Here is a 144,179-nt window from a genome sequence, read left to right on the forward strand (position 1 = left end):
GAGATTATCAAACTAAGTGAAGTAAGTCAGACAGAGAAAGACAAATTATCATATGATATCACTCATATGTGGAATCTAATTTTTTAAAATGATACAAATGAACTTATTTACAAAACAGAAACAGACTTTACAGATAACGAAAACAAACTTATGGTTACCAAAGGGGAAATGTTGGGGAGGAAGGATAAATCAGGAGCTTGGGATTAACATACACACACTACTGTATATAAGATAGAAAACCAACAAGAACCTACTGTATAGCACAGGGAACTCTACTCAATATTCTGTAATAACCTATATGAGAAAAGACTCTGAAAAAGAATGAATATATGTATATGTATAACTGAATCACTTTGCTGTATACTTTAAACTAACACAACATTGTATATGAATATACTGCAATAAAATTTTTAAAAGTAAAAAATAAAAGGAAAATAAAATAAAATACTGAGTCCTGGGGCTTGGCCACAGATCTTCTGAGTAAGTAGGGCTGGGACAGCTGTCTTTTTTTAAACTCCCCAGCTATCAATAACTCCACTACACTTTCTGGTTTGAGAAACACTGAACCACTACATGAGCAAGAACTGATGTGTACAGAACAGGCCTAAGAGAGAAGATATAAAAATCTAAGTCAGATTTTGATGGCAGAGAAGGGTAAGGAAGCCTACTGCAGTTTGGGACTTTGTCTGGGGCCAAGAAGGGGCCACACAGGGTAACAACTGGATTTGGGAGATGGCACCCAGGTGAAAGGAACGTCCTTATGGGACGGGTGGAGGGCTCTGAAGAAAGATGACTCATGCAGCTTGTCTGCCCCAAGCTGGTCCAGGCCCCAAGGCACACACCCCTCACAGTTTGCTGTTCCGTCTTCTCCACAGCTTGGCATCACCCAGTCCTGTTAGTTCTTCCTCATCGATCTCTCTGAAATGTGACTCTTCTGTGTCTACAGTTGCCACTTTAATTCTGGTATCAAGGCAGGAGCTAAGGTCAAAAGAGGAGCTTATTCTAAAGCTTTTTCCTTACAAAGCCATTTACTTAAAGATATTCTGCTGGTTCTGAGTATTTCAAAAGATACTTTCCACAGACTTACACTGGACTCCTCTTTCAATAAACCTTCACAAAGTGATGACATAAAGACACCTGGTTTACTATGGCCAACCGAGCATCCATATTACCTCCTCAACCCTTCTGCAACTTTGCTAAAGTAATAGGAAAGGCATATGAGAGGTATAAACCAGCAGGGACAGAGTTACAGGGGAGAACATGACAGCAGATGTCCTCCTGGAGGGAAGAAAGTAAAGAAACACAAGAAAATTTCCAAGAACTGAAAAGATCACCTCACTGACCAGCAGAATTAAGTGAAAGAGATCCACACAAAGTAATATCTCAGAAAATTCCATGGGCCTAAAGATAAATAAAGCTTCTGGAAAGAATTAAAGCAGGTCACATACTGAGGATCATAAGTCAGAATGCCATCAAACTGCTCAGTTACAACGAGAGAGACTGGAAGGCAATGGAGAAATTCTGCAGGAAAAAGATTACCAACCTGGAAATACATATACCACCAAAGTATATATCAAGAATTAAAACATGTTCAGACTTGTAAGGAACTCAAAATAGTAACCACGCACGCTCTCTTGAGAAGTTCCTGGAAGATGTGCTAAAGCAAATGAGGGAATAAACCAAGAAAAGGAAAACGTGTGGTAGAAGAGAAACTGAGGCCTATTAATAATTTTAAGTGTTGATTTGAGCAAAAACCTATTCACATTGGGCAGCACCAAACCAGAAGTGGTTAGGAGCACACTGCCAACAGGAGCCAGGAGAAGACTTACACAGAGAAGGTGCAGAAGCAAAGCAAGATTATTGATTGGCTATAGCTGAAAGCCTGGTCAGCTGTTTGTGATGAGTTGTCCTTAGGTTTCAATTTCTTAACCTTGAGGCATTTACAGGCTTAGGTTTTGGTTTGTTCACGTAGGCTCCAAGGCATTAGAGCCCCTCCGTCTGGTGGACTCCTTGATACTTAAGTTAACACATGGGACCGACACGAGGAGATTGCACCGAGTAGATGGAGAAGGCAAGTTGGAGGGTGAGAGCTCTGTACAGGCTCAGAGCACAGGCAGTTCCGCTTAGAGCAAGAAAACAGAGAGTGGAAAAAGACATGCAGTACATTTGGTACATTGGCATTTGACAAATCTGATGATATGCATGGAAAAATCAGTGACAAGGGCATTAAAAAAAAGCTAAGCCAATGAAAACGTGAAGCAATGAACTCCAGGAAAACCAAGTATTTTATAAAAAAGGAAAAAAATTACTCCAGTATTTAGCTCAGCAATAAGAATACTGTCTATCAAAACAATGTGATTATTATGTTTATATCAGGAGGTAGGGGAAGGCAGTAGGATGGGGAGTACAAGAGCAAACTTTCATCTGCCATGTTATCAAGCCAGTAGCTAAATTCTCAGGCTGATAAATGGAGACACAGGACTTAGTATGTGGACTCTGAGAGACAGATAGGAAGGACACTTTTCTTTGAATTCCTATTGGAAGCTTTTGAATTTTGAACTATGTGAATGTATTGCCTTTCTGGAATTGTTACATTTGTTAAAAGACTCATCACATGGAATCTCTCTGGCAGGATATTCAATGAACTAATTACAGTGGTTGCCACTAGTGAAGGGATTTGTACTTTTTTTTTTGGAGGGGATCTGTACTTTTTAAATCTGTACTTTGTTACTGTATTATTAAAAAGATACATATTTTTCCCCAAGGCAAAAGAAGTAAGAGTTGAAAATGATGGCCTCTGGGGAGTAGGACTGGAGAGAATGAAGGGGTGGAAAGGGTAGGGATATTTTATATCATTTTGTGTTTTTATATACAAAAAGGTTTTTATGTTAATTTTTGGTATTATATTTTAAACAGTGTACATGTTGTTCTACATGTAAATTAAAATTAATTTTTTAAAATGAAAACTATGGCATTGTTTCTTGAACACCAAGTTTAAACACTGTATATTCTGAACCTTTAGGCAGGCAAAGGTGATTCTGAGCCTCTCTTCCTGTAGCCAGGGTGTTTCTAAATCATGGAAAGCTCTTTGGGCCCCTCTGCTGGTAAGAGATACACTTGTAAAAGAGTATTAAAGTCTTAGCTAAGAACCTCAGGTAAGCTAACAAATTCATTAACTGAGTGGTTTAATTTCCATTAAAAATCCCATTAAGCTTTCTGAGTATGTTCCACATTCACTGGTGATGTCATAAAAGGAAAAGTTTCATACTTTTCTGTGAATTTCAAAAATCTTATTTCCCCTCAGCCAATATTTTCACATACTCGAATAAAATCTTGTTTTCCGATACTCAGAGATGCTTTCCTCTTGTGCTAGAACAGTAAAGAGAACAGCAAATTGTAAACTTATGAATTTTTCAACCTTGTCAGGTAAGTTCCAGATGCCAAGTGGACAGAAACAAGCTGTCTGAAGACTTGTTACTCTTTGCTTTTTGAGGCAACTTTCTCCATCTCCTGCCTCAGGTGGTATGGCTCCCTGGAGAGAGCTCAGACAGGTGAAAATCTACCTAGTCTCACCCACATATCTGTAGGACATAGAGAGTTAAAGAATACCTTTACAGAATACCTTTACCTCTTTATTTCTGAGTACCTAAGTAATACATGCTTGCTTTAAAAGTTAGACAGTATTTTTTTCAATTGGCAAGATTCTTTTAAAGGAAATTCCAGATCTATTTTAAAACATTATTTTTAGTTTTATACGCTATGGATCCATCAATTTCACTATTTGGTGACTCTCCTATGGAAACAGGAACACATGTGCAAGGCCACAAGAGTGGCCACTGTGACACTGTAATAGCTAAAAAATGGGAACAATGTAACTGCCCATCAACAGGGAAATAGCTAAACAGATGGTTGATTACTTATGCTATGGTGTCTTATTCAGCAATTTAGAAGAATAAGATAGTTTACATGAACTAACATGGATATATTTTTTTAAACACTGTGGAATTAAAAACTGTATGGTAGAAAGATCCACACAGCATGGTATCATGTATTTTTTTTTTTTTTTTTTTTTTTTTTTTGCAGTACGCGAGCTTCTCACCACTGTGGCCTCTCCCACCGCGGAGCACAGGCTCCGGACGCGCAGGCTCAGCGGCCATGGCTCACGGGCCCAGCCGCTCCGCAGCATGTGGGATCTTCCCGGACCGGGGCACAAACCCGCGTCCCCTGCATTGGCAGGCGGACCCTCAACCACTGCGCCACCAGGGAAGACCGGTATCATGTATTTTTAATACTATAAATTCTCTCTATGTACATATGTAAATACACAGAAAATATCAGGAAGGCCACATACGAAACACATAACAAGGGAATGGGAAGGGAGGAGGGCCAGGATTCAAAAGGGGCAACTTACAAAATATTGATTCATTAATTACTTGAGTAATTAAAAAGTAATGTAAAGAGAATCATCTCTCCATCCTCATCCAATCCCACCTCCCCAGAAGTAATCAACCTTAAGAGTACTTCCATAACTTTCTCTATTTTCATGCAAAGATATACAAATATACATGCATATACAATGTTTTCTTTTTTTAATTACCTAAAATAGGATCAAACTATACATAATATTCTACAATTTTCCTTTTTCACTTAGTAATATTTCAAAGACACCTTTTCAGGTAATATATAGATATATTTCATTCTTTCTTAATAGTTTCACTATAATCCATAGTATGAATGCATCATAATTTATTCAAAATTCCCTTATTTATGAACATTTCAGTTTTTTCTAGTGATTTCTTGCTACCGTATCGCCTGAGTATATGACATATACACATGTATCATTTAAATATAATATGGCAGGGCTTCCGGGAAGATGACAGAAGAGTACGACGCAGAGATCACCTTCCTCCCCACAGATACACCAGAAATACATCTACACGTGGAACAACTCCTACAGAACACCTACTGAACGCTGGCAGAAGACCTCAGACCTCCCAAAAGGCAAGAAACTCCCCACATACCTGGGTAGGGCAAAAGGAAAAAGAATAAACAGAGACAAAAGGATAGGGACGGGACCTGCACCAGTGGGAGGGAGCCGTGAAGGAGAAAAGGTTTTCACACACTAGGAAGCCCCTTCGCGGGCGGAGACTGTGGGAGGCGGAGGGGGGAAAGCCTCGGAGCCGCGGAGGAGAGCACAGCAACAGGGGTGCGGAGGGCAAAGCGGAGAGATTCCCGCACAGAGGATCGACGCCAACCGGCACTCACCAGTCCGAGAGGCTTGTCTGCTCACCCGCCGGGGCGGGCAGGGCTGCGAGCTGAGGCTCGGGCTTCGGTCGGAGCGCAGGGAGAGGACTGGCGTTGGCGGCGTGAACACAGCCTACAGCGGGTTAGTGCGCCACGGCTGGCCGGGAGGGAGTCCGGGGAAAAGTCTGGACCTGCCGAAGAGGCAAGAGACTTTTTCTTCCCTCTTTGTTTCCTGGTGCGCGAGGAGAGGGGATTAAGAACGCTGCTTAAAAGAGCTCCAGAGACGGGCGCGAGCCGCAGCTAAAAGCGCGGACCCCAGAGACAGACATGAGATGCTAAGGCGGCTGCTGCCACCACCAAAAAGCCTGTGTGCGAGCACAGGTCACTATCCACACCGCCCTTCCGGGGAGCCTGTGCAGCCCGCCACCGCCAGGGTCCCGGGATCCAGGACCAACTTACCCGGGAGAACGCACGGCGCGCCTCAAGCTGGTGCAACGTCACGCCGGCCTCTGCTGCCGCAGGCCCACCCCGCACTCCTTGCCCCTCCCTTCCCCCCGGCCTCAGTGAGCCAGAGCCCCCCAGTCAGTGGCTCCTTTAACCCCATCCTGTCTGAGGGAAGAACAGACGCCCTCCGGCGACCTACACGCAGAGGCGGGCCAAATCCAAAGCTGAGCCCCTGGGAACTGTGAGAACAAAGAAGAGAAAGGAAAATCTCTCCCAACAGCCTCAGGAACAGTGGATTAAAGCTCCACAATCAACTTGATGTACCCTGCATCTGTGGAATACATGAATAGACAACGAATCATCCCAAATTAAGAAGGTGGACTTTGAGAGCAAGATTTATGATTTTTTCCCCTTTTCCTCTTCTTGTGAGTGTGTATGTGTATGCTTCTGTGTGAGATTTTGTCTGTATAGCTTTGCTTCCACCATTTGTCCGAGGGTTCTATCTGTCCGTGTTTTGTGGTTTTTTTTCTTAATAATTACTTTTTATTTGAATAACTTTATTTTATTTTACTTTATCTTCATTCTTTCTTTCCTTCCTTCCCTCCTTTAGACAACAAATCATCCCAGATTGAGGAGCAGGACTTTGAGAGCAAGATTTATGATTTTTTCCCCTTTTCCTCTTTTTGTGAGTGTGTATGTGTATGATTTTGTGTGAGATTCTGTCTGTATAGCTTTGCTTCCACCATTTGTCCTAGGGTTCTATCCATCTGTTTTCTTCTTTTTTTCCTCTTAATAATTATTTTTTTATTTTAATAACTTTATTATATTTTATCTTACTTTATTTTACTTTATCGTCTTTCTTTCTGTTTTCCTCCCTTCCCTCCTTTCTTCCTTCTTTACTCCCTACCTCCCTCTCTCCCTCCTTTCTTTGTTTCTTTCTTTGTTTCTTTCTTTCTTTCTACCTCTACTAATTCTTTCTTTCTACTTTGCCTCCCTTTTATTCTGAGTCATGTGGATGAAAGGCTCTTGGTGCTGCAGCCAGTAGTCAGTGCTGTGCCCCTGAGGTGGGAGAGCCAACTTCAGGACACTGGTCCACAAGAGACCTTCCAGCTCCACATAATATCAAATGGCGGAAATCTCCCAGAGATCTCCATCTCAACACCAGCACCCAGCTTCACTCAATGACCAGCAAGCTACAGTGCTGGACACCCTATGCCAAAAACTAGCAAAACAGGAACACAACCCCACCCATTAGCAGAAAGGCTGCCTAAAATCATAATAAGTCCACAGACACCCCAAAACACACCACCAGACGTGGACCTGCCCACCAGAAACACAAGATCCACCCTCATCCACCAGAACACAGGCACTAGTCCTCTCCACCAGGAAGCCTACACAACCCACTGAACCAACCTTAGACACTGGGGACAGACACCAAAAACAACGGGAACTACGAACCTGCAGCCTGCAAAAAGGAGACCCCAAACACAGTAAGATAAGCAAAATGAGAAGACAGAAAAAACACACAGCAGATGAAGGAGCAAGATAAAAACCCACCAGACCTAACAAATGAAGAGGAAATACGCAGTCTACCTGAAGAAGAATTCAGAATAATGATAATAAAGGTGATCCAAAATCTTGGAAATAGAATAGACACAATGCAAGAAACACTTAACAAGGACCTAGAAGAACTAAAGATGAAACAAACAATGATGAACAACACAATAAATGAAATTAAAAATACTCTAGATGGGATCAATAGCAGAATAACTAAGGCAGAAAAACGGATAAGTGACCTGGAAGATAAAATAGTGGAAATAACTACTGAAGAGCAGAATAAAGAAAAAAGAATGAAAAGAACTGAGGACAATCTCAGAGACCTCTGGGACAACATTAAACACACCAACATTCGAATTACAGGGGTTCCAGAAGAAGAGAAAAAGAAAGGGACTGAGAAAATATTTGAAGAGATTATAGTTGGAAACTTCCCTAATATGGGAAAGGAAATAGTTAATAAAGTCCAGGAAGCACAGAGAGTCCCATACAAGATAAATACAAGGAGAAATACGCCAAGACACATATTAATCAAACTGTCAAAAATTAAATACAAAGAAAACATATTAAAAGCAGCAAGGGAAAAACAACAAATAACACACAAGGGAATCCTCATAAGGTTAACAGCTGATCTTTCAGCAGAAACTCTGTAAGCCAGAAGGGACTCGCAGGACATATTTAAAGTGATGAAGGAGAAAAACCTGCAACCAAGATTACTCTACCCAGCAAGGATCTTATTCAGATTTGATGGAGAAATTAAAACCTTTACAGACAAGCAAAAGCTGAGAGAGTTCAGCACCACCAAACCAGCTTTACAACAACTGCTAAAGGAACTTCTCTAGGCAAGAAACACAAGAGAAGGAAAAGACCTACAATAACGAACCCAAAACAATTAAGATAATGGGAATAGGAACATACATATCAATAATTACCTTAAATGTAAATGGACTAAATGCTCCCACCAAAAGACACAGATTGGCTGAATGGATACAAAAACAAGACCCATATATTTGCTGTCTACAAGACACCCACTTCAGACCTAGAGACACATACAGACTGAAAGTAAGGGGATGGAAAAAGATATTTCACACAAATGGAAACCAAAACAAAGCTGGAGTAGCAATTCTCATATCAGACAAAATAGACTTTAAAATAAAGACTATTGGAAGAGACAAAGAAGGACACTACATAATGATCAAGGGATCGATCCAAGAAGAAGATATAACAATTGTAAATATTTATGCACCCAACATAGGAGCACCTCAATACATAAGGCAAATACTAAGAGCCATATAAGGGGAAATCGACAGTAACACATTCATAGTAGGGGACTTTAACACCCCACTTTCACCAATGGACAGATAATTCAAAATGAAAATAAATAAGGAAACACAAGCTTTAAATGATACATTAAACAAGATGGACTTAATTGATATTTATAGGACATTCCATCCAAAAACAACAGAATACACATTTTTCTTAAGTGCTCATGGAACATTCTCCAGGATAGATCATATCTTGGGTCACAAATCAAGCCTCGGGAAATTTAAGAAAATTGAAATTGTATCAAGTATGTTTTCAGACCACAACGCCATGAGACTAGATATCAATTACAGGAAAAGATCTGTAAAAAATACAAACACATGGAGGCTAAACAATATACTACTTAATAACGAAGTGATCACTGAAGAAATCAAAGAGGAAATTTAAAAATACCTAGAAACAAATGACAATGGAGACACGACAACTCAAAATGTATGGGATGCAGCAAAAGCAGTTCTGAGAGGGAAGTTTATAGCAATACAATCCTACCTTAAGAAACAGGAAACATCTCGAATAAACAACCTAACCTTGCACCTAAAGCAATTAGAGAAAGAAGAACAAAACAACCCCAAAGTTAACAGAAGGAAAGAAATCATAAAAATCAGATCAGAAATAAATGAAAAAGAAATGAAGGAAACGATAGCAAAGATCAATAAAACTAAAAGCTGGTTCTTTGAAAGGATAAACAAAATTGATAAACCATTAGCCAGACTCATCAAGAAAAAAAGGGAGAAGACTCAAATCAATAGAATTATAAATGAAAAAGGAGAAGTAACAACTGACACTGCAGAAATACAAAAGATCATGAGAGATTACTACAAGCAACTCTATGCCAATAAAATGGACAACCTGGAAGAAACGGACAAAATCTTACAAACGCACAACCTGCCAAGACTGAATCAGGAAGAAATAGAAGATATGAACAGACCAATCACAAGCACTGAAGTTGAAACTGTGATTAAAAATCTTCCAACAAACAAAAGCCCAGGACCAGATGGCTTCACAGGTGAATTCTATCAAACATTTAGAGAAGAGCTAACACCTATTCTTCTCAAACTCTTCCAAAATATAGCAAAGGGAGGAACACTCCCAAACTCATTCTATGAGGCCACCATCACCCTGATACCAAAACCAAACAAGGATGTCACAAAGAAAGAAAACTACAGGCCAATATCACTGATGAACATAGATGCAAAAATACGAGCAAACAGAATCCAACAGCACATTAAACGGATCATACACCATGATCAAGTGGGGTTTATTCCAGGAATGCAAGGATTCTTCAATATATGCAAATCAATCACCGTGATACACCATATTAACAAATTGAGGGAGAAAAACCATATGATCATCTCAATAGATGCAGAAAAAGCTTTTGACAAAATTCAACACCTATTTATGATAAAAACCCTTCAGAAAGTAGGCATAGAGGGAACTTTCCTCAACATAATAAAGGCCATATATGACAAACCCACAGCCAACATCGTCCTCAATGGTGAAAAACTGAAAGCATTTCCACTAAGATCAGGAACAAGATAAGGTTGCCCACTCTCACCACTCTTATTCAACATAGTTTTGGAAGTTTTAACCACAGCAATCAGAGAAGAAAAGGAAATAAAAGGAATCCAAATCGGAAAAGAAGAAGTAAAGCTGTCACTGTTTGCAGATGACATCATACTATACATAGAGAATCCTAATGTTGCTACCAGAAAACTACTAGAGCTAATCAATGAATCTGGTAAAGTAGCAGGATACAAAATTAATGCACAGAAATCTCTGGCATTCCTATACACTAATGATGAAAAATATGAAAGTGAAATCAAGAATACACTCCCATCTACCATTGCAACAAAAAGAATAAAATATCTAGGAATAAACCTACCTAAGGAGACAAAAGACCTGCATGCAGAAAATTATAAGACACTGATGAAAGAAATTAAAGATGATACAAATAGATGGAGAGATATACCATGTTCTTGGATTGGGAGAATCAACATTGTGAAAATGACTCTACTACCCAAAGCAATCAACAGATTCAATGCAATCCCTATCAAACTACCACTGGCATTTTTCACAGAATTAGAACAAAAAATTTCACAATTTGTATGGAAACACAAAAGACCCCGAATAGCCAAAGCTATCTTGAGAACGAAAAACTGAGCTGGAGGAATCAGGCTTCCTGACTTCAGACTATACTACAAAGCTACAGTAATCAAGACAGTATGGTACTGGCACAAAAACAGAAAGATAGATCAATGGAAGAGGATAGAAGGCCCAGAGATAAACCCACGCACATATGGTCACCTTATCTTTGATAAAGGAGGCAGAATGTACAGTGGAGAAAGGACAGCCTCTTCAATAAGTGGTGCTGGGAAAACTGGACAGGTACATGTAAAAGTATGAGATTAGATCACTCCCTAACACCATACACAAAAATAAGCTCAAAATGGATTAAAGACCTAAATGTAAGGCCAGAAACTATCAAACTCTTAGAGGAAAAGAACAGAGGCAGAACACTCTATGACGTAAATCTCAGCAAGATCCTTTTTGACCCACCTCCTAGAGAAATGGAAATAAAAACAAAAATAAACAAATGGGACCTAATGAAACTTAAAAGCTTTTGCACAGCAAAGGAAACCATAAACAAGACCAAAAGACAACCCTCAGGATGGGAGAAAATATTTGCAAATGAAGCAACTGACAAAGGATTAATCTCCAAAATTTATAAGTAGCTCATGCAGCTTAATAACAGAAAAACAACCCAATCCAAAAATGCGCAGAAGACCTAAACAGACATTTCTCCAAAGAAGATATAGACTGCCAACAAACACATGAAAGAATGCCCAACATCACTAATAATTAGAGAAATGCAAATCAAAACTACAATGAGATACCATCTCACACCAGTCAGAATGGCCATCATCAAAAAATCTAGAAACAATAAATGCTGGGGAGGGTGTGCAGAAAAGGGAACAGTCTTGCACTGCTGGTGGGAATGTAAATTGATACAGCCACTGTGGAGAACAGTATGGAGGTTTCTTAAAAAACTACAAATAGAACTACCATATGACCCAGCAATCCCACTACTGGGCATATACCCTGAGAAAACCATAATTCAAAGAGAGTCATGTTCCAAAATGTTCATTGCAGCTCTATTTACAATAGCTCTGAGATGGAAACAACCTAAGTGTCCATCATCGGATGAATGGATAAAGAAGATGTGGCACATATATACAATGGGATATTACTCAGCCATAAAAAGAAACGAAATTGAGCTATTTGTCATACAGAGTGAAGTAAGTCAGAAAGATAGAGACAAATACCGTATGCTAACACATATATATGGAATTTAAGAAAAAAAAATGTCATGAAGAACCTAGGAGTAAGACAGGAATAAAGACACAGACCTACTAGAGAATGGACTTGAGGATATGGGGAGGGGGAAGGGTAAGCTGTGACAAAGCGAGAGAGAGGCATGGACATATATACACTACCAAACGTAAGGTAGATAGCTAGTGGGAAGCAGCCGCATAGTACAGGGAGATCAGCTGGGTGCTTTGTGACCGCCTAGAGGGGTGGGATAGGGAGGGTGGGAGGGAGGGAGACACAAGAGGGAAGAGATATGGGAACATATGTATATATATATATATATATATATATATATATATATATTACTGATTCATTTTGTTTTAAAGCAGAAATAACACACCATTGTAAAGCAATTATACTCCATTAAAGATGTTAAAAAATAATAAGAAATAAATAAATATAATATGGCAGCAAAAATACAGATGTATATATAGAAATATAAACTCATATGAAATAGAAAAAGAAAGAACCAGAACTATTTATCTCTGCACCCTGGCACTCACACACCCACCAGGAATACACGAGGGTTCCCATTTCCCCCACATATGCTCACCAGTTTAGATGTTGTCAATCTACTACCAAATACAAGATTTGGAAGAGCATCTAAGCAAGATCATCTACTACAACCTCCTTGCTTTACAAGTGCAGAAGCTACGATCTAAAGCCATTAAATTATTTACCCAAATCACACAGCACCTAAATAAATGAACTGGAAACTAGATCCCAAGTCACTTGCCTGGCATCCACTCCCCCTTCACCTAGTAACAGCTCCCTGATCTGGCAGAGGGTGGTGGGCAGAATATTACCCACCCCGCTGCCACCAAAGATATTCATGTTCTAATACCCAAAACCATGAATGTGTTACCTCACATGGCAAAGGGACTTTTCTGGTGTGATTAAGTTAAGGATTTTGAGATGGGGAGATGATCCTGGATTTATCTGGGCTGGAGTGATATGAATGCTGCCTTTAAAGATAGAAAAGGGCCATGAGCCAAGGAATGCATGTGGCCTCTAGAAGCTGGAAAAGGCAAGAAATGGATTCTCCCCTAGAACCTCTGGAAGGAATGCAGCCCTGCTGATACCCTGATTTTAGCTCAGTGAAACCCATTTCATAATTCAGACCTCCAGAACTGTAAGATAATAAATTGGTGTTGTTTTAAGCCACTTCATTTACGCTCATTTGTTACAGCAGCAAAAGAAACTAGTATGGGGAAAGCACCGGCTTCCTACTCTGTAGTTTGGATGGAGAATACAGAAAAATCAGCCAAGGGCATATGACCCAGGCTTGGGTAGTCAGCATATGCCATGCCCCAGGCCTATGTGACCCATGGATCGGCAGGTCAACAATACTGGCCTATGAAAGTCAGACCCAAAATTTGTATTGGAACTGTTTGCTAAACAGAATTTCTATTTTTCACTGGACTTTACCTGAAAGCATAGAAGTTTGGCATTTCCCAGGGCTACCATGAGGGGAAAGCTAGCCTGAGAAGAGAGTAACACAGAGATGGACAGAGCTAAGAGATGGATATAAACAGCTCCCTCCTCAATGCTGTTTACACACTTGATCAATCTGAGTCTGAAGGCAATTTCAGTCTGTTTTTCATCATTGGTAGCCTAAAACAAATTCTGCCGAATTCACCAAATTCCCAGTCATATGCTTTTGTCATTATGGTTCTTTCTGAAGATAATTTTAAGTTATTTTTTAACGCAACTGATATACTAGAAAACTATACAAAACCATAGAGCTAACTAAAAGCACAAGATTAATAATTACCTGATAAATCATTAGCCAAGATCCCAGGTTAGTGGGTTCCTTTCCTTAAGTACAATAAGGAGCAACACGTTTCAGTTAAAAGCAGAATGAATTTAAGTTTGACATGGAAATAAAAGACCTTATGGCCTTCATAGGTTGTAAGATATAAACATATTCTAAGGGACTTTCCTGGTGGTGCAGTGGTTGAGAGTCCCGCCTGCCAATGCAGGGGACACAGGTTTGATCCCTGGTCCGGGAAGATCCCACATGCCACGGAGCAACTAAGCCCATGCGCCACAACTACTGAGCCTGTGCTCTACAGCCCACGAGCCACAACTACTGAGCCTGTGCTCTACAGCCCGCAAGCCACAACTACTCAAGACCACATGCCTAGAGCCCATGCTCCACAACAAGAGAAGCCACTGCAATGAGAAGCCCACGCACCACAATGAAGAGCAGCCCCCACTCGCCGCTACTAGAGAAAGCCCGTGCACAGCAATGAAGACCTAATGCAGCCAAAAATAAATAAAATAAATTTTTTTAAAAAGAGTATATTACTAATATTAAAATATATATATTCTAAAATTACAGTGTTTTCCAGAAATCTTTGGGAATATGCAAGCCACTTGGGGACAAATACCAGGAGGAATAGTAAGTACCTCTGGCCCTTTGCTCTGACCCTTGGAAAGAAAGTGCATGTTCTGTTGGTTGCAGATGTAAGTCTAGTTGTCTAGAGCAGGGGAAGCCACTTGGTTTTGTAAATAAAGTTTTACTGGAAAATATCCACACTCACTTATTTACATATTGTCTATGGCTGCTTTCCCACTACAAAAGTAGAGTTGAGTAGCTGCCCACAAAGCCAAAAACATTTACATTTCTCTGGACCTGCAGAGAAAACATTTGCCAACCTTTGAACCAGAGAGTTGCCTTATTCTGGGTCAGGCTGGGGAATAATGGCTCCACGAGAAGCATGGTTAAAGGTATGAAAGCAACCTAAGTGTCCATCAAAAGATGAATGAATAAAGAAGCTGTGGTATATATATACAATGGAATACTACTCAGCCAGAAAAAAGAACGGAATTTTGCTCTTTGCAACAGCACGGATGGACATGGAGGGTATTATGCTAAGTAAAATAAGTCAGAGAAAGACAAATACTGTATGTTATCACTTATATATGGAACCTAAATTATAAAACAAATTAATGAATATAACAAAATTAAAAAAAGAAGAAGGATTAAACCAGTCTACCAGGAGGGTTAGATTTCACATCAAACCAAACACTCCCTAATGCAGTAGTGCCTGTTATGTGCAGGCACTGGGCTAGGTGCTGGGAGTATAAAGATGAGGCGCATCCAGGCCCTGACTTCTAGGAGCTTTCTGTCTCTGGGGAAACAGATACATAAACAGAGCACAGCACATATGGGATTTGTGCATTTAAACAAAGGTGCATTTAAACAAAACAATAAGCAGAGAATGCTTGGCACAGTGCCTAATACATAGTAAGCAATTAATAGATGTAGCTCTTAACTGTTAACAATTTTTATTATAATTCCCCAAGTGCTTTGAGAGCTACCTAACCCTAGCGGAGGTCAGAGGTATTTCACCAGATTAGGCACTGAAGCAATGGAGCAAGAAAGAACAGCATGACTCCAGGCATGCGGGATTAGGCTGTGAGTGTGAAAAATATTTATTTTGTCAGAGTGCAGTGAGTAATTTCGAAGTCTTGGGCTTCGCAATTGCAGAAGGGAAGAATCTCTTAAAGCATCTGAGACTCAATCATGAAAGATTCCTCATGTTACTAACATATAAAGAGCAAAAAGAAGAAGAGAAAGACAGGTTCAAGGAAGAGTTTGTTTTAGGATAAAGAAGCACTAAAAGGCTTGTAGGCACAGCGGAGGGAAAAGAAGGGAGGGAAAAGGAGACCAAAATCCCAGGCCTTGGGAAGTAGGTGTGTTCCTTGGAGAAAGCAAAGAAGAAGGGTGTTGCTTGGAAAACTAGCCCGGTACACTGAGGGTAAGGAGAGACGGAAGGAAGAGGCGGGCTCCTCATTCCAGATGGGCAGGTGGCAGGTTTAATAAGCAGGGAACTTACATACGAGGCTTGTCTTGGGTGCCACAAGATGGAGCAGACCTCCACACAGGCCACCAGAACCTTAAAATGTATATAAAGACTTTAATGGGGTTCAGTCACATATACGGACCATCCAGATGGTCTCAGCCACGCGTCGTACTCTCAAGGCTGTGCCCTTGGGGCAGCTCCTAGTGTGGGGAAGGCAAGCGGATGCATATTCCAAGGACAGGGAGAACGGAGGGGCCTCCAGCTGCCCTGGTCCAGCGCAAGGGTCAACCTGCAGTCACATCCTCTCCATGACCTCCTCCAAAACTCCACCCCTCAGACAGGCTCTTACAACCTTACACCCGCCCTCTTCCATAACAATCGATCCTTCAGCAGGGGGTCCATCAGCATGGAGGCAGCTCTCAGGCTACACTGGAGGCAGATCCCACAGCAGCAGTAGAGGCACATGCAAGAGAAAACACAGATCAAGATAACGATTTTCAAATAAGTAATTTTTTCCACCAAGAGCTCCATGATCTGAACTACTGATCACTTAGTCCACAGGGCTGGGGGTCAGATCAACCAGGGCACTCATTTGTGTCCTCATGTGATTGAATAAAGATGATACATTAGCAGACTCATCAGGTATGAACACATAACACTTCATGTGGATAATGGCACAGGTGTCTCCTTGTGAGACTGTCATAGTGTCCGAGGCCATTCTATTTTGAAGGACAGCTTTTCTCATTAGAGATATTTCAGCGTTCAGTAAAAACAGGCTTTGATAGCTATAATTTAAGACTTGCTGCGAGAGTTTAGTAAGAGCTTCCGTGTGTGCTTTCACGTCCTCCAGGCCAATGGAGCAGCCAAATGATGGAAGCAGTGGAAAACAGACCACCTGGCCTTAAGGAGAGGGAGGCTGGAGGCGTTAGGGATCTGATCTGGTTGTGTGGATCATACGTGCTCTGCAGTGTCTGACGTGAGATATGCTGGGGGCGGGCTGGGTTCGGGTTCAAAGCAAAGCTTTCCCAACTCTAGTGTTAATTACCTTACCATTTCCCATAATGTTCTTCAAGTGGTTAGCAATCATCTCCGGCCTTTGACACTTTAACCCAAAACATGGTCTTCTCTCTTCGGCCACTTGCCAGCATTTGACGTCATCGTCCACCTCCCTCCCCAGCTCCAGTATACCCTTCTAGTCTTCTTGCCTTCCTGCCCTGCCTGTTCACTCGCTTCATGTCCCCTGCACCTGGCCTTCCTCTGCTGGGCTGCACCTCTGCACATGCTCCTCTCCCAGCTCAGTCCTGTCGACACAGATCCTTGTTAATTTCTTGCTGATTTTAAACAAAATACTGACTTAAAGAAAATATATAATTTACATGTCATTATGACAAGAAAAATGACAACAATCTGGTTTATAAGTGTCACCATTTTAAAGATTAAGATTAGCCACTGGGACTTCCCTGGCGGTCCAGTGGTTAAGACTCCACACTTCCACTGCAGAGGGCACAGGTTCGATCCCTGGTCAGGGAACTAAGATTCTGCATGCCAAGCAGTGCACCAAAAAAAAAAAAAGATTAGCCACTGAACAAGAAAAATCGAAATGCCTAAAACCTAACAGTTCTCTGTGTGAAATGTGTGAAACACATTTGATAGAGGTTTTCTCCAATTAACAATTCTAAAAATGTGTAAGTTATGAAACTAAAAGAAACTTTTCTAAACTATCAATAATAAAAGATAAATTTCAGTTAATGACATTAGGGGGAAGAGTGGATTCTCTTTCTATTCCACTTTAAAAAATAAGAAAATTGGGGCTTCCCTGGTGGCGCAGCGGTTGGGGGTCCGCCTACCGATGCAGGGGACACAGGTTCGTGCCCCAGTCCAGGAGGATCCCACATGCCGCGGAGCGGCTGGGCCCGTGAGCCATGGCCGCTGGGCCTGTGCGTCCGGAGCCTGTGCTCCCCAGCAGGAGAGACCACAGCAGTGAGAGGCCTGTGTACCACAAAAAAAAAAAAATAAGAAGAAAATCGTGTCATATGAAAAAGAGATCAGCGAAAATGCATCCAAAAACTGTACTGGAAAAAAGTATTATAGAAGTACGTCTGTGAACTAATTTTATTTTATTTTATTTTTTAACGTTTTTATTGGAGTATAATTGCTTTACAATGGTGTGTTGGTTTCTGCTTTATAACGAAATGAATCAGTTATACATATACATATATCCCCATAACTCTTTCCTCTTGCGTCTCCCTCCCTCCCACCCTCCCTATCCCACCCTTCTAGCTGGTCACAAAGCACCGAGCTGATGTCCCTGTGCTATGCAACTGCTTCCCACTAGCTATCTATTTTACATTTGGTAGTGTATATATGTCCATATATATTCACGACCACTCTCTCACTTTGTTCCAGCTTACCCTTCCCCCTCCCCATGTCCTCAAGTCCATTTTCTACTAGGTCTGCGTCTTTATTCTCGTCTTGCCCCTAGGTTCTTCATGACCATTTTTTTCTTTTTTTTCTTTTTTTTTTAGATTCCATACATATGTGTTAGCATACAGTATTTGTTTTTCTCTTTCTAACTTACTTCACTCTGTATGACAGACTCTAGGTCCATCCACCTCACTACAAATAACTCAATTTCGTTCCTTTCTATGGCTGAGTAATATTCCATTGTATATATGTGCACATCTTTTTTATCCATTCATCTGTCGATGGACATTAAGATTGCTTCCATGTCCTGGCTATTGTAACTAGAGCTGCAATGAACATTGTGGTACATGACTCTTTTTGAATTATGGTTTTCTCAGGGTATATGCCCAGTAGTGGGATTGCTGGGCTGTATGGTAGTTCTCTTTCTACTTTTTTAAGGAACCTCCATACTGTTCTCCATAGTGGCTGTATCAATTTACATTCCCACCAACAGTGCAAGAGGGTTCCCTTTTTCCCACACGCTCTCTAGCATTTATTGTTTGTAGATTTTTTGATGATGGCCATTCTGACTGGTATCAGGTGATACCTCATTGTAATTTTGGTTTGCATTTCTCTAATGATTAGTGATGTTGAGCATCCTTTTGTTTGTTGGTAATCTTTATATCTTCTTTGGAGAAATGTCTATTTAGGTCTTCTGCCCATTTTGGGATTGGGTTATTTGTTTTTTTGATATTGAGCTGCATGAACTGCTTGTAAATTTTGGAGATTAATCCTTTGTCAGTTGCTTCATCTGCAAATATTTTCTCCCATTCTGAGGGTTGTCTTTTCGTCTTGTTTATAGTTTCCTTTGCTGTGCTAAAGCTTTTAAGTTTCATTAGGTCCCATTTGTTTATTTTTGTTTTTATTTCCATTTCTCAAGGAGGTGGGTCAAAAAGGATCTTGCTGTGATCTATGTCATAGAGTGTTCTGCCTATGTTTTCCTCTAAGAGTTTTATAGTGTCTGGCCTTACATTTAGGTCTTTAATCCATTTTGAGTTTATTTTTGTGTATGGTGTTAGGGAGTGTTCTAATTTCATTCTTTTACATGTACCTGTCCAGTTTTCCCAGCACTGCTTATTGAAGAGGTTGTCTCTTCTCCATTGTATATTCTTGCCTCCTTTGTCAAAAATGAGGTGACCATATGTGCGTGAGTTTATCTCTGGGCTTTCTATCCTGTTCCATTGATCTATATTTCTTCTTTTGTGCCAGTACCATACTGCCTTGATTACTGTAGCTTTGTAGTATAGTCTTAAGTCTGGGAGCCTGATTCCTCCAGCTCCGTTTTTCTTTCTCAAGATTGCTTTGGCTACTCGGGGTCTTTTGTGTTTCCATACAAATTGTGAAATTTTTTGTTCTAGTTCTATGAAAAATGCCAGTGGTAGTTTGATAGGGATTGCATTGAATCTGTAGATTGCTTTGGGTAGTATAGTCGTTTTGTGAGTTTGTAGCACTTGTCATCTTTTTAAAATTTATAATTTGTTGTGATTTGTTCTCATTCTAAATAGTCTCTTCTGTAGTTTTTAATTTTTCTTAAAGGAAGTCCCCCAAACTGCATAAGTTTTAGATTCCACAAAACCTGAATCACCCCAACTAAGCTGCGATGGTATATTAGTTTTATACAGGCAAATTACCACACACTTAGAGGCTTAAACAACACAAATTTATTACCTTACAATTGTGTAGATCAGAAGTCCGACATGGGTCTCACTGGGCTAAAATCAGTAGCAGGGCTGTATTCCTTCTGGAGGCTCTAGGGGAGAATCTGTTTCCTTGCCTTTTCCAGCTTCTGAAGGCTGTCTGCCGTGCTTGGCTTGTGAGCCCTTCCTCCATCTTCAAAGCCAGTAATGACGGTCAAGTCCTTCTCACATCCCATCACTCTGACCTTCAGTATTCACAGCGCCCTGACTTACTCTCCTGCCTCCCTCTTCCACTTTTAAGGACCTCTGTGACTCTACTGGGCCAACCTGGATAATCCAAGACAGTCTCACTATTTTAAGGTCAGCTGATTAACAATTGTAACTTCATCCACAGTCTTAATTCCCTGTTGGTATGTAAGGTAACAAATTCACAGGTTCCTGGTCTCAGGACATGGGCATCTTTGGGAGTTATTCTTCTGCCTTCCACAGAGGGTGTAAGCCTGGACCACTGTGAACCAGGCTTCTCCACACCCATACCCACACCCAAAGGCTGAAGCTATCAACAGAAGGGAGAATAAGGGTAAACCTCAGGAGATAGGCAAGGTGTGTACTGAAGAGAGGAAGGAGAGGAGATAGGGAGAGAAAGAGAGAGAGGGAACACTCACAAGCCCTGGTAACACCGAGTTCCTGACTCGACCCCCTGTTCTTCCTTGCCCTTCTGCTTGAGCAAGCTAGAGTTCAGTTTCTGTCACTTGCCACCAGCAGAATCCTGATTCTGTCGGTCATTTATTGAGAGTATACTATATGGCAAGCACTGCAAAACACTTCACATGTACTTGGGCTTTTTTAATCCTCACAACCACCCTGCAAAATATTAGTTTTTTTGCATTTTAAATATGAATAAGCTAAGGCTCTATGAGCTGAAGTTCCTTGCCCCAGGTCACACACCAAGGCTCAAACCTCAGTCTGTCCAAAGATTTAAACAGACTTTATAGATAGAATTTGGAGCTCCTCTTCTGTGGGTCTTTTCCTTCTGGAATTCCCCCCTAACTTTCTGTCCTGTGGTTATTCAGCCAGAAAAACTACAGGTTTTCTATTGGGGTTTTAGCTGTTCCTAACTAGGGCCTGACTCAAGACAGAAGCCATGAAAACAGGAAACTCAGACAGTGCCATTCATTTCTCCAGAGTCAAACTCCCTCCAGATTTTGCTGGCTGGTCTCTCTCCAGTGCCCCTCTTCTGCCTTCCAAATCTGTATGACTAGACATTGCCATTTGAACATCTCAAATCCAGCATCCAAGGCTGAACTCTTATTCCCGAGGTACAATGTTCCTTCTGTATTTCTTATCTTTTTTTTTTTTTTTGCGGTATGCGGGCCTCTCGCTGTTGTGGCCTCTCCCGCTGCGGAGCACAGGCTCCGGACATGCAGGCTCAGCGGCCATGGCTCACGGGCCCAGCCGCTCCGCGGCACGTGGGACCTTCCCGGACCGGGGCACGAACCCGTGACCCCTGCATTGGCAGGCGGACTCCAAACCTCTGCGCCACCAGGGAAGCCCTGTATTTCTTATCTTAATGGCTGACACAACCTTCTAAGCCAAACACAAGGCAGGTATCTTTGACTTCTTCACTCCCTTACCTACCAAATCCTATTGACTCTCACTCCTTAACACTTCAATTTCATTCCCATTGAACTGAATTGCCTGGGCTCACTTCTTTTCCATTCTTTGCCAGTATTATTGTAACATCCCAAACTCACTCCCTATTCTTCAGTTTACCCCCTTCCTGTTCTTTCTTTACACTGTGGCCAAAGTGATCTTTCTGAAATATATGTATCTGCTCGTATGACTCCTCTGCTTAAAACCCTTTAGCAGTTCATTGCCTCCAGGAAAACATGCCAGACATTTAGGTGGATTGTCAAGATCTCTGCTTGCCACTTTAGCCTCCTTCACACACAGTCCTCCGATACTGTCCACACACTAACCCCTCTGTTGAAACACCCTTTCCTCCACCATCCAGCTAACACCTAATTATTCCTCAAAAAAGGATCAGAATTTTACCTCTGCAGAGAATTTTCTGACACACCTTTATGAAGAGCTTCATGAAGGATGAGACTCCCTTTTCAATATCTGTGTTCCCAGAGCCTAGGACAATGGCTGATATGTATTCGATTCTCCATAAATATTTGTTGAACAAAAAATGAAACAAAATGTTTAAATAATAGAAGGTAGTCATATTGTAAATATACTTTGTGGATGCTTCTACCCTAGACTTTTCCCTATCTAGATAAAGAATTTTAGTTCTTCCAACCTTTCAACACTTTGGTGAACCTCCACCAAAAAAAAAAAAAAATCTCCAGCTTCATCATACTGCATTCAACCTGAAGTGAACATTCCTAAAGCAAGTGTATTACTCTTGGTTCTTTCCACTACACTGACCATCAGTGTGACTGAGTGACCTATAAGTTTTTTTAATAATTTGGGTAGCAAAAGGAACTCAATACACCTAAGGCATGTCATCAGAATTGCCAATTTCTTAATAATAACTGGGAAGAGCACCCACATTTTCCATTTACATAAGAGCTCCCTGTGAATGTAGTCACCCTCGCTCTTTTGGTTAGAAGTATGCTAGTGAGAAACTATTCAGTAATGAATATTATCATTTCAACCTGTATCGACATGAAATGGCACGTAGGAATGGAATACATGCAAAGAATTTGACATTAGCAAGATAATTTGGAGTGGAAGAAAAGTCTTATTAATACAGAGAAGCAGCAACCCAAACACAAATTGGGCTCAAGATTAAAGAATAATGCATGCAGTATTTTTCCTAAGCTGCTTTGTAGTATTATGCCACTGGAGGGCACCAAAGATTTTTAAATATTTTCACGTTTTCTGATGAAATAAAAAGTTCTCAAATGTTTTCAATGAACATTTATTGAATTTACTGTTAATATATTTTATGGACAAGGAGCCGTAATAACGATACAAAGATAAACAAAACATGATCACTGGCCTTGGTGAGCGAGCTCAAGGTCTGGTGGGAGTGGCCTTAGCACTACAATGGAGAATGTAATTTTTTGAATTAATTATTGGTATAAGTATATCTAATCTATCCTTGACAGTGGTTCTCTAAGTAGGGTCCAGACTCCTGAGACTCATCTGAGTCTCTTTCGGGGTTTAGGAAGGTCAGAAATACTTTCATTATAATACTAAGATGTTTTTTCTTTTGTAATTTTCATTTTCTGGTGCATGTACGATGGAGTTTTCCAGAAGCTAAGTGACATGTGATAATCTGCTAACTAATGGAATGTGTGTTCGTATATTGTAATTTTTTTTTTTTTTTTTAGAAATCTCTAAGGTGTAGTTGGTTTAGGGTATGAATTCATGCATTTTCTGAGATTAACTAAGTTTGTTCTCTATTCTCCTACTGGGCTCTTGCTAACTATCTTCAGTTATACTTGCTATGATCTCTGCAAACTCATCCAATAAATCATGGTTTTGAAGCCCACAAGTTTTTCTTGTACCTCTATGGAAACAACACTGCTAAGTATACCTTGATATTTTTATATTCTTTAATATTGAATATAAAATTCAATATTTTTAAGTTCTTGAAACTTTTAGATTTTTTTACCTAAAATATTATTTCATAACAATATTTTTATATGAAAATTAACTAACTATGTTATGTTTCTTATGTTTAAGAATAGTTGGCTTAAAATAGGGAGATTGAAAGACTGGTTTTTTTCAGTGCACAGTTAGTTGTGCCAGGGAGGCTCAAGAGGGAGGGGATATGTGGATATATGCATGCATAAGGCTGATTCACTTTGTTGCACAACAGAAACTAACACAGTATTGTGAAGCAATTATACTCCAATAAAGATCTATTCAAAAAAAAAAAAAAGAAAAGATGTTGAAAGAGCTGAAACCGACACCCAAGTGTTTTCTATCTCATTGAAGGGAGGAATCTACTCCAAAGAAACTGGGCAGGGATTGCCCTGGTGGCACAGTGGTTAAGAATCTGCCTCCCAATGCAGGGGACACGGGTTCAAGCCCTAGGCAGGGAAGATCCCACATGCTGCAGAGCAACTAAGCCCATGTGCCAGAACTACTGAGCCTGCGCTCTAGAGCCCGCGAGCCACAACTACTGAGCCTGTGTGCCACAACTACTGAAGCCCGTGCACCCTAGAGCCTGTGCTCTGCAACGAGAAGCCACCGCAATGAGAAGCGCACGCACCACAACGAAAAGTAGCCCCCGTTCGCTGCAACTAGAGAAAACCCATGTGCAGCAACGAAGACCCAACACAGCCAAAAATAAATAAATAAGAAAGTATGAGGCAAATAAATTATACAGAACATCTAAGGGAGAAGCAGTTTAAGTTATTTATGACCTTGTAATAAGTCACAATGAAAGATAACACTTTAAAAAGCATGTTAACAAATTTCATCTATGTAAGAGCATACAATCTAAGTCAAAAGAGCCATTTCAGGGCTTCCCTGGTGGCGCAGTGGTTGAGAGTCCGCCTGCCGATGCAGGGGACACGGGTTCGTGCCCCGGTCTGGGAAGATCCCACATGCCGCGGAGCGGCTGGGCCCGTGAGCCATGGCCGCTGAGCCTGCGCGTCCGGAGCCTGTCCTCCGCAACGGGAGAGGCCACAACAGTGAGAGGCCCGCGTAACGCATAAAAAAAAAAAAAAAAAAAAAAAAAAGAGCCATTTCAGTTATCTAGGTCAAGATTTTCCCAAATACAAAAAGTCCTTCGTGATATCTATCAAAATTGGTCACCCAGCTCCTGCTTGACTACTGCCACTGCTCACACCCTCTCAAGCAAACCACTTTGTAAGAACTCTAATCGCACAATTTTTCATTCAGTGAGCTGAAATCTCCATCGTTCCTCCAACATTCTTTGCTTGGCCCTTAAGGTAGCCTGACATAGTGGAAAGCACACTAAATTAGGAAATTAAAAGACCCCATTCATAATTTCCACTGTACCCACATGCTAGCAGGGTGACTTTGGGCAAATTACTAACCTCCTAGGATTTCAGCTTGTAAAAATAAAAAGTACTAATCCTTTCAACTACACTCCAGTCACACTGGTGCAAGGATCAGTGAAGAATATATTTAAAACTACTTGGTAAACATAAAAATGTTTATTCATGTGACACATTTATTTAGAAAAATTCCTTGTTAGATTTCTCTCCACTATGCTGCACAGAAGAAAAATAATAACAAAAGCTAATATTTCTGATTGTTGACTACATGCCAAGCTCTCAAAATGGGCTTTACATGTTTTGGGGTTTTTATTGGTCTTCCCCAAAATTTTATGAGACAGCTCCAAATAGTATCCCATTTTATACCTAAGGAAATTGAGGCACACAAGTTAGGTAACTTAGCCAACATCACACAAAAACCACCTAATTAATCCCTCTTTTTCTAATAGTCCTGCAAATACTTAAAGCCAGCTTCAGCTTTCCTACCTGCTCTCTAGTTGCCTTATCTTTGGGGGACCCTCACACATACATTTATCTTTTGCTCAGAATAGCCTGGAGTCAAAGCAATTGATAGATGGACCTTCTGAGACCCAAGAATGCCTGTGCTAATTAGATTCAACAAGATGAATACCCATGAAGAGCCACCCAGCCTGCATTGAGAGATAATGCTAGGAAAATCTAACCTCTCTTCATAATTATCTCCAAGTCAAAAAGAACAGCTTGAAACTTTGCCAAAGTGAGCAACTGCAATTTCAGCGAAATTCCTGTCTACCAAATCAATAGCTAAAACTCAAGGCAAACAACCAGTATTACTCTAGAAATTTTTCATTACATCTTATAAAACAAAGAAATGTGATTTTTATTTTTTAACACACTGGAACTGGAGCATCCAAATGACTATTGTCCTAGAGTAGTCACATTCGTAGGCTCTGTACTTCATAAGACTCATCAGAGTGCTGGGCACATAGAAACTGTTAAGTGTGTGAGTAATTTTGGTGATGCTGCCATTACTTAGGGGGCATTTTTGGAATTCTTTTGGTTATGTCCTCCAAAGTCAACACATGTATTTATTTTGGGGCTTCCCTGGTGGTGCAGTGGTTAAGAATCTGCCTGCCAATGCAGGGGACACAGGTTCGAGCCCTGGTCCGGGGAGATCCCACATGCCGCGGAGCAACTAAACCCGTGCACCACAACTACTGAGCCTGTGCTCTAGAGCCCATGTGCCACACCTACTGAAGCCCGCTAGCCTAGAGCCCGTGCTCCGCAACAAGAGAAGCCACCACAATGAGAAGCCCGCACGCTGCAATGAGAAGCCCGCACGCTGCAATGAGAAGCCCGCGCACTGCAATGAACAGTAGCCCCCCGCTCGCTGCAACTAGAGAAAACCCACAGGCAGCAACAAAGACCCAACGCAGCCAAAAATAAATAAATTAAAATTTTAAAAGACGTGTTTATTTTAAATAATCTTTGATAGTAGCACTTCTTGGCCTTAGAGGACACTGCATAGCAAGTTGTGAAATGCTTCCTTCCTCTCAAATGTGAAACAAACCACGGAAAAGTACATACAACACATGAACAATTTGAACATGCTTTAAATGTAAATTCAATGTATTTTTGGAAATACCTAAAGCACCTATTCAAAGAGATTTTTTTTTAAACAAATTTTCAGGTACTAAGAATGGACCTAGGTATCTATACAAAGAATCTAAGACTTACGTACCCTGGACTTAGTTATATATACAGATATTTGGGTAAAAAGGTCATGTCTCTTGAGGAAGGGTCACGTCTTTATATGCTGAGCCTCCTCATTCATTAACACTACATTTTGTTTATGGTAATTGCCAAATAATTATTCAATTACTTGCTTTTTAGTACGAATTACTTTGGACAAGAGAAAAAAGGTTTATTTATTAAAAGAGAAAAATTACTTATTAGAACCTCATTTTTGTGGGGTCATTACCTAACAAGGTATTATTGATGGACTGCCTTGGGGAACTTCTCTTGTGCAGGCCAGATCCTTGTTCAACCTAACCCCCAACATGCCAGTTATAGTTTCCTCTTCTATTGCTAACATGTACCCCTCAACCTAGATGACTCTTTACCTACTCACACCTGCATGAGGCATTTGCAAGTCTTCCCTCCCACCTGTAAGAAATCATACATACGAACCTTGATGTTAAAGGATTTTTAAAGCTCCAGCTTATACTAAAACCCATAAGGTTTCCTGAACTCTTAGCCTACACAGGCTTAAATTTGCCTATAATTCCCTTCTGCCTTCTGTGTGCCTTATTATTCGTTAAAACTGAGCTACGACATCCTCTGGAAAACCTCCCCTGAACCCTCTTACCCTGCCCTTAAGTAACCCTACACACTGCACATACTTGAAAACTCATTTGCAATGTTTACCCTACAGAGCTGTGATCAATTTCAGCACAGGGGTTTTCTTTATTCTTTGTACTTTCAGCACAGGGCCTGGCCTAGCAGGCCCTCATTTTACTGACTTTACTATTTGTTTTAACTTGGGAGGTTGCAGATGTAATAAATATTTACTACTAAAGAAGTCACTGATCAAATATACATGCAAACTAACAAGAGTTTGTACCTCCACACTTTTCACTCTCCATTCTGGATCAGATCCCTTCTTATCTAGGTTGGATGACAGATCAGATTAACTGAACCTGGAGCCAGTAGACTGTTTAGCCCTGCCTCTAGTGAGGTATGGTAAGGTTCTCAGTCCTTGCTGCAGCAACTTATTCCTTATTCTTTTCTATGGATTTAGAGCCCATGTGGTACCTGTGGAATGGCTTAACTACATCGTTTTGCAGCTTCACTAGCTGAGGAAGTTTCCTATCTCTAGTTTCTGGGTTCAGATTCAACACACTAATTTTACTTTTTTCCCCCATGATGAGACCTTTCCCTCACTCCAACCTCAGGAATAATTTTGGTACTGTCCTCTGTGCCAAATTGTTGGCCTGAATATGCACTACTGAGAGATTATCTGAGCTATTATCTGGGCAGTCTTACAAGCATCCATCCACCAGACTTCAAATGCAGGCACCAAAAATATGATGGGAACCTGATGTCTTGTAATAGTAACTTCCAATACCAAACATTGGACCCTGACTTGTTTCAAAGCTCTTGTCCCAATTTATTTCCTGTTGCTGGTACAGAGTTGCTTCTGATTCTTGACTCATGTTTAACAAAAAGGATAACATACTCTTCACCACAAACTCCCCCATCGCTTCAGAGAAAAGTTCTAATTTCTACCAAAGGCTTTGCCTAAAGGCTCTTCCTTTAAAATAACTGAATCATATTACTGTTGACAAAATCAAGAATGGAAAAGGCATTTTTTTATGTTTATAAACACACGAAGTACAGAATGCTGGCAGAGTAATGAAGTCAAGAAAGAAACTACTGCACTTTTAGGGGATAAAAAAGTTTGTCCTTCTAAAACTCTCCATGTTTTACTAAAGTTTTCCCATTTTCTCAGTAGAAGTCTCTATTTGTATTGCATTGATAAATCTGCATTTCTTTCAGTGTGATTCAGGATTCAATGTATTTTATCCTGGATAAATACTACAATCATCTTTACAAAAACAGGAAAAATATTTTCTTAAAAGTATTTTGCAAGACTGAAAAATCATCCAGGTAATGGTGCAAAGATCAAATACCACAACCCAACTTTTACTTGTTTCCAAAGGTCTGGTCCTTAAGACTTGGAAGAGGGATCAGCAAACTACTGTCCCTAGATAGCTAGTTTTATTGAAACAGAACACATCCAATCATTTACATATTGTCTATGGTTGCTTTCATGCTATAATGGCAGATTTGACTAGCTGCAACAGATTATATAGCCTAAATATTTACCATATGCCCTTTATAGAAAGTCTGCCAACACCCAATTTAAAAAAAATCTCCCAGAAGGAAATTACAGACATCTTAATAGGTGGCATTAAGCCTCTATGCTTCTCTTTGGGCATAAAGATTGGTCCCTATATGCCTTACTTCTCAGTACCCAAGTTTTATCCATTCTGCCAAATGACTCACTCTACAACTCACTTCACCAAAATAATAAATGCTAAACATTGTCAGGACATTAAGTTCAAATTTGAGGGGAAATACTAACTCCAAATAAAATACTTTTTCACCTCACCAAATTAACTTCTTATAAAGCAACTACTACTATTACAGTATCCAGACTAACCGAAGAAAAGTATCAGTTAATTGCTAGTTTGCCCGTTTCTCCAGTCTTTAAAGAAAACCACATTAAAGATGCATTAAGGCTGAATTTGACAACAAATTCCTTACTGAAAAGGCACTCTCATATCTAAAATGTCATTACAAGGGAACTGTCCTACACTGCTGGTGGGAATGTCAATCGGTACAACCACTATGGAGTACAGTATGGAGGTTCCTTAAAAAACTAGTTACCACATGATCCAGGAATCCCACTACTGGGCATATATCCAAAGAAAACCATAATTCAAAAAGATACATGTACCCCAATGTTCATTGCAGCACTATTTACAATAGCCAGGACACAGAAGCAACCTAAATGTCTATCGGCAAAGGAATGGATAAAGATGTGGTAGGGACTTCCCTGGTGGTGCAGCGGGTAAAAATCCGCCTGCCAATGCAGGGAACATGGGTTCGATACCTGGTGCGGGAAGATCCCACATGCCGCAGAGCAACTAAGCCCGAGCGCCACAACTACTGAAGCCCACAAGCCTAGAGCCTGTACTCCACAACGAGAAGCCACTGCATGGAGAAGTCCGCACACCACAATGAAAAGTAGCCCCTGCTTGCAGCAACTAGAGAAAGCCCGCGTGCAGCAACTAAGACCCAACACAGCCAAAAATAAATAAAAAATTAAATCTTAAAGAAAAAAAAGATGTTGTATATATATACAATGGAATTATTACTCAGCCATAAAAAAGGATGAAATAATGCCATCTGCAGCAACATGGATGGACCTAGAGATTGTCATACTGAGTTAAGTAAAAAATATGATACTGCTTATATGTGGAATCTAAAAAAATGGTGCAAATGAACCTATTTGCAAAACAGAAATAGTCACAGATGTAGAAAACAAACTTATGGTTACCAAGGGGGGGAGCTGTTGGGAGGGATAAACTGGGAGATTGGGATTGACATATACACACTATATATAAAATAGATAATAAAAACCTACTGTATATGTATAGCACAGGGAACTCTACTCAATACTCTGTAATAACCTATATTGGAATAGAATCTAAAGAACAGTAGATATACGTATAATTGATTCCCTTTGCTATACAGCAGAAACACATTGTTAACAATACTCCAATAAAAATTTAAAAAACAAAATGTCATTACAGAATCACAAACCTCTTAACACAAAAGTTGATACCTAAATCTAATTTTCTCAAGTCATCAATGTCACCCAGACCTAATGAGCTTATTCCATGATCTAGTGTCCATTTAAGAAGGGTAAACAGCTTTTAAAAAGTCATATTCCTCTCATCACGATCTCCAGCCCATTATCTGTTCATCTTTAGCATCCCAGAAAAAAGGAAGAAACCTTAAGAGAAATGGAGTTAGCAAGTCAAACCCCAGCTTTGAATTATTTCCACAAATCACATGAAATGATGTCATTGTTGGAGGCAAATCTATTTTTAAAAGTTTGAAAGCACTGAAGCCCATCTTTGTAATTAGTTCACAAGAATATGATTTACCACTAAAGTTTGATGATTACATTTCAGAAAACTGATTTTACTTTATCTTTAAGGTGAGGTTTACCAAATTATCAAGCTTAGTTCATAACTGAGCATAATGTCAAATAAATGAAGCAGAGATGAAACAGTTCAGTTATAGTTCACTGTGAGAACTCAACCAGATGTTTCACACCATACAAAATCATTTAGAACAGCTTCTGCCTGTTTAATCTAACATATTTTTAAAAAGATGTACTACATGCTACTGGAAGTTCCTGTTGAATAACATGGTGTTAACAGTAGTGATTAAACAGCTAAAATTTATGGAACACCTACTATGTACTCAGGATATACACCAAGTGTTAGTGATTCTCTTCATCCTTACAGTAACTGTACGGAATAAACATCCCAAGAAGCTGACTCTCTGGATTAAGATCACAGCTCACATAAAAGGCAAAACCAGAATTCAAATCCAGGTGTAACTACTTCCACCACACTGCATGTCAATACATTAGAATGGGGCTTCCCTGCTGGCACAGTGGCTGAGAATCCGCCTGCCAATGCAGGGGACACAGGTTCGAGCCCTGGTCTGGGAAGATCCCACATGCCGCAGAGCAACTAAGCCCGTGCGCCACAACTACTGAGCCTGTGCTCTAGAGCCCATGAGCCACAACTACTGAGCCTGCGTGCTGCAACTACTGAAGCCCACGCGCCAAGAGCCCGTGCTCCGCAACAATAAGTCACAGCAATGAGAAGCCCACGCACCACAACGAAGAGTAGCCGTCTCTCTCCACAACTAGCGAAAGCCCACGCGCAGCAACGAAGACCCAACACGGCCAAAAATAAATAAATTTATAAAAAAAATACATTAGAATCACCATTTTTTTAAGCTAATGACATCAATGTGCAAATTTGGAAACTACTACAACATAGAGTCTTATGTATACCAAGAGTTAGGACATTGCTGCATTAAACATGCTACAGTAATGTCCTAACACACCTAATGATTTGACACAAATTTCAATCACTATTTCAGATTAGGTTTCTACAAAACAAATATTACAAATGGATAAGGTAGAGTGAAACGTACAGGATAAGTTAAATGTCAGCAAATGATTAACTGCACAAGTTATGCCTCACAAGTATACAAGAGAACTTCAATTACAAAACCTTTTAAAGTAGGTGATGACTCAATTACACATATTCTCAAGCCCTTAACTACTAACTTTTCAGGTCCATGTGTTAGATAGCACCCAGAATTATATATTAAAATAATCAAAGCTCTCTTGGGAGCGCCATCATTTTTCTAAATTCTAGCATTCAGCCCTAAGGCAGGAAATTAACATTAAATAACAAAGTAGGATCAAAACTTCTCTGCAGCACTTGGAGGTTTTAGGGATTTTACTATTGTTTGAAATGCCCTGCTCACTCATTCATCAACAGCGAAGTAAGGATTATAACCTCCAGAAACACGACTGTGAAAAAGAAAAGTCACAATATCCACCTCTCACAATTGGTGATACTCTATTATATAAAAGCCTAGCAATATATCCCTAAGTTTATAAGCCAAAATAAAAATCTCACTTCGAAGAAAAATTTCACAAGTGCCTTTTCTAATCCAAGTATCTGAATTCTAATAAAAGCACATTTTAATAAAACATCTTTCACAAACTTTTGGAGTAAAAGATTATGGATCATCCCAGTAGAATCTGATGTCAGGTTAAGGTCAATTATATTTTGGGGACGGTCAATAAGTTATTTAAGACATTATTATTATTTAAACTTATTCCTAAATAAGTTTAAAATGTTTATATAATCATGTTCTAACATCATTACATATAAACACTAGCAAAAGGAACTAAAAATGTTTAGATACCAAGCCCTTCAACATACTGAACTGTAATTAAGGTAAATCTAATATTATCAAGTCGATCTGATTATTTTTAGATTAATACTTCTACATTTTAACTTTAATAAAAATATATTTATGGAAATAAAAGTTATTCTAACGCTTAATATAAAACAAGATACAATTTTGGAAATGCTATTTTAAACCCATTACCACAAGAATTTTGCTCATTAAAAAAAAAAAAAAAGGCTGGGAAGACAGGAGAGTAGTAAAAAGGAAGGATCACAAAGGAGGAAACACTAAAAAGCTTTTCAGCCTGACATATATTCACTACCCTTAATTGCAGCAATGGTTTCACAAGTCAAAGGTTATCAAATTATATGCTTTAAATATGTAGTTTATGCCAATTTATACCACAATAAAGTGGTTGTAAAAAAGAATTTGCTGCAGAGAAACTGAGTTTGAAGCAATTAAAAGTAGTAAATTTTTTTTTCAGGCCTCTATGTCCTGGGTTTGGCAATTTCACACTAGATGTACAATGTAACTAGTTTCTATACTACTTGTGGGCTCCCTTTCAAACAATACGGTTCAAACTCTACCAGCTGCCCGTATTTCAACAGCAACTTAAAATTATGCTAAGCTTTAACCATTCTATCAAAATACATTTGTATGCCTCCACCCACTCAGTAGCCAAACTAGTTAAGGCTATAATGTAACACATAATCACACTGTTGTGTCTTGCCACACTAAACACATTCAATGACAATGTGTGAATGCACAGTAAACAAGTAATAACTGCTGATAAAGAGTTAAGGCAAAAAAGAAAAAAAATTATCTGAATAGAAAGCAGAAAATGCCAAAAAATTAAAAATTCCAGAATCTTTTCTGAAAGCTATTTAGAAAACACATTAAATTAGATTTCAAATGTAAACCACTTTTCTCAGATCCCTTCTAGCTTGTGTTAGCAAATACAATTTGCATCTGATAGATTTTATTAACCCATAAACGAAATAGTGAAATCTAGGAGTCCCCAAAACATTCAATATATGATACTGACAGCGCTTTGTGAAAGCATACTTTCAGGTTCTCTTGTGGCTAATGCTACATTTTACTTTAAGTGACTGGACTGACTTGTGGCATATTATATAATAAAAGCTGATTTTAAATGACAACTTTAAGATATATTTAATACTTTGTTACCACTCTAAGCCACCCTCCATAAGTTTTGTGGGGTTGAAATTGTGTTTTATTTAAATTTCCCCAACACCACCAGTCTCAGTGTAAACCAAAAAAATTTGGCTTCTGGTGGAAGCTGGGAAACTTGGGCAGGATTACTGAAAGGGAAACAGCAAAAACACTGAAGCCTTCTGAGAAAACACAATTTAAAAATCTTGAGGATTACCTCAATCAGACATAAAACTGAAAACATTTTTGCTCTAAGATTATGCTCTTTACAATCAGAATATATTTAAACATGGGAGTGGGATGGAGGAAGCTAAAGTAAATGTGGATAAACAAAATCAGAAAAATCAAAAATACAAAAAAAAAGCAAAATTACTCTTCCAGTGAGCAGTAAACAGAAATGATTCTAAAATTAATGTGCAAATGAAAAATAAAGTGGTTAACATTCATTTAATAAACTTTTTAAGCAGTTGATAATAAAAAAGCTATTTTCCATAGCTTGCTTTCTCTAAACTCAAAAGGTAATCACCATCTTTAATAAAGTTTAACTTTGTTTTAATAAGTGAATAAACCACATTATGTTTACAGACCAATACCTTTAACACTACAGAGAACGACAATATTCTGAAAATCCAGTTTATTTTTCATGTTGTGGACAGATCCAGTCAGTGTGATCAGTTTTTCTGCATGTGTAATAATTTATCAAAATAAGTTTTCCCACGAGACTCTTTTCCATCAACTCTGAAAATCCTGGTCTGACAACATACCCAAATAAAGCTCTTGAAAATCACCTCTTAAAATTTGGAAGAAAATGTGGCAAGTCTTTGCTGTAACATTTACTGAACTACAAATGGCTAAAGAGCAATTTATGTTTTAAAAGGTGACTAGTACAATAGTTGAGTTCAGGAAATTAATGTTTTAGTGCACTTTGCTCCAGTTTTAGCCAACATGCTACATTGTCCTTTTTTTGCAGGGGAGAGGGGTGAGGGTCGGGGGAGCCGCACAAAGTGGACTTGAGGATTTCCACTGTACGAAAAAGATATGACTCTGCAAGCAAAACAGTGTAAGCTGCCTTTTTTCTTAAGACCTGGACATTTTAAGACAGAAGCTTTGCAAAACATTACACAATTTTTTTATTATTAAATGAGAAAATCTCATTTGTTACATCGTCACATTGCTAGTCAGAGAAATGCTGCAGTGATGAAGAAAGTCAATGTTGGATCAACCAAAGTCCTCATTTCTACAACATTCATTTAACAAAGAAATAATGTTCAACACAGCCCAACACAACATTCTTGGTTTTCTTCATATTGAAGTTCCCCAAAAAAATCATCTTCTAATGGGGTATTTTACTACATAAATTATAGTTCTTCATTTTTACAATTCACCCCAAACTGTATGAGAGATGTATCACACTAAAATTTCTAAAGCTGTTAGGAAATCCTTCACACATCGTCGTCATCTGATGTGTCACTGCTACTTGTCTCTGTGTCATCATTCTCAATAGTGGGTTTGAAAGTGCTGTTTTTCCAGGGTCCAAACTTGAAGTCACAGATCAGGCCATTTTTCAAAATACCATTTTTCCTCAGACCGTTCTTCTGTAACTAAAATGTCAACAAAAATAAATGGAATAAATAAACTATCCTCCAAGAGTTACTACAAATTAAGAATGCTCTAATAATCAAATGTACCCATGAATGCAATAAAGGTAATAAAACTCCATAGATTATGATATCATTTTTGAAAAACTAGTTAGATACAGGTAATTGATCCAACCAATATAACAAAGTATTTCCTATGAATAAATCACTACCTTTGGGAGAACTGCATTTATAACTTACCAAACCACTATTAAAAAATATATATATATATATGTATATGTATATATGTATATGGTATATAGTACTAGTCTAGTGAAAAGATTTTGGATCCAGACAGGGTAGGTGTGAATTCTAAGTCTGTCACTTGTTAAGGAATTAACCTTCCCAAATTTTCATTTCCTTAATGAGAACTGTAATAAATATCTTCAGGTGCTGCCTACAATATAATCAGCAACCATTAAGCTACAGCTGTTATTTTTATTATTCTGACCTAACTAGGCTATTAACATACTACACAATCCGCTTTACTCATACTTTGCAGAATAACCAGAATACAAAGTACTCCAGTAAGTAAGGAGTATTCAAATAAGGTAAGTACAAGGTAACAAAATCAAACAGAGGCCTTTGCTTAACCACAGAGATTAAGATATTGAAAAAAATAAGTTATTTCTGAAAATCAGAACTGAAGGGTTAGTATGGTAAGTATGGTATAAGTAAGAAAAATGTCTGAGACTCTGGTAAGTTTTATCAAAATGAGAAATACAAATTTCTGTAAGACCAAATCCAGTTATATAATAAGTTAATATTTGGAACTATCTATAGGTATCATAGTCTAGAGGGCTTTTTTAAGTCATAAGGATTAGGGTAAGATCCAAACCCAAAGGGCAACTTACATCACAGCTAATTTTGCTACAGACCTTGATAACTAGAAATAACAAGTCTAGAGTCTTATTAGCTCTCAATTTTCCTTTTTCCCTCCCTATTTAGCTACCTCCCTTTACTTTGAACAAATGACCTCACCACCAACTTTACTAAGAAAAACAAAAGCCATGTTCTCAGTGTTCTCAGTCTCTGGCGTTCTCAGCCACTGTGATGGTTACAAATACGCCTCATCTCTCTTTTAAAGGTACACCTTTCTAATCCCTCAAAGTTCTATCCTTGCTTCACATGATTTATCACCCAGTGCCACCTAATCTTTCCACAGCTTAAAATCAACTGTGGACAATTATGATAAAAACCAAATCTGATCTTTATCTCTGATTTCTCTAAATGCCTGCACCCTCCCCCCACCCCGGGGGGGGGGGGGTGCGTGGGGGGGAAATACACACACACACACACACACACACGTCTATTTTACATATACATATATTTATGTAAAATGCATAGAATTACACATATACATACATATGTGTGTATATATATACAGTCTCCTAAAACCAGCTCCTCCTCCTCCATTCCTGTCTATAATAATGATATAATTATCAGTTCATAGGTTGAAATTTCAAAATCCTGCTGATTCTATTTCAGATCTCAGTCTCATCAAGACCACGTTTTACTGTCATTTCTCTACTTCAGGCCCTCATTTACCCCTTCCCTAATTATTACAATATATTCCCAACTAGCCATCCTGATCCTAGTCTTCACAATTACACTTCCAATATACATCTTACACTATACCTGTACTTCCACATGTACAAATGGTTTCACATACCTAAAAATACCTCAAAAGGTTTCCTATAATAAAACACAATCTATACTCCTGACATGGCATACAAAAACCTTAATATGACCACAATGTGTTTTTTCAACCTTATATCACAGTTATAGGCACAGGCTATGAAGTCAGCCAGACTTGGGCTCAACTTCCAACTCCACTTCCAACTCCACTAATGATATACACTGTACAGACCTAGAGAAAGTTACCCAACCACTATGAGCCAATTAAGTTTTGTCATCTACACAGCAGCACTAATGATATTACCGACTTCATACAAATACTACAAAGATGCACTTAGCACAATTACCTAGAGGGCATTAAGAGCTCACATGAGGTTACTCACAATTAGGGAGGCCACATTAATTTATCATTCAAACTAGGGCACTTTTGAGAATGAGTAAACATGTGCCATTAATAAATACAGTGGGATTAACATGCATAAACTGGGACTCTCCAAGGCAAACTAGGACTTAGACTCACCCTACTTATTACTGTTATCAAGATCTTTCATTAAAATCTTTCTACCCCATGCTCCAGCCACTCTGAACCCCAGCATACCCTGAACTCTTACTTTTGCCTTTGTTCACTCCCTACACCAGGCATGTCATTCCCTCATCTTACCTGACAAAGGCCAATTCAAACCCAACTCAATTATGCTTTTCCAGATCACTGCAACTGGCGTTGACCTCTATATTAATTAATTAATGTAAATTCTACGTGGGCAAAAATTTTTGTTTTCCCAGCACTCTAGAATAGGACCTCAAGAAACATTTGATGAATTTGCATGACACACTCTCTCTCTCCTGTCTCACCTTAAATATTTTGAAAACTGCTACCACATTCTGCTTTATATGGGAATCTACCTATCTTCATTAAACTGCAGCACTATGAAGGAGCTCATCTCTATAAACTCTAAAATCTTGGGCATAGTGAACACTTAAATGTTTGCAGAATTTGAAGAGGAGTTTAAACTCAGATTCTCAACTGTTACCAGATACAATACGAATACTTTTATAAACAGCATCAGGCCCTAATGGTTTTTTAGGCATCTAAATGTCAAATGACATGTCATCATTAACATAAATATACCCATGTCTTTATCTTTAGTTTTTTAAAAAATGGACATTATACTTACAGGCCATTGCTCTCCAACCCACAGTATGCACAAATTTTTTATATCAGTTAATTATTTTATTATCAATAGGGTTTTATCTACCTGCCCCAGTCATAACAGGGTTTTAAAGCCAATTATCTTGGTCAGGCAATATTATGTTTTCCTTGACTACTACCTTATGGTAATGATATTAAGTGGTTTTTCTTGATGCCTTTCTTCAGATTCAAAACAAATCCTTCAAAGAGATACACAAAATGGCAAACCCACACAATGGACTACTACTCACCAAACATGGGTGAGTTTCAAAAGCATGAAAGCAACCAGATCCAGGACTATAACAATATATGGTTCAATTAGTAAAACACTGTGTAACTTGGGAGATTGGGATTGACATATACACACTACTATATATAAAATAGATAACTAATAATGACCTACTGTATAGCACAGGGAACTCTTCTCAATATTCTGTAATGACCTATATGGGAAGAGAATCTAAAAAAGAGTGGATATATGTGTATGTATAGCTGATTCACTTTGCTGTACAGCAGAAACTAACACAACATTGTAAATCAACTATACTCAAATAAAAATTAATGTAAAAAAAAAAAGGTATCCAGGAAAAAAAAATTGTGGAAAGGCAAAACTATAGGGACAGAAAGCAAATAATCAGTGTCTGCCAGGGGCTGGAGCTGGGAGTGAAAGAACTAAATGCAAACAGGGACAATGTGGAACTTTTGGGGATCACAGTCATACAGCTATATACATTTGTCAAAACTCACCCAACTGTACACCTAACGTGAATTTCTTGTTTGTAAACTGGACAATATAATAAACATAACAAAAAAATCCTTCAGAAGTATTACCCATCATCAGCTTGTGAAAAATAACATGGTTCACTAACTTCTGAATAAAAAATTTACATTAACTGGGAAGGAAGAAATATGAAAGTGGAAAAGAAGTAAAATTATCTGTTTACAGACAACATGATCTTATATGTAAAAAATCTAAAAATTCTATTTAAAAACCTGTGAGAACTAACACACGTAGCAAAGTTGCAGGACATAAAACCAACACATAAAAATCAGCTGCATTTCTGTAACAATGAACAATCCAAAAAGTAAATTAAGAAGACAATTCTTAAAAAAAGAAAACAATTTTATTTATAATAGCATTAAAAAGAAAAAATACTTATCCTTAATTATAAGGAATGAACTTAACCAAGGAGGTAAAAGACTTCTACACTGACAACTACAAAACACTGCTGAAAGAAATTTAAAATACATTAACAAACATCCCATACTCACGGATTAGAAGACTTAGCATTGTTAAGATGCAAATATTACCACAATCTACAGATTCAATGTAATCCCTATCAAATCTCACGGGTATTTTTTTGCGGAAACAGAAAAACCCATCCTAAAACTCTTCTAAAAGCTCAAGGGATTCCAGAATAGCCAAAACACTCTTTTGAAAAGAAGAGCAAAGTTGGAAGTTTCATACTTGCTGATTTCAAAACATATTACAGAACTTCCCTGGTGGCACAGTGGTTAAGAATCCGCCTGCCAATGCAGGGGACACAGGTTCGAGCCCTGGTCTGGGAAGATCCCACATGCCGCAAAGCAACTAAGCCCGTGCACCACAGCTACTGAGCCTGCGCTCTAGAGCCTGCAAGCCACAACTGCTGAACCCACGCACCACAACTACTGAAGCCAGCACACCTGGAGCCCGTGCTCCACAACAAAAGAAGCCACTGCAGTGAGAAGCCAGCGCACCCCACCAAAGAGTAGCTCCCTCTAGCCACAACTAGAGAAAGCCCACACGCAGTAACAAGACCCAATGCAGGCAAAAATAAATAAATTTATTTAAAAAAAAAGAAAGAAAAAGGTCCTGGCTTTCCCAAGGTCCTGAATTTAGCTGAACTCAACACTAAACATAGCCTCCTCCATCCTTTAAAACAAAAAACAAACCCAAAAAAACCATATTACAGAGCTGCAGCAATCCAAACAATGTGGCACTGGCATAAAAACAGAACTAAAGGGACTTCCCTGGTGGCACAGTGGTTGAGAATCTGCCTGCCAATGCAGGGGACACGGGTTCGAGCCCTGGTCAGGAAAGATCCCACATGCCATGGAGCAACTAAACTTGTGCACCGCAACTACTGAGCCTGCGCTCTAGAGCCAGTGAGCCACAACTACTGAGCCCATGTGCTGCAACTACTGAAGTCCGCACGCCTAGAACCCATGCTCCACAAGAGAAGCCACCACAATGAGAAGCCCGTGCACCGCAACAAAGAGTAACCCCGCTCACTGAAACTAGAGAAAGCCCATGTGGAGCAACGAAGACCCAACACAGCCAAAATTAAAAATAAATAAATAAATTTATAGGAAAAAAACCCCCCCCACAAAAACAGAACTGAAGACCAATGAATAGCAAGCCCAGAAACAAACCCCTCCATATACAAATAATTTTTAACAAGGGTGCCAAGACCATTCAATACAGAAAGCACAGTCTTTTTCAACAAATGGTGTTGGGAGAAAAATATGAGAAATGAGAGGGAAGAGAGCACCACTGGTGGGGATGTCAAATGGTGTGGCTACTACAGAAAAACAGTAGGACAGCTTTTCAAAAAGTTAATAATAGATAACCATATGATGCAGCAATTCTACTTCTGGGTAAATACCTGAAAGAATTAAAAACAGGGACTCTACAGATATTGATAGAGTCTACAGCTATCTATAGACTATCTATCTATCTATAGATATAAATGCTGCTGTGAACATGGGTGTATAGGTATCTATCTATAGATCGATAGATACAGATAGATACAGATACCTACACACCCATGTTCACAGCAGCATTTATATGGTGGATACAATCCAACTGTCCATCAATGAATGAATAGATAAACAAAATGTGGTACATACACATATAATGGATTATAATGGTACATACACATATAATGGATTATAATGGATTATTGTGTCTTAAAAAAAGGATATTCTGATTGACCCATGCTACAACATGGATGAATCTCAAAGACATTCTGCTAAGTGAAATAAGCCAGTCACAAAAGGACAAATACGGCATGATTCCACTTATATGAGGAACCCAGACAAATTCAGAGACAGAAGTGGTGATTCCCAGGGTTGGGGGAGCAGAGAATGAAGTTATGGTTTAATGGGTACAGAGTTTCAGTTTTACAAAATGAAAAGAGCTCTGGAGGTGAGTGGTGGTAATGGCTGCATAAAAATGTCAATGTACCTAATGCCACAAAACTGTACATTTAAAAATGGTTGAAATCGTAAATTTTACATTATGCGTATTTTGCCACAAATTTTTAATTAGGACGATGAAGTCTATTTTATTATGAAGTAAATGTAACTAATTTCCTCAAAGATTTCATTCAAAACATTTAAGAAGTGTTTTGAAGATTATAATATAAATTATAATACCTCCGTATAGAAAATCACTTCTGCATGACCAGAACTATTTTAAAAAACCATAATGGATTTGAAAAAGAAAAATCTCAACTCCCTGACACTCTACTGTACATTTTCTAAGGAATACTCTTTCAAAACGGCAACTATTAAGACATTAAAAAAAAGATGTTCTAGAATATAAAATATTCCTGTGCGAAGAAAAGGATAAAAAAATGAAGCTACATTTGGCAAAGCTACTGCTGTTTTCTACTTCTTATCCCCAAGTCATTTTTTAAATACCTGAAAAGTGACAAATCAGACATATTCTTTACACTAATTCCTAAGCACTGCAGATCCATGGATTTAAAGAAGTCAGCATTGCAGACCTATTTAAAAGAAAGGCAAATCTGACCTACAGTGTGATGTTTAACAAATTCCTAAATAAAACTATAAAACCTTCTTTCTCCCCACCCCCCAAAAATGCTTAGTTATATGTTGTTCTGGTTAAGGAAGGGCAATTTTTAAAGTGAACTTATATGATTCAGCTCTTCTTACCTGTTCACTAATAACCTGGAATTCTCTCATTTCATCCTCAGTTAAGGGAGCACATGTTTCATCATTTTCACTGTCTTCTTGCCAGCCCATCTCCTTTAACAATCTGGAAAGGGGGGAAAGAATAAATTTAATTTAGAACTTAACCCAAGTAAGATAATTCCTTTTACACTGTGAGCAAGAAAACATGATCCATTTTATTGGGTTAGCCAAAAGGTTTGTTCGGTTTTTTTTCTGTAAGATGGCTCTAGTAGCGCTAGTAGCGCTTAGTCGTCTTTAACTTCTTTTGAAACAATTTTGTTAGACTGTATTGTAACAGCTGTCATATTCAACATGCATTTTAAAAAAAGCTTACCAAAATTGGTGAATTTTTGTGTAGCCATTTTAACAGTGAAGATGGAACAAAGAACATGTTTGGCATATTATGCTGTATTATTTCACGAAAGATAAAAACGCAACTGAAAAGCACAAAAAGATTTGTGCAATGTATGGAGAAGGTGCTGTGACTGATCAAACGTGTCAAAAGAGGTTTGCGAAGTGTCGTGCTGGAGATTTCTCGCTGGACGATGCTCCATGGTGAGGTAGACCAGTTGAAGTCAATAGCGATCAAATCGACACACTGAGAACAATCAACGTTATACCATGCGGGAGACAGCCAACATACTCAAAATATCTAAATCAAGCGCTGGAAATCATTTGCACCAGCGTGGTTATGTTACTCGCTTTGATGTTTGGGTTCCACGTAAGTTAAGCAAAAGAAAAAAAACCCTCTTGACCATATTTCCGCATGCAATTCTCTACTTAATAATTAACAACGAAAACATTCCGTTTTTAAAACAAATTGTGACGGGCGATGAAAAGTAGATACCGTACAGCAATGTGTAATGGAAGAGATCGGACAAGCAAAATGAACCACCACCAACCACACCAAACGCCAGTCTTCATCCAAAGAAGGTGATGTGTATTTGGTGGGATCGGAAGGGCGTCCTCTATTATGAGCTCCTTCCGAAAAACCAAACGATTAATTCCAACAAGTACTGCTCCCAATTAGACCAACTGAAAACGGCACTCGACAAAAAGCATCCAGAATTAGTCAACAGAAAATGCATAATCTTCCATCAGGATAACGTAAGACCACGTGTTTCTTTGCTGACCAGGCAAAAACTGTTACAGCTTGGCTGGGAGTTCTGATTCATCAGCCATATTCACCAGACATTGCAGCTTCAGATTTCCATTTATTTTGGTCTTTACAAAATTCTTTAATGGAAAAAACTTCAACTCCCTGGAAGACTATAAAAAGCACCTGGAACAGTTCTTCGCTCAAAAGATTAAAAGTTTTGCGAAGATGGACTTCCCTGGTGGCGCAGTGGTTAAGAATCCGCCTGCTAATGCAGGGGACACGGGTTCGAGCCCTGGTCCGGGGAGATCCCACATGCCGCGGAGCAACTAAGCCGGTGCACCACAACTACTGAGCCCACGCGCCACAACTACTGAAGCCCGTGCACCTAGAGCCCGTGCTCCGCAACAAGAAAAGCCACCGCACCGCAATGAAGAGTAGCCCCAACTCGCCGCAACTAGAGAAAAGCCCGCATGCAGCAACAAAGACCCAATGCAGGCAAAAATTAATTAATTTTAAAAAAGAACAGATAAACAACAAGGTCCTACTGTATAGCACAGGGAGCTATATTCAGTATCCTGTAACAAACTGTAATGAAAAAGAATCTGCATCAGTTTGCTGTACACCAAAAACTAACACATTGTAAATCAACTATACTTCAGTTAAAAAAAAAAAAGATTAACAGGGAATCAACCACTTTCTCTAGTTGGGCAAACAAGAATACTGTAGCCATGACTGCTGCGTTTGACTTAGAGCCTTTAAAGCTTCTGTTTCTTATATGGCCACATATCTTGTACTAGTCTGATTATACTGTTTTTTTTTTTTAAACATCTTTATTGGAGTATAATTGCTTTACATTGTTGTGTTAGCTTCTGCTGTATAACAAAGTGAAACAGCTGTACGTATACATATATCTCCAAACCCCTCCCTCTTGCATCTCCCTCCCACCCTCCCTATCCCACCCCTCTAGGTGGTCACAAAGCACGGAGCTGGTCTCCCTGTGCTATGCGGTTGCTTCCCACTAGCTATCTATTTCACATTTGGTAGTGTATATATGTCAGTGCCACTCTCTCACTTCGTCCCAGCTTATCCTTCTCCCTCCCTGTGTCCTCAAATCAATCCTCTACGTCTTCGTCTTTATTCCTGTCCTGCCCCTATGTTCTTCAGAACCATATTTTTTTAAGATTCCATAATTACGTCCCTTAAACATACTCCTTTTTACACCTAACTCATCTTTCAAATTGAACCTGTCACATATTGGCTACTTTGTAGCCTTCACACATTTTCAAACAATCTCATGAAAGTGCTCACAGACTGGAAATAAAATGTAACACTATACCCATATTTTACAGACGAAGAACCAGGATCTCTTAAGTAAAAACAATTTGCCTACTTGACAGCAAACAAAGGAGCAGAATTCTGTTTTTTTGCCTCCTAAGTTAGTATACATTGCACCAAACTCTGCTGCCTCTGGACTAAAATGTAGTCACCATCACTGTTAATTACTATTTCTCACATTTCTTTTAATCATTTAATGCTTTGTCTTCACTGTAACCTAGATGGACTCCCTGTGGAATGGCACTTCCATTCTCAATGCCACCCAGTCCAGAGTCTACAGATCTAGACTGGTAAAAACAATCTCACACCTTTCACTAGATCCTTACTTTTACTTGTTTCACTTTTAAAAACTGAATCATAACTAAATAATAATGCAGATGGAACAAATTATTTCAAATTTTATGAAAAACAAGTATTCCTAACTGTCCATTCTCTCCTCTTTCCACTTCCCTCCAAGGGCTGTAACTGTTAACTGTTTCTAGAATAGCTTTCAAAACGAAAACTGTATTTCCCTATTCCCCACAATTAGGAATACACCACAAAAGTGATCTGCACTTTGCCTTTTCATTAGCATTTCTTCCCATTCTCTTTCAAATTATTATCAAATCACCCTGATACCATTTTCACAATTACCACCCTCCACTAAATATTTTCAATGGCTTCCCACTTCCTAAAGAACAAACTCCTTAACCTTAACACCATGACTTCAAATTCCTTACATTAGAAAAAGCACAGGACTAGAAGTAGAAGACCTGGGTCACAAATCCTACTCTCCACAAACCAGGTATAAGACACAGGCTAATTTGTTCACTTCCCTGAGCTATTTCTTCATCTGAAGCATTGAAAGAGCTTGAATAGATCTCTAAGGCCCTGCCTTTTCAATTTATCTCTAATTCCATTAAGGACTCCACACTCCTGTCAAGATATTCTATTCACTAACCCTAAAACAAACTAGGTATGTGTTCAACTCTAAATATCCTTTCATGCCCCTTTTTATTCCAAAATGACTACCCAGTACCCTTGCCCGTACTGTCTCACCCTTTAAGATTTAATTTAGGTCCCAATTAAAACTCTGACTGGTACTCAAGCCATAATGCTATCTACCCCAAAACTCCCTTGAATTTCTCTGGCACTCATTTCTATTAATTCATTTGGTGCTTAGACAAGGTAACAACTACCGCTCTGATGTTGAAGCTATCCTCAATACCTTGACGACATACTGAAACTTGATAATAGTAGTAATATATGTGCCTATTTCATATTTTTTAACAAAAAAACTGTCATCCTTGAGAACTGTATCACTGATGCCTAAGTTGTTAAATCAAGCAATATGAGTATGTAACTTAAGAATCAAAGTTTACAGGGAGTTCACTGGTGGCCTAATGGTTAGGATTCAGGCTTTCACTACTGTGGCCCAGGTTCGATCCCTGGTTTGGGAACTGAGATCCCGCAATCAAAAAAAAAAAAAAAAATTACAGAAAATTTGAAGCCATGGAAAAGAAATATCACTCAATTTTCAGAGAAACACATGCTATACCATGGATGAACCCTGATAAAGTATTACTGAAAGCAGACTGGTGGTTACCTAAGGACAGAGAGTAACAATGAGGAGTAACTGTAAATGAGCACAGGGTTTCTTTTTGGAGTGAAAGAAATGTTCTAAAATTAGACTGTGGTGACAGTTACACAAATACACCAAAAATTAGTGAATTGAGTAAAAAATTTATAGTATATAAATTATATCTCAATGAAGCTGTTAAAAAATAAATCAACTTTCTATAATAAAATCAAAACTCTGGGTAGAGACAAACGCAAAAATACTAACCTGTGTTCTGCTTCAAGTGAACTAGAAAGAACATCAGTTTGTGGGAAGGTTGAAGACCGAATGATCTGTTGGGAAATTACCGAGGCATTGCCATTCTCTTGTGGAATTTCATTTTCATCAAAGTTTCGGTTTATATCCCTTTCTTGGTGAGTACTATTGCTGTTATGCAAATTAAATGAGTCGTCATCCTGATTTTTGAAGGGTTAAAAAAAATGAGTTAGTGAATAGAACTGTTTAAAAGAAAAAACTTAAATAGATCCTGGTTAGATTTTCATTGATAAAACAACTGTAATGATTATATACTCATTTAGGAGACAGTTTCATAAGATGTAAAACTAAGTTGTGAAGGGTACCAACAGCTTTCTGACTCTATGTATTCACATCTATTCAATAAAGACAAAAATAACAGGATAAATAAAGGTAGGTAAGATGGGGAAAACACAAACACGAACAGGAATTTTAAATTTCATTTTTGCACAGGAACTACAGAGTAAGAAAAATCTATTTTAGAAATGAATTCATTATTTATGCAAATAGCTAGCTAGCCTTGCTTTCAGAAATATGAAAATATTCAAAGGTCCTAAATAAATAATATTGGCCCACCTATTCCAATGACATGCTAATGTCAAACCAAGAATTACACTGCAAGTTCAATTACCTTTTCTGAGCCCGCATGGCTTTCATCTTCATGTTCCTCTTCTACTCTGTCCCTTTTCAATGCTTTCAAAAATTCACTCTTCTTATCAGTGCGCATACGTGTCAGTTTGGTTAGACGAGGCTGCTGATTAAGTTTGTCAACAGGTGAAGAGGAATTTGAGCGATTACACTACGAAAAAAAATCAAAAATGTTGATAAATGTAGACAGAGAACTAATATCAATATAAAGTTTACAACTACCATGACTTTCTATTTCACCTTCTTCCCAATACAAAATTGATTTTAAATTCTATTTTAAACTCTGTTTTCCACTCTGCCATTTTTATCTATCCCACTGAATGAGTAAACATAAAAATTTTATCCCCCAAACAATTAAGGTCTGATAATACCAAGAACTATGATTCTAAATTAGGACTTTAAATACTATTTTATAAAATGAATCCTGAAATTGCTTAAACATTTCTATAATTTAAAAAAAAAAAGCAGTTTTTAAAATTGCGTTCCACAGAGTTCTAAGGTTCGTAACAGCTTCCCATACGACTATTATAATTCTTTACACACAGGTACACATTGAGTTTATCAGATAGGGTTTTACGAGGGAAAATTTTTGTGGAAGAGCAGGAGGGGACAGTAACAGAACATGTACTGGAGTCCATTTTGACAGTGGAGTACAAAAGAAAAGAGAATGTTAGAATTCTGTGTCACAGGTATTTTTTAAGCCATGGGAATAAACCAAAATGCTTAACTGTTGGCAATAACGTCTACAGAATTTAAGCCACAACCGACCAGCTGAGAATGCTCGTCCTTCCATCAGGGCTCTAAAATTCTATGATTGAGAACTAGAATGTGAGCGGTTATAATGTTCCACTATAGTACCCAAACCAATCTCAGTTATAACAATACAGTCACAAGTGTCTTTTGACCCTAAACTGGGCAGGGAAGTCCCTGATCTAGAAGTTTCAGAAAGCTGGCCAAATGAGAAAGAAACACGTAAGCTACTTCAAGGTCAGTAAAATAATAATATGCACCTTTCCCTCTTCTTCCTCCTCTCTGCCCTCTCTTAGTGTCCATTGTCCCCAAAAGAAGATTATATAATAAAAATCCTTATTTTTAGTCAAGGTTCAATCAGACAGCATAGCGTAACTCTGCGGCAAAAGTCAAAATACCCGTTTTCATAATAATTCTCTTAAAAATTACTCTTTCTGGTTGATAAGTATATGGGTGTTTCACTGTATGATTTTCTCTACATTTTAGGATATTTGGAAATTTTGTTAGAAATTTTAAAAATTATCCCTACTTAAACTGCAAAAAAAGTTAGCAAATGGAGGGAAGTATCTGAATCAAGTTTTCTGAAAGAACTAAAATATCTCATTTTAATGCATTCATTTAATGCATCTATGCCTTTTGTTCACTGTTAATTAAATTACCATGATTAAGATACATTTCCCTCCTTGGGAGTAATTTTTTTTTTTTGCGGTATGCGGGCCTCTCACTGTTGTGGCCTCTCCCGTTGCGGAGCACAGGCTCCGGACGTGCAGGCCCAGAGGCCATGGCTCACGGGCCCAGGCGCTCCGCGGCATGTGGGATCTTCCCGGACCGGGGCACGAACCCGTGTCCCCTGCATCGGCAGGCGGACTCTCAATCACTGCGCCACCAGGGAAGCCCGACTCAGGAGTAATTTTAAATGCCATACCTCTTTCACTGAAGTTGTTGATGGACTAAAATTCTTGGCAGTTGATTTAAAAGTATTAAAGTTTCCGACACCATATGTAGACTCATGAGGGAAAGAAGTCCCAACTTTATTTTCTTTAGTTTGGCTTTTCCACTGTGTAGGCTAAAGAAAAACACACAAACGTTAATGTGTATCTAAAACAGAGTATATAGAAGAGAGAGAAAACAAACTGAACACATAAAAATGACTAAATGTGGCTCATAAAAACAATTATTTTTGTATTATACCTTAATCATTTCTACATGGTTCTCTTCCATCTTTTTTTACAAATAAAATCAAAACCTGGTATTCAGATAAAACATCTAACTACATTGCTGTTTTTTCAAAGTTTTATAAACCATAAGTTAGGTTTCTTTTGCCTAATACCAAGAAAACACAAGTGACCAAGTTTCAAAAACCTAAAACTGAACACAAAGGACAGAGCATTTTATACATTATTATTAAGCAAATATATCACAGATACATCTTGCAAAACAAGTATTTATAGATTTCATTTACTACTGACTACTAAAATAATAAAACATACATGGACAAACACACAAGCCACTTATAAGACAATTAAAATCAATGACACACAGTGGGCCAACAACGCTTTCCACTTAGAAATCAGCAGCCCGCCAATACCCCCACACTTCAACGTGAAATTTTTTTTGTCAAAGTAATTCAATTGATAATCAACTTAAAACTTGCATGTTTAACAACTTAGAACTTACTTTTGTAGGTGGAGCAGCAGGTTTAGGGACTAAGCCTTTATAAACACTTGGACCAGTCCCATTCTTAACTGGCTGTGACTGAAGATTTCCTACTACTGGGAATCCAGATAGCTGTAAGTCTTTTGTATTACCTTTCTTAATGACCAGCATCCTTTGAGTTCTAGATTTAGGATTCGGGGGATATTCTGCATAAATAAAGCACGAGCAATAGTTACACAGTTTAAATTTTAGCATAAAATTAAACCACCAAAAGAATCGTATATTCCAAACTTGATTATATTTAAAAATAACAGCTGCTTCCTGACTAAAATAATTATGAATTATATTCCTGCTTGAGAAATAAAGCTAAAACAATCAAACAAATCATAGCAAGAATTGAGCAATGTCAAGTAACAAAGATGAATTCAGCTAGTTTCCTAGAATGGTTAACTATGACCCAGCCAAAATTAACTACATTCTAGCATACTTTTCATTAATTTTTTTAAATTACAAATTTCATCCTAATGGCTCTTAAGACTTGAAATATAAAATATATTTTCCTCTTCTCCATTTTGAAAAGAGAATTTTCCTAATTCCTTCATTCTTTTTATCTCACTCATAAAGTTATTACTAATTAGAAAGAAACTACAGTCCCTCTATTTCTAAATTCCTACTTAAGTTATGACTAATGAAAAGGGGAATTGTCTTCATAATACCAATTCATTCAAGTATTTACTGGCCATCCAAACTACACAGAGGGCATTGTGCAAGTCGCAGGGGATCCAACTCAGTCCTGGCTTCTGAAGATAGTACTAGAAATAATATTTGCTAACTGAAAGTTTTTCTCAGTACACCCACAGTTGCTAAAATATGAAAACTTACTCCTAGAGTTTAATCAGTCAATGTGTAATCAAACAGATGTTACAGTGAGCATATTCACAATTATGGCAGAGACATATGTCTTTCTTCCCTTAGAAAAACTCTGAAAGCATCAGTTTCACAGTTGGAGAGTTTAGAAGAAAAGAATTAACTCAAAGAAAGAAATTGCAAAAAAACTAAATTAAAATTAGCTTAAGATACGACTCTGTGAGATGGTGAGTAGCACAGATATATATGATGATGCCCTGTGTCAAACAAACCAAACTTCCTACTGCATTATCTCAAAAACTAAACTAAACAAGGACTCCTAGGGACATGGAGGGACTCTCAAAGTCCAGCTGGAACTTTGAACTCTTCAAACTATCAACCTTATATGGTATGTCATTTACTGTAATGCTAAAGGATTAAAGAACAAGGACCTGGCAATTCCTTGGCAGTCCGGTGGTTAGGACTCAGCACTTACACTGCCAGGGCCCAAGTTCAATCCCTGGTCAGGGAACTAAGATACCGCAAGCCGTGTGGTACGGCCAAAAAAAACAAACCAACACAACAAGAACCTAAAGCAAACTGAGAAAAGATTCATCTTTCTGAAAGTTAAACACTGAATGTTTATCTACTAGGGCAAACATTCCAACTGCTCAGCTGCCTACAAAGGCCCAAGATATTAAGGCTAAGAAAGATATTCTCAGGCACATAAGGACACAAATTACATCACCAATATATAGTTTTTCTGAAAAACAAAATGAAGTCAAAATGAAAATGAAGAATAATGATCTCAAACAGAGGCCAATGAAGAACGCTAGAAATAGTGCTAAACAGTTTAAGTTACAATTACTTCTGCTAAACAGATGGTTACAGCATAACTAAAATTCTTGAAATTAGCAATTCTTTAAATTAAAATATAAGATAAAATCTTAACAGTCTGGTACTCAAAATCTAAATTAAATGAAGCTCAGGAATCTGAAGAATGATTGACTGATGCTGGGAAATGCAAAAGGTAGTAAGAGCCTGCAAGGTCTGATCTCAGAGGAATTCAAGTATTAAAGCAGGGGGTGTTTCTTTCAGTACAGCACAATTAAGTAAGTTCAAACATGACTGATGAAGACTTCTATTCCAATATTACGAACTAAGCACACAAGTTTATCTTCTTTCTCTTCTAGATCCTTATGTTAGAATTACTATAAGGGAGGAAAACAAATACAACAGTAAAGAAGAGGAGAAGGGGACTTCCCTGGTGGTGCAGTGCTTAAGAAGCCACCTGCCAATGCAGGGGACACAGGTTCGATCCCTGTTCCGGGAAGATCCCACATGCCTCGGAGCAACTAAGCTCATGTGCTGCAACTACTGAAGCCCACACGCCTAGAGCCCATGCTCTGCAACAAGAGAAGCCACCACAATGAGAAGCCCGTGCACCGCAACGAAGACTAGCCCCCGCTCGCCGCAACTAGAGAAAGCCCGTGCACAGCAATGAAGACCCAACGCAACCAAAAATAAATAAATAAATTTACTTAAAAAAGAAGAAAGAACAGGAGAAGGTTCATCAGCAATGGATGACCTCAACACATATTTCCAGAGAGTGAAGTAAAGGAAAAAACTTCAGCTTAGAGTGTGTGCACAAAGGAACCCAACAGCTGAGGAGGGGATTCATCTGCCCTGTAGAATCCTAGATTGTAGAACTGGGACTTGAAGTGCCATATAAGGCAAAAGAGAGAAATGAAATCTTTTCAGACAAAAATCAATCTCAATCACCAAGAAAAGATCTTTACTAAAGTAAATCCTAAACAACGTATTGATACTTTAGGCAGAAGTAAAATGATCCCACACTGAAGGCAGAAGGTACAAGAAGAAAAAAAATATTTTTATACGTAAATCATCATTGATCAAAACTAGAAGACAGAAGAAAATAGATAAGCAAGCAGGCATTGTTTAAGCCTCAATATAAATTCCTGACTACAAAGTTCACCTTTCCTAAAACAGGTTTTCTAGACACCTAAGAGCAAGAAATATTCTGACAGTTTCCTCAAAGAGGTCTTCAGTGCAAAGAATGAGAGAATATCCTATAAAGAAGAAGGGTGAAGCTGAAGAAATCAGTCATAGAAGAGAGGTAGTAAAGTAAAAGATGATAAAGGTACCTAAAAGATGGTGACAGGGATTGGGAGGAAAGAGAAGCAGACATAGTGCTGATGTACTTACGAAGTATTCACAGTCAAATAGTACAGAGGTTAAGACCATGTGTTTTTGTGCCAGATTTACAGAATTTTAATATTTGCTCTAACCTCACTAGTTAATCTCTCATGTGTAAAATGAAAAACAGTTCCTGTCTCAGAGTTGCAGTAAAATGTTTTCTTTAAACCAAATACTAGAAAAAATGTCAAGAAGTCATATACAATCTCCACTATAATAGGTTTCCAATTGTATTTCAAATTAAAGGTGTCCTTTTTCAAGAATTTTAAACCTAAAATTGAAACCTAAAATCCACGAGTATGGAAGATGAGAAAAATTATAAAAGAAATAAACACCTTTAATAAAGACTAACCTATATCCTATATAACTATGCTGAACATACTACGTAAACCTGCCTGTTTAAGAACAAGAAAAGTGTTCTTAGTCTAATGGGCCAGAATGGCGGCCACCAGCAGTGGTGTTCACGCGGTAGAGTGTTCCCAAGTGTGTGTGCCACCAGTGTGTCTATGTCCCCAGGGTAAGCTGCAGCCTCTCCAGAGAGACTCTCCAAGACCAGCAGCTGCTGGTTATTGAAGTGCTGGTATCATGAGACAGACTGACCAAAATCGAGGACTTGGACTCCAGAGACCCTGCTTTTGATCAGGAGACACCCTGAGAGCCTGAATTAATAAGAATGTGTTAAATATTAATAAAAGAGCAAACAAGCCAAGAAGAACGAATGGGGGCAGAGGGAGGAAGGGAGGAAGGAGGGGAGGGAGGGAAAGTTAGTTCTTGATGGTAATTATCACATATAAGTAATGGAAAACGTGATAGCAGCACTAGTAACTTAAATTTGCCTCATTTATATTACTTATAAACTGGCTCATCTATTCATAGATTATCTCTACAAATTCTCCTCACACAAACCTTCTGAGTTAAAGTGTTGAATCTGTTGGATTCAAACAGTATCCAATGACGACTCCTACACTTTCTCCATTTACTTTATCAACTGGTAAACTACATGAAAAAGACCCAAATTGTTCATTTTTTTAAAGAGAAAATTTATGTACTGATGAAAGACTTTAACACTTATAAACAAGAATTAGAAAGTAAGTGACTTTGGTGACTTCCTTCTATAAGTCATATGTGATTATCAAGCTCATATAAACAGTTACTCTTATTCAAATTGCCTTCAAAATATCTAAAGGCAAATGTTTTGGATTTTCATATCATTATTTCCCTCTATCCTCACAGACAACTGTGATCTGATAATAACTGACTTTAAATATCCTTTTATTATCTTGTTATTTCATGCTCTCCCAGTATCTTTGAATGTTATAATTAGTTTTGTTCCTTTAAATCCAAAGCCAGTGGTGGAGGGGAAAGGCTCAAGCCTTTGAAGAAAGATTAGAATTAAAATACTGCCATGTATAATATTGATACAAAGTAAGCTGGGCAGACATAAGTCAGAGCTGACATCTCAATTCCTCATGTTCTTTTCTGTCTTTAACTATACTCTCCATATAGTTGCCTTATACATACATATATACATTCTGATTCAATCAGTTTTTACTTCTGTTTTTCAATCTATCACTTAGGACACTCTTTTTTGCCTTTTATTAAATGTACCAGAATCTCCCTCACATATTGGATTTCAACATAATTAACTAACATGTATTAAACACCTGTGACATGACCAAGGATATGACACAGTAGACAATTTAATATTAACAGTGCTTTTTCCATTAGTGTTAGTTCAGTGATCCTCCTCATTTCACAGACAAGAAAATTCACTCAGAGATTAAGTAGTCTTCTCAAAGTCTAAATAATTAATAAGTAAAAGACCTAACATTAGGGTCCAGACCTATCTGATTCCAAAACCAATGCAGTTAACCACTATATTATACTACTGGAGAAAATGGAAATTAAAGTATTGCTAGGTCAGATACTTCAAAATGGATACTATCTCCAACTAAAATACTAATAACAAGTCTGTACTGAATGGTCAAAATTAAGAGGTTTTTAAGTGTTTACTACTAAGTCAGGGGTCCGCCCTTTCCCTCACCATCACAGTGATGTCAGTTAATAATTTAATTTGCTCATCTTGACATAAGAGGCAACTTTAATGTGTGAATAAAAGCATACAGCCAAGGGAAGGATAAACAGTATTTTAATTAAGTTTTCACACTAATTTGAAGAGGAAACTTAACCACATAAGCTACAATAACATACAAATATCAAAAGCAAACAATCAGTACCACAGCAATTAAATCCAGTTGAACACTAATTTTAAAACAGAAAAATATTTTAAGATTTTTATACAGATTGATGTTGTTTGAATTTTGCTGGTTTTGAATTTTTAATTTAATGTACAAATCTTTTGTTTTATAGTAATATGAGAGTTTTAATCAAGTGAGTTTCACTAACATAATTTATGTCAAAGCAGGAGTATGCTATTCTTTCCTTTAACAAGTTCCCCATGTTACTCGTATGAAAAAAGAGTGGGCTTAAGTAAATATATTTCTAAAACGAAAACTTAAATGATGAATGCTATGTGTAACTCTGACCAAATAAAATTTACTTGTGTCAAGTTGTCTAATCAAACTATTAATTTTTCCTTCTCAACCTTGAACATGTGTTGCATTACCTTTTTCTTCTTGTTATAATGTTAACAATTGTTTTCATATAAGAAAGACATTGAAGGAAAGTGTAGTCATATCAATATATAAACAATCTACTAACAGAATGCTTTCATACAAAGAAATTTGATAAAGATGACTCCCTTCTCTTAATCCTTTTACAAGGTCACTTTAAAAACTTCACTTGTTTTCATGACCTAAACGCATTTAGTGCAATCATGTCACTCAACCTGTATGCTAGTGGTTAATACCATTAGAATTCTCTAGAAAACAGCTCACCTTTAAGAACTGGTCACCAGGGACTTCCCTGGTAGCACAGTGGTTAAGAATCCGCCTGCCAATGCAGGGGACACGAGTTTGATCCCTGGTCAGGGAAGATCCCACATGCCACGGAGCAACTAAGCCCGTGCACCACAACTACTGAGCCTGCGCTTTAGACCCCACGAGCCACAACTACTGAGCCTGTGCACCACAACTACTGGAGCCAGTGCACCTAGAGCCCATACAAGAGAAGCCACCGCAATGAGAAGCCCACTCACCACAATGAAGAATAGCTCCCGCTTGACGCAACTAGAGAAAACTAGTGTGCAGCAACAAAGACCCAACACAGCCAAAAAAATAAAAGAGCTGGTCACCAATTTGCTTTGATTTAGAACTTTGATTTAGAAGGCTAAAAAAATGAATACAGTTCTTAAGATGAGCCTTGATGCTCTTAAGTACTGTATCAAATATGAGAAAAACTCAGGAATAAATTCATTAAATTCTCAAGGAATAAACACAAATATATACGCTGAGCTGAAACAAGACTATGCTTAAGTTAATTACTAGTGACTGAAGTTTTTCATTATTTAGTATCTTAAGCACAAAATGTTAGGCTCTGCTAGTGGTATGTTCCTGACATATTACACCAACACAAATAGCCAGCAGGACTTCTAAAAACACACAAATCAATTTGATAGTCACTAATGTCTCAAATTGCATACAGACACACAAACACATCGTTTTCTCTCTCTCTTTCTCACTACCCAAATCAGTCACCCAGGTAAATTATTTTAAAATTCTCACAGGCACACTGAAGTGCCTTAAATTTTTGTTTAGTTTTAAATTATTAGGTATATGAGATAAATTAATTAGTAAATATTAATCTTATGCATCAAGCAACAGTGATCCTGGTTAAGATCAAAACACTACAGAAGTTACAGATATAAACTGTAGGGTGTTTCCAATAAAGCTAATTAAGATCTAAATAGAATTAAACTTATATTTAACCATAGTTTAAATAGCTTGACTACTTTCACTCAAAGTATTTTTTATTTGGGATATTATGTTTAGACTCTTGCAATTTTTGATCTACAAAAGGACAGTTTCAGGGACAAACTGGTGGTGGTTGCTTTTTAATACATATTACATTTCCGTTATTAAATTTTGACTTACCTGGAAGGAAGTAGCACTAGAAAAGTTCTACTGAAGTCCTTCCTAAAATTCTCTCATGTCTTCCTCAGGAACATAGCTATTTTAAATGTTGCAATGGGGAAAACAGTATTTGGGAACCCAGGGGGTAAAGTAAGAAAGGAATAGTGAAGTGTGATACAATGGAAGTTTCATTGTATTCCTATGGGAAGTACTGGGAATTTAACAATCAAGCCACAATTAACCATTTTCTTTTTTCTAATGCAGACACACTTTTTAGTTTACCTAAGACACAGTAAAGAGTACATCCTCCTTTTAAACATCTTTTCAACTAGTGCCCAAAATCCTTTGACCAACCCTGAAACAGGAGAACCAAAATCTTTATATTAATACATTTTATTCTCAATATCTTCAAAGATGTATTTGCCTTTAAATCATTTCTAAAATTATTATATTAACCAAGGATCAGTACCAATAGTATCGATAGGTAGTTTTATATGACAAATGCTCACTAACATTCTTGATTTTTTATTTACTTTCATTTTAATCAAATCCAAATTATTCCTAATTTCTTAGAGATTTTATTTAACACCTTCCAGGTGGTTCTATATTCTTATGCAATCAGCTGTTCCCAGAAAAACTGAATAATAAGGAAACATACCTAAGAGAGGAGCTTGGGAGATTTTTTTGGTTGGGTATGTGTGTGTCTGGGCGTGTAGGCCTGGGGAGAGTGGCAGAAATACTAATTTGCAATACAGAAAAAACAATGCCATTCACATGGTTCTAACAAAAGTGTCTGACCACCCCCACCCCCACCCGCAAGAAGCCCTTAAATTGGGAGATCAAAAGAAACAAAATAATTCCCCCAGCGTATCACCCCCTAAATACAATAAAGAACAGCACAGGAAGTGGCAAAGTTTAAAATAATGCCTTTACTGTTAGGACTAGTATGCTGTCATAAGCCACAATCCTTTTGTTTTGTTAAGTTGTTGATTTTCAATAGAAAACACAAATGAACATGTGTACAAGTTCCAAAGTGGACACATCACCTCTGAATTTGGTATCAAATAATTAAATTTATTTTTCAGATATCAAATCTTCATATTTTAAGTTTTTTCCATTATTTTAAACTTCACTTGAATCTCTAAAAAGCTAACTAAGTTGTACTATATGTGCAGTTTAATCTTCTGTAAGATGTTATCAAATTAAACTCTCAGCAGTTTTAAAGAAAAGGGAGTTATTACCAGAAAAACTCATTAAGATCTGACAATCAAAAAGGCAAATAATTTCAAACAGACTAGTTCGGTAGGCAAAATTTATACAATTATTTTTTAATACTGTCTATGTATAACCATTTTCATAAGTAAAAAAAATTAATTTTTTATATCATACTATGATTGATTAAAAGTACTTATCTTTCCAGTTAAGTTTTCAACTTTGAAAAACTACAAATTAAGTTAAACTAAATTTTTTTGTTTCGTTAGATTATCAGGCTGCTCTCAAAATGACTTTAATTCATTACATTAACTTAGGACCATTTTTTTCAAAATGCATATTTGAGTGTACTTAATGGTACTAACATGTAAATCAACTATCCAAATCAAGATCTTCTCCTGTCTGCAATATCTTGGTTTTTAAAAGGTAAGTGCTACCTTTTTTGTAGCTTAGCACATCAAAAACAGGTATTTAAAAGAGAAAGTTTAATTCTAGCTTATTTATTTTAAACAACACAAAAGTGAAACCTAAAAATAACATTTTATATCCCTCAAAGACAGTTCAAGAATTACTTACCCCATACACCTGCAGCTAAAGATTTATTCTGATTTGGTTCTCTCTCATACTCAGGATTTAAAGATGGCTGAAACAAAGTTGGAATAAAAAGAATACAATAAATGTTTAAACTGCTCACGTTTAAGAAAAAAATCCTTTTAAAAGTAATCTCAGGGACTTCCCTGGTGGTCAAGTGGCTAAGACTCCATGCTCCCAATGCAGGGGCCCAGGGTTCGATCCCTGGTCAGGGAACTAGATCCCACATGCTGCAACTAAAGATCCCGTGTGCCACCACTAAGACACGGCGCAGCAAAATAAATAAATATTTTTAAACTAAAAAAATAAAGGTAATCTCAAAACTATACGGAAAAATCTGACATAATATAATGAACTCTTAACTACTAAACACTAATTATTCATAAATCTTACTTTCTGCTTATTCTGCTAACAATTAAAATGGTTACTATCTACACTCACTCCAAGTCGAAGAAAACAAAGGAAGCGTCTTTAAATATTCTCCTCATCCCCACCTACGTGAGGAAAAAGTATGAATTTTTTTTAAAAAAAGCAAATGTTAAGAGAATGTAGTCTTTGCATCAATATGAGAAATCATCCTTTCTTAGCATAACGTCAAGAGCAGGGAAGAGGAAAATCAGACAATTAATTCCTCAACTCTTCTGTTAGGTCTGCATCACTGAATGTTTAGTTAAACATGCTCATTTTCAAAGCAAAGTACAAATTTATATTTCAAAAAGTGATGCTCAGGGTATTAAAAAGAAAACTGAGGTGAAATGCAATTGAGCTATTTGTAATGAGGTGCATAGACCTAGAGTCTGTCATACAGAGTGAAGTAAGTCAGAAAGAGAAAGACAAATACCGTATGCTAACACATATATATGGAATTTAAGAGAAAAAAAATGTCATGAAGAACCTAGGGGTAAGACAGGAATAAAGACACAGACCTACTGGAGAACTGACTTGAGGATATGGGGAGTGGGAAGGGTAAGCTGTGACAAAGCAAGAGAGAGGCATGGACATATATACACTACCAAATGTAAGGTAGATAGCTAGTGGGAAGCAGCCACATAGCACAGGGAGATCAGCTCGGTGCTTTGTGACCGCCTGGAGGGTGAGATAGGGAGGGTGGGAGGGAGGGAGACGCAAGAGGGAAGAGATATGGGAACATATGTATATGTATAACTGATTCACTTTGTTATAAAGCAGAAATTAACACACCATTGTAAAGCAATTATACCCCAATAAAGATGCTAAAAAAAAAAAAAAGAAAACTGAGGTGAGCCCTGAATGTGTACTCTAAAGCTAATCTTATTAGATGTTTACTCTCTAGAAAAGGGAAATTGTTTAAACTGCTATGAAGAATAAAATGACATAAATTTATCCAAAGTTTTAAAAAACCACACGGTGAGACACAGGAATATAAGTAGGAGGGAAGAAGGAAGAAGACTGGGGAAGGGGAGAGTTATGTACAAAAAGCCTCACAAAATGTAAGGATTAAAAATAATTGAGGGACTTCCCTAGCGGTCCAGTGATTAGGACTCCGAGCTCCCAATGCAGGGGGCCTGGATTTGATCCCTGGTCAGGGAACTAGAGCCTGCATGCCGCAACTAAAGATCTCATGTGCTGCAACTTAGACCCAGTGCAGCCAAATAAATAAATAAATATTTTATAAATAAATAAGTAAATAATTGAACCTGTCAAGTGTGATCTCTGTAGAAAATGAGCTGTGCTGATAAACTCTAAGAGAGACTTGATGCTTACATAGCACTTACAGAAACCTCATTTGTATTAAAATTATAAGAAACTTACAAAATCCTCAGCCTCAAACTGTTTGCGTTCTCTCTTGTCTTCTTTCCTCCCCGTTTCACTGTCAGGTATGCTGTTTTCATGTAGGCCCTGGCTTTTTCCAGAATGAAAAATACTGCTACGAGAACGGGAACTTCCACCATGGTATCCCCCTCGATGATTTATGTTTTCTGTACCATTTCTTCCATGTGTACGCCATCCATTTTTTTCTTTCCTTCCAAAGTTACCTTTATTTAATAATCGTAAAGTATTATAAATTCAAAGAAGATGGTTATGCTTAAAGATTTAATCACAATCAAAACATTCTTATAAGAATGTGAAGAAAATTATTCTTAAACTCTACTGTTCCTTAGCAAATTTTACCTCCATTAGGACGTCCAATTCCAGAATCAAAGCCATCTGAAGAGTTGTGTCGTCGACGATTCACATCATAACGATTTTCTGTCCATGAAAAGTTTTCAGAATGCTTTTCAAAATTCAGTGACGACTGAAACAGATTATAAGCATACAGGTAAACATACATATACAACTTAACTATAACTTGAAAAACTAGTAATACTCTGGTTTAATTTATTTCCAAGAATTTTAAATGGTTAAGAAGAACATTTTATAGTTATTTTCAATGTGTTTGGTAACTGGTAACTTATGAGTTCCATTGTTCATCTATTTTTTTCTGCCTAACAGAAACAACAGCACCACTCTGAGCTCAACAACTATATTTATCCAAAAGGTAAAAGACCACTGTAAGGAAATCAAAGCAAATATAGTACCTTCTTTTATAACAAAATGTAATATTGTGTATCACACACTATTTGATTTAAATAGCTCAAGGTTTTCTTCAACATCAGAAAATTATGGCAAATGAAGCTAGTTCTATTTTAAGTTCTGTAGATTTATTTCCAAACTCCTCTTCTCCAAAGCAAATGTTTTAAGAAAAAGTTATCAAAGGAAGAATGCGTAAAAATGATTTTAAAGAATTAGAAATGTATAAAAACATAAAAACTCACAATGATTCATAAAGGTTGCTGTTTTTCCCCAATATTAATCCACTAATCTGATAAAATCACAATCAGAACTCCAGAACTTTTCTGTTTTAATGCCCTGACCATTCTTCTGGATTGTACTAGTATTAAAATTCTCTCCAGAACAAAGAGTAGGGTTCCTCAGTTACAATACAAACCCACTGCACATACCCATTTCATCCAACATGGCTGCTGTGGGACTTAACTGATGCAAGTTCCCCTACTGCCCCTGGCTTCATCCTCATGCTGCTTCTGTGCATGGAAGGTAAAGCCTTTGATTATCTGTCTTCTGCCAGCATCCATGAAACAACAGTAACAGGCTAGCTTGCTAAGCTTTTAAGTAGGGTAAAAACCCAAGCCCTTCACAGATCCTAACAGTTTTGGTGATGAGGATGTCACACTCTCAGAGTTAAAACCTTCTAGAAAAAGAAAAACAAGGGTATGGTCTCTTGGGCCAGACTGGGGCATAGGAGAAGATTCTCCAGGATCTGGCAGCAATTGCTCTCACCCAAGTGATGGGTGGAAGTAAGGGTTCCTCACTGTTTAGCAACCAAGTGGCAAGGCGCAGGACTGAAACAAGGTGTCCATACAGTGCTCTGATTGTTGCAAATCTCCTCTGAGTAGAAGGAAGGGATGTATTGTCATGAGATGGGCAAGGGATGTATTGTCACTGAAAGGCAATATGGCTGTGGCAGCAAGTCAAGAGGTCTCCAAAGCGGAACAGCAATGAATATAGAGAGTTTTGGAAAGACTAAAAACATTAGAAGTAAGTTTTTTAAGGCTGAACTGCTGCTACTACTGGAAACAAAGAAAAGGCAGAGCAGAAGTATTCTGTGCTCTTCGTACTCCCTGATCCCTTCCTTCCCCACATCAAACTCGGCTGCTTTAACAAGAAAGTCAACTGTGCAAGAACTTAAGGAAAGAAAGAGACAAACTCTTTTAGTTCTGTTGCACACAGGTACCCAAGACACCATCCTAACCACTCCCATGGAGGGGAGACGGTACTAAGCATAAGAGTGGCTGAAAGTTTTCAGTATGGGGCAAGCCATGGCAGTATGGCACATGGGGGCATGAAAGGTCCCAGCCTGATTGTTTGCTGGGGCCAGGAGGTATACAAGAGAGAAGGCAACACCAATCCTGGCTTCAGAAGCCAGAATAGCAAAAGCCTCCAAGCCACCCATGCAATTTCCCAAAGGGGTAGGCTTTCTCTCCACCCTGTACTTTCCCACATTCCAAGTTAAAGAAATCATGTAATCTCCTGAAAGCTTAGACTGTAACTCTGATATGCATGTACTAAACTCCTTAGTCTGTGTCCCCATAGCGGGAAAAGGCACCCCAGTGCCCCAACGTGGCCAATAGTTTGGAAAAAACTCAGCAGTAGGAGAGAGAAATTAAAAGCAATCTTGCAGGGCTTCCCTGGTGGCGCAGTTGTTGAGAGTCCACCTGCCGGTGCAGGGGACACGGGTTCATGCCCTGGTCCGGGAAGATCCCACATGCCACGGAGCGGCTGAGCCCGTGAGCCATGGCTGCTGAGCCTGTGCGTCCAGAGCCTGGGCTCTGCAACAGGAGAGGCCACGACGGTGAGAGGCCTGCGTACCGGGGGAAAAAAAAAAAAAAAAAAAAGGCAATCTTGCAGGTGGGGCTATTAGGCCAACTCAATGTACTGTTGTGTTTTACAGTTAGTGCTAATGTTACATGCTTGTACTGAAAATGCTCAAGATTCTCCCATTCAGGAAATGTCACAGGTTGACAGGTGATTCCCATCCCCTTCCAAGTGGTCTAATAAAAAGCACAGCTCCCAGAAGAAAAGAAAAGAAAATCAGATTATGTGGCTGAAGACTTGACGGCTCTGGAGTATTCAGAGAGGCTATTTCCCAGTACCACAGTGCCATCTGCCTGACACACGCACCAAGTACACTCCTTTTTAAAATGGAATGCAGGGACTTTCCTGGTGGTCTAGTGGTTAGGATTCCAGGCTTTCACTGCTGTGGCCCAGGTTCAATGTTCAACCCCTGGTCGGAGAACTAAGATCCCAAAAGCTGCACAGCCAAAAGAAAAAAAAGAAAAAGTGGCTCTTGCCCGAATGCTGAGCTCTTATTGAAAGCAAACAACTCAAACTAAAGACTCACCAATAAAGTGGTACACCAATAAAGAGCCCAAGAGGGCTCCTGACAAAATGGAAATCGTGTGTTCAACAGCACAGCTGGCCTAGCCCTAGAAGTGGCAACTACACTTTGGAGTAAACTTTATTCCTCCGCCTGTCACCTGTAACAAGCCACTATTTCAATAAGGCTCTCAAATCAGAAAAGTTCCCTTAAACGCCTGAACCTGGCTCACTGATGCTTCAACCAAGTTAAAAGATGATGGTGCACACAGCAGCCATCCAGCCCCAACAACTCTGGAAAACCAAATGGGTTAAGTGCTAATCAGCTACACAGAATAAAATAAAAGCTACGACCCTCACCTTAGATAATATTCTTAAGGACAAGACATTTTATATTTTTCTAACTCTTGGACTGTTGCCAATGGCCTAGTCATCTTGTCACCTGAAAAACTATAGACTAGCAGATTAAAAACATCTCTTTGGGGTCATACACTGTGGGAAATTGCAACTGTTGCTGAAGCAATCTGAGTCACTCATGTTGATTCAGTAAGTCTTGCTGTCTGATGAGAGTGAATGGCACTGAGAACGACTGAAATTACAATGCTGATCAAGTCTTTGGCATACCACCTAGATCCATCATCACACCAGACATGAAACACATCCACTATCATAGACTGGCTACAAAATAAAGGACTTTATCTTTCTGATGCAGAAGCCACCACTGCATGCCAACTTGTGACTCCTTGCCAAAAGTTGGTCCGTTTTTATCACTGTGAAGAAGACCGTATCACATGAGAACTACATCAAACCTTTGAATACTTCATGGAGCTCTCAATGGAGTCTCACTACCACTGAAACTTTTTCAGGCTACACTGTTACTGCTGCAGCCTGATGGGCTAACTCTGGTCACACTACTGTGGCTCTTGAAATTAATTCATGTAATGTTTTTGGCATATTCCAGACCACTAACAGTCCACTAACAGTACATCTTCTGTCAAAAAGGTCATCCCTGCAATGAGCCAATATTCAAAGTACTCAATGAACATTCTATATTCCCCATCCACAAGTACTGACAAGCATTTTAACACATCCCTCATCTCTTCTCACATCTTAGTAAGACAGTCTGGTCAATGAATGCAGCATAGCCAAAAAAGGATCATCTCCTCTTAGCCACTTCCTGGGTAATAATCGGGATGAAATAAGTGGTGAGTTATGAGATTATACAGACCTATATTAAAAATTCAAGATTCTGCCCGGATTATCTTGACATGATGTTTCTTTCTTTCCCCTAAGAACAACTGCAGGCCAGGCCACCCCTCAGGCTGATGGCCAACCAAAAAGGAATTCAAACAATCTGGTTTGGCCACCTGGATTCTCTTGTTGAACTGGCATGGCCCTACACATACAATGACCATTTGCTTATGTACACTTCTCACCAAGTCCCCACTACAGTGTCCAATGTAGACCAAGGTGAGGGTGAGACACCTTTATAATGGGTCTCTGAAAATCATTTTTAAATGCCCCTCTCCTAGTCATGTCCAGTTCCTCTAGATAAAAAAATCTGGGTGCAGGCTTTCCTGGTGGCGCAGTGGTTGAGAGTCCGCCTGCCGATGCAGGGGACGTGGGTTTGTGCCCCGGTCCGGGAAGATCCCACATGCCGTGGAGCGGCTGGGCCCGTGAGCCATGGCCACTGAGCCTGGGCATCCGGAGCCTGTGCTCCGCAACGGGAGAGGCCACAACAGTGAGAGGCCCGCGTACTGCGCAAAAAAAAAAAAAAAAAAAAAAAGATAACCTTGCCATGGGCCAAATATTCAAAGTACTCAATGGACATTCCATATTCCCTACCTGTACAATCTGTTTCATTCTGACTAATAAAAATTCATATGATTCTCTTAACACTTAAGTGGTCTTAGGTTATGCCATGTATGGCAACTGAGGTTGCAACTAGTGATGACACTGTCCATGTTTCTTAACCAAACCAGTGAAATAGTAATCCAAATCAAGTTTAACAACAAATTGGAGTGATCTGTGTCCCTTTGGACAAAATGGAGTGATCTGTGTCCCTTTGGGTGGTATGTTTGTAAAAGGGGCGGGGGGGGGGGGGGGGAGGATAAGCCACAGAATGTCTTCTATTGAGGATAAGTGTTGCTTTTTGGCCCATCTTATTGCCCCTATAACTGTAGGTAATAACACCAAACCTAAGGTCAGTTTCCCTTGAGTGGATTTCGGGGGTGGGGGGCACATGCTGCGCAGCATGCAGGATCTTAGTTCCCTGACTGGGGATGGAACCTGCACCCCCTGCAGTGGAAGCGTGGAGTCTTACCTTAACCACTGGACTGCCAGGGAAGTCTCTCCCTTGAATGGATTTTAATGGATATAACAGAGTGGTCTTAGACCATATACTGGTTGGCTGAAATAAATCATTTACAGGTTTCCCCCCGCCCCCCCCAGTTATTCACAATTGGCTAAATCCTGGTCTCACTCACTGTGCTGTTTGGGACACTGGTAGTAGCCTTCATTAAATGCTGTGTAAAACAAATTAAATGGATTTGGTTCTAGCCTCTGTTTGTCAGATTAATCAGAGTAGCTGAGTGAGTGGTACAACCATGTGAAAATTCAAGTTTGGCCAAAAACATGTATGGCTGATGGGTGGACTATTGGGACAGGCAACCCATCAAAGGCCCTGAGCATCCCTGCATGTTCTTATTGTATGCCAAGAATGCAACGCCTTGACAGCTCTTTGTATGGCTCATTTCTCAGGGTTATGTTCTCAGAGAACATTGAGGAACAGGTAATGTCCTACTCTGAGACAAAGAGCAGGCTTATTATAAATGCGGTAGATTTCCCTCAGTGCAAGAACAGCATCCACCTGGGCCCCCTCCGTGTCAACTCCCAGAGGTTTTAAGGGACATGAAGAACCAGTGCCACAATCACGCTGTACTGCTTGTTGTGCTAAGAGTAATAAAGCTCTCTGGGACTTCCCTGTAGTGCAGTGGTTAAGAATACACCTACCGAGCTTCCCTGGTGGCGCAGTGGTTGACAGTCCGCCTGCCAATGCAGGGGTCATGGGTTCGTGCCCCAGTCCAGGAAGATCCCACATGACGCGGAGCGGCTGGGCCCGTGAGCCATGGCTGCTGAGCCTGCGCGTCCGGAGCCTGTGCTCCGCAACAGGAGAGGCCACAACAGTAAGAGGCCCCTGTACCGCAAAAAAAAAAAAAAGAATACGCCTACCAATGCAGGGGACATGGGTTCAAGCCCTGGTCCAGGAAGACCCCACATGCCACAGAGCAACTAAGCCTGTGTGCCGCAACTACTGAGCCTGCACTCTAGAGTCTGCGAGCCATAACTACTGAGCCTGCACTCTAGAGCCCACGAGCCACAACTACGGAGCCCGTGTGCCACAACTACTGAAGTTGTGGCACTATACGCACCCTAGAGCCCATACTCTGCAACAAGAGAAGCCACCGCAACAAGAAGCCCGCACACCACAACGAAGAGTAGGCCCCAGTCGCCACAACTACAGAAAGCCCACGTGCGGCAACGAAAACCCAATGCAGCCAAAAATAAATAAATAAATATAAATAAATTAAAAATAAAGCTCTTTATCTCTGACCCGGAAGTCTCATGTCTTTTGCCAGCATCCATGAAACAGTAACAGGCTACCTTGTTATAGTTACCTTGAAAGTAGGATAAAATTTCAGACCCTTCACAGACTCTGACATATAGCCAGCACAATAAAATATGAATAAGAAACACAAGTAAGAGGACTGAAAATGCAGAGAGAAAACTGATATTATTTGTGAATGAACGTTTTTCCACATTAAAAAATCCAAAAGACATTAGAGTAAAAACTACTTAAGTTTGCTAGAAACAATACTAACACAAGAGACAATATATCTGCAACAAAGACAATATGAAAGCTTTTTAAAACAGAATTTAAAATAGCAACAAGTACTATAAAGTACTTGAACATATATCTAGTGAAATACATGGGAGACAAAAAAAGAACTATGTGACTTTACTTAAAACATTAAAGATCACACACACACACACACACACACACACACACACACACTTCCAAAACCAATCACCCCCAAAAGGCAACCCAAAAGAAAACAAAGGATGTGAACAAGCAATTCAAAGAAATATAAGCCAATAATATCCAAGAAACAGTGAAAATACATTTCACAACAAAGATTGGCAAAAATGTTAACTGATAATCTGACAAAGTTTTGGCAAGAGTACAAAGTAAAGACAACAGTTATGCACAGCATACAGGGGTATATATCTGCATACCACATGGAAGAGGAATTTAGCAATATAGAACTAAATTCCGGCAATTTTTCTTTTAACTATAGGTTAAAGCCTTGCTATTCAAAGTGTGGTCCACAGACAAGCAGAATCAACAGCATTTTAAGACTGTTAGGACTAGGACCCCATTAGAGACCTACTGAAATTAGAATCTGCATTTTAACAAAATTCCCAGGTTATTTTCATAGGCATTAATGTTTGAGAAGCAGAGGCCAAAAGAATTCTTATCCAGGACTTCCCTGGTGGCACAGTGGTTAAGAATCCACCTGCCAATGCAGGGTACACGGGTTCAAGCCCTGGTCCAGGAAGATCCCACATGCTGTGGAGCAACTAAGCCCATGCACCGCAACTACCGAGCCTGCGAGTCACAACTACTGAAGCCCGCGCGCCTAGAGCACATGCTCCGCAACAAGAGAAGCCGGAGAAGCCCGTGCACTGAAACAGAGTAGCCCTCGCTCGACAACTAGGGAAAGCCCGTGCACACAATGAAGAGCCAATGCAACAAACAAACAAACAAATAAAAGAATTCTCATCCATGTATACAAGGAGACAGTACATGAATAGTCAATACAGTTCTCTCTAAAGTAGCTTAAAAATATAAACAATCTCAAATTAATGAGACAAATGAAATGTGATAGAGGCACAAAACAGAATACTGTACAGAGTTTTAAGATAATTACAGCATATCTGCAGATATCAACAGGGGAAAAAAATCTCAGAGATATAATGAATAGAAAAACAAGGTGTAGACATAAATGATAATCATTTATATAAATGTTTTAAATATACAGAATAATACTATTTATTGATATTCACATACTTAGAAATGATATAAGAACATGCATCGAGAATACCTCTGGGGAAAAAAATGAAGACAGAAAAAGGACTGTGATGAAGCATACAGCAGACTTCAATTGTTTATTTCTAGAAGAGATACAGAACTAACATGACAAAATGTTAAGATGTGACTCTTGGATGGTTAAGTGTTCGTTTAATTATTCTTTATGCTTCTTTGCATGTTTAAATATTTTATTAGAACCATCCACATGGTTCTTTTAGAATTATCAAGACAAACACACTGGAGGGAAATATCTGCAGAATATATAGCAAACAAACCCCTCAATATGAAAAGAGCTATCACAAATAAATCACTAAGAAATAAATTAAATGAATAAGCAAGTTCTTAGAAACAGTTCCTAACGCAAAAATATGCTCAACCATAATAATGCAAATCAAAACAATGAAGTGCCATTTTTCATCCAATTTCACAAAGATGAGAAAAATGGAATAACATCCAGTGTTGCCAAAACTGAAAAAACTGATCCCCCCTTATAAAATTTTTATAGGATTGTAAGTTGGTACAACCTTTTTGGAGAGCAATTAGGCACTATCTACCAAAATGTATAAATCTTCCAATTTGCTGATTCTGCTGCTAGGAATTTCCCCTACAAATATATAATCAAGAGATGCCCAGGCATTCCTGCGGCTTAATCCATTAATAAGTAACCAATTAATCTCTGTAAATTCACCCAATAGAAGGTTACAGTTGACAGTTGAACAATACAGGGGGTTGGGGTACCGACCCTCTGTGCAGTCAAAAATCCATGTATAACTTTACAGTCGGCCCTCTGTATCCACAGATCACACAGTACTACAGTACATATTTATTGGAAAAAAATCCACATACATGAACACAAGTAAGTCAAACCCATATTGTTCAAGGGTCAACTGTACATAGCCACTGAAGAGTTAGATACCCATGTACTAAGTACAGAAATATACTGGAGATGCTATCCTTGAAGAAAAAAAAAAAAGCAATTTCATTTGTTTATCCAAACCAGGATAAAAATATATTCTGGTGTATGCATAAAAACGTCCTGGTATTTCACTTCTAAAAATTGGTCTACTTAATAATCAAGAAAAGAAAGTTATTAAGCTGATCAATCTTTATAAAGTCAGGGGCTCCTATCCTAATTCTAGCATTTTGGGTCAGGTTACTTATCTCGCTCAACCTCAGTTTCCTCATATGTAAGTCAGGGGAAGAAAACAGTACTTTACCTCTTATGATTTTTGTTAGCCTTCTTGTAAAGTGTTTTACACAGTGATTGGTATGCAGTAATGACTCAAGAAACACTAGTTATTACATTTTAAATCTTTTTCTGAATTCTTTCTCAAAATATAGCACAATTTTCTGATTCTCAGAATACCTAAATCAAAAGTTAACAGAAACTACATAGTAAACAAGAAGTTTCAATGAACTCAACTACAAGTCTGACTACATTTTCTCATCCTCTCTTAGCCTAAAGCACACATTTTCAAGACAAACCAACACTGCTTACATTATTGAAGGAAAGTAATTACAATGTTACTTTTCAAACTGCAGGTCAGGGCCCATTATAAAGGACATGAAATTAGTAGCAATTTGCATTTTTAATTGGAATAAAAAAGACCAAAAGAGAAAGAAGAACACAGGTAAATGACTTTTGTTTTAGTTATATCAATGTGCATTTAAAAACATTATGTAAAATTTCTTACTGGGTCCCAATCAACTGTTCAAAAGCCAATGCCCCACTTCATAGACATAAACAACCACATGCAGTTTAAAATTTCACCACATGATGGGGCTAAACTTCTGCATACCTCAGAAAACTGCTCAGGTGCAGTGCTGAAAACACTGCTACCCCTTAACTCAAGTGCTCCTATCATTCCTTCAAATAACAAGGAAAAGACTTAACACTGAATTGAGGCGGGGCGGTGGTGGGATGAATTGGGAGATTGGGATTGACATATATACACTAATATGTATAAAATAGATAAGTAATAAGAACCTGCTGTATAAAAAAAATAAAATAAAATTCAGAAAAAAACCCCGCTAAGTTGAAATAGAGAACCCAACAGTAATTTAAGTCTATTCTATTTATTCAAGATAAGATTAAAAGGGCTCTGGCAGAAAACAACAGGTTAATTATAACTGAGAATCCATGAATAGTGATTTTGAGCGATACAAACAGTATAAGAAGTCATTACTAAAAGTGTATACTTGTTTATGTTCATCAAAACCCCTTTGGGTAAGGTCTAAGGAGATAGTTTCAAATACTGCTAGTTAAGAGTTCAAACTGATACTACTTTCTGTAGGCAATTTAAAATAAATTAGAATAATTGATCATTTAAAACAGGCAATCCCAAGTCTCAAAATCATCACCTTCATTCATGATCTATATAGCCAAGATCAAGAGTCTGGTTCTAGAAAGCAAGAAGGGTTCAAGAGTCTAGTTCTAGGGCTTCTCTGGTGGCACAGTGGTTAAGAATCCGCCTGCCAACGCAGGGGACACGGGTTCAAGCCCTGGTCTGGGAAGATCCCACATGCCGCGGAGCAACTAAGCCCATGCACCACAACTACTGAGCATGCACTCTAGAGCCCCTGAGCCAGAACTACTGAGCCCATGTGCCACAACCACTGAGCCCACGCACCTGGAGCCCCTGCTCTGAAACAAGAGAAGCCACCACAATGAGAAGCCCACGCACCACAATGAAGAGTAGCTCCCGCTCGCCACAACTAGAGAAAGCCCGTGTGCAGCAACTAAGACCCAACGCAGCCATAAATAAATAAATAAATAACAGGCAAAGTACATAAATAGACAAAAAAATGAAAACAAGTCTTATACTCATTTCAGAGAAAATGAACTAAAGAGAATAAGGAAACAAAGGGAGGAGAAAGAAACTCATATGTATCCAGGCTCTGAAGTAGGCCTGGAAAAAAATGAACCCAGGAAAAGCGTAACTGAGAGCAGCCTGGGGGGTGGGGGGTGGGGGGTGGACACAAACAACAGCAGCAACAGCGAAGCAAATTCCAAGACCTAAACAGAAGAGGAAAGGGGGCAGAGTCTGTTACTAAGAAGTGATCTCAGTTACTTCTCAGTAATAGTCTACATTTCCTAACAGCTATGATCCACTTTATGTCTATGAAATGAAATGTTCAATCATTTTACGAAATTCCAAAATGAGTCCTATGGAAATATTACAGAATAGAAAATGCATCCTAGATTCTAGTCTAGGCTCACACTAATTACATGAAAACAGGCCAATTAACCTTCCAGAGAACCATCTGTATAAAATAAAGTCAGTTCACATGATCATTAAAAGCCATCTTCAAACTTTAAAATTCCCCTGTCCAGGAGAATTTTCTCTCTCCAATGCAGCTTCTTCAATATATTATGATGTGACAAGTCCTTACTGGGGAACAACTTTCCAAATTGTAAAACTGTTCCTATAAGAGCTGTTTCAGTAAACTCTTCTATAAGAACTGCCTGTACCCCCAAAAGGTCCTAGATGAATGCCTTAGCATGGCAGAGCTTGATTAACAGGCAAGCAGATGATCAAGACCCCCTCTTGATTCCTTTGCACTATGGAAAAAACAAAGTGGAAGACAGCTTTTGAGCCAGACAGATTGATTCTAATCAATTTCAAGGTCCCTCTTAGCATGCCTTGTAAGTGGATGACAATTTCAATGTCAAGCAAGTCTTATACAAACTATGTTCTGTTTTGGTTATGTAAAATGAACATTTTTAAATTAGTGAGTCACCTTATACGTAACAACACTGCAAAGTTCTCAGAACTCCTAAAATTTGAGTAATATGCCATTCACAGTCTCATTTATTTGTAAGTCTTCCTATTATAAGAAAAGACTTCAAAAACTTCTGATTTTTTAAAAAAACATTATCTATAGGAAAGTAAGTAAAGCAAGTTATCAGAAGAATAGTATAGGAAAAGGTAAGATGCAAAAGTAATGTGCAATGTACTTACCTGGTTTGAATTTTAAAATGCAGAGCTTTCAAAAGACAACTTTTGAAGTAAATGGTTTAGTATGTTGATGGTATATTGAAATTGACTTCTTAAATAATAAAAACCAACAGATTAAATATAAAATAACTTAGAAAATAATATAAAAAGTATTTTATGACAAAAACATTAAGCTTTAGTTTAACTACATCTGTGTAGAACATGAACTAAACAGAGGCAGACAGAAAGACAAAAAGAAAAGAGAGATGCAAGAAAAAATACCTTTGTTGATGATGGTGGGGTAGGAAAATTAAGCCAGGCTGGAGCAAAGTCATGCTGCGCCATTTAGGTCCAGTCTCTCCAACTCAGCGAAACAAGGCTTCAACACCTCATGGCAAGTCCCTGTCGTATAAAAATAGAAGGTATTAGATCTATACAGCTCCTGGCCAAAATTATCTTCTTATACGTCCTTTAAATTACAATGATCTACTACAAGATTTCAATTATAATGAAATTCTAGAAAAGGCAAAAATATAGTGACAGAAACTAGATCAGCAGAGTGCAGGTGAAGGGCCTGGGGAGGACGGAAATGACTACAAAGGGAAGGAAGAAGTTTTCAAGGGTAATTGAGTATTTATCCTAATTGTGGTGATGATTGTACAAACTATACACTTGTTAAAACTCATCAAATTGTGCACTTAAAACTGGAAATTTTTATTATAAACTATCTCAATGATGCTTATTTTTTTTAATCACAATAGTCTTATCACAAATAGATGAGTTATCAAGTGTCTCCTGATGTGACACAACAGGATGTATGCAGCACTATCTATGTACACAGCACAAGTTACTCTTGCCGCCAACCCTTACAGAATCTGAAATCTGATTTAACTAACAATTTGCAGGAAATTCAACATAGAGAAACAAATTAAAGGACAAATGAAGGAAGTAATCCACCAAATGCAGATCACACGATGAGTCAAATGATCTGGTTTCTTCAACAAATAAATCGCTTTCATAGGCAGAGCAATCAAATACAACATGTGGCCCTTATATAAATCCTTACTCAACCAAGTTTAAAAAGTGAAAATTATGAGTCAAAAATTTGAACATGAGCTGAATATTAAATGACTTTAAGAAATTACTAATCACTTTAGATGTGATGACTGTTAGTGCAATGCTGGTACAGTAGACCCTTAAAGAACAAGGTTTAGAACTGTGAGGGTCCACTTATACATGGATTTTTCTTTCTTTTTTTTTTTTTTTCACTAAATACATACTGTAGCACTTCACGACCTGAGGTTGGTTGGATCCAAGGATGTGGAGCATCGGGTGTGGAGGGCCAACTGTAAAGATTTTCTGACTTTTCAAGTCAGACTTTTCAACCGCATGGATGGACAGCACCCCAACCCCCACCCTGCTCAAGGGTCATCTGTAATAAAAGGACATATACAGAAGTCTTCGCAATTAAATCAATAAATCTGGAATTTGCTTCTTTAAAAAAAAAAGGAACGCTGAATACAGGTGTCACTGAAACAAGGTTGTCCATATGTTTATAAATATTAGTAGAAGTAGGTGTATAGTCTCTCTACTTACACATGTTTGAAATTTTCCATAATTAAAAGGTTTTTTAAAATTACAATCATCACAATGGGTATCCACTGCTCTTGCATTCTAAACTTAACTTTTTGGAAGCCTCTCTCAATTGCATCAATAAAAATTTCAAGTTGCCAGCCCAATCTAAACACAGTAAACTCAGTTTTTTAAAATGAGGGAGAAGCCAACTGGGCAACTGTACTCATTTCAATATAGAGCTTACATATTAGTCAATGAAGAAATCAGATTTTCTGAACATTAATGTCTAAGTTTACTAATAGATGTTTCATATTTACAACTACATAATAATCTCAAAAGTGGAACTTTAAAAAGCAAAATGATCAATACCATTGTTAGTCTTCCTTTTTCAAAATTCTTTCAAATATAAGTAAGTGCCATGGCAGAATTTGTCATACCAATTTCCTACAATACTTTAAAAATTGTCAAGATACTACAGAAACATTCTACTTCTACCCCAAACTGTACTGGTTCATTACAAGAAAGGTTAAGGAAAAAAAAAAAACAAAAAAAACCCTGATACAATTTACCAATACCAATAAAACACTTAAGAAACAAATGCAATATTTTAAGACTGTACCTAAATCAAAATGAACTACACAAAAATGTGGACATTTTGAGCTCTAATTCTACCACCACCATACATTATATTTTAAAGCCTTCTGAAATAAAAATGAAAACTCAAGTGTTTTAGGATGTATAAAAATTTTTATTATCTATTTTGACATGAAGCTAAATACTGTTTTGAGGTGTCTGTGACAGGATGTTACTTTTCCAACAACTTTTTAGAAAATTTTTGTTGGAAACTCTTAAAATCATAGGTCCAATAACTCAATGAGAATGAAAAATTATTTTTATAACTTGTTCCAAATAAAAATTCACAGAAACTCCGAAGAACCTAAATAAAATAAACAATAATTTAAAGCTTTTTCATTTTATACAGGGTCTCATCCCAAATGATGGTTAAATAAGAAGTTATATTCTAAAACTTATCCCTAGGAGGCAAACTACTACTACTGTCTCTATTTCTGCAATGTCTTTATGAATTCTAATTCAAATCGAGTTCTTACAGAATAAAGCATGGATAGCTAATGGCATAGGTTTTCCTGTTCTGAAAAAAGGTAAAGAGCAATACTAGCTAATACTAGGACATTTATACAAGTGTGTGAAAGGATCAGGATATGCTATCCCCAAAATATGCCACTTTGACATAAGAAAAATTCTGAGCTGAAGGCATGTGAGTTCCTGAAATCCCTTACCTACCTCAAAGCAGAGCCTCCCAAAAGAATTTATTAATCTCGTCCCCTGGAGTAACTCTAATCTTCTCCTTTTGGGAAACAAACAAACAAAATCCAGCACCACCACACACAGACATTGCCACAAACCCCTAAGGACCCAGTTGTCTATCTCTTCTCAAAAGTCATTTGCTTTTTCTGTTAAGTATCCTTTTTCCCTGTGAAGTTAGGTATAGAGATCCCAAATTCTACTCATCTCTTTGAGTTACTCATCTCTAAATACTGCCAGGTGTGAGGACACGCTAATAAACTTCTGTTTGTTTTCTCTTGTTAATCTGTCTTTCCTCAGTCTAATTTACAGGGCCCCAGCCAGAGAACCTAGGAAGGTAGAAAAGAAATTTTACCCCCTACACATATAAAAGCAAATTAACGTTTAAAAGCTCCACCCTATCCATTTTCTTTTTTTTTCTTTGAATTTTATTTTTTATACAGCAGGTTCTTATCAGTTATCTATTTTATACACATTACTGTATATATGTCAATCCCAATCTCCCAATTCATTCCACTACCACCATCCCCGCCTCTTTCCCCCTCCATTTTCTTTTAACTGTGCTTTATGCCATCTGATTTCATTCCATCTTCCTCTCCCTGTATGTTATAGGCTGAACTGTGTCCATTCCCCAGCCCCCCTGCCCAAAATTTCATCATGTTGAAACCTAACGTACCTCAGAATGTAGAAAGAAAGAAGGAAAGAGAGAGAAAGAGGGAGGGAGGGGAAAATGCTGCCAGTATGAAAATCCTAATTTCTCATCTCACCCAATTTACAACTTGTTCACCACTGATAATAAAAATCCACCAGGGGAACACTGGTTCTGAAATAACCCAAATCGAAACTCTATACGTTCTAAGTGTACATGCCTGACTTTAAAAAAAAAAAAAAAAAAAAAAAAAAGACCACTAACTACTTAGAAGTCCCAAATACAATTCTTTGAATTGAAAACTAATATACTTCGGCAAGAAATACACAAATAGATGGGACTTTCCTATTTCTGGTAATGTTTTACTTCTGAATCCACAAAATTTGTGCCAAAGAATGAACATCAAACTTACATCTTTATAACGGTTTATATTTCAGATAAATAAGCTTTAAAAGTCACGAAGCCTATCAAAAACACCCCAAATCAACCAATGGCTAAAGCATTCTAACTAGAGGCAGAATACAGATTACTGTTAAAAAAAGAACATGGGGGGACTTCCCTGGTGGTCCAGTGGTTAAGAATCTGCCTTCCAATGCAGGGGACTCGGGTTTGATCCCTGGTTGTGGAACTAAGATCCCACAATGCTGCGGGGCAACTAAGCCCGCACACCGCAACTACTGAGCCTGTACCAGAACTAGAGAGCCCACATGCCACAACAAAAGATCCCACATGCCACAATTAAGACCTGACGCAGCCAAAAATAAATAAATATTTTTTAAAAAAAGAAAAATAGAACATGGTCTTCAGAGTCCAACAGGCCTGGATTCAAATCAGTTCAACCAGTTACTAGGCTGAGTCTCAGTTTCCTCTCTTCATTAAAATTAAGATAACTACTACTTACTTAACTTATAAAATTCATCCAGAAACATGTTAAAGTTATTTAAAAAAAGAAAAAAGAAAAAAAACTAGTACCCTTCACCACCATAATGGTTTTATAACAATCCTTGAGTATGGTTAAGTTTTTCCATCATTAAACAGCTAACATTCCTTCATTAGGAAGGCAAGAACCAGAAGACCACTATTCATAGTCATCTTTAGTTCTCTTATTGGTAAACCTGTGGAATACTCCTTTAGTAAGCTTAGTTTAATACATTAACAGATTTCCTTTAAAAAGTAGTCTTCTTCCCAATTCAGGCCTAAAGCCATTATACAGGGCAAAGCAAAGGAGCCAAGGGTCTAAAACTAAGTGTTAGAGCCAGAGTAGGGATGAGAGGGTATCAACACATGGAACTGGCCCAGCACAGGACATCAGCATCAAAGCAGAGCAACAAAGGACATCCATGAAGGGACAACCAGGGATGGGGCAATGAGCCCAAAAAGAGTGAGGAAGGCATCCATGCAGTAGAAAGGAAGCAGCTAGAATAAGGAGTTATAAGACTAAGCAGGGAGAGAAGGGTATCCACATGGAAGTGGCAGCTGGGGCTACAATAAAAAATTGGTTATATACAAGGAAAACCATCAAATAAATATATTTAGAATGATGAAAGCTAGTAAGTTTCATACTGTTAAAGACAGTAACTAATAATGGAAAGGATGAAAACTAGAGTGAATGATGTGTTGTACGATTAACACAAGTCACATATTAATAAATACTAATATTCATATATATCATAAAGATAAATATTTCTGGTTGTGTGTGTGTGTGTGTGTGTGTGTGTGTGTGTGTGTATCCCTCCTCTCCCCCAGCTCTGCCCACTAAACAGGCCAGGCCTGAGCATAGTGACACTCCAATAGCAACAAGCATACTTAACATCCAGGTCTTGTCTTCTAAAAACCATTTTCCAATAAAAGAAACCAGGGCTTTTTTGAGAAATGAACAGCTGATTCCAGGGCTAGGAAAAGATGACAAAGTAAGTCTGGAATATTTTTTTGTGGCAAAAACCAAGGAAGTGTCCAAATAATGACTGGGAAATATCAAAAGGACACAGAAACCAGCTTGAGTGAGCTCCCACTGGTCAAATCAGGGACAATTTGAGCATTAAAAATGAGAAAATATATGGGAAGGACATCAACACAAATGGTGAAATACAGAACTCCAAGAGCCTACCCCTCCACACAAACACCAAAAAATCAAGCAAAATCTGTCAGAACCAACTTTATCAGAACTCAAAAAGTCAAAAGTTTACAACAATTAGGGCAGCACTGAATCAAGAAAATGGAAACTTTAAAATGATAGTAAAGCTTTATGGCATTTTCACTTGCCCTTGACTCACATCTTCTCCGGGGCAAAATGGAGGTTTTGAAGACCCAGTGTAGGGCTCTGGTCTCTGGTTCCAGAGTGAGCAGAGTAGACCTTATTCTCACAGAATTACGTTTGTCTGTGTAAACCTGTCTGGGGGCTACGTGAGGACCGAGAGGCACTTGCCTTTGTTTTGCCTAACAGGGAAGGAAAATGTGTCAAGCAGAGAGCAATCCTCCAAAACACTGTAAGGCAAATGCAGAGCCCCCTGCCAAGGACAGAGGTTTACAATTCAGTGAATAGCACACCCAAAGCCTGGCAGAAAAGGCTGAGAGGGAATTGGTTGGAGGGTGGGGGAGAGTTATGGCATTGCAACAAACTCCCTCATGCCCTATAAGGGAAATGAGAAAACCACACCAACGCTCAGAGCAAGATGGCATGCTCAGAAAAAAAAACACCTGAGAAGGTCCTAAGCTTTCACCCCTGACTGATCATTAGGTTCAGCAAAACCAGTACATGAAGGCTAAGACAGTTATAAACAGTGTGTAAAGAAATGCCCTAACACAGATCCAATAAGAAAAAAGTGGAAGAGTTCTTATTTTTTTTCCTTTCCCTTTATTTTCATTCCCTTTTGGCTCCAGGCATGCATCTGCAACAAAACACTAGCTGACAAGGTAAAGATGGCTCTTGTTTGAAAAGCTCGGAGAACAGAAGTATCCATGGACAGCTGAAATAAAACTGCTATTGTATTGCACTGAAACTACTTTCTGTAACCACTGAACCTTTAGAAAAGCCTTACTAAAGGCTGCAACCTGTCTCAGATGGTGTTGTGAGCACCAAGATGGTTTCTGGCTTGGTCCATGTGTGAAGGATTTGCAACCTTGAGACAAGGTACTATATTGACCCTGATAATTTTTATATTTTGTTCATCATGGATTTTTTGCATTAATTTAAATTTCATTAAAATGTTATTTATCTCAAACAACAACAAAACACTAGGTGATCGCAATCTAAGAGACAGAGACTTCAGAAACTAACCAACACAAAGAATACAGACTTTCAGAAATAGTTTAGAAAAGTCACTAAATGAACACAAAACCAAACCCACAGCAAACAACCCCCAAGGATGGGGAGAAAAAACATTTGATTCCTAAAGTCTCTAAATTACAATATTCAAAATGTTCGATTTTCTAACAAAAATTACAAAGCGTGCAAAGAAACTATTAATAAAGTATGGCCCACTGTGGGGGGGGGAACGTGGAGAGGAGGTTGTGATATTAGCAGACACTGTCCCTGATGATGAACAGACATCAATTGTCTTAAATACAAAGAGCTAAAGGAAACCAGGAGAACAATGTCTCCACAAATAGAATATCACTAAAGAGACAGGAATTACAGCAAAGAACCAAACAAATTCTGGAGCCAAAAAGTACAATAACTGAAATGAAAATTTCACTAGACAGTTTCAACAGCAGATCTGAGCTGGCAGAAAGAAGAATCAGAGAACTTGAAGAGGTCAATTAAAATTATCAGTCTAAGGAGCTGGAAGAAAAAAAAGAAAACTGGACAAAGCCAAAAAGACCTGTGGGACACCATCAAGCACACCAACATACAGATAATGAAAGTTTCAGAAGCAGAGAAAAGGAGGGGGGTAGAAAGAATCTCTGAAGAAATAATGCCTAAACACTTATCAAATTAACTAAAGACACAATATACATATCCAAGAAGCTAACCAAACTCCAAGAAAGATAAACACAAAAAGATTCACACTAAGACACATAACCAAACTGTCAAAAGCAGAGAATCTGCAAAGCAGGGAGCCAAAGGCCAAAGCCAACTGGTGGCATAAAAGGGATCCTCGGGTTTCCCTGGTGATGCAGTGGTTGAGAGTCCGCCTGCCGATACAGGGGACCCGGGTTCGTGCCCCGGTCCGGGAAGATCCCACATGCCACGGAGCGGCTGGGCCCCTGAGCCACGGCCGCTGAGCCTGCCCGTCCAGAGCCTGTGCTCTGCAATGGGAGAGGCCACAACAGTGAGAGGCCCGCGTACCGCAAAAAAAAAAAAAAAAAAAGGGATCCTCAATCAATAATAAGCCACATTGTAATGAACAAAGACCTACTATATATAGCACAGGGAACTATACTCAATATTTTGTAATAACCTATAAGGGAAAGAATCTGAAAAGGGATATTTATATGTATGTATACTGAATCACTATGCTGTACACCTGAAACTAACATGACACTGTATATCAACTGTACTTCAATTTTTTTTAATTTTTAAATAATAATAATATGCCACATTAACAAAATGAAGGAAAAATACCATATGATCATCTCAGCTGCTGCAGACAGGCACTGGACACAATCTAACAACCTTTCATGATAAAAACACTCAACCTGATAAAGAACATCTATGAAAAAACCAGAGCTAACATCATACTCAACACAACTTGTGTATGTATTCAATGGAAAAAGACACATTCTGTTAGGATTAACCATGAAAACATGCTAAGAAAAAGAAGTCAGACACATCCAGAAGCCAGATCACATGTTGCAAAATCCCAGTTTTTATGAACTATCCAGGATAGACAAATCCATAGAGACAAGAAGCAGAGACAACCAGGGACTATTGGGAGGGAGGAACAAATGGGTACTGGTTGCTAAATGGATACAGATTTTTCTTTTGGGGTGATGAAAATGTTCTGGAACTTGGTGAAGCTGGTGGTTTCACATCATTGTGAATGTACTAAATGTCAGTGAATTACACGTTTTAAAATGGTCAATTTCATGTAATGTGACTTTTGCCTCAATAAAAATAAATAAAAGTGCTGTATTACAACCCCTTGAATAAAACATATGAATCCAGAGAGATGAATACATACACTGAAAAATTTTAGGAGGAAGAGGTTATTTATACAATTTCTAAGAACCTCAAAAAAGAAAAGTTACTACAGTTTTGCAGTGAAATGGCCTGGCAAATAGCCTGGGAAATCCTTAATCAACAGATCAAAGTGAATCATCAGTAACAGAACAAACAGAAATTGCGTGCCAATGAGCAAAACAGAGCACCACTTCACTTTTATAATATCCTAACCAAAGATAAAGAAGCACAGCCTGTCTCAACAGGAGAAAAGCTAACCTGAGAGACATTACATGTACTAAAACAACTGGCCCATAATCTTCAAGAATCAGGTTATACAAGTCAAGAAAAATCATTTTTTAAAAATGATGACACTAACATGTTTATTCTATAATTTTATGAGTCATGTTTTTAACTTTTGAAAAGTATACTTAGACATTTTATTCCATTCAGTTTTGTTTGCTTCACTACTGCAATACCATTAATAAAGTTTTACTAGTATTTAGTAAGCACTAGGTAATTTCCAGACTTCCCTAATAAAAAGTAAGAGGCCCCTCCCCTATGGAGTCTGATTCAACAGGTCTTAAGCAAGGCCTAGAATTCTGTTCTTAAACAAGCACTTAAAGTAATGATAATCAGGAAAAGATGGTAAATACTGTAATAAATATTTACCAAGAAGAAAAAAAATCCTTGCCTATGGAACATGACCTCTAAAGGAAGCAAAATAATCTATTACTTTACTATTTTTTTTTGCAGTTTTGGTCATGACACAATGTCCAATATCTTCTGTTATCAAACTCAAAATTACAGATTACACACTCAAATATAAAACAGCATGAGCAAATTTCACAACAAATCTAGACTACTAGAAATTTCCATCCTTTAAGAAGTTTCATATCATTAATGCTTCCTTTAACCTGGAATTTTGTTAGACCCCCTATCCCCTTCAGCTTACCTCATTAAGTTGTTCAGAAACTTTCTATGCTTTACTTACATGAAAAAAAAAAAAATCATAAAAAAAAGAAGAGGAATGTTATGAGAATTGTTATTACTTGTTAAATTGCTACATATGAAAATTGCTACTTTCACCCCTACAAAAAAGAATTTTATTTAAGGAGAAAAACACATTACTGGAAACAGCATGCTTTCAATTCTCAAGTTTTTAGGTATAATACACAAAATGTAACTGAAGTACTCTAAAACTTATAATGAGCTGACCTAATTTTCATATAAAATGCACCACTACAAAAAAATAAGCCTTACTCTATAAACAAATTTTTACTCACTGAGCTTCTCTTTCCCTCACAAAACTAAACAGTTTAAGTCATCCCTGAATAAGATTTTTTTTAAAGGTAAACTTTAATTCAGAATTATACTGCAAACAATATGGACTAAATGTCATAAAATTTAATTCGAATCAACTCATTTACTAAACAGCCAATGTAAGCAAAAGCAAGTACTAAACACTGACTATCAAGGGCAGTTTTCCTTCTAACAGCTAACAAGTTAACAACTGGAAAACAAGGTTGCTGCCTCAACTCCTTCATCAGAAAAGGTATAAGCAAATTATTTATCTGAAGTATTTAACCATAAGAAAAGTGCCAACATTATCAGGGTTCAAACAGAGTAAACATATACACTTAAAAAAATATATATGCTGGGATCAGCTTAGATATGTTCTCTGAAAAGTGGGCAGAATCAGGAGAGATAAATAATTTACCGCTAAGCTACACAGCCAGTAATATGAACTCAGATTCTTCTGCCTCAAAAGCCATGTTCTTTGTTCACTACCAGTATATTTCTCAAACTTTCCCACAGAAATTACTTAAAGCTAATAATAAATCCATTATTATAATTATAAATCCATTATTATCCTGCCCCACCAAAATGTATTTTCAGAAAGTAATCAAAATAACTCATCCTCAAGTCCTATTTTTTTACAAATTCATGAAATTTCTGCATTATACTACAAAATATCCATGTATGTTTTAATATAAAAAATTTTAAGTTACTTACTATCAAGTAAAATAACCTTGCAGCAAGAGATGACTGGTTTACCCTATGTGTTTCTTAAACCATGTGTTTGAGAAAACACTGCTGTAACAATGTAAAATCCCAGTGATGACTTAATTCAGCTGGAATATCAACATGAACAAAAAAGAATGTAAGTACATATGACTATGGTTAAAAAAAATATATCTTGGATACAATTGACAATGTCTCATATAATGTAGAATTGGATTTTTTTAAAAACCAGGGTATTATATACTACAATCAAGAAACTTCTAAATTACCATCCCTTAAGAGTCAAAGATAGTCCTTCTTATTTAATATGTTCAAACTTATTTTATTTAGCCCAAGACACAAAACCATAATGCTTAATGTTTTATTTCAATTAAGCAGAAAACAAAACTACCCTCTCCGGCACTGATGCAGGAAGGAAATGGAATTTATCACTGTTTCTTCCCCACCTGCCCCTGCACCTTGGCCAGTAATGTAATTCGAAAAAATAAAAAATCTGAAGCAATCAGTCACTCTGTGTGAAGAATTTAGAGTAAGCATGGAATATCTCTAAACAGGTCTCTTAAAACTACTGGAGGCTTCCTTTCTAAATGGTACTAAACCATTCTGCTACAAATATATCTGAACTAATGAATCTAGTCACTATACTCTCAACACATCAAGCCAGTAATGAACAGGTCAACCAAACACCACTTAATACGCCAGGTATATCTAAAACCGAGTAGAGAAAATACTCTGGGGACAGTAAGCAGCGTGCTTTGAACAGCACACAGGAATAAGAAATCTGAACTACATTTAGCAGGCAAGGGAAGTACTCAGAAGTTTTAAAGTTGCAATTACATGTCTGGAAATGTAATTTCAGAAAATAAACCTGGTAGCTTGTTGTAAAATAAAGGGGGTGGGGAGGATTCAGTAAATCACTTGGAGAGGAAAATATTAAAATCTAGAACTTTAGTTCCCATTACCACCCATTCATAACAAATGTTTTCAAAAGTTTCATTAATTTTTTTAAAGGACTATTCATGAGTTCAATTCCAATGGAAAAGAGCTTCCCTCAACTTTCTAAAAACTACCATATAAAAGCCAAACTCAAAAGCTCTCTTATAAAAAATGGAAGTAAAGAGAGCAAGAGTAAGGGAGTAGCACAGGCAATTCAATAAAGTTGTAACACTCCCTCACACCATACACAAAAATAAACTCAAAATGGCTTACAGACTTAAATGTAAGACATAACACCATAAAACTCCTAGAAGAGAATATGGGCAAAACATTCTGAGATAAATTGTACCAATATTTTCTTAGATCAGTCTCCCAAGGCAATAGAAATAAAAGTAAAAATAAACAAATGAGACCTAATCAAACTTATAAGCTTCTGCACAGCCAAGGAAACCATAAAGACAACCTACGGACTGGGAGAAAATATTTGCAAACAATGTGACCAGCAAGAGCTTAATTTCCAAAATATACAAACAGCTCACACAACTCAATAACAAAAAAAAACAAACAACCCAAACAAAAAATGGGCAGAAGACCTAAACAGGTTTTTCTCCAAAGAAGACATACGGACAGCCAACAGGCACATGAAAAGATGCTCAACATCATTAAGTGTTAGGAGAAATGCAAATGAAAACTACAATGAGGTATCACCTCACCTGATCAGAATGGCCATCATCAGAGAGAGTGTCTACAAATAATAAATGCTGGAGAGGGTATGGAGAAAAGTGAACCCTCCGACACTGATGCTAGGAATGTAAATTGGTGCAGCCACTGTGGAAACAGTATGGAGGTTCCTTTAAAAACTAAAAAGAGTTATCATATGATCCAGCAATCCCTCTCCTGGGCATATATCCAGAAAACACGAACACTCTAATTTGAAAAGGTACATGCGCCCCAATGTTCATAGGAGCACTATTCACAATAGTCAGGACATGGAAGCAACCTAAACGTCCATCAACAGATGAAAGGATAAAGGAGACGCGCGCGCGCGCACACGCACACACATGCACACACACACACACACACACACACACACAATGGAATATTATTCAGCCGTAAGAAAGAATGAAATAATGCCATTTGCAGCAACATGGTTGGACCTGGAGATTATCATACTAAGTGATATAAGTCAGAGAATGACAAATATGATCTTATATCACTTATATGTAGAATCTAAAAAAACAGTACAAATGAACTTATTACATAACAGAAACAGACTCACATAGAAAACAAACTTACGGTTACCAAAGGCAGGTGGGGAGGGATAAATTGGGAGTATGAGATTAACAGATGCACAACACCATATATAAAATAGATAAACAACAAGGATGTAAACAACTACACTTCAATTAAAGAAAAAATTCAAAAAAATATATATAAATAAGGGGGTAGTAACAATGGATATGGAGTGGGGAAAAAATGGCAGAGAGGAAGACTGCAGAAACAATCTACAGGTGGCTGATAGTAGATGACTGGATGTGGAGAGCTAAGAAGGCTGAGAAACCAAAGATGAAAAACATTTCAAAGTTAGGAAATGAGGGAGACACAAAGAAGGTCTGGGGATGCTAGTAAATGGTGTTAACATTGTGTGTTCATTTTGTGAGAATTTATCAAGCTGTATACTTAAAATTTGTGCACATTAGTGCATGTGTGTTACAATTAATGAAAAACATTCAATGCAAACCTTTTTTTGAACAGAAAACCAGGAACAAAGTTCCAAGAACTATTTGGTAACTTGGAGTGAATCACTGAAGGTCAGTGATTTAACCATTCATGCCTAGGTACTAGAACCTCTGTAAAAAACCCAAAAGGAAGGGGTACAGAGAGCTTCCAGGTTGTGGTACACCCCAAACTCCACAGGGACCCTTCCAGACCTCACCCTATGTACCTCTTCATTTGGCTGTTCAGTCGTGCCCTCTAGCATATCCTTTAGAATAAACCAGTAACAGTGGTGTTTCCTTGCATTCTGTAAACCATTACAGCAAAACATGGAACCTAAGGATGGAGGAGGGTTTTGCGGGCATGGGAATCTCCAATTTGCAGCCAGATCAGACAGAAGTGTGGGTAACCTGGGAATCTACTACTTGAGGTTGGTATCTGAATTGGGGGCAGAAGGGCAGTCCTATGGGACTGAGCCCTTAATCTGCAGGGTCTATACTAAAGGGTCTATAGTAACTCCAGGTAATTGGTGTCAGAAAATCCTAACTGAATTCAACTGTAGAACACCCAGTTAAGTGTGTCCACAAAAAATTGGAGAACTGCTTGCTGCCTGGTATATGAATGCACACAAGAGTATCTAACTATCATTCAAAAAAAAAAAAGGAGTCGGGGTAGATTCTCCAAATAAAGAGCTAACATGAGCGCTGACGCCACGAAGATATTTGGCTTTTCAGAGTCTTTCAACATAACGGTCATTCAATAAACAATGCTCACATACACAAAAGTCCCAAACAGCTTTTTATCACCTCATTCTTGAATATGAAATAATAATCAAACATTTTAAGGAAAGTGTCAATAGGAAAGGGACCACTAAAAACCATGAACACAAAGGAAACAAATAATTCAAGAAATAACTAGCAAAATGGAATTTTCAGAACCCCAAAGATAAAGAGCAACTTCGGGAGAGATAAAAAGAGAACACTCCTGTAAAGGAAGGAAAAAAATCAGAATGCATCAAAATTCTTAAAGATCCCCTGCTATAACACAACAAAACAGCAATCAAAGTGCTGAGGGAAAAAGTATTTTGAATCACAAAAGCTATACCCAAAATATCAAGTGTGAGGCAGATAAATACATTCTCAAACAGTTCCTAACAGCCAGGAGGAAAGAGAAAGACCAGTGGGACTTCCCTGGTGGCCCAGCTGTTAAGACTCCACGCTTCCACTGCAGGGATTGTAGGTTCAACCCCTGGTCAGGGAACTAAGATCCCACATGCTGCATGGTGTGGCCAAAAGAAAAAAGAAAGGAAGAAAAAGACCAGTGACCAACATTTTCTGTGAGTCTATAAAAAAATTAAACAGGAAAAGATGCCCTGCTATTCTCATAACAAGAGAATTACAAATTAAAATACTGGAACTACTCACCTACCAAACTTGCAAAAATCTTTGTTAGGGTGGGTCCAGAAAAGCTTGTAGTCTAGAGTTAATTTTTGTCCCACTAATTGGAGCTAATCCTTTTGAAGACTTTGCCTATACTCCATTTACTGCCTGTGCTCCATCTATTAGGTGGTCTTTCCACAGAGGCTGATGGAAACAAAGACTTTTACTGGTCCTATGTAAATCTTTGGAATTGTTTCACCTACCCCTTTCTGGTGGTTCTATTCCCCGGCTTCAGTCACTTACAAACGCGCGTGCAGGTCAGTCCTAAGTCAAAGCCTTGAGTGGACCCTTCTGAGTTATCTCTCCTGCCAAGTTTCCTATTACAATACTTTGCCCCACAAATTCTACCTACTTTGACCTTTTCAAATTTTCAGTTGTCTCCTTAACTTTTAGTTAAGACCACCAGACTATGTTTGAATTCACCCTCCCTGTGCTGTAACCTATTAATTTTCTTCAAGCAATGAGCTGGGGCTTTTATAACATTGACCACCTCCTGTCAACCAATATCTAAAAGCCTGTTTCATACATTTTAGATTTCTCAGATAAGTGGGTAAATCTGGTTATCTGGTTGCCTGTTAGTCCATCACAGCCAGAAGTAGAAGTCTGCATGCCAATTCAAATTTTTAAATTTTTTTACCAGAAACGTGTCTATTTTATTTTATTTTTAATATTTATTTATTTGGCTGCGCCGGGTCTTCGTTGCGGCATGCGGGATCTAGTTCCCTGATCAGGGATCAAAACCCGGGCCCCCTGCATTAGGAGCAGAGAGTCTTAACCACTGGACCACCAGGGAAGTCCCTGCCAACTCAATTTTAACACTACAGGATTTTCACTAAATTGAATGTTTTACTTGTATAAATTTTCTCATGGAATTTTTCTTGAAAGGATTCAACTAATTCCAATTTAACTGTTTCCCAAAGCAAAGTCCAACAACAAAATCTAGCACTCAACAAAATGAAATTCATAATTTTCAGCATTCAATCAAAAAGTATCAGTCATGCAAAAAAGGCGGGGAGCTGCAGGAAAATGCTACCGATAACAAGAAAAAAAAATCTATCTTTATAGAAAGATATCCAGAAATGATGGATATGATGGAATTAGCAGACAAGGGCATTAAATCAACTATATGTTTAAGGAAAGGGAAAATAGGAACACAAAGGAAAAACAGAAGATATAGAAGATACTTCTAAAGATTAAAAAAAAGTAATATCTGAAATGTAAAACATTGAATAGGATTAACAGCAGATTAGACAATGCAGAAGAAAATGATCAGTTAGTGTACTGCTATGGTAGCGTTCAAACTAAAAAGCATTAAAGGAGACAAAGACAGACACTTTATAACTAAAATGTATGTTTAGCAAGATAATTCTAATATTTATGCACCCAATAACAATGAAACACTTTTATAAACCAGAAAATACAGGTGATACAAGAAAAACATAGAAGACCTGAACACACCTTGCTCAGTCCAATAAAAATCTAATGGATAAAAAATTAGTAAGAGTATAGAATATTTAAGCCATACTCATTTAGGTGTTCACAGATTTTATATATCAAATACTAAACCCCCAAATACAGAAAGTATATCTTCTTCAAGCACCCATCTTAGGCCACCAAAAAATCTTTAATAAATTTCAAACATACCTACAAACAGCATTATCTGACCACAATTCAATGAAACTAAAAATAACAAAATCAAAACAACAAAAAGACTCTTCTACACATAATTTTAAAACAAAGTAAGTGAAAAGAAGCAAATTCACAAAACCAATAGTTAACAAACTGGAAAAGCTGAAGAACTACAAATAAATCCCAAAACTGTTTTGGGTGGGGGGGCGGGGAGATCAATAGAGAAGCTACTAGAATATAAAATCAAAAATGACAAAAAATCATAAGAAATCATCTGAACAACTCTGTAAAGTTGAAAATATAGAAATGGACAATTTTTAGAAAAATACAATTTACTAAAATTATCCCCAGTAAAGAGAAAACCTAAACAAATTACCATGAAAGCGTTCCACTACCAAAAAAAAAAAAAAAAACACCAAACTCACAGAAAGAGATCAGATTTGTGGTTACAGAGGTGGACTGAGGAGGCCAATGGATAAGCGTGGCCAAAAGGTACAAACTTCCAGTTACAAGATTCCAAGGGTGGAATGTACAGCATGAGATAATGGATGGTAACTAAACTTACTGTGGTAGTCATTTCAGGATATATGTGAAGTCAAAACATTATGTTGTACACAAACTTACACAATCATATATGTCAATTATATCTCAATAAAACTGAAAAAAGATTCAAGGCATAAAAAAATTTTTAAAGAAAAACCTTAACCATTTCACTACAAGTTACTTATCAAAACATTCAGCATATATATATATATATATGCTATTCCATTAAACACAATTAAGCTCCCCATAAAAAAATATTTGACATATTTGTTTTCTGAGTAACACAATTCATCAACAAAAATGACATTTATGGAGCAGATACTCCAAAACACCACTTTAAACAACTTTCTCCACAAGAACACATACTAGTATGGAATGAATGAAGAACTGAATGAAGAACAGGAGAGAGGCAGGGAGGGAGGGAGGGAGGGAGGGAAGGAGGGAGATCAGCTCATTCTTCCCAGGTATCAGGAATGGCAATTACACGTAAAAAAACAGAGGCGCGATACTGGTAATGATTATCCACAAACTACCAAAACGTGAAATCCACCACACTAAATTACAATGAATGTGGTATCAATTTAATTCCATAATTGGTTACTTTGTGCTGAAACTCCACATAAGTAGATTTATTAGCAAAGAACAGTAAAAATCTTTAAGAAGGGAAGCAGGTAGAGAAAATTACTGACAAAAGTAAACATTACAGAAAAGGGAAAGAGAATACTTACTGAGCATCTACACACAGATACCATGTTAACACTTTACATCTCAATCTTCTTAATAAGAAAAAGTATTTTAATCCCCATTTTACAAATTTAAAAAAAAAAAAAAAAACTTGTACCCATGGTGTCACAGCTAGTTCCAAACTAGCTGTTTGGAGTTACAAACACAAAAATCTTACTCAGTCTTTTCATCTAAATTATGGCACAGAATTCATTTTTTAAAACACAACTGTCCTATTTACAGAATAATGGGCTTGATAATTTGCATTTCAAATCAATTTTCTAGAATTAGGAAACCATGAATTTAAGAATACAGTTTCCTTAATTCCAGATTAAATAGTTCTTTAACTCCTTTTTATCTAATGAGTCCACTTTAAAAGCCACAATTTCACCATAACATTAATATGTGAATTGAAAGAAACATCATTGGTAGACAAAATACACCTGACACATACAGAAATTTGTATGTGAGTAAAGTTGGGACAACCCTACCTCAAAGCTTACTCAAAATAATCATCAAATGGATCAAAGACTTAAGGAGAAAAAAGCAGTCATTATATAAAAAGTAGAGGAAATTTTTATTATCTCAGAAAGGGGAAGGAAGGCCTTTCTAAGTATGACACACAAAAACAGAAGTAATAAAAATATATTTACATATAAACTCAAAAAGCATTCTATATGATAAAATTCACAACCAAGATCAAAGAAATCATCATACTGCGGGGGGAGAGGGGGGCATACTTGTCACATAAAGCACATATAAAGGGGCTTTTCCCTTCCTACATAAAATGTTGCTATAAATCAACAGAAAAACAACTCAATAGAAAAATGAGGAAAGAATATAAAGAGTTCACAGAAAAAGATCTTATATATAAAATTTTCATTCTCGGGAGTTCCCTGGTGGTCTAGTGGTGTTAATATGGAATAAACTTCTAAGATAGTTCCTTAGTAAAAAAGGTTACAGAGCAAAGTGGACATCATGCTACTACTTGTATAAGAAAGAAAAATATAATGTGCTTATATATACATAAGGTCTCCCTAGAAAAATTCATAAAAAACAGTTTCTTCAGACAAGAACTATTGCTGGACAAAAGGACAGAGAGGGTGACTTTTCCATTAAAAACCCTTGTACCATTTGTAATTTGCACGAGGTGCATGTACCCAAAATAATTTTAAATCCTCTTTAGTCTGACTCAGCTTTACCACTTCTTGAATCCTCAAACTCTTTAACATAATCCACCTTTTTCTGAAGCCAAGTTAGTCTGAAGAGCAGGATCCCAAGAGCAGCAAACAAGTTTCAACAAATGAATTTATAAAGCCTAACCCTATGAATAAGTTCACCAAGGGCTAAGAGATACAGGACCCTTGATATGAAATGAAAAGATTTGGGGAATTCCCTGGCGGTCCAGTGGTTAGGACTCTGCAAGTCCACTGCAGGGGGCATGGGTTCGACCCCTGGTCTCAGGGAACTAAGATCCCACATGCCTCGTGGTGCGGCTAAAAACAAATTTTTAGAAAATGAAAAAGACTTGGAAATTCAGGTACCTTAACTTAAGGACATAAATGGTTATGAAGACAAAAATATACACTGAATATATATATTCTCTCACACACACGCACACACAGATGCACACACAATCTGCTAAGCGATCTGCTTTAGGGCTTTACAAGTACTATCTCACTTAGTCCTCACTACATCCCCAGGAAGTTGATATTGTCTTTTCTACAAAACAAGAAAAACTGGTTTTTATATAGATGTGAAGCACATTTTAAAGTTCCCAGGGTCCCAGTCAGTGGCAGCTCAAATTCTTAACCACTCTACACACCCTACACATGCTGTAAATAACCCAGGATACATTAGGTAGAGACCATGCGTTATATAAAATATTAGCTTTAAGTTTAACAAGCACCTAGGTCAGTCTCTAAGTTCTGAGTTTAAGTTTTAATCTTACCTGTCAGGCACTGTCTTCAGCTATAGCTTTATATCAAACCATACAAAATATAGATCTCAATCTGCTAGACAAAAAGTCTCTTACGTGGAAAAAAAAAAAAAAAAAAAAGACGAGGAGTAATTTGAACTACCGCAGCAGTCACAACTTGCTTTCCATTAACTTAGCCAACTTTGTCTCCAAATAAGACTCTTGTCCTCTCATCGAATTCAGTCCTTGGAAGGCCCTAATTTTAAGGACTAAGGTGACAACATTTTTACTCACTTTTCCCCATTTCCACAATGTGCATACAAAAAGTACTCATTTTAAATGAAGAAAGACCAGAGACTACAAATCTAAAACTATCAGTTGAGTTAAAAAAACATGAGGCAACTAAGCTTGCACAGGAAATGTCCTTAAGACATCTTGATTATCAGGTAGTTTTCAACCTAGCTAGCGCGCATGAAGCAATGATTTCATTATTCACCTAATGATACTTGCTGCAGTAGCCTCAAGTTTAGCGTCCTGCTAGAGCTTTAGTAAATAAGGCCCCCTGCAAGGGATCTGTAAGATCCAAAGCTAGACCAAACTGAGAAAATTTGTAATAATACCAAAAATAATTAAAGCTCTACGGACATAAATCTGCATTTCCATCTTTGAGGAGACAATGTAAAAGGATTATGTTTTCTCAAATAAAGACATTAGTTAATATAAATGAACTATTATGGCCTTCCTGATTTCCAAAAATGAGGAGCCTGAATTAGCCACCCACATATTTTGAAGTCACTCCTTGAACTCTAAAATGTGTTTTATCTTTTTAAACCTGAGAGGGCAATTTCACTAGATTTCAATCCCTCTGACTCAACACTTCAAAACTGGGGACATTTTTTGAAAGGCCAGGGTCATAATAAAGAAGTCTTTATCAGGCAGTCCCCTCAGAAAGGCAACAGCAAATCCAAAGCCAGCCTTGAATCTAGCAAACAGACTAGACGCTCATGTAACAATTTAAGTCTAGGCAGATAAAACCGCTTCTAAATGATCAGACAGCAAAGAAACTCGGCTGTAAATAATCTCCTAACAAATTTTACCTAGTCCCCACGCAGTTAAACAGCAGTTCTATAATAAAAATAACAATTATATATACTCAATTTGGGGGGAAGAAGAGTTAAGTTACATTGTCTAAGATGTTAACAATTATTTTGCTGTTAACAATTCTTTTGCCCTGCAAGTAACTGCTCTGCAAATAACTGCACTGAGCATATAACAATAAACAAATGAGACAAGGTACCTGCTCTCAGAAGTTTATGCAATAAACATGGGTGAGAGTAAATAAGATAACTAAGAGACTGATCTGAATGAAATACACAGGATAATATAGAGTAACAAGAAAAATCAAAGGATACAGGAAGGGGGTTAACCACTTTACATAGATAGAATGGTTAGAGAAAGTCACTCAGAATGTAACATGACTCAAAACTGAGCTAACAAGGAAAAAAAAGAGGCAGAACATAAAGGCCCAAAGACAGGAAGGAAAATGCTTAGTGTAGTCAAGGAAGAGAAAGAAGGCCAAAGGTCAATGGTCTAGGAAGACAGTGAACAAGGCTGCAGAGAAAGGAAGGGGACAATGAAGACGCTGGTAGGCTATAGAGTCTGCATGTTATTCTTAGGGTCCAAAAGAAAGACACTCCTGCTCTGCGAATCATAAACTACAGTAGTGTAAGAATAGCACAATAACAAAGTTACAAGGCTATACAGCAAATAAGAGACAGATGGCAGCTTGTATAAGCCCAGTGACAGTGGAACAGAAATGGACATATTTGGGAGAGCAAATAGATTTGCTAATTGATTAGATGGGAGGAAAAGAAGGAATCAAAAGTGAGCCTTGGTTATTTAGCTTGAGTAGGTGGATACTGTATCCATTTATTGAGCTAGGGAAGAATGGAGAAAGTATGGGGCTGTGAAACACTCAAAAAAGTTCAGTTTTGGATATGTTAAATTTGTAAACTAAATGGAGAAGTCAAGGTTAGTTAAATTACAATAGTAGAATACGGGGAAGATCTTTTGCACAAAGATCCCATTTAAAGCTATGGTACCATACTGCAGGTTAAACAATTACCTCAGAAGAGTGTAATGCATTATGCTTCAACACTTTTAAACTGGTCATAAATGCAACCTAAACATACCTGGTTTCTGCTCAGTTCTGCCCCTTCAACTTACATTTATCTATTTTCCCTTATCCACAATCTTCCTCCTGGTTGATCATATGATCCTCAAACACTACTATCTATCTGACCCAGCCATAACAATACTACTACTACTACTGTTGGTTATCATCTTACAATTTCAAAGCATTTAGCATTCATTATTTCACTTGATTCTAACGATAACTTTGTGAAACAGGAAAAGAACCAGTTTTACTATGGCAGGAAATAAAAGTCTTACAAAGGCTGGCCGGGCCAACAACAAATAGCTATTATTTACTAGATGGGATGAAATCAGTGTTCATATTTAAGGACTCTGTTTACTCTGTATTCACAGAACTTCAGAGCAGACAAACTACATGAGTTCAAGAACCTTACATTTTTGCCTTGTTTGTTACTAAACAAGAACCAGTGAAAGTACAGGCACATAGTAGACACTCAAATATCTACAGGCAATGAACATCTCTAGCATAGACTAGTACTCAAGAAATAAAAATCCCAGATCCACTGTTGAGCCAGTGTTTTACAGTAAATAAGGTGGTATGTTTGTACTACTTTCTCATTTCCAATACAGAAATGTTGTCATTTATTTTCCAAGTATGCTCAAGTATAAATTAGATAATATCTAACATTTCAAGCTACTCAAAAGAAGATTGCTCTATGAATTCACGATGGCATTATTTTGCAACCAGTCTTATTTCACATATCCATAAAAAAAATTTCCCCTTTTATTCCGAATTTCCTATAAAAGATTTTAGGAAAGAAAAGATGTCAAACAGGCTTTACAATGGAGCAGAAAAAAAGATCAAAAACTACCATTTGTATTTATCAACTACTATTTTGTGGAACTGACATAATACATACATATCAAGGAAGAGGCCAAATAGTTCCACATACTTAAGGTCAATTGACATTCAACAGAGGTATTCCAACATGTTTCAATGGGAAACGAAGTCTTTTCAACAAACTGAACTGGGAGAGTAGAACATCTAAATTTAAAAAAATAATAGAGAAATGAACCGAAACCCTTTCACAGGCCAAAAAAATCATTCAAAATGGATCACAGACATAAAAATATAAGCTAAACTACAAAACTTTTAGAAGAAAGCTAAAAAACAGGAGAAAATCCTGTGACTTGGGGTTAGGCAGAGATTTCTTATGACACAGAAAAGCACAAATCAGGGACTACCCTGGTGGTCCAGTGGGTAAAACTCTGCGCTCACAATGCAGGGGGCCCAGATTCGATCCCTGGTCAGGGAACTAGATCCCACATGCATGCCGCAACTAAAAAGCCACGTGCCGCAAATAAAGATGCCACATGCTGCAACTAAGACCTTGCACAGCATGCATACATGCATATATTTTTTAAAAAAGCACATATCACGAAGAAAAAATTTTACTACAAATTTTGAACTGCCTGATCTTCGAAACACAGTTAAGAAAATAAAGACAAACCATAGATGGGAGAAATTTGCAAAACGTGTATCTAATACACTTGTAGCCAAAATATATAAAGAATTCTTACTATTTAATAAAACAAGCCAATTTTTTTAAATGGACCAAAGACTTTAATAGACACTTCACCAAAGCACATAAAAAGATGCTCATCACGTCACTACACCATATGATAGCTTTAATGTTTGCTAACTACCCACTCAACTACCCTGGCAGTAAATACTATAAAAATAAAGGAAATGTACTCCAATTAATCACTGTATTATTAATCAACTTGAGGTACTTTTCTTCCTTAAAGGACAAGAATACTTAAGAACAACAGATCATCTGTTTCTTTTAAGAAGGGCAAATAACCTGTACACGGTGTTTTGGAAATTGGAGGGCAGGGAGGTGGGTGTCTGATCACACCTGTGCTATTACATATTGCAATACATTATTATAAATGTCTTTTTTTATAGCTGTATATCATGGTGATCTTATTATATGCATAGGATATTTTATTTCAGGATAGTATACACACTTTAAAAAGTGCACTTTAAAAACGTTAGGGATCTGACTGGATTCTGTACCACTGCTCTAGAGCTGTGCTTTCCAATACGGCAGCTAGTAGCCATATAATGTAATTTAAATTTAAACTAACATTAAATAAATCTTAAAATTCAGATCCACATCTGCACTAGACACATTTCAAAACTCCATAATGACATACAGCTAGTGACTATTATACTGAACAGTATAGACAAAGAAATGCTTCCATCTTTTCACAAAGTTCTATTGGACAGAACTGCTCTTGCAATACAACCTATTACTTAGAACACTAAGGAAGTTAACTGCAACACAAAAATGAAGATAAACAGAATTCAAATTATGGTTCTGTCACCTACTGTGAAGCCTGGGTAAACTAATTTCAAACTGAGTTTCTTAAACCATTGAATGGAAATAGCATTTCTTCTATATGATAACTGGGAAAAGCACTTTCTAAATTAAAATATTATACAACATTATTTATGAAGTGTTCCTAAAGGAGAATATTCCTGAAAAAGAACTCATTTGAACATTATAAACAAGTCACAACTGTATCACATTAAGAAAAATAAAATTTAGTTGCTGGCTAAAAATAAAATATCTTCTAAGTTCCTGAAACAAAATAGTATTTGACTTTCTTTATATTGTCACCCTACAACTCTAACTATGAGCCATAATGGGTGGGAGTCTAAGTTCTGGATACAGAATGTATGGATTCAGAAATACCACTTGCTTACTGGCTGTGTAACCTTAGCAAGCAATTTAAAATCTGTGACTTCATTTTCTCATCTATAAAATTAGGACAACAGAACCTTCCCACACACTGTGTCTATGAAGATTAAATTAGTTAATACAGTTAAAAAGCTTAGAACACTGCCTGCAACATGGTAAGCATTAATATTAGTTATTAAAATCCACTCATTATGGTAAATGTTGGTATCAAGAATAAAGAACTATAACTCAACAACAAAAACAATCTGGTTTGGGGCTTCCCTGGTGGCGCAGTGGTTGGGAATCCGCCTGCCAGTGCAGGGGACACGGGTTCATGCCCCGGTCCGGGAGGATCCCGCATGCCACGGAGCGGCTGGGCCCATGAGCCACAGCCGCTGGGCCTGGGCATCCGGAGCCTGTGCTCCGCAGCGGGAGAGGCCAGGGCAGTGAGAGGCCCGCATACTGCAAGAAAAAAAAAAAAAAAATCTGGTTTAAAAATGGGCAGAAGACTTGAATATTTCTCCGAAGACATACAAATGGCCAATAAGCACATCAGACATCACTAATCATTAGTGAAATTCAAATCAAAACCATAATGATACCACTTCACACCCATTAGGACACAAAACATGGAAAACAACAAATGTTGGGAAAAAATAGGGAGAAACTGGGACACCTGTGAACTGCTGATAGGGATAAGAAATGGTGCAGCCACTATGGAAAACAATATGGTAGTTCCTCAAACAATTAAAAATAGAATTACCATATGATCCAACAATTCCACTTCTAGGTATCTATCCAAAAGAATTAAAAGCAAATCTTCAAACATATATTTGTACACCCATATTCACAGCAACATTATTTAAATAACCAAAAGGTAAAGGCAACCCATGTGTCCATCAATGGATGAATGGATAAGCAAAATGTGGTACACGCACATATAATGGATTACTGTGTCTTAAAAAAAGGATATTCTGATTGACCCATGCTACAACATGGATGAACCTCGAAGACATTCTGCTAAGTGAAATAAGCCAGTCACAAAAAGACAAATACTTCATGATTCCACTTATATGAGGTACCTAGTCAAATTCATAAAGACAAAAAGTAGAGTGGTGGTTTCCAAGGGTTGAGGGGAGCAGGGAATGAAGAGTTATGGTTTAATGGGTACAGAGTTTCACTTTTACAAAATGAAAAGAGCTCTGGAGCTGAGTGGTGGTAATGGCTGTATAACAATGTCAATGTACCTAATGCCACAGAACTGTACACTTAAAAACGGTTGAATTGGTAAATTTTATTGTTGTACTTATGCATAATATGTCATGCATATTCTGCCACAAATTTTTAATTAGGACAATGAAGTCTATTTTACTATGAAGTAAACATAACTAATTTCCTCAAAGATTTCACTCAAAACATTTAAGAAGTGTTTTGAAGAGTACAATATCAATAGGTATGAGGTACCTAGAATAATCAAACTCATAGAAAGTCAAATGGTGATTGCCAGGGGCTGGGGAGAAAGAGAAATGGGGAGTTAATGTTTAATAGGTACACAAAGTTTCAATTTGAGAAGATAAAAATGGTTCTGGAGATGGATGGTGATGATAATTGCACAATAATGGAAATGTACTCAAGGTCACTGAACTGCACACTCAAAAATGGCTAAAATGGTAAACTTTATGTTTATTTTACCATAATAAAAAAGTTCCCTCATTACACAGATTGGGAGATTAGTGAATGCAAGGAGTGGAAAACCTTACTTACATATCTCACACAGTGGTTCAAAAGGTAGAAAGACTTAAATCTTCTAAAGTGATACAAATTTAGAATACACTTTCTCCTCTAAACTTATAACAACTCAAACCTCCTATTTGTGGGGCGAAGACTTTTAGCTAGTTATACTGACACAACTACTGGTTGTAAAGAATTACCCCTATTGTACTTTTTAACTATGTCCACAAATTCTTTTGACAAAAGGTGGAGCCTAACTCCTCACCCCTTGATTGTGGGTTAGACTTAACGACTTGCTTCTCATGAAGTGAGTGTGGCTGAAGTGACTTCTGAGAATATGTCATAAAAGGCATCACGCGTCTACCTACCTCTCTTTTCAGATCACTTCCTCTGGGAGATGCAGCTGCCATGTAAAGAAACTCAAACAACTACAGGTCTGTATATGGTAAGGCATATGGTAAGGAAACTGAGTTCTCCAGACAACAACCAGCATCAACCTGCCAGCCCAATGAGTACACCTTCTTGGAAGGAGATCCTCCAGCCCCAATCAAGCCTTCAAATGAGTGCAACCCTTGAGATTTTCATGAAAAGACATGGAGGGAGCCAGAACCACTCAGCTAAATTGCTACCAAACTTCTGACCCACAGAAAATCCATGTGCGATACTATTTTTCTTTAAACTCATTCGTTAAAAGAATATACAGTTGACGCTTAAACAACACAGGTTAGAATTGTGCAGGCCAACTTATATGTGGATTTTTATCAACAGTAAATACTACACTATCCACAACTGGTTGAATTCGTGGATGCAGAACTGCAGATACTGAGAAACCTCAGAAATGGAAGGTCGACTATAAGTTAGCTGTGAATTTTCCACTTCAAGGGTAGGTGCCCATAATCCCCACATCATTCAAAAGTCAACTGCGTAATTTATGTTCACTGAAAAGCTAACTTGTTTTTACTAGTATACATATGTAAAGACAAAAATGACACTTTTTCAGTTGAAGAATGTTTTTTAACATATCTGCAAGTTGAGTTTCAACAGAAAAAAATCTATGTAACTAGAATTTTTAAAATTCTTATTCTTGCTTAAAAAAAATTGTTTTAAGTATGGAAAAAACTTTTAAATATAGTTTTAAAAATATATAACCTGAAAACTGGATTAAAGGGTAGAAAATGAAGATCAGAAACACTGCACTCCTCAAGCTGTGAACAGAAAGATGACTAAAGAACAAGAAACTGAGTAGGATATCTTGTATAAAATGATGCAGAAACCAGCAACTACTTGAAAAGATACAAAGCAAAAGCCTATAACTACTCTGCTAGGTGGGGCAGCTAACAAAAAGGGAAAAAACAAGCAGGTAAAACTGAAAAAGACCCAACCACAAAGGGTCTTCAACAATTTTAACATTTTGTTTTTCACAATGCTACTGTTGAAAGAAATGAACCTGCTCTCCAAGAAAATACATGGAAGCACCACCAAAATTATCAATTTCGGAGACTTCTCGAACCACACAGCCAAAAAGAATTCATGTTAGGAGCCCCTCACACATACATCATTAAAAGCAGGGAGGGCAGGGAATACATTTCTTTCCAACCTACTCTTCCCTAAATATTCCAAATACATGAACCTAAAGGCTGCTAAAGCAACAATAACAAGAACTATAATTTAGGCAGATTTCTCTGGCCACAGGAGACTTTGTGGAGAACTGAATGTAACTAAAGGCTAACACATGAGTTAGGAGGTTATTTCCTTAGCCAAGGACCAAGCTAGCACAATAAATGGAACTGGAAATGAGTAGGCAGGGCATGACTGGCGTGCAGGTAATGCCATTAACAGAAACAAGAGAATAACTTCAGAAACTAAAATACTGGTTTGACATGTAAAATACATTAAGCAAAATTTTAAAATGTTACAATCAGAATAAAACTTTACCTCTATATTACACCTCACAATTAACAAAGCCATCAGTTTTATGAAGAAACTAAGGCCAGGAGAGGTTAAGTAAATATACAAGGTCATACAGGCCCTTTTCTAGATATTCCAAATCCAAGACCAAAAATCTCCTTTCTAACTCCCAGAAATTACCCTTTTTCTACATCACTACCCTTACCTGGAACTAAATTGTTATCAAAACATTTTCATCAAAAATTAAGCAAAAAAAGTGGTTGACTCAAAGACAATCTGGCCTGGGTTTAGGTTCTATCCTCATTTGTAATTTTACTTTCAGATTAGAGGTTCCCATCCTTATTCCCTTCTCTTGCTAACTTTAAATTTTATTTTCTTCTCTTATGTTCACTCCATAACCTGAAACAACATTTTAATTTTTAGCTAACCAGAGTTATCCCTCAAATAGCTACTAACAAATAGCACAACTAACAGTAGTTTATCTTCTTTCAGCTGGTCTCCAAGCTCCACTAGTAATCAATATTAACCAAAGAGAAGCAGTAAATAAGAAGAAAAACAAAAACATCAGTGTTTATGCTCAAAAAGAATGAGTTAATAAAGTAAAATCCACATGAAGGCAGTATTAAATATGACTAGTGATTAAGCATTTGGGACTCGGGAGTCAGACTTGGAAATTTGGTCAAGACTCCAACCTAACCTTGGTCATAATCAAGTAACTCTCTCCCAGTCTCAGTCTCCCTAAAATCTTAAATTTCTCACCTATACCACTGTAACAATAGTACTCTCCTCTAAGATATACTATGTACACAGCAAAATACATGACACTATCATCATCTATAAACGTTAGTCATTATAATTGTTATTTTAGACCTATATATTTTTCAGGCACAGGAGGGGAAAAAAAGGGGGAAAAAATGGGAGTAGGGGAGACAGAGGTACTTAAGGGGGGGAAAAGAAGCAACCCAGCAATTGTTCCAGTTACTACTGGTACTGTATATTTCAATGCAAAGAAAATAATTAAATATTTATCAAAGGGCTTCCCTGGTGGCGCAGTGGTTGAGAGTCCGCCTGCCGATGCAGGGGACACGGGTTCGTGCCCCGGTCCGGGAGGATCCCACATGACGCGGAGCGGCTGGGCCCGTGAGCCATGGCCGCTGAGCCTGCGCGTCCGGAGCCTGTGCTCCGCAATGGGAGAGGCCACAACAGTGAGAGGCCCAAGTACCAAAAAAAAAAAAAAATATATTTATCAAAAACTCAAGTTGAGTGAATCTGTCCTTGAACAACTACTGTAAGCAAATTTCACGAATGTCAGACTATCCAAGGATTAGAGCTAACTGAACCTGGTCGGGCTTCCCTGGTCGCACAGTGGTTAAGAATCTGCCTGCCAATGCAGGGGACACAGATTCCATTCCTGGTCCGGGAAGATCCCACATGCCGCGGAGTAGCTAAGCCCCTGCGCCACAACTACTGACCCTGAGCTCTGGAGCCTGCAAGCCACAACTACTGAGCCCACGTGCCACAACTACTGAAGCCTGTGCGCCTAGAGCCCATGCTTTGCAACAAGAGAAGCCACAATGAGAAGCCCACACACCGCAACGAGGAGTAGCCCCTGCTCACCGCAACTAGAGAACGCCCGCACACAGCAACGAAGACCCAACATAGCCATAAATAAATAAACAGATAGATAGATAGATAAATTTATATAAAAAAAAAAACCCTGGTCACTAAATAATCGTTATCCTGATACTACTGCTTGGAGTAACATCATCAATAGGAGAAATTTAAAGAAAAATAATCACAGATAGTAAATGTTATGTGGTTCTTTTCTATAAATAAAGGCTATTCACTTCCAGTTCAACTTCTCAATCACATTTAAAATGAATGTTCTTAGACAAGTAACTTGAAAATCCACTAAGTTAAGGAATACATAAAATACAAGCCCTCTGAAGCATAAAAAAATAAGGGGGGGGAAGAGGGGTTGTTCTCATCATAATTTTACATAAATCAAGGTGGAAACTCAATTAGCAGTACTACACACAGCTCTGACCCAGAAAACAAATATCTTACTCTATTCTAACAGAGAGATTTATTGAATTCTAATCTCAATTTTACATCAGAAAGTAAATACCATATATGTATATCTAAATACCTACAATCTTTCGGACTCGCCTACCTCTTCTGCTCTAAGTGAGCTAACAAGATACAACAGCATAACAACAACAACAAAAAGTTCTGTGTTCAAAATAAATGAGCAACTGACCAGTTATTAGGCCATCTTGGCAAAGTGTTCAAAAATTACAATTTTTTTAATCTCAGAAAAATAATTAAATGAAATAAACTCTAATTTTAGCTACATTGATCTGTTAATATAAATTGTTTAAAAATAAACTTAACTTTTTAAAAACAAACACTTCTACTCAATGCCTATGATTCAGTGAAAAACTAAATGCAGTAACAAATCGTAACACCACTCAATCCTCAAATATACAAATATTATTAAAAGATGATACTCTTATTTGTCAAAAGATTTCTATTACAGCAATTAACATTCACAACTTTTTAAACAAACTTTGTTTATAAACTTAAGGCAGCATAACCTTCCAAGGGAGAAAACATACTCGTTTTTTGTTTTTTTTTTTTTGTTGTTGTTGTTTTTTTAAGTTATTTGAAAGGTTCTTAGTGCACCTTGCTCACTTCCTCTCAGTTTCTGTTCCTAGTAATGAACTGACTTTTTGGAAGTCAGATCTTAAGGAATAATTTGAAATACAAAACCACTTCAAACATTGTTTCAAGAAATTTCTATAATGGATTAAAAAGTTAGGAACTGTTACCCCTTAAAACAATTTACTTCATGAAATACCAGATTAAAAGTCAAACCCTATAATTTGTTTTAAACAACTCCCTAACTCTAAATTGGAACACTAAACTGCATTTAGAACACAATTTACACTCATATTTAGAAAAGTAAACTGGCTATTTGTTATGTTTTTTTCCTACCTTTCTACCAATCCATAAAGCCATACTGACCATATGGATTTTGTCTTTTACTTTAGAAGCACAAAAACTTCAAATTTGGACTGTTCCATCTGAAATATTCTTAACTTTTAATTCTTTCTGCATTTCAATTTACTTAATAGTTGTTTTCAGACTGCTCAGGAAACTGAAGCCAAGCAATCTTATTGCAAGAAACTGAAAGGCTTCCAAGAATAACACAGGGATAAAGCTGACTCTCATTACAGTTTACAAACGGACATTTGATTTGCTCACCATACGGTACTTACAAATTCCAACAGGACTGCACAGGAAGGTGTTGGGTTTTTCTCTGTAATCTTTATGTTTTCCAGTTTGTTTTTTTATTTTGTATCCTCTGAAATAAAATCCAAGTTCTTTGAAGATACTTAACCTATGGCTACTTGACATAGAGTTACTTCAGTCAGCTACCCATACTTCTGTTTTAAAGTTTTCATATGGTTATCTCCAGAATTAGCCAAGTTCCTTGGATTTAAGATTTTAAAGTCTTCTTTATTATTCCATGTACTTGTCACTGTTGTACTTATCCACTCCAGATGAAATATCCAATTTACGAGCCAAAAAGCAAAAACAAAAAGAAAATTTCACATCTGAAGAGCATTCCTAAACATCAGCATAAACAGAGACACACAGCTATCTCAATACTACCGTGCTGCTGGGAAACTGCAACATCTTAAATTTCCATGTAAATAAAAGATAAAAGCAAAAAAACTGTATTCGTTCAATGTCTTCATTTAGAAAAGCTGTCCCATTGTGACATGAAAAGGGCTGAGGTCAAAAATTCCTAAAACTTTAAATAAAGGTAAAAATAAACTGCCATGAAACTTCAGCAATATTTAAACAGTAATTTGAAACTGCAGAGAAATTACTCAGTACACAAATCAAACATATCTTACAGCTCTGGCTGAAGAACACCAACAAGAGGGGAGGGGTTGGGGGGCGGGGGCGGGGGGGGGGGGCAAAAATACCACCAGCTGAAATACTTTAACCAGTTATATAATCCGTTTGAACCAAAATACTGAAGAAATGCCTGGGTCTCTTTAAAGCTTGTAGAATTGTTCACTACTACCAATTCACTTCAGAGATGATTCTTGCCAATTTTAATAAACTTCTGGGGCAAAATTATCCAGAAACACGGTAATTCCAAAATGGCCACTTGAAATATCCGGGGCCTTTTACACAAAACCTAGAAGATGATCTTCATATCTGAGTAATTCAATCACCTGTAAAAGTTATAAAAAACAATTTAAATTAAACAGTGACCTTTAATTTTGAGCTAAAAATTAATCCCCATCCTAAACAGTCAACCTCTGGAGAGAAATGCACTTCTATACCAAGCAAGCACCCAAAAAAAGTCAAGAGTATTAAAAGGACTTCAGGATATGTAGAGACAAGGGAAAAACGATGGGAGATGGTATTATGGAGGGCAAGCGCTGATTTCAAGTGGGAAGGGGGTGCGGATATAAGCTAACAGGATTATATAAGCAAACCTCCTTATACGTTGAGTAAATATTACAAACTATGAAACGAGCAAACAATCTTACAAAAGACTTTCTGTATTTTCTATTCAATCTACCAAAGGAAAACGAATAGACAGGTATGCTGCCACCGAGCATTATTACTAAATGCAACTTAGAGAATGAGGGATATAAAGAGAAAGACGCTCCCTCCAAATCAGAATGTCCAAAAGAAGAGGCATGTTTTCCCCGCTCAGAGTAGGAAGGTTAGTGCCTGAGAAGTGGGGCGAGAACATTCCTTAAATTCGCCCGAACGTGAGACTTACCCGGCTTCTAAGGGCAGCAAGGAGATGTGAGGGTTCCCAATTTCCTTGAATTAAGGAAACAGGTTTCTTTCTCACAGCACTGAGGGGGTGGAAGAACCTAGCCCTTCTCGTAAACCGCGTTCAGAGTGGTTCTCTCTCCCAAACAAACCAGTCCCCTCAGACCCCACGGGACTCAGAGGGACTAGACAGCGCTCGCCTCAGTCCACAGCTCGGGCCACGGACCTCGAGAGGCGGGCTGACCGGGCGCGCTGAGAAACCTCCGAAGGCCACAACTCGGCCTCGACTCCCTCAGCCCTCCGAGAGCGGCAGCGGTGCGGAAGGAGGCGGGCGCGTGCGAGAGGCCAGAGCGGGGAAGACCAAGCACGGACGGCGCCGGACTCGTTCCCAGCCTCCGCCAAACAACCCCCCCCCACACCAGACGCCCAGGCTAAGCCACCCACCCCCTCCCCACAACTGCCACCTCCGCTCCACCAGGGCCAACACCTAGAGGGGCCTCCCCGCGCTGTCCTTCCCTCTCTCTCCTTGCTCTCCCGCCACCTCCCCCCCGCCGCCGCCCGCGGACAGCCTCACACCTCGCGCAGCCAACGCCGCTCCCGACCCCTCAAACCTTAACGCCGACACGGGCACCCCCCCTCCCCTCCCCAGACCCCGGCGCCGAGCCCAGAGGACGCTGTTACCTTCTGCGACACCAGAGGTGCCCCTGGCCTGGGGGTGCCGCTGCGCTCGATCCCGGGAGGAGGTTTTCGGTACTTTGAATAATCCCCTTTTGCCGCTTTTCCCTCCCCCACAACCAGTCTCAGTCCCAAAATGGCGCCGACCCGATCCGCAATGTTCTGGGCCAAGTCTCGCGAGATCGTGGAAGGTGGCGAGGCGGGGAAGGAACTAGAGGAGCTGAGGAGACGGGAGGGGAAAGGCGGGGCGAGGAGAAGGAGGAGGGAGATAGGGTGTGGAAGAATCGGTGCGAACGAACCTACTGGGCGGGGCAGCAGGAGGAGCGCCTCCACCAAAGAACCTTCTGGCCCAAGCAACCGCTCACGCCCCGGCCAAAGAAGCTCCGCCCTCTACGTCGGGCGGCTGGGGGAGGGGAGGAGGGCGTGGTTATGACTAGGGGCGGGGCTTCGAGGAGGTCCCGGAGGCAGGGGCGCGCAGGGGGCGGTGGCTCCGCGCGGTGACGTCAGGAGCAGCTGGAGTTGGGGATTACCCCCTGCTGCTGACGTGAGGACGGTGAACAATCGGGAAGGTTCGGTGGAAGGGGGAATTCCCCGCTGCTCCCTGAGGAGCCCCTCCTCCCTCCCTTCCCCCAATCCGGGGCCAGCCCGGAGCCCGGGATGGTGGGGCCGCCGGGGGTGGGGGCCGGAGGGGAACGCTGCTTCGGGAGGCGGCCGAGCGCGCTCGAGTGGCGCGTGCCGCGGCGTCTTCCACTGCTAGATGTTCGGAGGTGCCGCGGCCCGCGCGATGCGCGGAGTACCGCGCTGGGGCCTGGGCGGCTGCGAGATCACATGCTCGCCTGTACACTGCCCCTCCGCGGGCGGAGCGCCGGCAGGGTTGGCGCAGGGCTAATTGGGCGCCCTGAAGCAGTGGACCCACTACCATGTGCAAATATTAGAGGGTGTCGGACATAAATAATATACGTATGGGAGGCTGGTGACGGAAGAGGCGAGACTCGCTCTTTGGAAACGAAGCCCAGATTCTCAAGGGATAAAAATGGCTACTGGATATAATCGTGCTAATTATCGTTTCTGTCTTTATTAAATCTACAGCAGGGGAGAATTATTTCAAGTGTCTCGGTCCCACACAGCTCAGACGATTTTGTGTAGAATTCTGTGGGCGTCACCATTTTCTAGTTGCGATACCTTTTCGCGTTGTAACTGAAGGCTCACTTTGAAACCTGTGAAATTAGCCTTCCAAGAGGAAGAAAAGTAACAATGTTTGCTTACGGATTATGTGAGGGGAAGATGTCTTAACGAGGGAAAATCCAGAGAATATAAAGTACTTGGCTCTTCGCCCTCCTCCAAGCCACAAAGACTTCATACACGGAAACTTTATGGTTCTTTTATATGCATTATGGGGTTTGTAGTTTAATGGACTGCTTCTAAAAGCTCCCTGAAAGAATATTTGAATGTAAACTCACCAAAAGTTACACCTCCCAATCTTTTGGTCTTCGTAGGGGAGGTGGACACTTGGCAATTAATAATGCCTCGCTGAGTGCAAAGAAATTAACACTTGCTAGATTCCTTGTCTGTGCCAAGCACTTAATCCTTATTCCAGTCTCTGAAGTGGGTGTTACTTTCCCCATTTTGTAGATGAGGAAACTGGTTCAGGTTACACGACATGGAAGTTGGGTGCCACAACTTGCCTGTACCAGACTTTATCGCAAGTCCGTTTGGGTCTTAATTCACCTTCTTTCCACCACACTACATTGCTTCTGTAGAAGTAACTTATGTATTGGGACAAGACCTGCTTCTCCTTCTGTTTCTAAGCATGATGTCAATTCAATAAACAAAGGAAAAGTCTTGATAATTTAAAAACACTAATTGTGCTTTCCTATGGCGAAAGACATTGTAAAGTTGAAAACCAAATAATGAAGTAGAGAAACAGTTGTAACATGGATGACAAAAAGGTTAATATTTAATTATAGACACTTGGCTGCTATCCTTAATATCTAATAATGTTTAATTTACATAGTAAATATATCAAGAGCTCTTAGAAATTAAGGAACAGATAACCATACTGACTCTTAAAAAGTCAAAGGACATGAACAAGCTAATCATGTATGTGTCAGTAATTATATGGAAAGATGCTCTACCTCACTAAAATCAGAAAAAACGAAAATAAAACTAATAATGACGTACTACTTTCTCCTAGCAGATCGGCAAAGATTTAAGAGTAAGACCTAGATGAAGGTATAAGGAATAGGCATTTGCATTAACCCGTATCAGCTGCTCTTCTACATCTTAGAATTTTTATTTGTAAAAAATAGGAAAGGTGTCCAATAATTTATAAAGATACTCATTGATAAGTTGCTTAAAAGTACAAAAAAAAATTGAAACAACCCAAATGCATATAAATACAGTGAGTAAATAATGGTGCATCCATAGATGGAATATGAAGCCGTTAAAAATGAGGATATAGGGCTTCCCTGGTGGCGCAGTGGTTGAGAGTCCACCTGCCGATGCAGGGGACACGGGTTCGTGCCCCAGTCCGGGAAGATCCCACATGCTGCGGAGTGGCTGGGCCCGTGAGCCATGGCCGCTGAGCCTGCACGTCCAGAGCCTGTGCTCCACAACGGGAGAGGCCACAACAGTGAGAGGCCCACGTACCGCAAAAAAAAAAAAAGAAAAATAAGAGGTAGATTCCAGGACTGTCCATTTTTTGTCATCTAAAAAAAGTATATATCAAAGGATAAAGTCTGACTGAATAGATACCAGAATGTTATCAATGCTTATTTCCAGGTAGCAGAATAATAGAGGATCTTTATTCTTCATACCTGTTAAGGGCCTATGTTACTTTTCTAATCATTAGGAAAAAGCTAACTAAAAAATTAAATACAAGAACTTGTCTCCAACCGGTAACATGTTCTCCATTATTTTATTCTTTTAGTGAAATCTAAACAAAGGATTTATCACATAGTAGAGTATTTTAATTTATTAAAGAACATACATTATAGTAGTTTGAAAGAACACTTTTTTAACCAAGCCCTATATAAGAAATATTGAATAAGTTTGGTAATTTTTTCAATGATTTTATAAATATTAGTCACAAAGAGATTAAGTAGCTTGCTCCAAAATAATGTTAGCCCAAGTATATATGATGTGTAAATGAAGGTATTCATTTCCAACTTATTTGTAGTAGTGAAAACCAGAGAACCTAAATGTCTACCAACCGAGTACTGGTTAAAAAACTAAAGTACATCCATATAGTAGAATGTTGTACAGCTGTTAAGAATAAGGTAGGCCAACATATGCAAAGATGTTCAATATGTTAAGAGATAAAAGTATGCGGAAAAACAGTATATATAGCATCAGAATCTATTATTTTTTCAAAGTAGGTATATTTATATAGAAGTAACTAAAGAATAACTTTAATATCATTAAATCAGGATTTTTTTGTTTTCTTCACTGCTGTACTATTTGAATATACTATTTTATAATAATTTAATATTTAAAACTTTATTGCCCCCAAATCTGCAGCAACTGGGGAGCAAAATAAAATATTTCTGTAGGAAACCATGTAACTATATCCAGTGTTCCTTTTCTGTGTTCCCATTGTACAACCCTGTCCTTACCTCTATGATTATCTACCCATTTTTACCTCTACCTTTATCCTGGAAAGTGTCCAGGAGCTTCCTTATCATCCCCCACACTTATTATACTAGATTATAGTTGCTGATTTTCTTACTTGTCTCTACCATGGAACTCAAAGATCCCTGAAAGCGGGCCTTCCCTGGTGGCGCAGTGGTTGGGGGTCCGCCTGCCGATGCGGGGGGCGCGGGTTCGTGCCCCGGTCCGGGGGGATCCCGCGTGCCGCGGAGCGGCTGGGCCCGTGAGCCGTGGCTGCTGGGCCTGCGTGTCCGGAGCCTGTGCTCTGCAGCGGGGGAGGCCGCAATGGTGAGAGGCCCGCGTACCGCAAAAAAAAAAAAAAAAAAAAAAGATCCCTGAAAGCAACAACTATGTCTTATTCATACTTATTCATAGCAACTAGTATAGTTTCAGCCACAGCATAAATATTTGTTAAATGCATGCCTTCCCTACCTTTAGTCTTTGTTTTAGCCACACACTACACGCAGTTCTCAGAATTCCCCTTGTTCTTGAACATTCTGTGCAGATATTATTCCCTTTTACTAGATTACCATTCTCCTCTCCACTCTCTACTTTGCAACTTCTTATTTCTTATCCCTAGAGACGCTGTTCAAATGGCACTGAGGTAAATAACAATCAGATAAAGGTTGGAACGTCCTTCTCTGGACTCTCACATGGATTTACACTCACTTTTATCACTTTGTTTCCCCCCCTTTCTAGACAGTGAGACTGTGGTCAGGGACAGTGTTCTATTCATCCTTTGCCCCTAAATCAATGCTCAGCCCATAGAACATCCCCAGTGAATATGACTGGCTGGGTGGTTGAATGAAGTGTCCAGAACCCACTCAGCTCCGTTCCTATGCACCAGCACAACACTGACCAGTCTCTGAGGTCACTGCCGAGGTACAGAGGTCCTCTCATATTCTCTGTTTACTGCCGATTGTGGTCCTACTATTGCACTCTGGTGGTTCACAGACAATCTGAGTTTTAAGGCTCAAATACCTCGCTTGAAGAAAATCAGAGACTCACACAGGTTTTCTCCTTGCTATCATCAAAAATATTTGCATGCTTCTCTTTTTTCTTGGCAAGTTTCAAAACTTTGTGCTGATCTGATTAATGGGTCCCTCTCCTCAATGAGTTTGATAAGTGGAGAGCCCATTCCCGTTTTGTTCATTGCTGTGTCCCCAGCACCTGGCACGATGCTGGGCACAGAGTAGGCACGCCATAAATATTTCCTGGATGAATGAAGGATTGGTTAATGAAAATAAAAACATTTTGAAGAGAAATGTTTCAGGAACAACCCTGCTCTACAAGAAATAAAAAGGTTTTTTTTCAAGTTATGTAACAAATGAAAAAATGATAGAGTATAATTCTAACTTTGAAAAGATCTGTTTTGTCCTTAATCTTGATGACATTTAAAGATAAATTTGATTGATAAATTTGGGGTTCATTAATAAAAATTTTTAAGTACAGAAGTTGTAAACGTAGAAAGTTTGACAGACACAGAAGAGTATAAACAAATGAAAATTACCTATAATCCACCACCCAGAAATAACGGCTCTTAAATATTAATGTATTCCTTTTAAGTCTTTGTTCTTTGTATATCTTTGTATCATAGTGTATACAAAGCTTTATATCCAGGACTTCCCTGGTGATCCAGTGGTAAAGAATCCGCCTCCCAATGCAGGGGACGCGGGTTAGATCCCTGGTCAGGGAACTGAGCCCTGTGCACCACAGCTACTGAGCTCGTGCACCTCAACTAGAGAGCCTGTGTGCCACAAATGATAGAGCCCCGTGCCCCGGAGCCTGCAGACCACAACTAGAGAAGAGAAAACCCGCATGCCACAACTAGAGAGAAGTCCGCGCACCACAACAAAGATCCCCCGTGCCGCAACTAAGACCCAGTGCAACTAAAAATAAAATAAAATAAATAAATCTTAAAAAAAAGAAAACACATTTATTTAAAAAAATTTTTAATGAACCTTTATATCCATTTTTTAATCCATGTGTTCAAAATTTCCCATATTTAAAAAATTATTCCTTTTGTCTATGTTCCATTCTAAGGATTAACATAACATTTGATTTCTAAATTTAAAAATTTGTACTAGTCTTTGTGATCTCTTTATTTTAACACAGTAAGGATGGTTACTATTTTTGAGCCACTTTTCTAACCTGCCTTCCACTAGAAAAGGTTCCTGATCCTATTGTTTCACTCAACTTAATTCATGATTATAAATTTAAATTTACCAAGCATTTTCTCCTTTTGATGAGTTTTTCAATTGTACATAGAATTAATTACTGGAGAATTGACCACTTACTCCTTAATCAAAGCCGATAAGTGGGTTGACAATTATTCCTCCCGGGTCCAGTTATGGGTGGCCCAGTTTTCCTAATTGGCACTTCCACTTCTGTATTCCTCCCTCTGTCCTAGAAGGTATGGAGGAACACTATTAACATGAACACAATTAGCAACAAAATTTTTAAATGTTCTTTCCAATATGTGACTTCCAAAACACAGACTCTTCTTGCATGGCATCTATAATTTTAAAGCTACAGCAGGAATAAATGCATGTAAATCGTTGTACATAAAGTGAAGAAAACGTTTTGTAGAGTTTTTAAAAGATTTGTGATCTATTTCAATATGTTGTTTCCTCTGTTATCTCTAGAAATGGAATACGAGGAACCCTAGAGGTGTAATTGCCACCACCCCCTGCACCTTGTTACTGACCGAGTGACATGAGAGAAATTCAGTCAAGAGCTGGGCTACTCTGCTACCTCTTGATTCTAGGTACAATAAATATGGGGGACACTGCTTAGGAATATTCTCTGTGATGGCATTTCCCTGGTATTTATCCTCTTAGCTTTCCAAATTCATTTTGGGGTAGCACCCTCCAAAACTTTTGGTTCAGAATACCCATTTTGTGAAAGGAAATCCATCATGTACTTTAGAAACTTTATTGAATCAATAGCTTCCCAGTGCAATTCAGTGGAAACCCCTGCCCCTCCAATACTACTCCAATACTACTTAAATGCATTAATGCCTCTTGTAACACTGAGTCTAATTGCCTAAAGAGCCTATAGGGATACAGACTGGAGGCTAAATGGCATGATCAAAAGCCAGTCAAAGGATATCAGATATGGAAGTAAAACTAAAGATTTCTCATTTTGATACCTAGTATTAAACCTTTAAGTTTCAGAATTAAACAATCATAGATCACTTCAACTTTACTAGGACCAGAAGCTGTGTTCACACTAACTGGCTTTTAAAAAATTCATAGGAATTAATATGGTAATAGTTTATGTTATCAGAGCACCTTTTAAATTTTCACCTTTTTCTTCCTTTTTAATTATGAAAGTGATACAAGTTTATTATAAAATCAAATAATACAAAAGTATATAAATTAAACAACAGGGTCCTACTGTATAGCTCAGGGAACTATATTCGATATCTTGTAATAAACTATAATGAAAAAGAATCTGAAAAAGACTATATATCTTTTTCAGTTGTATACAAATATACAACTGAATAACTTTGCTGTATACCAGAAACTAACACAACATTGTAAATCAACTATACTTCCATAAAACATTTAAACATTAAAAAAAAAACCTATTGGAGATAAATAACATTCATTGAGGACATCCTAAGCATCAGTACTCTGCATAGATGGCTCAATTTATTTTAGGTCAAGGATCATTGTGAGAATCTAATGGTAATGATGTACACCATCCCCAGGGGGAAAAAAGTACATTTCTACATACATACAAAAGGTACATGCTCTGTCAGAGGGCGCACAGCCCCCTGTAGCCCATCTGACAATGATCCAGGAGAGTCAGGGTTGTCTCTGAATTAAGAACCACTGTCCGACTCACAGACATAGAAAACAAACTTGTTACCAAAAGGGAAAGGAGGGGGGAGGGATGAATTAGGAGTTTGGAATTAACATATACACACTACTATATATAAAATAGAAGATAAGCAAAAAAAAAAAAAAAGATAAGCAATAAGGGCCTACTTGGCACAGGGATGGCAAGTTCCCTGTATGGCACAGGGAACTATATTCAATATCTTGTAATAACCTATAATGGAAAAGAATCTGAAAGAGAACAGATATATAAATATGCATAACGGAATCACTTTGCTGTACCCCTGAAACTAACACAACATTGTAAATCAGCTATACTTTACTAAAAAGTTGTTTGTTTTGAAAAAAAAGACTATATAAATTAGAAGTGGGCTTCCCTGGTGGCACAGTGGTTAAGAATCTGCCTGCCAATGCAAGGGACATGGGTTCGAGCCCTGCTCCGGGAAGATCCCACATGCCGTGGAGCAACTAAGCCCATGCACCACAACTACTGAGCCTACGTTCTAGAGCCCACGAGCCACAACTACTGAAGCCCGTGCGCTCTAGAGCCCGTGCTCCGCAACAAGAGAAGCCTGTGCACCACAATGAAGAGTAGACCCCGCTCGCCGCAACTAGAGAAAGCCTGCGCACAGCAACGAAGACCCAATACAGCCAAAAATAATAAATAAATAAAAATAAATTACTAAAAAATAAAAGCAATCCTTTATGAGTGGACATCTGTTTTAAAAAAATAAATTAAAAAAATAATAAATTAGAAGTAAAATCCTACTATACCTCCAGAGTTAAGCTTTTGTGAACGGTTTGTTGTGACCCTTGTAGATTTTTTCCTACGCATACGTGTTGTACATATATATTTTTTAACAAATTGGTCTATACATACTATTCTGCAATTTGTTTTTTCAACTTAGTAATGTATGGACATCTTTCTATGTCAGTACACTTAGTGCTAACTTATTTTTAAGAACTGTGTAATAATCCATTGGAAGAATTCACCTTATTTAACCAGTGTCTTATGGAAGAACATTTAGATTGTATCTGATTTTTTCTTCTATAAACTGTAGAGTAATAAATGTTTCTGAATTTAGAGAGTGTGTTTGGAGAGGAAGGAGAGGGAAGTGGTGGAAAAATTATGGTAATATGCCAGAGGGTGACCCATTGAGCCAAGGATGGTAGTTTAAAAGGAAGATTTGGCAAAATAACATTATTTATTGAGCATTTATGATGAACCAGGTCCTAGATAGATGCGATCCATGCTGCCATTTTTCATTAATAGTGTTACTACTTTTACTTTAATAGACTCAGATTCACCTGGATTCCACATAGTAATGGAAAGATCATGGGGCTTTGGAGTTAGGCAGACCTTGGCTTGAATATTAGCTCAATTCAATTCAGATTTAATTATGTGAGGCACTGTTGTGCTGTTGAGGATACAGAAATAATTAAAACACAATCTGTCCTCCAGATTCTTACAATCTGAGGGATGAAGCTGACATAATATCTGTTTTGTTCACTGCTTATCCTCCAGTGCCTAGAACAGTGCTAGCAATAGTAACCACTCAACATTTGTCAAGTGTATGGATCTCAAGACTTTATCCCAAGTGCTATGTTAGAGGTATGCAGAGTGCTGTGAGGTGGCTTCTAAAGAAGCCTTTAAAAAATTGAGTCTGATGAGTTGAACAGAATTCTGGGAGGCAAGGGCCTTCCAGTTAAAATCTGTTACAGAGCCAGAGGTGCAAAGATGAAAATAAACCAGAGCAAGGCATTTCCAAAGATGTGAAAGAAGTGACTGCCACCACAGACTGCTAGGAGCCATGAGGGAGGACCAGAGAACAACACAGAGAACACATCCCAAGAGCCTTGACCCTGTGCTAGGGAGATTAGGTATTTATCTTGAAGGCTTTGGAGAATCTTTATTTTAAGTAAGAAAGAGACATGTTGGATTCATGTTTTACAAAGAGCCTCCTTGTAATCCTCTGAAGAAGAGATTAGGAAAATGAAACTCCACAAAGGGAAAAGCTAAAATGCTATGGCAGTAATCCAGGTGAAAGATGATGATGCCTTAAGACTGCTGTGGCCATCTTTCAGTTTCTCCTACACACCATAATTCTCCTCCATGATTCTTCTAACACACCACGATTGTGTAAAGGGTCATCACACAAACTGTTCCTTTTGGCTGGAACACACATGATCTCCCACTTTCTGCCACCAGTTCTTACGAACTTTCAAGTTTCAGCCTAAATGTCACTTCCTTAGGTAGTCGTCCCTGACCCCCTAGTTCCCCTTGTACTCTCCCTTATAGCACTGATCGTAACTATAAGTTCAACAGTTACTTTTATGGTTATTTGTTTGATATATGCCTCACCCACTGGACTCTGGATTTCATGAGGAACTGAGTGAGTGACTAGGTGAATGGACAGAGAAAGATATGAAAAGATTCAAGAGTGGATACAGAAAATGTTATGTTTAAATATTTGTGAAGGTAAGGCAAGAAAAAACTAGTTTCTAATTTGGTCACCTGTGTTGATGCTGATGGCATTTTCTGAGCTATGAAATCAAAGCAGAGAAACAAATTAGGTGGAAGATGGAAATCACAATTCAGATTGGGACATGCAGTGAGTATGAATCTCAGATCACAAACTCAAGTGGGCAAGAAATAGAACTCAGCTAGGTTTCCATAAGCCCTATATCTCAGTGTTAATTTCAGTGACCTCCAGCGCTGACTCCAATGATAACTAAGGCTACTGATTGTCTCAGTCATAACTATCCTGCTTCACTCTTGGAGTTATTTTGCATCTATTTTATTTGTGTCTTTTCCTCCTTTTTTTTCCTTTTTCTTCCTAATTTTCTCTCTTTCCAAGCCATTAAGTCATTAAAGCAAAGTTGTCACAGTTGTTTGACATCTCTGTCAAAATTCCAACAAAAGTATTTGTGCTTATAAATTAGAGCATGAGTGATCTTGATTGGAAATAAGAGATGATTTCTGGTAGAAATTTACTATTAGAATGGATAACAGAGTAGTTTGAAGAATTGCCATCTTTTAAGTTTCAGACTTGAAAGAAGTTTAAAGTGCAGACTTTTTTTTAAAAAAATGGCGGGGGAGGACTTCCCTGGTGGTGCAGTGGTTAAGAATCTGCCTGCCAATGCAGGGGACACAGGTTCAAGTCCTGGTCCAGGAAGATCCCACATGCTGCGGAGCAACTAAGCCCGTGAGCCACAACTACTGAGCCCACGTGTCACAACTACTGAAGCCCGTGGGCCTAGAGCCCATGCTCTGCACCAAGAGAAGCCACCGCAACGAAGAGTAGCCCCCGCTCGCTGCAACTAGAGAAAGCCTGCGTGCAGCAACTAAGACCCAGCCAAAAATAAGTAAATAAATAAATTTAAAATAAATGGTGGTGGGGCACCTAGCCAGTACTCCTTCCATTTGAAAACACCAGTTTCTTAAGAGAAAATGCCAGTTTCTTAAGAGAACCCATTCTGTGTAGTATGAGTGGGACTGATCCCACCCCATTAGCCATTTCCCTTCCTATTCCTCAGTTCCAAGTGTGGATCTGTGTCCTATTCCTGCCTAATTGGAATACTATCTCCATGGCTACAGTGTTGATTTGGAGCACCTGACTCAAGCTAGATCCATCAGAACCTTCTCTGAGACTTTTCTACAGGTTCTATCAGGAAAGCATTCTCTTTCTACTGGGGTTACTAAAAATTGACGGGGTGTAAATCTGGGATTTCCAGTGGAGAAACTCTGGAATTTCCATCCTGCCTACCACGTAGCTCTCAGAGGCAAACATAATCAGAGCCCTAACATCATTTTAGTCCTTGGATCTAGTCCTTCCTGAAGTAATGACTATCTCTGGACTTCAAAGTAATGCAAGCAAATAAATTTCCTTTATTTCTTTACTAGTTTGTGTTACGTTTCTGTCACTTTCAGTCTAGGAGTGTCTATGAATTCAGGGTCTTTGTCCTTTAGGTTGGCTGATACTATGCAATGTTTTCTTTCATCCATGATATCCAGAGTCAATTGTGAAAGACCTTTGGTTTCTGGTAAAGGAACTGACCATCTGAAACAACCAATGGGATAAATGTAACAATTCTGGTGTTTTTCTCCCTTCTTGTGTCAACACTGCGGCTAGCCCAAAGAAAAATCAACTTCACTTATTCTATCTATAAATAAGTTTCCCTTTAAAGGAGGATTTCTTTTATGGAAAATAAATTGACAAAGAAGCAGTTTATCCTATCCAATTGTCCTCCATCATCCAGGGCAGAAGCTCTTTTCACTTCAACAGAATGAAAAGGGAATGTGAGGAAGACTCTGGGAAGTCGCCCTACAGTTAGCATTCTTTTCTACTGCAAAGGATGAATTCAACCAGACTTCCAGAGTGTAAAATGCAGGTGAAGTGTAAAGTGTAAAGTTTACAAGTGTAAAATGAATAGGCGAAGGAAGGCAATCACTTTGAGGGGAAAATTTAGTGACTCAAAGAGTGAGAGAAAAGCAGAATTGGAATGAGAAAATAAATTGGATAAGAGAAAGAAAACTGAAACAGAAAAATAACCTGATTTAGAATTTTCTTTGTTGTTCTTTGCTTTGACTTACATGCAAAAAATTTATTTATCAATGCCATAATCATTCATCCATTAAAAAAAACAAAGTCACGTAAAGCCTACTCTGACCTAGGCACAGGCTAAATGCTGAGGATGCAACAAGGAATAAGATACCCATGACCCCATCTATATTTATAAAAATCAAAGTTTGATTGTAGGCAGGATTGAGGAGAAGAGAGAAATAGTTGAGGGAGATTAAGAGGTACAAATTTCCAGTTACAAAATAAGTCATGGGTATGAAATACAGTTGATAAGTATGTTATATCTGTGTATTGTAACAAATAGTTAACCAAATTTAACATGGTGATCATTTTTTAGCATATTATATGTAATATATATGTAACATATATTACATAAAACATGCGTTGTATAATAATGTAATCTAGTATAATGATACATAATTATGTGATCTATTATATATAATAGATTATATGTGTATGAATCTTTATATGTAATTTTGTACCAAAAAAAAGCAGTATTACACATTCCTGCATATAACATCACTAAAAATCATCAAGTATCATCAAGTAAAAATTATCAAGGAAATTTTCGACAAATTACAAAAAAACTGAAATCCCGGTCTTAAGTTTGTTTGGGTCATTATAACAAAATACCATAAACTGGGTGGTCTATGAACAACAGAAATTTATTTCTCAAATTCTAGAGGCTGAAAAGTCCAAGATCAAGGCACCAGCAGATTCAGTGTCTGGTTAGAGCCTGCTTCCTGGTTCACTGTGTCCTCACATTGTAGAAGGGCCATTGTGATCATTTTGAAATGTATAGAAATATAGAATCACTATGTTGTGTACCAGGGACTAACATAGTGTTGTAGGTCAATTATATTTCAAAAACAAACCAAACAGATCAGATTTGTGGTTGCCAGAGGCCGGAGGTGGGGGAGGTAGGGGGAGGGGTACTTGGATGAAGGTGGTTAAAGGGAACAAACTTCTAGTTATAAGGTAAGTAAATCCTAGGAATGTCACGTACAACATGATAAGCATAATTAACACTGCTGTATTGTCATCCATACCAGCCCCTGAGAGCTAAAGGATCCTTGCCTTAATTTATCCCTGTGTTTGTTTCTAAAGCACCTGATATTTGACAGAGATGTTTTGCAGCTGTGCTTTAAGAGAAATGCCGTGGTCAACTGCTCTGAACCGGCCAGCTCTGACCTGACCACAGGAACATGCCTGAGCAGATGAGACCTGGAGGTGTCCAAAAGTTACCTTTTTTTTTTTTTTTTTTCAGTACGCGGACCTCTCACTGTTGTGGCCTCTCCTGTTGCGGAGCGCAGGCTCCGGACGCGCAGGCTCAGCGGCCATGGCTCACGGGCCCAGCCGCTCCACGGCATGTGGGATCTTCCCGGACCATGCTAAGGTCTCCGCCCAAGGGGGGATGTGTACCCTGCTAGGCACAATTTGTGCCACGTGCAAAGAATTGTAGAAGACTGCGCAAACCCCAGCTGCCTCTGGCTGCTCCAGGAAATCTCTGCCCCTTTCCTAGAGCCCTGATGACAAGTCTGCCTCCTACCCCTTAAGATTCCCTTAGTCCCCTCCCCTGGGGGAGAAGGGAGAGCTCATGCTCTAAAAACATGCCCTAAAAACCCATTCCTTGGTCAATGAATAAAGTTTCTGCCCTGCTATGTCAAATCTTCGATTGGCATTTGCAACTCCGGGCAAAGGACCCATCGACGGTCATTGATCCATTGGGGGTCAGTAACAGTATGTTATATATGAAAGCTGTTAAGAGAGTAAATCCTGAGAGTTCTCATCCCAAGGAAAAAAATATATCTATGTATCTATACATATTTGTATTTTTTTCTGTTTCTTTAATTTTGTATCTATATGAGATGATGGATGTCCACTAAACTTATTGTGGTAATCATTTCATGATGTATGTAAGTCAAATCATTATGCTGTACACCTTAAACTTACACAGCACCGTGTATCAATTACATATCAATAAAACTGGAAGAAAAAAGTTTAAATAAAGACAGGATGAGTAAAAAAAATTGTAGGAAGAAAAGAGAAATGAATAGCAAGAATCTACTATATTATTGCGGTGATATTCTCCCTCCCTCCAAATGCTCTGGGTACTGGGCAAAGGGAGGAGGGTGCTTAAGCCATCCTCAAACCAATGAAGAGGGAAGCTTGGAAGACAGGACACCTGACTCAGGCCTGAAAGTCTCAAAGTTGTGGTGACCTGCTTTTCCGACAACAGAGCTAAGCAGAGAACTATGTTGGGAATGGCCTGCACCTGAAGCTTGGTGGGGTAGGGGATGCATGAGTGACCCACAAACCAGATGTGGACTCAGAGAAGGGAGCTGGACTTGACCCAAGATGACCACCTGAAAGGGTGTGGTGACTTCAGCAGAGAGGTGGGTCACTGGAAATCCCTGAAAACGATCAAAGTAAAGCAAAGCCGGACTCTAAAGTGGTAAGGACAAATTTTAATCAGTACTATAGTACTGCAATAGGAAAAAGAGTCCAGTGCGAACTGAACTCAACTTTGAGTTGAGTTTGTTCAGAGGTGGCTGGGCAGTTTAAAAGAATAGTGGAAGAGGGGAGAGCAGGGTTTCAATAGAGTCAGGGAGGTGAAAAATTATAAAAAGCTGGGAGAGCAAGTTGGTGCCTGTGAAACCCATCTGTGTTTGTTAACTGGCCCTTATCAAAGCTAGACGTCTATGTTTCCGCAGAGACTAGGAGGCAAGGCTCTATCTGCAGGTGTTGGCTGGAACAGTCAATTCTTTTGGCAGCCTTGAGGTTTCTAGGGAGGCACTTTAAGGGAGTGAGGCTCATCCTAGGGATGTGGCCTTGAGCTGTTAGAAACTATGTTTGCATTTGTTCTAATCTTTATAGGCCAAGGTTGAGCCCTTCTGGAGAGAGGGCTCAGAGGTGCCTCTCTAGAATGCAGTTAAGGAGAGAATCTTTGTCAAAACCAGGGGCCAAGGGAGGATCACACATGGCCAGTAGAGGAGCCAGTAGGAACCTACAAATATAGTTTTTAAGGTTAGATATTCTCAAAGTAGGAAGGGTTTACTAAGTTTTTAGAAAAGCACTCTGTGGGAGAGAATCAGCATTTGGAATCTGTCCAATCCACAAGGCACCAACACCAGATTACAACTGTGTAACACCTTTCAGCCCCTTGTCCCAGTTTCCTCTTCCCATTGCCCTCTCAATAAATCAAGAGGCAATGCAACCTTGACATTGGGGGTAGGGGAGTAGAAAACAGGGAAGAAACTGACCACACCCCTCCCCCCACTAAAGGTTTAAAATCTGAAAAGATTAGAGCCTAAGGAGGGAGCTTGACTTGGTGGGAGCTTGAAATACAGATTATTGGACCGAATTGGCCTATTTATTATCTGAAAGTGACAGTGAAAATACTATGCAACATGCCCAAGATTTTGTGCTGAGACAGACAAGAACCATTCTAGACAGTTTAAACACAAGGCTGCAAAAGAATAAAGGTTGTTTTCTGTTTACACCCTAGCAAGTCTACCTTATTTATGAAACTATTCACACACCCTCCTCCAGTACCTCATCTTCCAAATATCCCTTAAAAATGACTCTATTTGCATATACAAAGCATAGGGTGCTTATGCAAATGTTTATGCTTATATATAGAACTTATAAGAAGTCTCCTGGTTTTCATGATGTTCTGAAAGGGTCTATTGATCCCAAAGTAAAAAGGTCTTACACTAGGCCCAGTGGGTCTTAGCTCTACGAATCTACTCCCTCCTCCCTCCCTTTTTTAATAATAAATGTTTTGTGTTGCCCCCGTTACTCTAATAAACTGGAAGTCATTTATCATAAAACACAGTTCAGTGTGTAAATACTTAGTCACCGTTTTACTAAAAGGAATGAATAATGGGATACTCATATGTTTGTAGTGTTAAAAAATAAGATAACAGGCCCCAAATGAATCACTTATGCTAAGGCCCATGTTGCCAAACCAAGACTTAGTTACAGTTTCTGTTCTCGCAGAAATGGAATCTTAAACCAGTTAATCAGGAATCATCTGATCAGCGCTAGTTAGGTACTAATGCTGCCTGATAGATTCCTGCCAGCCCCTGAAGGAAAGTAACTTTGCAATAACAAAAGGCTTTTTTGCCTCCTGTAACTTCCTTGCTCCTACACCCTTCTACAGATAAGTGTTTCATGTTGTACAGCTCCTCAGAGCTCCTTTCTACCTGCTAGATTAGATGCTGCCCAATTCTAATCAATTTTTGCCTAAACTCTTAAAATTTTTAATATGCCTCTGTTTATCTCCTAACAGTTCCCATATGTGGAATTATTGACTGCGAAAGCTACAAGTGCAGACTAAAACAAGTGTATTGTATTGATTTAAATAACATTAGCTGACATGTTACTAGTGGTATTATTTGGAAAGATCTGAATGCTTCTTGGTAAAGTTCTCCATAAAAGGAGGTACAGTTTTCCTTCAGTTTATTCAGTAGTTGCCTTCCTAGAAAATTCAGCGTACCTTAAAGCCAAGCAAGAGAAGTGAGGTTGATTAGATTTAGCTTTACTAAATGCTATCTTTGTAACAATCAAGAAAACACCCTCACAAATTCCCAGCTCACCCTCAGGGGCTATCCTGCCCTTAGCTGTTGTGGTACTGGGAGGATCTGTGAAGGGCAACTACTCCCACTTCTCCCTCAGCTAAAGGAGAATTTCTGGATTAAAGAGAAACCTCTTTGTAGTATTTTTCTTTTAGAAAAATTGAGATCTGCTAGATCTCATTATCTAATAAAGCTAAATCTTGATTGTATTTTGGATGCTCTAAAACTCCCCAAATCACTCATGTTCTCAACCCTTCCTTTGCAGTAATTTTGTTTTCAGAGGGTTCTCTGTCTGTATTTGGGGACTCTCCTGCCGAAAATCCCAGAACCATGCCGACTGACCCTATTACAAACTTACAAGTCTCCATTTCAGGTCTTCTGGAGCTGCGTGATCAGCTTCTCCCATTTCCCTCAGCACTGATTCCCCAGCCCTTACCCCTTTCTTCAAGCCTTCTAACCAATCCATCACTCCAGCTGAACCTTAGTTCCTGTCTCACTGAGATAAAGTTATATAACCCTTCCATTTCCTTGCTTCTCTCACAGCAACTTGCCAAAGTTGCCAAAACAACAACTTTCTACAGCAGCATGCATCCTGGCACCCTGTTATGGAGGAGTGCTGAAGAAAGTTTTTACTGCCAACAGGAGGGTCCCAATCCAGTTGAGTCTGGTCTCTAGGGGATGAGGTTTAGGGAGAGAGAAATGGTGTGGTATTTTAAAGCCAAAACCCACAAACTGCCTCTATCCTGTATTAGGACAGTGTTGCTGTGAGCAGGCACTGGGTGGGGCTGGAGGACATCCTCTGCATTTGTGGGGTTCCTGTCTCAGGAGCAGAACTTTCAGCTGCCTCTGCTTCAAGCTAGGTGGCCAAATCACGGTTTGAAACCGCCTTCCTTTTGGTGCAATCTCCATGCCATCGCCTCCATCCAGAAGGAACCAGGAGTATAATTTTATCACCCAGGAGGTCCACTTGGGTCAGAGGAAACCAACTGGCAGAAATTCCTATAGAGATAACTTTATCATTCATAAATTGGGTGAAGAAATAAATAAGCAAAAAGCATTTTGCTACTTACATAACCAAAGGAAAATTGTTTTATGAGAGTGTTTTTTTAATATATATAATTTTTAATTTTTAGAGAGAGGATTTTTTTTTTTTTTTTTTTTTTTTTGCTGTACGCGGGCCTCTCACCGTTGGGGCCTCTCCGGTTGCGGAGCACAGGCTCCGGACGCGCAGGCTCAGCGGCCATGGCTCATGGGCCCAGCCGCTCCGCGGCACGTGGGATCTTCCCAGACTGGTGCACGAACCCGTGTCCCCTGCATCGGCAGGCGGACTCTCAACCACTGCGCCACCAGGGAAGCCTGAGAGAGGATTTTTTAAAATTGAAGTATAGTTGGTTTACAATGTTGTGTTAGTTTCAGGTATATAGCAAGGTGATTCAGCCATATATATATTCTTTTTCAGGTTCTTTTCCCTTATAGCTTATTACAAAATATTGAGTATAGTTCCCTGTGTTACACAGTAGGTCCTTGATGGTTATTAGAGAGTGGATATTTTTTGGAGTAAATGGTTTTGTGAATTACAATGGCAAAGTTCTGAAACGTGTTCATATGGAATTAGAAGTGTTGCATAAATTATTACCATTGTGTTGTAATGTTCTGATTGTCTTAAAATTTTACTGTTCTTCATCTGCGTCAAGTATGCCTTTACGGCCCCTGACTTATTTTTAAGGATCTGCTATCACTTGTTTTCAAGTGCAGTACTTTCCTCTGCTTTCAGATGCCACCTCCCTAACCTTCATAAAACTCTTAGATGGTTGGTCCATTTTCCCTTCACTAAGAAATGGGTACTGACATTTAAGAGTAACCTCCAGGTGGTTAAATTATGAGTAATTATTTTACTATTTTGTATTTTCCAGATTTTAAATAATAAACATGTATTGTGTTTTTTCACTTTGAGAAATGTTAAAATACAGAAAAGTGCAGAGAAAAACATAACTAATACCTGTGTTCCCATAATCCAGAGCTCATCTATAATGTTTATAATCAAGAAAGTAATACAAAATTAGTAGAGGTTACAGAATGGAGGCATGAGATGATGTGCTTACCTGAAAGCCTGAAATCCACCAGGTGGGCTTTCAGCATGAACTCACTCCATCCCTATCACCTTTGTGCTGCTGACTTTTTTTTCTAAATATAAATAAAACATTATCTTGTAAAACGTAAAAGGGCAGACTGAAAGGGACTTCCCTGGTGGTCCAGTGGTAAAGAATCCACCTTCCAATGCAGGGGACACAGGTTTGATCCCTGGTAGGGGAACTAAGATCCCACATGCCCCAGGGCAACTAAGCCGCAACTACTGAGCCTGTGCACCTCAACTAGAGAGCCCACGTGCTGCAAACTACAGAGCCCACGCTTTCTGGTACCCGCACGCCACAATTACAGAGCCTGTGCACCACAACTACAGAGCCTGTGTGCCACAACTAGAGAGAAGGCCGCACACCGCAACGAAGATCCAGTGTGCAGCAACTAAGACCCAATGCAGCCGAAAAGAAAAAGAAATAGAAGAAATGTGTATACTTAAAAATAAATAAATAAATAAAAGCAGACTGACAGTGGAATCTGAATAAAGAGGTCATTACTAAATGTGTAAAAAGTTAAATTGTATTTTCTCAAGCTCAGCTACTCTAAAGAGTGAAATCACAGGTAAGGAATAATTTAAAAAGATTATGAAGCTGCCTTTGCTCTGAAAATAATGATATAAAGCTTACTATGTGCCAGATACTGTTTAAGTGCTCATTTAACCTTGACAACAATGTGGTAGGTTTATCATTGTTATCATTATTGTCCTATTTTATGGGTGAGGAAACTGAGGTATAGAGAGTATAAGACACTTGCCTACAGTCACACAACTGGTAAATGGCAGAACTGGGAATTTTAACCAAGAAGTTCTAACTCCAGGGACTATATGATTAACCTCTATACTCTGCAGACTTCTCATAGGTGGAAATGTTAGAACTTCAGACCTAAACCAAGTCCACCTTTCTCCCAGTAGAACCCAAGTTGCATACCAGTTATCCATTGCCTCACCAAAAGCCATGCCAAAGCTCAGTAGTTTTAAGCAACAACAATCTTATTTAGCTCACAAGTCTGCAATTTGAGTAGGGTTTAACAAGGAAGGCTTGTCTCTGCTCCATGCAGTGTCAACTGGAGCAGGTCATTTGGAACCTGGAAGATTCACTTCCAAGATGGCTCACCCTCACGTCTGGTTAGTTGATGCTGACGATGCTGAGAATCCGCCAGTGATGACAACTGGGGGACATGATTCCTTCCCGTGTAAACCTCTCCACAAGCTGTTTCAACTTCCTCATGGCATAATGAATGGGTTCCTAGGGCCAGTATCCCAAAGAGATGGGAAGTGGAGTCTGCCTGGAGCTGGAAACTATCACAGCATCAATTCTGCCATATTCCATTCCAAGCAAACACAGAGCTACCTCTCAATGGGAGGAGAGCCAAAGCATTTGGGGCCATGTTTTAAAACCTCCACAGTCCCTGTTAGAGTTCATCTCCAAGTTTGTATAGCTGGGATTCCTCAGCTTTTATTGACCCTTTGGCTCCCAATGAACTGAACTGACTTCAGGCTCTGTTGTAGCCTCCATACCAAAGTTACTCCTCTCATCCACACCCCAGAAGACCTAATAAGTAACACCCCACTCTAGGAAGGAGAAAGATCCACCAGCCCCCATGCTCCACCAGTGTTGACAGTGGTATTAGTCCTCAAACCTTAAACCAGGCCTCCTGCCACCTACAACAGTTCTCTTGTTGTAGGACTTCTCTGAAGTGCTCTGTTAGTTTCTCACAATATCCCACCTGGAGCCATCATCTTGTAAGCCTGGGTCAGAAGACACTGGAAGACAAGGACCTACTGTAGAGCACAGGAAACTCTGCTCAATGTTATGTGGCAGCCTGGATGCGAAGGGAGTTTGGGGGAGAATGGATACGCGTATATGTACGGCTGAGTCCCGTTGCTGTGCACCTGACAGTATCACAGCATTGTTAATCAGCTGTACTCCAATATAAAAGAAAAAGTTAAAAAAAAGAAAAAGACACTGGAAGAAACAGCACACAATACTACGAAATCAGACTGCTTTCTATTACCAGTCTTCCCTGCCTCTGCCTGTGTTCTCTGACTGTCCTACTTCAGGATGAATTCCTTCTGCAGCCCAGGTACTGAGTCTATGAGGTTAAGAGGGACCCCTAGGTGTCCGCCCCACTCATCTCCCTATTATCCTCACTGTTCCCATCTTTACCCAATACCCATCTTGTTTGAGAGCTTCAGCTCCAGGCAACACAGGCTGCATAATTTTCTTTTGTTGTTGTTGGGTTTGTTTGTTTTTTTTTAACGTTTTTATTGGAGTATAATTGCTTTACAATGGTGTGTTAGTTTCTGCTTTGTAACAAAGTGAATCAGTTATACATATACATATATCCCCATATCTCTTCCCTCTTGCGTCTCCCTCCCTCCCACCCTCCCTATCCCACCCTTCTGGCTGGCCACAAAGCACCAAGCTGATCTCCTTGTGCTAAGGCTGCATAATTTTCGAGACCCAGTGCAAAATGAAAAGGTGGGACATCTTGATCAAAAAGCAAAAACAAAAATGCCCTTAAAGGCACCAAAATATAAAGATTTTTCTTTTCTTCTTCCATCTCTCCTGACTTGTAATGGTGTTTTATTGTTCTAAGTAAAGAAAAATTAAAACAAAAAATTATTGGCATGAATTTTACCATTCATGTATGCAATGCAATGTTAGTTTTAAATGCAAATATCAGAGCATTTACTTGCATGCAGAGTCACCGAAATTACACAATTCATATTTCATAATTTGTATTTGCATTTTGTATTTTTCTTTCACCAGACAGTGAGAACAGCGAGACAGTGAAACCCTGAACAAAACTAACTCAACTGTTTTTATTTTACTTTTTTTTTAATGCTATAATTAAAACCCAGATTCTTTTATTCATTTCCAAAGAGAAATTAGAAGGTAAATGTGAAAAGAGTTTCAAATGACTACTACTCTGGGTACAGGGGTTCTTTTGGAGTGATAGAAATATCTTGGAACTAGATAGAGGTGATGGCTGAAGAGTTATTTCACTTCTTGATATGCATACATTCTACTAACACATTCTACCTTCAGCTTTCTGATGAATAAGGAATGACGAAAAAGGAAAGAAAAAATGAGTTGCCTTATATTATATTTCCCTTTCCTTTTATGTCATCATTTTCACTTGGTTAATACAAGGGATTAACATAGGTAAGAAAGGATATGATAAAGTTCCTTGGCGATTGTTGTTTCTTAGGACACCACTGCCTTTTTCCTCCCCCTGTTTTGGAAACAAGTTCTGGTCCTAGCAGATAACATAGCCTCTGGAGGCTGTCAGGGCCTTGCTCTTTACTCAGTCATAGATGCAGTATGCTACCTTGCACTTGCTTTGAGTCTTATAGAGCTCCCACACATTGTTAATCCACAGAAATTCTGTGCCCATGGGCCTCACAAATGGTGTGTGGCAAATAGAACAGCAACAAGTAGTAGACACATATATTGCGCGTATCTCCTCTCTTGATGCATGGGCTGCATTGTCCTGACAAACTTCACTTGCAAAACATAAGTTCAAAGATAACATTTTTAAGAATTTTAAGACTCCGACAGCAGAGCATTAAACCCTTTCTGAGCTCAGAGTCCTGTGCTACCGCATAGGTTGTATGTCAGTGAAGCACACTATGGTTTCAGGGCACAAATTCAGCCTTCTCAGGATGTTTACCAGGTCCTTAGCAAAAGGCAGAGCCTGGGAAACTACTGCGATATTTGGTGACCTCATTTGGAATCAAAATAAATTTTAAAAAATTATTTTATTTGAAAATTGGATGGAGAATTTAATAACATTATGGGTTGAGAACTTAGACATTCTCTAACTTGCAACTCTCTTCTCTAGCCCTGTCATGGTTTGATTTTTCTAATTTCCTTTCCTTTATCTATTCTATCTCTCTAGTTTAAATTGAAATATAATCGACATTTAGTACAAGGCACAGATTTTAAACATATAGCTCACTGACATTTTACCTATGTATACACCTATGTAACTACTTCCTAGGCATGATGTGGAATATTTCCATCACCCCAGAAAGTCCTCTTGTGCCCATTGCGAGGGAGTAATCACCAATCACTTGCTAAAGTTTGCCACTATTCTGATTTCTAGTACCCTACAATAGTTTTGCCTATTTGTCTCTTCTAAAACTTTGTAAAAACAGAAGAAACAAAAAATAATTTAAAAACCATAAAACAGAAGAATTAAAAAAAAAAAACAATGGAGCCCAATATTCTTTTGTGTCTGTTCTGCATAATATTTTTTGAGATTCATCTGTGCTGTTGCAGGTAGAATTTGTCTATCCATTCCAGTGTTAATGGACATTTGGGTTGTTTCTAGGTTGGGGCTACTATAAATTAAGCTGCTATGAACATTTGTGTAAAAATCTTTATGTGGACATTTGTTTTCATTTGTCTTGGGTAAGTATTTAAGAGCGAAAACACTGGATCATAGAGTGGCATATATTTTACTTGAGTAGAAACTGCCACAGAGTCTGCCTAAGTAGTTATATAATTTTACACTCTCACCAGCAATGTATGAGAATTCTCTTTTCTATTACTTCCTCCTTTTTCTTTTTGTTTTGCCTCCTTGCTTCCCCAACCTCATATTCGTTTCCATATAATTGAGAGGAGAGCTCTTAATTTAGGAGCAAACTATGTTCATGGCTAAAGAAGAGAAGGAATTGAAAGTCTGAGGGTCCTTAGCAATTTAATTCTTAGTAATATCTAAAAGAAAACTTGTGTGTGTGCATCGTGTGTGTGTGTGTGCACGCGCGCATGTGCGTGTGTGTGCGTGTAGGGAATGTATGTTCTTCATGTATTCTTAGATAATCCATGGGCCAGCCAAATTTAGGAACCAATGTTCCTGAAGTTCCCACCCAGCTGGGAACTTTAGGAACATTGAACATATTCCCCTACTCTTCATATTTCAATTTAATCTTAAAAAATTCGCCATCCAAGAATAATGTAAGAAATTACTTTATTAAAAACTCGCAGATATTTATTAATGGTGATGATGTGCAACCTACATGTGATATTTTTAGAAGAGATAACAGATAGTACCAGGATAATGTTATCTGTTTTTATTGAATTCACTTAATGGTTTATTATTTGAGAGGCCTCAGCATTTCTTTTTTTTTTCCTTCCACAAAATCTTCCTTGTTGGTAAAATAACTACAACATTTGAGAGATGAAAAAAGAGATATCTATAGGTAAAATAACATTGCTAAGATCCTATGGCAGCAGTAGGGTCCAAATATACATCTGTCATTACTCCACCAGTCCCAGTTCAAAAAGAAGCTGGGCTTGCTGGTCCACAGCAGTGGCTGAGGGACCTGATCCCAGAAGAGGGCAGCCAAGAGCTGAGGAGAGACTCGGCTGAGACCAAGGGTGACTATAAACGCGATTCTTGTCCATTGTAGGAACTCCCAAAGAGATATAAGACCAGTTTGGGGCCTGATGAGCTCCAGCTTGACTAGACTAGGAATAAAAGTAGAGGAAGCTAGGAACCAGCTCCGGTAACCCAGGGTGAGAATAAGAAAAAGCAGAAAATTGCTGGCATGTGTCAAAGTCAGGGACAAGAGAGAGATGATACAAGATCAAGATCCACAAAAAGAACAGATTGACCTACAAGCTTTTTCTATTTTTTAAAAAATATTTTTCCTTTAAAAACATTCATGATCATTATGATACACTGGAAATTACAACAAAGGTTCGTTCTAATGATGAGTTTGGGGACACTTCTAGGGCTAGAAGCTAGAAGAAAATTGTGATATACCATTGTACCGGGCCTTCAGCCTCCCTTGGAGTAGTTTTGGGATTAAGGGCTAATGTTTAATTAAAAGCCATCCAGATGTTAACTGAGGCCTCCTATGTTATGAGACCTAGATAGTATTGTCCTGAATGTTCATTGCTTACTGTGGGAAGTCCAAAGCCCTCTCTGAGATTGCTGGAAATCTCTGGGAAGGAGGAGGCAGGTGTTGGGTGTTACATTCTCATGGTCACCCTTATGTGTGAAAAGCAAAAGCAAACCCTGGATTACTTTACAAATAATTGTTATTTCCCCCTCTTCATTCTTCTTTTTCCTTCTTTTCTGCTTCCTCCTCCTTCCCCTTGTTACTGTGATGGCCTCTGGCTCTGAGTTCCTGTTTCCATTGGACACTGGTCATTAACAGATTGTCTATTTCTTACCCAGGATGTCACATTCTGCACCATGTGAATCCATTTGTGAATCCCATTCCCTTTCTCAGCTGATACATACTCATTAACACCACCACTTCCCGTTCCCCCTCAATACACACAGATGTGTTTATCTGTTAATGTGAGATATTTTTGCTTTGATCAGAATTTAGTGCAAATTTAGGGTGACCAATGGGGTATGAATATTTACAGCTCAACAATGAACTCCTACCACTTGGAAACTAGGCAATTCTTAAAAGTCTTTTTCCCAGGAATTGTTCTGTTGGCTTCCCACCCATATATGGGCTCAGCAACACACTAGCTAGCTTGTTTCTCTTGGGTCCTATTTCCTCAGCACTCTCTCCTTCCTGGATTGCAGCCCCCAATGCAAATTCTTATGCTTTATGCAGAGCACACAGTTCTGGCTGGTGTCTACTTCCAGGCTAAGGACCAGACCCACTTTTGCATATCCAAACCCATCCAAATATTCAGCAGAACAAAAAGGCTTTTATTTAGCATGCTCTATTCTCCTTCTAAGAACATTGTGGTTGTAAATTTCATTTTCTACTTCTCTGCCTTGAGCAAGTAGAGTGAAGGAAATTTAGCAGGAAGCTGCTGGGAAGAAGACACACTGGTAGAGAGGTGGACCATTCTAAGGAAGAGATTAACATTGGAGAACAAGTATCTGCACTAACACGGCAGTTTCAGTCTGAAACCCAAAACTTAGACGAATTCAGTTTGTAGGGAATAATGCATGCTAAGAATTCTACCCAAAACAAATCAAAGGAGAGTATAGACAAGACCCCCAAAATGGGGCTAACAGGTAAGGTGATCAACAAGTTCCAGTGCAATTACAGTCTTCCCTTGGTATCCATGGGGTATTGGCTCCAGGACCCCCTGTGGATACTGAAATCCGGGGATGCTCAAGTCCCTTACATAAAACGGTATAATAGTTGGCCCTTGTTATCCGCAGATATAGAAGGCTGATTTTACTAGGAGACCCGATAAAGCTCGCCCATATTCCTAGCACCTGTGTTGTGGGACCTGAAGAAAGGGTATGGAAGAAACCCCAAACTTGAAAAATCCATGTGAAAAGGACTTAAGCAAACATCCTAGCTGCTTTATATGGATCTGAAGACTCTCTGACATCCATGATGTAATTAATATTTTTTCCATTTTGGGGGGAAACAAGTATCATTAAATAAAACTTGTTGCTGTCTACCACTCTTAAATAAGTCACAGTAATCACTATGCAATTCCCCTTCCTATAAGATAAATTGTACCTATTACAACAAGGGTAAAGAAAATGTATTGATAGTATAATTTCACTGAAAATCTATGATAACGATAGTATAGAGCTCATGTAGGAAAACAAACAGACCACTGGAACAGAATAGAGGGCTCAGACATATAAACTTGATATTTGATAAAGATAGCACCAAAAAACAACGGGGAAAGGACAGTTGGCTTCTTAGGTAGCATGAAAAAATTGGATCATTATACAAAGAAGAATTGAGCTTGATCCTGCATTTTTACTACATGCTAAGGAAATTCAAAATGGATTTTACAACCTACTAAGGTAATAAAATATGTGAGGACTATCTTTATGAACCAGAGGGAAAACTTTTTAAGCAACACCCAAAAATACAGACATGAGATAAAGAAACAATTCTTGTGACTGCATAAAATTTAAGGATTTCCATTCAATGAAGTACAAACTTGGGAGACAGATGACTAAGAGAAGATATTAGCAATGACTAAATTCTACAGGGCATTAAAACTAGAGTATACAACAAGGACCTACTGTATAGCACAGGGAAATATACTCAATATTTTGTAATAACCTATAAGGGAAAATAATCTGAAAAAGAATATATATATGTGGCTGAATCACTTTGCTGTACACCTGAAACTAATACAACATTGTAAATCAACTATACTTCAATTAAAAAAAAAAACCTAGAATATACAAAGAGTTCCTGCAAATCAGTGGGAATAAAATTGGAAACTGAATATAAACATAGATAAAAGATATGATTAGGCAATTTGAAGCAAAGGAAGCCCAAAGGGCTAACAAATAATGAAAATATACTCAGCCTCACTAGTAAGCAGATAAATAAAAATTAAGCAAAAATGATACACCATTTTACACCCATCAAATTGGCAAAAATTTAAAAGGATGATACATATCAGTTTGGCAAGGATACGGGGAAGTACTGTAAACTGGTACAGGTATTCTGGAAAGCGTTCTGGCAGAATTCAGTGAAAATAAGTTAGTGCATGCCTCAGACTCAATTATCTCGGGGAATATACGTATCAGAGAAATTCTTGCATGAATCTGAAGGAGAGTTATACAAGGATATTCATTGTGGTGTTTATCGTGGTGGTGAGCCAGAGGTATGCTAGGGGACAGGTACATAAAATGTAGTGAATGTGAAATGCTATGCAGGTAGAAGCAAGATGTATATACAGCAATATGGGTAGATCATAAATCTTAGGGCTGAGGAGGAAAGAAATAAGAAACAGAACAGAATACATAGCATATATCATTTATGTAAATTAAAACCACAGAGGTATGCAATATAAAACTATATATTTTACAAGAACATATGCATATTTTACAACTTGTATCAAGCACACTAGAGTGAGGAGAGGAAAATGGGATTTGGATTGAGGTTAAAAGAAACTAAAATAGGGCTTCCCTGGTGGCGCAGTGATTGAGAGTCCGCCTGCCGATGCAGGGGACATGGGTTCGTGCCCCGGTCCGGGAAGATCCCACATGCCGTGGAGCGGCTGGGCTCGTGAGCCATGGCCACTGAGCCTGCGCATCCGGAGCCTGTGCTCCGCAACGGGAGAGGCCACAACAGTGAGAGACCTGCGTATCGCAAAAAAAAAAAAAAAAAGAAAGAAAAAAGAAACTAAAATAAACCAGTAATAAGCATAACATAGGTGGTCTTAATATTAAGCAATGAATTGAGAGGTAGGATTAACTAAATTTTCCATAACTGAGGTCTAATATAAAAGGTAAAAGATAAATAAATGATGAAAACATATGCTTATGGAGCATTAACCACCTTGAAAATATTATAAAAAAAGTAACAGATAATTACAATAAACATGGTAAAAATACATTTAGGAACAACTGCATTACTGGATATTTAAAGATGACATGAACTACAGGATTTTGGAAGGGGGAAAAGAAAACAAAACAAATACCATAAATATGTTATTGTTTCCAAGTCACTTTATAACTTAACATCATTCTAGTCAAAACACCAATAGGATGTTGCTTAGCACTAGATAAAGCTGATGGAAAGTTCACTAAATGTAGAGTACTAAACAGGTGAAGCTATCAAAGAATAGCTTCAAAAAGAAGAGCAAAGAGGAGACAGTAGCTTTCAAGATGGTAAATCATATTATGATGAAACAGTAATTAATACAATGGCACAAAATAGACCCATGTAATTGAATAGAAACTTCAGAAATAGAGCATTATTACATAACATAATTAAATATAGAATTAAAAATACACTATGAGAGGCTTCCCTGGTGGCGCAGTGATTAGGAATCCGCCTGCCAATGCAGGGGACACGGGTTCGAGCCCTGGTCCAGGAAGATCACACATGCCGCGGAGCAACTAAGCCTGTGCGCCACAACTACTGAGCCTGCGCTCTAGAGCCCGCGAGCCACAACTACTGAGCCCGCATTCCACAACTACTGAAGCCTGAGCGCCTAGAGCCCGTGCTCCGCAACAAGAGAAGCCACTGCAACCAGAAGCCCGCGCGCTGCAACAAAGAGTAGCCCCCGCTCGCCGCAACTAGAGAAAGCCTGCGTGAAGCAACCAAAAATAAATAAATTAATAAATTAATTAAAAACAAATACACTGCGAAACAAAGGTAGAGGAAAGGATGATTTCTTAAAACAACTAGATGATAATCTAGAGAAAATTAACTTAGAACTATAACTTATATATGTACCAAAATAAGTCTGAAGAATATTTTCTTTTTTTAAATCAACTCTTCTAAGCATTTTACATGTAGTATTCCATTTACTCTTTATGATAACCGTGTAAATAGGTATAATTATTATAATAATTTTATACATGAAAAACTAAGGCAAAGAAAACAAATTTTTTTTTTTTGGCCACACCGTGTGGCTTGCGGAATCTTAGTTCCCCAGCCAGAATCGAACCCTGGTCCCGGCAGTGAAAGCTCTGAGTCCTAACGGCTGGACCATCAGGGAATTCCCCAAAGAAAATTTAAAAAACCTATTCACCATCAAACCATTTGTATGTGCAGAGTCAGGATTTGAACCCAAGCAATATAATACCAGAAATACGTTTTGTTTTTCAGAAATCTGCTTTTATCCAGTGCATTATGAAGAGCCTACTGTTTGCCAGGCACTGTGCTCAGTGCTATATATACATTGTCTCAAGTAATCCTTGTGGTGGATTGTTTGCGAAGAGAGCAGCCAAAATTCCTCCCATGGCTGTAGGCACTTACCATTCCTCCTATCAAGAGGTGGAGCCTATTTCCCCCGCCTTGAACTTGCACTGGCTTTATGACCTGCTTTGACTAACAGAATGTAGCAAAAGTAATATTGTATGAGTTCCAGACGTCAAGTCTCAAAAGGTCCCGCAGCTTCTGTTTTTATTCACTTGGAGCCCTGAGCTGCCATGTAAGAAGTCTAGCCACCCTGCAGGAGAAACTAGATGGAGAGGCCCAACCGGCCCCCAGGTGTTCTGGCCATCCCAGCGGTGAATGATTTTGGATCATCCAGCCCCAGCTGAGCCCAGGCAAGATGAACAGAAAAACTACTCAGCTGAGCTCAACCCAGAATGCAGAATCGTGAGCAAATAAATTGTTGTTTTGAGCCGCTAAGTTTTGGTGCAATTTGTCACACAGCCATAGATGACAAAAATTTTCCTTTTAATTCTATGAGGTAGGAATCATTATTGTTCCAAGTCTGCAAAGAAGGAGCCAAGGTTCAGGCTGGCTAAGTAACGTGTCCAACTTGGGACCAGTCAATAACTTGAGCTGGAATTTGAAACCAGGTGTGTCTGATTGCAGAGTGCCAGGCCTCAAACTCGGGTCATTCTGTCTCTGAAAAGAGAACTCACACCCCTGAGTCATTCTGTTTCCCACACAGAATTTATTATTCTGTAGAGACGCATTCCATGCTGCTTCTTGGGGGTCAGATCCCTAAATGAATCTTCAGGAATATAGAGAAATCTGTGGATTAATAATGGTCAACAGAATCTGAAAGAGGAGGAATGCACACATTGAGGGAGGAGTATTTCAATCTTAGGTATAAGTTATCCCACTTCTGCATTTTCAACATAGACAGGTCATCACCTGGAAAGGACAACTCAGGCATCTCCAGTGCAGAAATACGTCCCCCATGGAATGCTGGGTGAGGCTTTGGTTTCCTGTCTGTGAGTATCACTAGCCAGCCTAATACAAACGTCACAAAAGTGTCTTTATCCCTTTTGTTGGTTGGAATTAAAGTCATTCTCTTCCAGACATTTTCTTCCTTCTGTGCCCAACCTGTGAAGAAATCAATTTCTGCTTTCAATCCAGGCACTAATAGTGACTGTATAAATTGGCCGTACCTTGCAGGAGAATTTACTGGAGACCTAAGTAAGATGTTTGGGAACTCCAAGACCTTCATTCTGATCCAATCTTGAATACAAGCATTGCGATGGTATCCAGAGTGTTTCTTAGAACCTTTTCCAAAGGAAAAAAATATGTCTACTCTCAAGGTCCTAGTAATGGAATTTAGTTCCAAAGACTGATTTTGGCAACTGAAGAAGTTTGTATGCCTTTGTTATGACAGTTAAAAGATCCAGGGCTTCCCTGGTGGCGCAGTGGTTGACAGTCCACCTGCAGATGCAGGGGACACGGGTTCGTCCCCTGGTCCGGGAAGATCCCGCATGCCGCGGAGCGGCTGGGCCCATGAGCCATGGCTGCTGAGCCTGCGCGTCCGGAGCCTGTCCCCGCAACGGGAGAGGCCACAACAGTGAGAGGCCCGCATACTGCAAAAAAAAAAAAAAAGATCCAACTCTATCATCTCTCATGAGATCCAAAATCAATGTTCCTTAAATCCTGTTGCTTTGTTTGATTATTCTAGTAAATTGTTTTTGGCCCTTTTGGACTTTAAATCTATATCTTTTTGGCTAGGCACTATGTGAGTTGTATTTGTCTGTGCTTTCCACAGGACAGACACCACAGAAACATTTTTTTTGGGTTTTGTTTGTTTGTTTTTTTGTTTTTTTGCGGTACGCGGGCCTCTCACTGCTGTGGCCTCTCCCGTTGCGGAGCACAGGCTCCGGACGCGCAGGCTCAGCGGCCATGGCTCACAGGCCCAGCCGCTCCACGGCACGTGGGATCTTCCCAGACCGGGGCACGAACCTGCGTCCCCTGCATCGGCAGGCGGACTCTCAATCACTGCGCCACCAGGGAAGCCCTTTTTTGTTTTTTTAAATTAATTAATTAACTTTTTATTGGCAGTGTTGGGTCTTCGTTTCTATGCAACGTATTTCTCTAGTTGCGGCGAGGGGGGCTACTCTTCACCGCGGTGCGCGGGCCTCTCACTGTCGCGGCCTCTCTTGTTGCGGAGCATAGGCTCCAGACGCGCAGGCTCAGTAGTTGTGGCTCACGGGCCCAGTTGCTCTGCGGCATGTGGGATCTTCCCAGACCAGGGCTCGAATCCATGTCCCCTGCATTGGCAGGCAGATTCTCAAGCACTGCGCCACCAGGGAAGCCCAGAAACATTTTTTCAAAGGAGAAATGACAGCATCAAAAGCACATCACAGGGCTTCCCTGGTGGCGCAGTGGTTGAGGGTCCGCCTGCCGATGCGGGGGACGCGGGTTCGTGCCCCGGTCCGGGAGGATCCCGCGTGCCGCAGAGCGGCTGGGCCAGTGAGCCGTGGCCGCTGGGCCTGTGTGTCCGGAGCCTGTGCTCCGCGGCGGGAGGGGCCACAGCAGCAAGAGGAAAAAAAAAAAAAAGCACATCACAGTTCTGTTAGCTCATGGCCTCAGCTTCCCATTGTGCACGTACCTTTGCTTCCAGAAGAATTAGCTGCTTATAATTTAAGAATATAGAAAAATAATAAATTTAACCAAGCAGTTATCAGGTATCACTGAAATTGCAGGTTTGAAAATTCTCTCTCTCTCTCTCCTTCTTTTGGGGAGAAAGATTAAAATGAAAATATTGTGGTTAAAAACTAGAACAAAATTAAAAGAACTGGTAGAGTAACATCAATGGAGCTAAAATATCACATGCATGGGGATTACAGCAAGGTACTTCCCAAATTAAAGTTAATGAGAAATGAAATTAGGTAGATTCAAAATGTAATGGATGAGTTCAGCCACCTGTACAAATGATATAACAAAGAAATTGTCTTTAACATTAACTAAAGAATTTGGAAAATATCCAAAATTTAATCAAGGAGGCTTGCATTTCAGGGAGGCATGTCAAATGTTGTGACCAAGAAAATATCAGCTAGGGGTCAGAAATTCAAATGCCCAAAGGGACCATGCAGGTAATATAAATATATAAATCAAGATGAACTTTGAAAAAAATAGCAACCTATGGATTGGGATATTTGCAAATCATAGATCTTATAAGAGGCTAATATCTAGAATATATATATATATAAAATATATATATATATATATATATTTTTTTTTGCGGTACACGGGCCTCTCACTGTTGTGGCCTCTCCCGCTGCGGAGCACGGGCTCCGGACGCGCAGGCTCAGCGGTCATGGCTCACGGACCCAGCCGCTCTGTGGCATGTGGGATCTTCCTGGACCGGGGCACGAACCCATGTCCCCTGCATCGGCAGGCAGACTCTCAACCACTGCGCCACCAGGGAAGCCCCCTAGAATATATTTTTTTAAATTTCTGGGAATTCCCTGGCGGTCCAGTGGTTAGGACTCCTTGCTCTCACTGCCAGGGACCCAGGTTCAATCCCACAAGTCACGCACCATGGCCAAATAAAAAGTTAAAGAAGAATGCTCATGTTGGCCACATAAAATATGTCAGCTGACCACGGGCTATGAATTATAATCATAGTGCTCAGCACTAAGAATACAACTCCTGTGAGGGCAGGGATTTCTCCTCAGGGACTAGAATGGTGCTGGGGACATAGTAGACAGTCAATTAGTGTCTGTGGAATTAATGAATGAAGGAAGGAAAACACATGTTTTAGTAGTACTTGTGCAGGCATTGTGCTGGGCACTTAACACTATTGCTGTATAATTGTGCTTTATCTTTTTCTAGAGAAAGATTTAACTTATACAGAATGGTTTTCATTGCCTGTATAAAAGATGAGTTTAGAGAGACTGTGTTTGTTTTCTATTGCTGCTGTAGCAAATTACCATAAACATAGTGGCTTAAAACAACACATATTTATTCTTAAAGTTTTGGAAGTCAGAAATCCCAAATGGGTCTCGCCGGGCTAAAGTCAAGATGTTTAGCAGGGCTGCATTCCCTCTGGAGGCTCCACGGGAGAAACTATTTCCTTGTCTTTTCCAGTTTCTATAAGCTACCTGCAGTCCTTGGCTTGTGGCTCCTTCCTTTTTTTTAAAAAAAAATTTATTTATTTATTAATTTTATTTGGCTGCATCCGTCTTAGTTGCAGCACGTGGGATCTTTGTTGCAGTATGCAGGATCTTTCGTTGCGGCACACAGGCTTCTCTCTAGTGTGGGCTCTTCTCTCTAGAGTGCTTGGGCTCAGTAGTTGCGACCCGCAGCATGTGGGATCTTAGCTCCCCCACCAGGGATCAAACCCGGGTTCCTTGCATTAGAAGGTGGATTCTTAACCACTGGACCACCAGGGAAGTCCCTCCTTCCTTTATTTTCAAAACCAGCAATGACGGATCCCAGTCTTTCTCACCTTGCATCACTCTGACTGTGACACTTCTACCTGCCTCTTCCACAGTTGAGGGCACTGTGACTACATTGGCCCACCCAGATAATCCAGAATAATCTCTCTCTCTCTCTCTCTTTTTTTTAGGGTCAGCTTATTAGCAAACTTAATTCCATCTGTTATCTTTAATTTCATTTTTACATAGAACCCAACATATTTATAGGTTCCAGGGGTTAGGATATAGACATCTTTGGGGAGGGCATTTATTCTGCCTTCCCAGGGACTAAAGTTGGTACCATGTCTCCATATCTGAGCAGCAAAGAGGGCACACTAGCCACTGATAGTGTTCCCATAGTGCAGACAGGTGGACCTATCTTTCATACACAGGTGTGTCTGTCTTTCATACATATGTGTATCTTTCTTTCATAGATAGGCATATCTGTCTTTTTACAGCTTGACCACAGTAGATATTAAAATCATATAATTTCCCTTGCTCTAATACACATTCAACCAGTTAACTTATGATTTTACCCATGTACATATTTTTTCAAGATAGAGAATATTCTGACCAGGCAATATTAATACCTTCTCCATTTGGCAGGTACACCTCTGAGATGCTGGTTTTCGCCTTTTCTACGTTTCCTGGACAATTAGAAGCTGATTCTCTGGGTATACAAAAAAAGGTGGACTTTTTGAACTTGAGGACCCACTCTAGATTGTGGTGAACCCAGAAAAGTTCTGCCATTACATGTAGCTGTTCTCCAGTCACTACCTGTCTGTCTCACTGGGCATTTCTTATAAACAAAGCAAGGACCATCTGTCATCATTAATGGAAGTTTAAATGAGTTCTGACTTTTATACAAAGATGACATTACAGACAAAGAAGGAGAACTCTGACTCTCATGATATGAAAGCAAGAGCAAAGACTTTTAAGGCCAAGAAGGCAAGTGGAAAGGCAGCCACAGCCTCCAGAAGGCCCAGTAGTTACTTGTCTTCCTGGAGTATAACACGCTGCAACTCCAAAGGAAGCTTGAGGGCCAAGGAACACACTAGGTCACAAAGAAGATGGAGAACAACACTGGTTTTTCCTGTGGCTTCCAAGGCCAGCAAGCCTTAGATCAAGCACTCTTTGAACAATCCTCATGACACTGATGTGGATAAAATTGATACCTTGATTAGGCCTGATGGAGCATACGTTCAAACAGGCCTTGACTCTGGTGATTTAATGCTGCCAACAAAATTGGGATCGTCTAAACATTTCTAAACATTTTTATTATTCAAAATAACATTGGGAAAAAAAAAATAACATTGGGGGTGCACATTATGGGTAGGAACAGTTATTTCTGACAAAAAACTGTTTAATATGTGCAAACTCTTTAATATGTGCAACTCAAATATTTTGAGATATCAGTTTCATATTTCTCCCCACATTTTCCACTTGCTCTTCCCTCATTCAAGCAAATAGCTGGTTCTTTGCTTCTTTAACGGTGCAGAAAACACAAGCCTGTCAGACACCTAGTCTGTATCTGCGAAATCTCAATCCCACAAGGGAACTGAGAGTTTTCCAGAAGTAGAAGGGAACGGGTGTGTGGGACAAAGGGCTTGGATGAAGCCGTTGAGAGGTGAGAAGGTCCTTCATCCAGACTGCAGAGAGATTCCCAGGCTGCAGGGCAGAGAGGGAAGTCTCTGGGGTTTTTTGAGCAGCTGAGAGCCCCATGGTGCTCCTAGACAGCGTCCTCCAGAGGATGCAGCAAGATTTCCAAGAGAAAAGACCACATGGGACACATAAGGCAGGGACTGCAAGCTCAAATAACTGCAGGGCCAGGCAGGTTCCACTAATCAGTGAAGGGGCTTTCAAGGATGAAGCCACTACTTAGATCCAGCCTAGTGTTGTCAGGTGAGAATGTGGAACTCAAGTAATCATATCTCCCAATTAAAAAAATTAATAAATCTGGATGTTGTAAAACAAATCTCGTGTTTGTTACATGTTGCAGTTAATTCACGTCTAAATCTTTAGCCACTATGTGGGCCAGAATAAAATCATCTACAGAGTCCCATGTGTCAAGTGTGACAGGACCACACAGAGCCACCGGACTGGTATGGGCTATTTGCACAGGAACTAGGGCCAGCTCCACCGTGGCCTGTGTACAGAGATAACCAACGACCAGAGGACCCTACTCTACCCCTGCTGCTTTGACTCTATTAGAGCTTTCTTGGTTGGCATATATCTAGGTGAAATGCAAAGAGTGACTGAGGTTCATTTCTCATCAGCCCAGCAGGATAGATCTTGAAGAAATAACTAAATTCATTGATAAAAAGTAATGGATTGTGACATATCTTTCAGGCGTGAGTTTATGGGCTGAGATTCATGCCTGTTACACAATTAAAGACATCTCAACCCCTGTAATTAGGCCCATGTCCTACCTTATAACCTTTTCTCCACTTCAGTCCATCCTCATGCTAACTGAACTCACTCACGCCATATTCTTCGATGACAAAGCCAGAAGGGCCATTCCCTTTATGTGCCCTCTCATTCGCCCCAGGGCTTTGCTTACTCTGTTCCTTCTCCTGGAATGCCCTTCCCCACCCTCATTTCTGCCTACCAAACACTATCATCTTCTGAAGAAGGCCAGAATTCTATTCAGAATCCATCTTTACCTTTTACCGGTCTGTTCTCAGCAAGTTGCCTTGCCTGTACTGTGACTCTTCAGGAAGTGGCCTTGTGTTACACTTAGTCATAAATGTTTCCGTTTGCTTTATGAATGAGCCTTGTCTTATGATCTTTGCTTCTGCCATGGTCTCAATAGGCCTGAAAAGTGATGGCTGACTGGACTTGAATGAAGAAATGTGTGGCTTAGGAGATGCAGCCATGTGACTTTTCTTAGAGTTTGGAAACCAGTGAGTTATACTGTTTCTGTGGTGGACACTGTCATGTACCACCTAGAGCCCTTTCGGAAATGAAGGATTTGTTCCCCCAGCTGCTAGGAGTGTTGGGAGGAGTCAGGCCTCAGTTGTCAGCCCTCTTTGGTGATTGCCTGGCTTCAACGAAACTGTCTCGCTTAAGATCACCTGTCCTTTCAGGGCTGGCCTGCAGCCAGTGACTAATAAATGTGCGGCATAAAGGCTGACTCTCTCTCCCCAACTCTGGACAACTTTGAAGGGCCATCATTCTGCAGGATAACTTTGTGGGGCTAGCTGATGTCTTTGCTGGGCCTGCATCTCAGAGAGATTTCCTAATCCTGCTTTCCACCTTCCTTTCCTCAGGTGTTGATCCTGAGAGCATTCCCTAATAAGGAAATTACATGCTAACTTCTGTCACAGAGTCAATTTCTGGGAAACCCAACCTGAAAAAGGTTTCATGTCCACTAGCTACTATTTTCTTGTAAATTTACTGCTGTTCGTACAGACAACAGAAATGTCAAATCCACATTAATTATGTTTATTTTGTGATAGAAATTCAGTGAAAGAGAAAGGGAGGAAAGATGAAGGCGTAGGGTAGGAAAATAGGTAGTAATTACTGAATTGTAAAAGCACATAAATTAGTGTCATGAATTTAAAATTGAGTTTATTACTATTTCAGTTCCATGAAATAACTTGGTGTGTCAGTGATCATTTCAATAAAATTAACATTGTGCCCAGCAAAATTTACAGAGCATTCTAGCTTTTGTGCTGCTTGCTTTATGTCTGTCTCCTCAATTTTCTTCAATCAACAGCTCTTTGCCATGAAAGTTTGTGTTTTGGTTTGTTACCAGGAGCATCCAGGCCAAACATCTTCTGTGGGGAAAAAGAAGTTAAGTGAATTCCCTTTCAGTAGCTTCATCTCTAAATGTGTTCGACAAAGATAAGGAAGAAGACTCATCTATGTCAAGCAAGTGGGCAGCAAAGCCGCTGGCAAGATCCTTTCACCTTGTTTTGCTCTTAACGGTGAGCAGTAAGTAAGAGCAGAGATAACATGAAGGTGGCCCCGTAGGCTAAGGGTGAGCAGGGAAGTGCTGAAGGCCAGGAAGGAGAGGCCACAGAGCTGCAAGAGGTGGAGGGTGCAGAAAAGGTCAGGGTGCCAACCGCAAAACTGTAAGTTCTTCATTATTATTATTATTTTTTGCAGTATGCGGGCCTGTCACTGTTGTGGCCTCTCCCGTTGCGGAGCACAGGCTCCAGACGCGCAGGCTCAGTGGCCCTGGCTCACGGGCCCAGCCGCTCCACAGCATGTGGGATCTTCCCGGACTGGGGCACGAACCCATGTCCCCTGCATCGGCAGGTGGACCCTCAACAACTGCACCACCAGGGAAGCCATAGTTCTTCATTATTAACACTTAAGGGTACAGGGTCTGGATCAGACTGCTTGGATTCAAAATCCTCTATCTGTGTGACCTTGAACAAGCTCACTTAACTCTTCTGAACTTCCGTTTCCTGAAACTTAAAATAAGGATAAGGATAATCCTTACTCTATAGATTTGTCAAGATGAATAAATGAGTTATTACCTATAAAGCACCTGGAGCAATGCCT

The 144,179-nt window shown here is 38.8% G+C and overlaps 1 protein-coding gene across 2 annotated transcripts; it reads right to left on the reverse strand.

The window, feature by feature from the left end:
• Positions 1 to 34,180: 34,180 nt before the first annotated feature.
• On the reverse strand, positions 34,181 to 106,194 carry GPBP1 (GC-rich promoter binding protein 1). 2 transcript variants are annotated; one of them, XM_032626730.1, is made up of 13 exons: positions 105,834 to 106,066; positions 103,625 to 104,596; positions 72,509 to 72,628; positions 60,374 to 60,497; positions 60,014 to 60,237; positions 58,208 to 58,274; positions 57,078 to 57,137; positions 49,347 to 49,531; positions 48,595 to 48,735; positions 46,903 to 47,070; positions 46,245 to 46,432; positions 41,968 to 42,070; positions 34,181 to 35,162 (listed from the first exon to the last, which is right to left on the reverse strand). In XM_032626730.1, the coding sequence occupies exons 3-13, from the start codon at positions 72,569 to 72,571 to the stop codon at positions 35,004 to 35,006; spliced, it is 1,482 nt and encodes a 493-aa protein (XP_032482621.1). In that variant the 5' UTR covers positions 72,572 to 72,628; positions 103,625 to 104,596; positions 105,834 to 106,066; the 3' UTR covers positions 34,181 to 35,003. The 2 variants fall into 2 exon arrangements, with proteins under 2 accessions (XP_032482621.1, XP_032482622.1); XM_032626731.1 differs by lacking the exon at positions 57,078 to 57,137 and having other exon boundaries at positions 105,834 to 106,194.
• Positions 106,195 to 144,179: the final 37,985 nt, after the last annotated feature.

This window comes from Phocoena sinus, chromosome 3, assembly GCF_008692025.1.
Source record: "Phocoena sinus isolate mPhoSin1 chromosome 3, mPhoSin1.pri, whole genome shotgun sequence".
Taxonomy (NCBI): domain Eukaryota; kingdom Metazoa; phylum Chordata; class Mammalia; order Artiodactyla; family Phocoenidae; genus Phocoena; species Phocoena sinus.

What these genes read in the sequence shown, in the direction of transcription:
- GPBP1 (XM_032626730.1), bottom strand. Translation starts at nt 72,571, where the DNA reads ATGGCGCAGCATGACTTTGCTCCAGCCTGGCTTAATTTTCCTACCCCA. An exon ending in CTCCCAAGCTCCTCTCTTAG is followed by an intron (nt 49,532 to 57,077) that starts GTATGTTTCCTT and finishes TTATTTATGCAG; the next exon opens with AATATCCCCCGAATCCTAAA. An exon ending in TCACTTGAAGCAGAACACAG is followed by an intron (nt 42,071 to 46,244) that starts GTTAGTATTTTT and finishes CCCCCTTTCCAG; the next exon opens with ATTGTTAAAGGAGATGGGCT.